The 121,896-nt window shown below is 39.9% G+C and overlaps 1 protein-coding gene and 1 pseudogene across 3 annotated transcripts; one reads left to right on the top strand and one right to left on the bottom strand.

Moving 5' to 3' along the window:
• Positions 1-563: 563 nt before the first annotated feature.
• Positions 564-78,823, top strand: PRELID2 (PRELI domain containing 2). Of its 3 annotated transcripts, XM_004476568.5 has the most exons (7): positions 564-842; positions 14,066-14,123; positions 16,263-16,336; positions 17,914-18,074; positions 33,292-33,397; positions 70,822-70,891; positions 74,853-78,823. In XM_004476568.5, exons 1-6 carry the CDS (start codon positions 768-770, stop codon positions 70,879-70,881), a joined length of 534 nt encoding a protein of 177 aa, XP_004476625.1. In that variant the 5' UTR covers positions 564-767; the 3' UTR covers positions 70,882-70,891; positions 74,853-78,823. The 3 variants fall into 3 exon arrangements, with proteins under 3 accessions (XP_004476625.1, XP_058136228.1, XP_004476624.1); XM_058280245.2 differs by lacking the exon at positions 70,822-70,891 and having other exon boundaries at positions 632-842; XM_004476567.5 differs by lacking the exons at positions 70,822-70,891; positions 74,853-78,823 and adding an exon at positions 34,530-34,682 and having other exon boundaries at positions 632-842.
• On the bottom strand, positions 55,837-56,751 carry LOC139439859 (blood vessel epicardial substance pseudogene; annotated as a pseudogene).
• Positions 78,824-121,896: the final 43,073 nt, after the last annotated feature.

Raw genomic sequence — 121,896 nt, 5'->3', positions numbered from 1 at the left:
TAAAGAACACTGAAATTATTTTTTGTTTCCTTTTGTTTCTTGCTCCGTGGTTTTTAACCTTTAGTGAGAAAAGGAATTTCTCTATACGGCTGAATACACTACACCACGATTCTTTATTTCCTGGACGCTCCTAGGGCACAGGGGCAATTCTTACTGCTATTTGAGACCCAACCCCAAGCCTTAGAGGCAGCTGCCCTGGTTGTGTGGGTAATGCAGCCGCTGGCCTTTGTCCCACTGTATTCAGGAACGCTGGGGGACCTAAATTACAATCCCTGAACTTGGAGGGCGGGTAGTTTATACATTTATTACTATTTTTTGGGTCCCAGTATCGGTTTAGGGCGTATTCGGTGGTTTCAGGCTAGGTAATGACTTAAACTTAAGAGCACTAGCCCCAGCGTCCAAGACTCCTAGGGAGGGGAGTGGCCGAGAAACTTGTCCGCAGGGGCCGGCGAGGAACAGGCCCGGCGCCTCCAGGCACAGGCCAGCCGGGCGCGCGCGGGCTGCAGGAGGCGCTTCCGCACGGCTGGGGAACCCGGACCCGCCTCCCGCCCCCTTCGGTAAACAGAGGCCAGTGGCGGAAGGGGGCGGGCGAGACTGACGGTCTGTTTCCCTGAGTGGACAATAAAGTTTCGGAAGTTTGAAAAGGAAGAAAAAAGGTCCGCAGCCTTTTGACTGCCTGGGTGCGGACGCCCGGCAGCCCCGGGCGGAGCTCGCGCGGCCCTGCGCTTCTGGGCGCGTGGCCGCGCGCGGGGGCCGCGGCGCGCAGGATGGGGGTCACGGTGGACGTGCACCAGGTCTACAAGTACCCCTTCGAGCAGGTGGTCTCCAGCTTCCTCCGAAAGGTACTGGCTCCTCTCTGGCCTGTCCCGGCGCGCGTTCGTGGCGCGCTGCCCGGCTGTCCACGCTGCCTGCGCTCTGGCGCGCCCGCTACCTGCAGCCCTTTCCTCTTCTCTGCCCTGGCCGAAATCCCGACCCAAGGCCTCTCTCTCCAACCTCGGTTTCGCGTTAGGAATGTGCGTGGCTCGGGGTGGATTTCCTCGAAAGCTCCCTCTCTCGGTTGAGGGAAAAGGCACCGTGCGTGGTGTCACGTTCACACCCTGCTCAGCTGATGAGTAGGGCTTTTGGGGAGAGCCGCAGGGGATCCCAGGGCCCGCAATTTCTCGAGCCCCTTTGGGGTGGCGGATGACTTGTCCTTCTTTCCAGCATGTCCTTGACCCCTTAAAAGGCAGTGGAGGCGGTTGAAACCATCATCTTAGGGTAACTCAGTGTCCTCATTCTGGCGCTTCACCATTTTTCTCTGTCATTTAAACAGCTGTAGGACTTTGGGAAGGGGAAGCTCTGTGTGTCTTAGTTTTGTAATTTGTGAAATGGGGACAGTAATACTAACAGTAGGGATGTGAGAATTCAGGTGAGATAATGTACGTGAAGTACTTGGCAGAGTGACTAATGCTTAGTGAGGGCTTTCAAATATTGCTGTTCTACTACTACAGCTGGGCACCCTAGCTTCAATATTCAGTATCCCGCTTTCATCCCAAGGATGCTTCTAGGACCGAAGCTCATAGTAATAGATAATGGGAAACGCCTTTGAAAAATAATTTTTAAAAAATGCACATGCACGGTAGGTGGGATCTCTGGACTTGAATCTGGCTCCACGCCACTAGTTTGCTGGATGTCCTTGGCCAGGGGTCTCCTCTCAATGCCTCAGTTTTGGCACCTTAGGTTGTTGCAGAATATCTTTTGGGTTCCCATTCAGCTTTCACATTGTTAGGCAAAATTTGCAAGAATTTCAGTTTGCTGTGGGCAGCAGCCTCTGGACAATACACTTCATAGGTAGATGCAATCTGGAACCTGAAGCTAAGGAGATTCTAGGGAAGGAAGGTCATTTCTTTTCTGTGACATTAAAGGAGGTGACAGAATGGGGGTTCAGTCACAAAGGAGTGAGTAGGACACTGGTTAACATGGTATTGCTATGTAGGCCCTTTTGGGAGTTGGAGGAGAATGTCAGTTCTTGTGAAGGTGGGCATCTTATTGATATTGTTCATTGATCTTCAGTATCTAGAATACTGCATAACACCTAAGTGCTCAATAAAAATCTGATGAGTGAATGAATGCATGGATTAAGAAATAAAAGAATGAGTTAAGGATCTGGTGTAGATTTTGCCTTAAGCTAGGCTTCTTCAGCCCAGAAAAAGCACACCAACACCAACATGCCATCTTTTTGTTAGGACTGGCACTTTCCCCATGGATTCTCCACTGCCATTGTTCCTTTGGGAGCCTTTTTGGATTGCCTCCCCAGAAGGTGATCTCTGCCTTTGCCAACTCCTGGGGTACTTGGTCTAGGCCTTGGGGACCGTCTTCAATACTGTCTATGGTTACTTCTGTACATGTCTTAGTTCCTCACTAGACTCAGAGCTTCGGGGCAGGAATTATTCCTGCAGAAGCATGTAGCACAATGCCAAGATTTCATTTATAGAGCACTCAGCGTGCGTCAGCTTCTGGGCTGTTTTTCTTTTATTAACAGGTGCTTATAAGCATTTTTCCTCCCTGTCCAAGGCTCTGTGCTAAGTGATAGCACTACACTCGTGGTGACAACAGACGGACCCTTCTCTTGTTGCTATTGGTTGCTAGTGGGTGAAACGGACATAAAAATCAACAAATGAACAGGAAATTCCAGTTGATGATGTGTACATACACTGGGAAAGTACTTGGTGGGTGACAGCGTCTAGCAGGGGACCTGCTGAAGACCCCGGGGGGAGGGGGGTGTGATCCATAGGAAAGGCTGCATGGAAGAAGTGACTTTTGTGAGATAATGGCTAAAGCATGAATAAGAGTTTCCTAGGCAAGAGGGGAGGGTGAAGAAAATGCTTTCCATAAACTATGTCTACTCCTCCAGGCAGCCTCAGGAAGTAGTTGTGAGTAACTTCCATTTCACAATCTGGAGAAACTGAGATTCAGAGAATTTTAAGCAACTGTTTTTGAGATCCCACAGCTAGCAGCCGAGGGAGCTAGGATTTCAACACAGGTCTGAGTGCACAGCCCACACTCTTAATCACTGTTTTACACACAGTAGGCACTCAGACGTTTGTTGAGTGAATAAAATGTTCTAGAATCAACTTCGTTGTGTACTTTATCTGATCTCAGTTTCCTTTTATCCCTAGGCTTCTCTTAGGGCTTGCTGAAATAAGGGTGTAGCTTTGCTGTGTGTTAGGGTGAGAAAATATAGTATTTCAGCTATTTATTTCTATGTAACAACCCCAAAACTTGCTGGCATAAATAGCAGCAAACTTTTAATTCTTATGATTTTGTGGGTTTCATTAGTTTCTGCTGGATTGTTTTGTGCTTCCTGTGGTATAGCAGAAGTCAGTTAAACAGCTGCATTCAGTTAAGATCTGGTATAATTTGTGTAAAATATGTAGCGAGGTGTGTGGCACACAGTGAGTGGGCTGTGGATCAGAGAATGGTACGCAGGGGAAGGTGTATTAGAACGCCACCTTCAGGATTGAGGAGGATATTTTGGAAGGCAGGGCTGGGGAAAGAGGAGGTGAACATCCCAGACTGAACGCCTAGAGGTGGGACAGTGTGGACATCGTGGGCAATACTAGACTTCCACTCTTCCTATTCACAAAGTAATCCTTTGGTACCCCCGGGCAGGGCTATGTGACTATTTATGGTGAGAAATTTTCTTTTTATGTTATTTGGAGCCATGAACTGGAAGTCATTGGACCTGGATTCCAGTCATTTTGCTTTCACTGTCAGGTATGGTGTTGGGAAACGTTTCCTCCAGCCTATACTGTGCAGGCTTAGGGTAAATGGAGCTAGTGACAAGTAAATGGAGCAATACATGTGAGTTAGAAAAAGGTACTCTTTCCTTTGGGTGGATATAGCTGTGTACCCACTGGCCTGCTTGACTGAGAGACTGTGCATTGAAAACTTGCACAACTATGTAAGACAGCCCTATTGCCATAATTTCTCATCTGTAAAATAAACCTAAGGTAGTAAGAATTATATTTTTGGTAAAATATTCTTTTATTTTTCTTTTAGTCTTTATGTATTTTTTTTTTTCTCCAAGGAAAGTATTTGGCAGAAGGATCAATCATAGGATCCCTGGGAAGCATTTAATCTGTTTTTGCACCATGGTATGTTTGAAGGCATTTTAGCACTGAAGGACATTCTATTTTGAATAGTCTATAGAACTATGGCTTTTGCTGTGTTTAGGACTTGCCTTCCAAGTTATACTATATGACTATTTTTAAAACCTAGGAATGTTTGCTCCTCTTACACCTGCTGGCTGGATACCACAGGCAAAATATTAGCTGCTTTCAAAGCTAGGTGGCATCTTGAAAACAAACGCCACGATACTCTTTGTTCGTGGAACATTGTTTCTCAACCAACTCTTCAGGAAGGAAGGCTGTGAAATCTGAAATGGTTTATTCATCACATGCCAAACTGTTCTTTCCATGAACCTGGTGTTAGTGCACTTGACAATATATTTTGGTTTCATCTTTGTATGACTCCTCTCTTTCTATCTCTTGGCATTTATAGTTGCTTCCTTCCTTTTGCTTAAAATCTTCTACAAAGAGAATGACAAAGTGGTATAAGTGAACATTAGTGGTGTAGAAGATATGTCATCTCTAGAAGCTCACGTAGGCTTGTGTGCTGGAAGCTCACATAGGCTTGCCTTTTCATGATGGATTTTGATTTACCTGACGTCTAAAGTCATTAAAGAGTACCAGGAACCCAGAGAGCCAGTGTTGACTTGGTTTTCTTGGTTATGCCTCAAATGAGGCCAGAGAAATTATGGTTTTTCCTTACCCTAGCTGTCTGCATGACATGCCACACATGCCATAGGCAAAAGTGTTGTGAATAGAGTGTAAGCTTCATGGGCAGAGATTTTTGTAATTTGTTCCTGATGTATTCCAAGTTCCCAAAGTGATTCTGGAATATAGTATGTACTTAGTAAATCCTTATTGATTGAATGGAAGAAATATACTCTTTTGGGGTTTAGCTCTGTGTAATTTCAGAGTGAAGTCAGTTTGGGGTTCAGTAACATGTATCTACTTTGGGTGCTGTAAAAAATGGACAGATTAAAATAATTTCTTTGCTTCAGTGATGTCCTCGGGTTTTATTTATTCTAGTTGGGAGCCTGATGTGCTGAACAAATTTGTTTGAGTGTTTACCCTTAAGCTCACAAAGGGGATTTATGAATGCCTATTTCCATTTAGAGTAGAAAGTTGATTGGGTAATTAATAATGTTTCCAGTTCTGTCCTATCTTTTCCACCTTGCAAATTTGACACTTAAACAAGCATGGAACATCTTTCCCTGGAGCGCTCCAGAAATATTTGGGGGTGAACCTGCATTTCCAAAATAAATGATTTGCCAAAGTGTAGGCCTGGTGTAGTAGAATGGTTATTTATTTTCTTTATTATATCATAGTAGTCTTTCTTTATTTTTATCTTCCTACCCTCAATTCTGCCAGGACATTAGGCATGATGTGAAGGAGATGGGTGCAGAAGTGAGAAGCGTGAACTCTTAACATCAGATGGGGGGATGGAGTACTGCTAGCTATTTGAGTGGGCAAGTCAGTGCATTTTTCTTTACCTCTGTTTCCTTCTAGAGATGTTGGCGAAATTAAATTGAATAATGCATCTAGGTACATGTAATCCACCTAGCTTAATGGCAACACACAGTAAGTGCTTCTAAAATACTTGTTGAATGATGATGATGATCATGATGATAATAATAACAGTAATAATAGTAAGTTATTACATTTATTTCATGAACCTGAAAATAAAAAGCTGAATGAAGTAATCTGCAGAAAACCTTACTAACTTGGAGTAATAAAGGGGAAGTGAGCATGAATGTATGTATTTGAATTATGATTTATATTTTAAATGCCATGTGTTAGTTTCCTGGGCTGCTCAAAGGAGATACCATGAAATGGTTTCAGCTTAAACAATGGGAATTTATTCGCTTACAAGCTTACAGTTTGGAAGCTGTGAAAATGTCCACATCAAAGCCTCATTAGGGTAATGCTTTCTTCCCGAAGACCAGCCAATGGTGATCCTTGTTTCCTCTGCCACTTGGCAGGGCACATAGCTGTGTCTGCTGGTCTTTCCAGCTTCTTAATTCTGTGGCTTTCTCTCTCTGTATTCATCGTGTTTATAAAGGACTCTGGTAATAAGAGGATTAAGAACCATCTGAATGAGGTGGGTCACACCTTAACTAAAGTGGCCTCATCAGAAGATCCTACTAACAATGGGTCTCTACACACAGGAATGAATTAACTTCAAGAATGTGCTTTTCTCGGGGTACATACAGCTTCAGACCACCAGAAGCCTTTTATTTATTTATTTATTTTTAGGAAATACCGGGGATTAAACCTGGGATCTTGTACATGGGAAGCAGGCGCTCAAACCACTGAGCCACACCCCCTGCTTCCAGGGAATTTTATTTTATCTTTTTTTAGGAGGTACCAGGAATTGAACCTTGACATGTGGGCTCCCAGCCACATGTCATTTAAAATTTAAATAATTTTAAGGTGCACGCAATAACTTATCTAGTGGAGGTTGTGTTTTAATCTGTGTATAAAATATTTTTTTTTACTACCAAAGTTCCAATCATTAAACAGATATTCACTATGTGCCTACTAATAGACATTCATTGTAAGTCTGTGCATCTTTTTGCCCTTGGGAGATGTGAAGATAAATAAAACATAGCCCTCTCCCCTAGGAGCTCACTGTCAGGGGAGACAGAGGGAAATATATTAAACTTTTGTGAGAAGCACTTTCTCAGGGGCATTTGGCAGACTTACAGTGTGGAGTGAAGTTCATATTTTAATTAGAAATCTATGCGAGCTTTTGAAGTATTTAGAAATAGTTTTTGCCTTTTTAAAAAAATAAATATTCTTTCTAATATTCTTATTAATCTGATGCAGTGCTTTCCCTAAAGCTTGCATGGAGGAAAATGTCTTATGCGATTTGGAATTGGTAAAGCATGAGTTTATAAGGTTTTACTAGTGTAGGAAAATCAGAAATATTAATCTTCTAATAATTTTTAATCGTTATTTAAGTATGTTTGGATTGCAAATGGATGCTAGCACTGTACTTAATGCCATACCACAGTAAATTATGCAACTTGAAACTATGTTTTCAAAAGTGTTGGTTCATTCTTCAGTAGCAAAACCAGATACCATTTATTGAGTCCCTGCATGGGGTCAGGTATTGTGTTTTATGAAAAAATTATTTTCTTTAATTCCTGTAACAACTCTCTAATGTAGATATTTATTCCCATTTTACAAATAAAGTAACCAAGGCAGACTTATATTAAAGTAGTTTGTCCAAGACACAGACAGTCTTTAAATGCAGGTCTCTTGCACTCAAACTCATTGTATTTTTCAACACTCTGCATCTTTAATTTTGGTTTTCATTTTTTAACTTTCATTTTGAAATAATTTCACTCATAAAACATTGCAAAACAGGCAAAGAATTCCCTATGTACCATTTCCCAGCATCCCCAAACCACAGTATAATTTTGAAAACCAGCAAATTAACATTGATACAACACTTAACTAATCTACAGATCTAATTCGGATTTTGCCAGTTGTTCACTAATATCCTTTGTCTGGTCCTGGATCCAATCCACTATCCCACACTGCATTTAGTTGTCGTGTTTTCTTTGCCTCCTCCAATGTGGAGCAGTACCTCCATCTTTCTTTGGCTTTCCTGGACTGTGAAGCTTTTGAAGAGTACTGGTCAGTTACTTTGTAGACTTTGTGTCTTTAAATACTTTGGGTACATACATTTAATGTTGAAATAAGGGCATTTTATTTTGTATCACAATTATATACAATCTTTTTTTTTTTTTTAAACTTCATTATGCCCTCGCAGATTATTGGGACGTTTTTGAGAGCGAAGGGCTGATGCGAGGTGATGTGAGCTTGTTGACCAGTCTGCCTGTCCTGGTTCCTTGTCCTTTGTTCTTTCTACTTCATCATCCTGCTGACCAGAAAGACTAACCAACAGACATTCAAAATATCTGTCGACTTAAATAGTCCTTGTATTAGGATTCTTCAGAGAAACAGAACTGACAGGATCTATCTATCCATTTATCTATCTATATACATATATATGTAAATTTTATATTAATTTGTAAACATTAGGAGATTTATTGCAGAAATTGGCTCACGTGACCATGGGATTGGCAAATCCGAATTCCGGTGGGCAGCCTGCAAGTTGGAATCTCAGTGAAGCTGAAGGCGAATTTCCCAGGAGAAACTGGCTGGCTGATGTAGAGATAGAAATTCTTCTTTCTGACTGCTGATATCCTTAGGTCTGGCTTTAAGGCCTTCAACTGATTTGTTGAGGAGACTCCTCTCATTGCCTAAGGCAATCTCCTTTTTCCGATTGCAGGTATAATCAGCTACAGATGCCATCAACTGACTAATGATTTAGATCCATTTATAAATACCCTCACAGGAACAAGTGCTTGCTTGACCAAACAACTGGACCAACCAAGCTGACACATAAACTTAACTATCATGGTCCTTGATCATTGAAATTTTGATTAATCGATGACTCATTGGATCTTGGCATAAAATCAATTCTTCTCTTCTTCTGAGACAGATTATCGTGTGTAGCTGATAAAAGGCATCGGGCAAAGCCCACAATGATTTCTTTGCAGAGCTAAACACCAAGTCTCTTTTCAGCAGCCCCATCTCTTCGCGTGGACCTGTTTGGAAGCAGCGTGGGTAGCAGATATTCCCTAAACAGATAGATTAATATACCAGGCTCGTTTGAGGTCCTCTTTCTGTTCTTTACAGGACTGTTTATAGACAGCCCTGTCAATTCAGATGTCTCCTTGCTTTCTGCTCTCAGATAATTCCATTTGAAAGTTAGTGGACCGTGACTCCTTTGGAGGACATTGACCTCTTTTGAGGGATATTAGAAAAGGCAGGCATTGAATTCTGAGCTTTTTGGAAAGCTGATATTTTAATAGCTCTGTACAACTTAAGTGTAGGCTTCCTGAAAGCTCATAGGTCAGTAAATAAGATAAATGCTATATCTTCATGAAACTCCTCCCATAAATACATTCCTCTGATTATGTGGACTCTATTGTTGGCTTTTCACCTCCCATGGCTAGGCGTTTGTTTTAATATATGTTTTATTTTTTACCCAGTCTTTGACTTCTTACGTTTTTAATATGTAAAAAAATAAATGAAAGCAAGGGTATATGAAACTGTAACCTTGCGAGACTGTCATATACATATAACCTACAAAATGATATTTACAATAGATTTCTATCTTGGAGAAGAGAAAGGAAGTAGTTTATTATACATTGTGTGAAGAAAGTAAAAATCATAAGTAAGGACAAATGAAGTAAAAATGTATCTTGAGAAAATCCCTAAATCACGAATGAATTATAGCATATGTGGCATATGTACCCAGCCTGTGCAGAGCTTCTTATGCACACTGAAGTTTGTGGTCCTCTCTGCCAGGCTGAAAGAAGGCAAGGACTTGCAGTGGATGTCTGGGTCATCTTTGGTTCCCTGGGAATGGGAATGGGGCCTGGAGAGTCCCAACATGATCCTGCTGGTCTGCAGGCTTTCCTCTATTACATTTTTAACACAAAGACTGTAGAGTAGCACGTATTATAAATTTTCTTGTTTTAGAGAGGACTGAACGAGATAATGTACGTGGCAGCCTCTAGTATAGTACCCTCTACGGATATAGTAGATGCTCAATAAGTATTTCATGGATTTCATCCTGATCTAACTCGACCAGTTTCTTATCACATTGTGTGTAAAAAAAGGTCAAGAAAAAACTGGGCCACGTGCTACCTGCCTTCCCATGTTGGTGTTCCCTGTGGTGACCCTCTCTGGGTTGCCTTCCCTCTCTTAACCCCTTATTATCAGACTTTAGATAGCATTTTCTGAGTTAAATCAAGACTGTGAAAGTTATAAGATGGCATCAGGTCATTTCAAGGAACGTCAGGTAGGGGGAGCCTCTGTACAGTAAATCTTGAATTAAAAGATAAAAATAGAAATAATGTGACTTTCATGTCATGGTATCTATTGTAGCTCTTATAAATAAACCCCTAAAAGTGATTTCTTTTACCATTCTTGTATGGAAACCTGAGGCTTATGTCTAAGTAGCTCCAAAAGTTGTTTGTGTAGTGTGACTTGTATTTTGCAAACAATTTTACTTGAATAGTTCAAGATTTCTTGTGTTTGGCTAATAAAATCTCTGTCTTACTTTATTTTCAAGCATTGCCTAATGGGAGACTCTTTAGTATCTTATAGTGTCCACACCCCACGATTTCCCAATATCCCATCCTCCTATTGTCTCTTAGACTGCTTAATTTTTCACCTGAGCACACCTGACATATTTATTTTTATTTGCTTCCCAACTAAAATGTTTTTTTAAAAGATTAATTTTTTTAAATTTATTTTTCTTCCCATTCCCCCCACCCCGGTTGTCTGTTCTCTGTGTCTATTTGCTACGTGTTCTTCTTTGTCCACTTCTGTTGTTGTTGCGTCTTCTTGTGTCAGCTCTCCGTGTGTGCGGCGCCATTCCTGGGCAGGCTGTATTTTCTTTTGCGCTGGGTGGCTCTCCTTACGGGGTGCCCTCCTTGCTCGTGGGGCTCCCCTACGTGGGGACACCCCTGTGTGGCACGGCACTCCTTGCACATATCAGCACTGTGCGTGGGCCATGTCCACAGGGTCAAGGAGGCCTGGGGTTTGAACCGCGGACCTCCCATGTGGTAGACGGACGCCCTAACCACTGGGCCAAGTCTGCTTCCCCCAACTAAAATGTGAACTCTTAAGCACCTAGACTATTTCTTTTTTCTTCTTTCCTTTTTTTTTTGGCTCATCTCAATATCCTCTGTGCCTAGAACTGTGCCTGGTATGACAGGTACTCAAAAAACTGTTAAATGAAGAATGAGTAGAAAGCTTTCACTGTTATTTAAGTTAATATCCTTTGACCTAATAAGTAACTATTAAAGTTATGTAAGAGTGTGAAATATTTGTGTTTTTCACTCTTGAAGCATTTCACTGATAACTTAGTGAAGTAATTAGCACTTGAAAACTTTTATCACTGTGTTTCTCTGGTGATTATGTTTCTACCTTCTTTCAGAGTTTAGTAATCATCCATCACCTTAGAGTGCATTTATATTATTCAATTGGGATGTATTTATAGGTAAAAATGAAAAAACTTGAACTGCAGTTAAGAAAATACTCTTATTTGGCCCTAGTGTGAAAGTTCTAATTTGCACACACTTGCGTCTGATTCAGATGGTGTGAGTCTCCCTAGCTGCACAGCGTGCTTTGTAAGTGAAGGGCCCCTCTGTTGAGCAGCAGAGCATCTAAATCTGACTCTCTGTAATGGGCATGTATCTTTGTAGGGCTGAACTTTAAGAAAGCAGATATTGTATTTTTGGGCCTTTCTTCAAGAGAAAAAGGAATAAATGAAAAAACCCATAAAATACATTTTTGCTTAGTTATCAAGATGGTGGTTGCCAGAATACAAGTGCAGTTATCAGCGCTCACCCACAGGGGGCATGATGTGGTGCTGCGGCTGCTGAGAGCTTAGCCAACAGCTGTCTTCACAGATTGGTCCCTGAATGAAGTGAAGATGATCTTCCAAACTGACCCTTGAGGTCAGCAAGGTTTATCTTCCAGATCATTCATTGTTTCTTCAGCAAATATTTACTGAGTACCTGCTGTGTAGCAGACACTGTGCAGGGTGGAGGAGATCCAGGGTTACTGAAATGGATAATTTTCCTGCCCTTTTAGAGGCTCACTTTTTTTTTTTAAGGTTTGTTTTTTATTTCTCTACCCCTACCCCCGTTGTCTGCTCTCTTGTGTCATTTGCTGTGTGTTCTTTTGTGTCCGCTTGCATTCTTGTCAGTGGCACCCGGAATCTGTGTCTCTTTTTGTTGTGTCATCTTGCTGCGTCAGCTCTCTGTGTGTGTGGCGCCACTCCTGGGTGCGTTGTGGTTTTTTTTCCTCACGGGGCGGCTCTCCTTGCGGGGCTCACTTCTTGCGCGTGGGGCTCCCCTACATGAGGGACACCCCTGCATGGCACAGCACTCCTTGTGCATGGCAGCACTACACATGGGCCAGCTCACCACATGGGCCAGGAGGCTGTGGGTTTGAACCCTGGACCTCCTATGTGGTAGGTGGAAACTCTATCAGTTGAGCCACACCCACTTCCTGAGGCTCACGTTTTAATCCAGTGTCTTTTGGGGCCACACATATCTTTAAGAGTGGATGTAAGTGGTGGCTTTTCCCTGGCCATCAGCCAGTTGGTCCCTTACACACCCACACACTCATGCATACATGTGCACATGTGGGTGCTTGAGCTGGAGTGGGGAAGTCCCACACTCAGCATTTTGTGTACCATTTCTTGAGTTTCAGGAAACTTAAAGCTTAAGTTTTAAGTCTGCTCTTCCCTTCTCCTCCTGCCTCCCTGGCTACTGCCCTTGCCTCTTCTTAGCACCTTAGGATGTTCTGGAAAAGACTTCACTGTAATTTTCTTTTCAGGTTTTATCAGATGATGAAGCCGCACACATTGGGGAAGAGACCCCAAGGAGGCTCAGCAGGTCCTTGTCCTAGGCCTTGGGCAAGGCACTTTCACTTCCTAACCTCTCTTCTCACACCTGAATACTAGCAAGTATTGAGTTAGAGCAACTCTAAGATGATTTGTGGGTAGGTTATATGGGCAGGCTTTGGAGGCAGATAGAAAGTATCTGGGGGTAAATTGTAGTCTTGTTGCTTATTAGCTAAGCAATTTTGGGCAAATTACTTAATCTATGTGAGCCTCACTTCTTAAATACAAAACAGAAAAAAAAACAACACATACCTCATGGACTGAATTTAAGAATTAAACTGAGATAATGTATGTAAATTGCCTATGACAAAAAAAAAATTGTAGCTTTTATCAGCCTTGTCACATCCAAATTGTCTTTCAGGGAAACTTATATCAACAAATTAAATATTTTTTGAGTGCCTACTATGTGCCTGGCATAGTATACTTCTGTGACTACCCTGTGATGCTCGCCCAGCCACCAGGCAGTGGTACAAAATAGGAGTGAAGGAATTCCCTGTGCATCAGAGAGGCCTGGCTTAATTTCCGATCGCTGCCACTTAATTAACTACATGACCCTACTCTCCGATCTTCATTTAGTTTCCATTTCTGTAAAATGTGGATAATGGTATCACATTAACTGTCTGGTTTACCAGGGTTGCTGTGATAAATAACACAAGGGTTGGCTTAACAGCTGGAATTTATCGTCTTGGGTTTTGGAGGCGAGAAGTCCGCAATCGAGGCGTGGGCAGGGCAGTGCTCTCTGCCGGAAGCTGGTTGTGCTGTGGTGCTGCTGGCCTCCCTCCTTGGGGTGCCTCGGCTTGCAGCTCTGCCTCCTGGCGCGTGGCGATGTCTTTAGTCTCGTCCTGTGGCTTTCTCTGACTTTTGGCTTCTTGGATTGCATCTGAATTTCCTCTTTTTATAAGCCCTCCAGAATACAGATTAAGACCCAGGCTGATTGAGTATGGCCACATCTTTACTAATAATAACATCTACAAAAGGTCCTATTTACAAATGGGTTCACTCTCACAGGAACAGGGAATTCGATTAAGAACATTACTTAATCCCCCACAAAACCCCGTCTCAGGAGAGGGGCTATTTGGAGATACCAATGAGATAGAGCAAGTAAAGCATGTAGCATGGTGCCAACAGAAAGAACACTCTCAATTTATGTTAGTTTCACTCGATATTAATATAATTATTATTAATTAATCATCTTAATTTCATCCCTCTCCCTACCCAGAGCGAGGTTGGATCTAAAGGTTTTCCCCAGAATTCCTACAACATGTCCAGTTGATGATAGCAGCATCCCACTTATTTTGGCTGAATAGTAAAATTAAGACACTTGTTTGAAAACTGTTCTTTACTTGCAGGTTGCTTGGAAAATATTTATTGGCTCAGCAGTTAGCTGTGGTTACTACTAATAGATTCCCTTTGGTTAAAGACGAATGGTAATTCTTCTTTATGTGTTTTTATTTAGTACCCCAATCCCATGGATAAAAATGTCATCTCTGTAAAAATCGTGGAGGAAAAAAGAGGTGAGTTTCCCAAATATGTTTTCAGTTCAGTGATGATCATTAAGTGATGCTTATTTTGTAAAGATGTATGTTTCCATGTACATGTTTTATGTTTGTGTGGTCTACTCTACTGTGTTTTAAACAGATGTATTTTCATACTTGATGTGACTGATAGAAAAGTTTAGCAGTGAGAGCACCCAGCATTTATAGTAGTTGAAGTCCTGCCTAATATGCCCCTGTCACTTTCTAATTCATAATTGATGACAACACTGAGCTACTTATAATTGTAAGAGCCAACTTTTTTTTTTTTGAGGACTTAATATGCTTGGCACTCTTTTATTAACTCATTTAATCTTCACAACATTTTATGGGGTAAGTATTAGTATTATTCCCATTTAACGAACAAGGGAACTGAGGTACAGAGAGGTTAAATAACTTGTCCAAGGACACATGTCTATATATATTGTATTCATACATCATTTCATACAAGGCAAAATAGATGTGATTAATAGTGCATGTGAGATATGACTGTAAAGTGATGAAAGTGACATTGATATATAGCTTATGGAATCATAATTATGCTTTACAATGTGGTTCAGTGTTTACTAGAGCAAGTGTCAGCAAATTATGGCTTATGTGGCCTGTTTTTATAAATAAAGTTTTATTGGAACACAGCCACACCCATTTGTTTACACCATGTTTATGAGTGTTTTTTTACTCAGCAGAGTTGAGTAGTTGAAATAGAGGTGGTATGGTCCACAAAACTAAAATATTTACCATCTGATCTTTTACAGACAAAGTTTACTGACTAGAGTGAAGGAGTCTCCATTGCCCTCTGTCATCTCCATCTCTAGTAGTAGAAGCATCTTCACTGATAGTTTGAACTTGAGAACAGGATAGTGCTGGAAGTTATAACAATGCACACAATCAGTATACAGACTTTGGAGACTCCCAGGCCCTGGTCTAACTTGCTCTTTAGCCTTCTGAAAACATGAGATGCCACTTACTATTTGTTATGTGACTCTGAGGCCCTCTCGGTGCTGGGGGAACATAAAACTTGTAATATTTTAAAACATGTTTTCTCATGTATTTATACTCAGTCTGGGAGAAACTTGTATCTGGCATTGGACAAACCTTATTTAAAGTCTTGATAGTGTTGCCGGCTAAGTGACCCAATGTCTCAGATGCTCTGTCACTTCATCTGTCAACTGAGAAAATAATAATAATCTTGCTTTTAGGTTGTTGTGAAGATCAAATGAGAGAAAAATGTGCATGTTCCAAACTGGTTTCTACCATCAGCATGAGCATCTTTGCCTTTAAGAGTAGCTAGACTCTTTTAAGTATGTGTACTGCAAACACTGAATGAGATGGCCAGAGGAGTGCCAATGGGCAGAGGAGATGAGCCAGTTTCTTACCCTGTCAGCAGCTTCTGAGGAGTCAGGGTGTTTGCATCAGGGAATCAAGATGATGATGATAGCCAGAGCTTTGAGAAACCTGCAGCAGTGTGACTGAGTTAAAGTCATTCATAGAGCAAATGATAGTATTTAAAGTTGATCTTTCTCTACCTCAGTCTTCCTTTTTCTTAATTCATATTTATTGTATGTCTTTCATACCCCTGGTGCTATATCAGGGACTTCCTTCCAAAACAGAGTGGTCCTAGCCACGGAGGGTCTACTCCCCTATGGGAAGAGAAGAGTGCGGCTAGTGTGATTAACTATAGGCTTGGATTTTGTACCCAGAAATATGTGTTGAGAACATGATTGGTGCAGAAGGTAGCATACTCATATTCTTCATCTTTTTGTTTAAACATTCCCTTTCTTAGAGTTTTGTAAGAGGTGCCAGTGGCCATTGACTATTTCATCATTCTAGCAGTGATATTAATAGTCCAGAGTAGTAATACTTTGTGATTCTTTTTTCCTTGACTTTAGAATGTGCAGTATGAGTAGCTGTTTACTGTTATTCCTTGGTTGCAGAGGAGTATACTTGGAGTAATTTGGCATAGAAAGGTATCTAGTCAGGGAAATGAGTTTTGAATTAGACATTTTCTTTAAGAATTCTGCATATAGAAAATTGAGATTGGCACTGATAATTTTGTTTCCATTGACAAGAATAAATTCCCTTAATTAATTTTTTTTGAGCATAAAATTTCTCTTTTTCCAGATGTATCAACAGGCATCATCTATAGAAAGAGGATTGCACTCTGTCAGAATGTGGTTCCAGAAATTTTGAGGAAGGTAAATTCATTAAAAAATATAATCAGATGTCATGTTACATTGGCCAACTTTTAAATAGTCATGGAAAGAGACAGCATTTTCTGATGTAAAGGAGCAATAGAACTTCCCCAGTTCTACTTCAGTCCTTCAGAGGAAGCGAGCTCTTTCATTCCCAGCCTCAGTTTTGGCAGATACCGCTGGAGATAAATTTTTTTTTTTTCTTTATCGCTCTCTCTCTCTCTTTAATTGTTGGCGGCTCTTAGTGGATATAGAGGTGGTCTACAATTATTTTAATGATACTTTGGACATATTGCATGAGAATTTGCATTTTGCATGAGATTGTGCATTTCTAATCTGTCCAAGTTTAGAAATGACTCTCAGGTAAGAATGATCTGAAGTGAGCAGATGGTACATATATAGGCTGATCTTTAGCAAGGAAGATAAAAGCTTCAGTTTCTAATTCATTGTTGAAGATGACAGACCAGAGTATTCCAGGGAGTATAATGTTCTCAGCATTCCCTGTACATGTTTTTATATGTGTTTGTATTAAGTAGTAGAATTGGTGATGAAGTCTTCATGACAGCAAATTGTTTTCTCTCTTTGAAACCCTAAAGCATTCTGGTGATACTTTGTTGGAAAAAGGTAAGTGGCAGTTTTTAATCTCACTGTTTGAACTATGGAGGGATTGTCAGTGGAAGTTCTAGAATTATTATGAAGTAAGAGGAGAGAATCTCGGTATGTGCTTTTAAAAATGTCTTAGATGGTTGTTTCAACCGGAAGTGGTTCCACCTGTGATGTAGACTCTAGTGTGGTTCCTGGCTGTTACTTGCAAATTAAATTGCTCTGCTGTGTACTGAAAAAATGGTGGCTTTCAGTCACATTTTACCGTGGAATAAAAGACTCTGTTGTGCTCTTTTGTGGAAAGAAAGCTGATATGACAATGAAAATGAATTTTCATTTGTTTTTCAGATGGTAAACTGTTTTGCATTGTATATAGCAAATTATTAGGGTTTTTTTTTCCCCACAGAGTGTATACCCTGCCTTTGCCCTATATACACACTTTGAATCTATTATTTAAAAAGGCATTCAACTTTGTCTTGTATCTCAATTCTTAAATAATTTAAGGATAACTCTGACTTGTACATTTCTGCCTTTGTAGTTTTCCATGTCTCCTCCACCTAGGACAGCATACATTTCTAAGTATAGGACAGAGTTTAAAATGAAGAAAATATTTTACTTTATATTGTCCTATAAGTGAGTGCCTGTGTGTAAGTGGGCCTGATTTGAATCTGTCAGTTTAAGAAGGCTGTGACCCACCCAAGAGGAGACAAAAAGAGGAGGCTGGTAATTTACGTAGTAGCGTTTAGCTGTTAGGGAAATCGGAGCCCAGACTGCACAGCCTGCGTAAATTCTGGGCCATTTGCATGTCCTCACAGCATTTAGTAAGGTCACCATATGTTTGACTACTAAGGGCTTACAGCCACTGGTCAGCTTTCATCCATATGTCAGGATCACTTGTCTTCTTAATTATCCAAGACTGAACTCTTTTAGGTAGCCTGCTCTCAATTGAGAAAGCCATCCTCCCTTTTCTTGGACAGGTGAGCATTTTAAAAGTACCTAGTATTCAGTTAGAAGAGGAATCCTGGCTCAATCCTCAGGAAAGAAACATGGCTATACGGAGTCACTGCCTTACATGGACACAATATGCATCCATGAAGGAAGAGTCTGTCTTCCGGGAAAGTGTGGAAAATCCAAATTGGTAAGATTACCTGTATGCGTGTGTGTGTGTGTGTGTGTGTGTGTGTGTGTGTGTTGGGGGGGCAGTACACATATGAGCACGTATACTGAAAGGCCGTGATTCTATGCTCATGACCTCTGTTTAAACTTAGGACTCCTTTGTCATACAGATGCCATATTATCACATTTTAATCACACAGGTAATTAATGAATTTATTTTTCTTTGGGAGAAAAAATGATAGCACACAATTTCTGTCTGACCATCCTTCCAATCCTGGTGTCTTCTCCTCCTCTCCACAGACAAAGGGTGTTATCAGTATTTTTCCAGACCTTAAAAAAATACTTCTAGATATGAACATATATGTGCTAGTGCCTGTAGAGTATGCTTTTGTGTCTTTTTTTTACATAAATGGTTGCATGCTGTATAAACCTTATGTACTTCTTTCATCAATTAGTAGAATGTTTCTGAGCTTTATCCATTTAATGCATATAGCTGTAACTTATTCCTCTGAACCACTGCAGAATATTCAATTCCATGACTATACTACATGTTATTCAGCTTTTTCCTTATTAATAGACTTTTAGATGATTTCTAGTTTCTCTTTATTATAAACAATATTCCAGTATTTGTGAAGCATATGTGTCTTGTATGTGACCCTTTATGCTATTGGTGAAAACTTCTTTAAAACAGATTTAAAAAATAGCTAACTGAGGTATGATATACCCAGAGTAAAATTAACCCTTTTTAGTGTATAGTTTTATGAGTTTAACATAGGTATAAATCTCTGTGATCTTAAATTAGGCAATGCTCCTTAGATATGACACTGAAAGCACAAGCAACCAAAGAAAAACTACATAAATTAGACTTCATCAAAATAAATATATTTTTGCTTCAAAGGAGACTGTCAAGAAAAAGTGAAAAGATAACCCAGAGAATGGGAGAAAATATTTGCAAATCATACGTCTGATAAGACACTAGTATCTAGATCGTATAAAAATTATTACATTTCAACAATTAAAAAAAAAAATGGACAAAGGACTCGAACAGACATTTTTCCAAAGATCATACACAAATGACTCAAAAGCACATAGAATGATGTTCAACATATTTCATTAGGGAAATGTAAATCAAAACCACAATGAGATACCGCTTCACACCCACTAGGATGGTTATTAAACAAAAGAGAGTTAATAACAAGTGTTGGCAAGTGTGTGGAGAAATTGGAGTCCTCATACATTACTAGCTGGTTGGCATGTGAAATGGTTCACTGGCTGTGAAAAACATGTTCCTCAAAAAGTGAAACATAGAGTTACCACTTGACCCAGCAAATCCACTCTGTATTGAAAACCTATATTCACACAAAAACTATTACATGAATGTTCATAGCAACATGATTCATAATAGCCAGAAAGTGGGAACAACCCAAATATTCATCAACTGATGAATATAAAACCAAACATAACCAATATAGTATACCCATACAATGGAACTTTATTTAACTATTAAAAAAACAACAACAAAGTACTGATGCATGCTGAAACATGGATGAACCTTGAAAACATGATGCTGCAGTGAAAGAAGCCAGTCACAAAAGGCCACATATTATATGAGTCCATTTATATGAAATGTCCAGAAGAGGCAAATCCGTAGATACAGAAAGTAAATTAGTGATCATCAGGGACTGGGAAAAGAGGTTATAGAGAGTGCCTGCTAACAGGTACAGGGTTTCTTTTTGGGTGATAAAAATATTCTGGAATTGTACAACTCGGTGAATATACTAAAGACCACTTAATTATATATTTCAAAAAGCATCAATTTTATAGTATGTGAATTATATCTCAATAAAAATAGACGACTGGATTTCTGGGCATGCACATTTTTAGTATATATGGATTCTGACACATTCTCTTCCAATGTGTTACTATAGTAATTTATACTTTCATCAGTAGTACATGAGAATGTTCATTTCCCTACGATATTGCTGTCACTTAATATTAACATACTTTTAAATTTTTGCCAAAATAATGGATGAGAAATGATTAGTTCCTTTGAAGAAGGCTTACAAATAAAAGCAACATATAATAAGGACTGAATATTAGTGATTATTGCTGTGAAATATTATTTCAGAGGATATTTACTGTGTGTTTTGTTATTGTTCTGCATGATTTGAATTTTTTATTATGAACCTTCATATTTTTGAAAATTGTAAAGACCTCAAGCCCAAAGAACTGAAAACCAAAAACCTGAAATCCGTTCTTAAACCCCACACTTGTTAAATCATTACTGTCCCCCATTATGCTGGATTTAGTGGTGATCATGGTAGAATGTTCCAGAAGCCCACTGAAAATGCTGAGTCCATCAGCTGTGGAGGTGGGCTAGCTGTGAACCACCCATAAGTCCTCATTCCTTAGGCACCCTCATCACAAGAACTTCATGTGGAACATAGAAGTTTGGGGTTAAGAATCAAGGCTCTGGCAAGAGAATAAAGTTTTTTCTTAATACATAGAACTGGTGAAAGGAGGGATTTGTCTGATTTAATGTAAAAAAAAAAAAAGAGCATTTTAGGCAACAACCTGACTTCATTTTATCCTTAATTTTTTCACATTGTTTGGCTATTGGCTAGTCTTTAAAGCTGTGTTCTTCCTCAGTGATAGGTAAAATGATATTACTTGGCTGTGAGACTCCAGGAAAAACATTCTTCAGGAACTTTTTTCTTTTCATTTATCTGTTTTTTAAAAATTATTTTTAAATTAGTCATTCTGATTCTGGAAAAAATACATGTCTTGTAAAAAAGTATTCTTGCAATTCTAAAGAAAAAAGAAAATAAAAAATCATCCTGATTCTTATCACCCAGAGATAGTGTCAGTTTATATAATTTTCTTGGTTCATTCCTAATTGAAATTTAGATTTCTTCTAATTTTTTTGTTGCTATTACAAACAATGCATAATGAATACTCCTGTAATTATATCTTTTTCCACTTATACAATTATCTTTTAGGGTAGATTGGGCAAAGTGTTATTTCTAGATTATTGGTTATATGCATTTTATATTTTGGGTCATATTACCAGAGTCCTCCATAAAAAGATTGTATAAATTTACATGCTTTTCCCCCTTCTTTTGGTTTGTTATGTTCTAATCCTTTCCAAAACACTCCTTTTTATATTATTGACATAAGAAGTTAGTAATTATTTGACATCTACTCTTATGTCAAGGCCAAAGCTAGATATTTTTACTTGCAAAGTTTTTGAGGCTCAGGTTAAAGAATTTGCTCAGTATGTTGCTGAGACAAGATATGAATCCAGGTTTCTTGGATTTCTAGAGCAAAGTATAGGATAGAAATAGGGAAATTTATAAAGGGTGGATATATGTTCAACCATAGAGTGCTTTGGACACCAAGCTCTCAAGAATGGGTTTTGTCCTTTTGGCAGGCAACCATATGAAGGTTTTTTTTTTTTTAAAGACTTACTTAATTTACTTTATTTATTTCCCCCTCCCCCAGATGTTTCTCTAGACTGTCCGCTCATTGTTTGCTCGCCTTCTCCAGGAGGCACCAAGTATCGAACCCAGGACCTCCCTCATGAGAGGCAAGTGCCCAACAACCTGAGCCACATCCGCTCCCCATGGGCTGCGAGGTCTGCTGGCTTGTGGCATCTGCTTGTTGTGGTGGGAGGCAGCGTCTGCTGGTTGTCTTTTAGGAGGCACTGGGACCTGAACCCAGGACCTCCCAGGTGGTAGGTGGGTGCCCAAGGAGTTGAGCCATATCCGCTTCCCTGCCATGCAAAGGTTTTTGAACAGGGGGTAATGTGATGAAAACCATGATTCCATCTCTAGGGAACTTGTGTTTTCTTAGTTCTTGAGGTGAATTTAGAAAGGCACTGTTAGGCAGACATTTTAAATGAGTGGGTAATCTGGTTGGGGGGGCATCAAAGGAAGAAGGGCACATTATTGCTTTCATTCCCCTCCTTTGCCAGGGAATGTGAGTAGTAGCTAGCCACAGCACCCAGAAGAATGTGGACATTTTTCTAAAGCAAAAGCAAAACAAAATACACACACACAAAACAAAAAGCAAAAAGCAAAACATGCCATGGCTGCTGGGCCTAAAATTAGACCTACAAGCTATGTGTTGGTTAGTGGGTATGGGTGTGTCAGGAAAGCAGATACTGTTCTGGCCCTGTGCACGGCTTATCAGCTTAATTCAGAGATGGGTTTGAAATGGATTTCCTGTAGAATCTAAGCCTTATTCTCTCTCTTTACGTAGATCTCATTTCAGCTGTCAGCGGATGTCTCTGCAGTTTGGCACTTTCTTGGACAAATCATATCATTCTTTCTACCTGTCTGTACTGTCATACGAGTGGATAGTTCTAGTTATGCTTTCTTCTTTTACTAACTTAACTGAGCGTTTTTTTCCTGCAGTTCTTATGGAATGGAATTTTCATCCTTTTTCAGAAGGTGGAGTGATGTGTTTCACTACTCTAACTCTTCTAGACCCCAGCTTGACACTTTGTGCCTAAGAGAAGTCCTTCTATACTTTGTCTCTCCTCCTTGTGTCCGTTAGGCTGCCTTTCCCTGCAAATAACAGAAGCCCTGACTCAGCTGATACCAACCCACACTTTATATGTTTACTATGTGGTATTATCTCATAACCAACAGGGCTCTAGTGCCAAATCTGTTACTCTATCAGCTCTACTTTTCCCTGTCTATCTATCTTTCCTTCTTTCCTCCTGCCTCCCTTCTTGGGCTTCCTCACAGCTGCCAGTAGCAGTAAGGGTTAACATACAACTTTGTCCACATTTAGTCAGGGAAAGAGAACTGTGGGAACAAAAGAACCTCTTGCCCAATCATGGGGGTGGGGAAGGAGAGAAGGACCTTCCCCTGAATCTGATTGGGCCCACTTAGATCACATGCTCCCTTCTGGGCCAATAAGAGTGATCAGAGGCTGATTGGCCTTGACCAGCCAGGATCTTAATCTAGAGCTGGGGGTTGGGTCAGCTCCCCTAAACCACATGGGCTCCATAGGGGAAGGGTATGTGCCTGAGCAGCAAAAAGGTGAACTATAGTTAGGAAGGGGCATTCACACAGTTTGATGTGTTTGATTTGCTTTAGAAATAGTGGAAATTCACCGCTGCAGATGAAGGACAGTTTTTGGAAGAACACAGGGATATCTACCAGTGATTTGGCCTCCCGAGGAACAGGAGCCAGGAACTGGAAAACCAGCAGAAACTAAAGCAGCCACGTATTCTCTTTCTTTCCATATTGGCCTCATTTGTTCAGCAGTCTACAGCTCTGCTTTATTCACACAGCCAAGCCTGGCCTCCTCAGGTCCCCACAGGGTCTCATATGTCCTGTGTTACAGTAACGACTAGAATCTTTGTGTACAAATCCATCTCTGCCAATTTGTAATTATATGTTCTTGGGCAATTTACTGAACTTTTCTGAATCTCAGTTTTCTCATCTCTATGTTGGAATATCATCTCAACAGGGTTGTTATGAGAATTAAATGAGGTAAGTACACATAGAGAGCTTAAAACACTGCCTGCCCCAGGGGTCAATAAAAGTTAGTTTTTAGTATTATTAATTTTATTGTTATTGTCACTTCAAAAATTCACAGTGATTTTGATTCTGATCCTTCATATGTATTTGTTTGGATACTGAAATAGTATTTATAAGGTTTTACCCCTAAGCTGCAGAAAGATGACCCATGTTGGAATTTTGCATTCCCTCAGTACCCAATCACTGGAGCACCTCAGTTCAGGAGTCTAGTCACTAGGAACCCTTCTGGTTAATTCCAAAGTGGGATTTAAGCACTGGAGAGAACAGCAAATAGGAGTTAATACAAGCATTTGGCACAGACTGAAATTCCCCATATTTTTAGTTCTCTTCTTAGTTTGTCATAGATCCAGGAGGCATCATGCACGGTGTGCTGTTGAGTGGTGTTCTCTTGAAGGTGTGCTGTTGACTTGCAGCAGTTTTTTAGAGTCCCATATGCGGGAAGGCTGCTTTCCTTAGGTCATTTGAGCCAAATCAGAAATTAGAGAAGTTACTCTTAACAGGAAGTAAGGAAAATAAAAATAATAAAAAAGTAAAAGTCAGTTTTTGTGGAAATGTACTTTATTATGAAGAGCAGTACACAGGTATTTATTTTTGAAAATGAAGAAAGAAGCATGTTTTGAGATTTTCAGAAGGAAGAGCAAAGTTACGGCTTCTGCCTTCTGAAACGTTGCGTCCAAAGTAGGGTTATGAATTTGTTAATATTTTGTGTTTTGTTAGTTTCTGGCGCTTTTCTTACTTATTCTCCTTTTCCTTGTAATAGATCTTTATTATACTGTGTAGGAATAGAATTGCTGAGCATTTGATTTGGTTTTAACAATGGACATATACTTTGAATAATTCTGAAAGATGTGAATCTTCATTTTGTAAAACTGTTTTCTTGGGCTTCACATTTTCACAGTCACTGTATGTTTTTGTGGGAAGTTAAGACTTTTATGGTATCTTTATGGCAACTTTCAAGTTATCATAGTCAGTAGAGACCAGCTCTATTTATGATGTTGCAGAGCTGGTTTCCTTTTATCTTTGAGTAACAAGATCATTCTCTCCCAGCTTTGAGCGTCTCAGTGGCCGGTGTCTTCATCTTTCCATATGTAAGAGCTTCTGCTTAGACTCAGATGCTTACTAACCTTATTTCTGAGATTTAAACATGCTCAGGCTAGCAGAGTGTATGTTAATAACATTGAGTATATCCCATGAATTTTGTGAATCAACATTTATGAAATATCAAAGAAATTCCCCCTGGAATATAGTGAAAGAAACAAAAAGCCAAAATCAAACTGTACAGATAGATTAAACAAATGGGATGAGCACCTGTTCTTAAGCTCAGTGAGTTTTCATTATAACTGAAGCTGCTCAAATGAATACTCTTCATTCTAATAAATAAGGTATATAAAATTTTGAATTTTTCTGTTCTTGAATTTTTGTATTAAAACATCCCAAGTGTCAGTATTTACCTGGTAAATCACAAAGAGTATAATTGGCACGTCTCAGTACTAATTGTTGGACACTTTTTCTTTGTGTAACTATTTTTTTCTCTGCCCTGAAATCCTTATTACTCAAGGGCAAATTTGACAGGCCTCCTGTTTTTGCCTTCCATGTGTTCTTTTAAGACTGTCACTGACCTTTTTGAATGACCTCTAAAATTCCTTGTAATGAAGTATTAAAATGCACTGGCTCTGCTAACTTTACTTAGGAATTAATTCTAAGCCCCAGTCCTAGTGCTAAAGGGCTTGAGGGTGTAGTTATCTAATAGCCTGAATAAATACCACTTTATTTGTTGCCCAAACATGACTCCCTGTGCTCATATTGACCTTGATTTCCAATGCACCAGTGGGTGATCAAACAATTAGCAGAATGCGTTTCCAATTATGAAAAGCCGAGCAATAAGGCATTTTCTGTGTAAATATGACATTTGGACTGGAGTCTTATTTTTGACTCAATAAGACTGCCCTCCAAAAGATACTCATTTGCTTTTTTATGATTGTATTGATATAGTCAGGGTCTTCTCTGTTTTCGCATCCTGTACTTACCATTTCACTGGAGGTTGTACCCTGAGATCACAGTGCTTGGCTGTACCCCCAGTATTTCATAGTTCTTGGCACTTAGAGGATACCCCATAGCTGTTTGTTGAATGAAGAGGAATGCAAAGTTACTCAAGGAGATGCGAATAGTCCTCTTTATGGGCTGAAATGGGGAGGAGGGAAAGGGAGTGAAAAGGGATGAAACTGGCGGGAGGGGTAAATGCAAATTCTGAAAGCCCAGTGGGATTTGGTAGTCTGGTGTGGTGTAGAGACAGCTTTGGAATAATGTGGAGACCTCTCTTCTGGCTTCTGCCTGGTCCTTTCCATGCCCTTTGACTCTGGAAAGACAGAAATAAGCTGACCTGAGCTCTTCAAGCAGAAGGATATGAAGTTTTAATGAGATAATAAGTGGAAATGCTCTGTACTTGGAAAGTGTAAAGCACAACATAAATATGTGTTGAGTAAATGCTGTTGCAAAGTAAGATGGCTCTTAAAAGGTACCAAATTTGGAAGATGGAGTTAAGATGGCTCTTAAAAGGTACCAGATTTGGAAAATAGAGTTAGCTTTTCCTCTCGAAAGTGGCAGTGATTATGATTGAGCTGAAAACAATGTTTAGCCAAGAGCATTCTGTTATTTACAAGTAAGTTGACATATCTTTTAATTCCCACCCACCCCCATTCTCCTTTGCCCTGAGGTTTCAAGTTGTGTATTAATCCGAGGTTCAAGGGGAATATAGATTCCTTATGGTGATTCTAGTTCTGTAGGCCTGGGCCTGCTACTGGGAATCAACATTTTTAAAGTTCTCCAGGTGATTCTGCTGGGCAGCCAGATTTGGAAACTCCTGGTGACTAGTCTGTATCCTGTGATCCCCATGGTAAGCAAACATGCACTTGGCACCTCTTTTGGAACACTGTTTTTTATAAGGCCTCTGTTGATCTTCTAAAGCATGACCAGTTGATAATCTGCCTACCCAGCAAAGGGTAAATACTTCTCAGCAGAAACACCCTGAGAAAAGTTTAGCAAAATCAGCTGAAGGCCATTTGGAATTTATGTGAGGGAGGAATTGTCAGTGGAAGTAAAAGATGAAGAAGGGAGTCTTGAATCTGATTAATGTCTAACGTGTTGCATTCTCTGCTTTTATGGAGCAGAGATGGTAGTTAAATTTTCTTTTGTCTTTTTAAGAACCTGATGACAATCTACTTGACTCGGATTCTACATCCTCCATCAGACTGAGAATCAGCACCTGGGAGCTTCATCTTTGTAATCAAATCTAATATTTGCAGCTATGCAAAGAGATGGAAGACAAAATTGGCAAGCTCAGTTCTGCTTGCATTTATAAACTTATGGCTACCTTTTGGGACTTTTTCTGTGCTGGGCATGGAGGCTGCCCTATTTCATAAGTGACTGATCTCAAGAGGGATGTAGCATTGAGAGGGATTTAGGTGGTCATGCTATCTCGTTCTGGTTGACTCTCCCCTCTGCTCCAGGGTAGCTCAACAGCTTCCTGTCTGAAGATAGGAAAACCTTCAGGCCTTTACATACTTGTAGCTTGGAGCAGTCCTTCTTCAGGTGTTCCTTATTTTCATAATTAAAAATCACTTTCCCCCTTTTCCACAAGTACTACAGTTACAAAGTACATATAAGAAAAAAAAAAAGGTATGTTCATGCCCTTTTCAGGTATGTGCCTTTCCTAGTCATTGGCCCCCGAGGAAACCAATATTCTGACCTAGATGAGTTTTGCCTGCTGTTGATCTTCGTTTAGAATGGAAATCATATAATATGCACTCTGTGTTATCAGGCTTTCTTCTTCCTAACATTGTGTCTGTAAGATTGATCTGTGTTGTTGGGTATATCAGTAGTTTGCTCATTTTCCATTGCTGTGTGGCATTCCATTGTATGAGCCTACTACAGTTTCTCTGCTTTGTTCACTCATTCTGCAGAAAAATCATTTTTACAACATGGATTCATACTGTCTTTACTATTCTGACTCATGTTATTTGGGACTGTCTTATTATTAAATTCCATGATTTTTTTAAATGGCTGATCATTGGATATAATTATTCCAGTTTGTTTTATTAAACGTCCTAATTGTTGGGTATTTATGTTGATTTCCATTATTTGCTTTTATAAATAATGTGATGAATATCTTTATGGGCTGATTTAAGCCTTCATTTAAGATTATTTGTTTAGGACACTTTCCTAAAAGTAGATTTGGTGGGTCCAAGGGCAAGTTTGTGTGTGAGGCTTTTATCAGGTGTTGCTAAACCGAAGCACCTCAGGGGCGTGGTAGTTAGCAGTGTTGTATAGACCTCCACTCAAAACGGGATCAGGACCAGCTACAGAATTTGTTTTACGCAGTGTAAAATGAAAATGTGGGACCCTTTGTTCAAAAACACGATTAAACATTTCAAGATTTTGACAGCAGAGCATTGAATCAAATGCTTAAGCCATGAATCTGTGCTTCTCTTTCCGTAGCAGTAGAGTAGCATTATATTTATTACTTGTGTTCACATTATTAACTGCTATTTATTGAGTGCTTACTATTCTAAGTGCTTTACGTATATTACCTTATTCAACTTAGAGCACCTTATGGAATTGATACTTTCACTTCCATTTGCAGAGGAGACTGAGTGCTTCAGGTACTTGTCTACGAGGGTGGGCTCACATTAGAACTGAGATGTTAACCCAACTTGGCTGACTCCAGGAAATACCCTTAATCCCTTGATCCCTGTCCTATAGTAAAATAGTAATTTTTCTTTTAAGGGCTGAAAACTTCTTAGCACTTAGTGAGAACTCTGTAAATGGTATTGGTTCTCTAAGGAAGCATAGGTATAGAAATGGGTTTAGACAGATAGGATAGGAGGAACTACATAATCTCATGAGGCAGAGTGCAAGTATCAGTGGAGCAGTCTCTGTCCCAGCAGCGCTAGGTCCAGGGTGTGGCCAGGACCCTGCGTCTTCGTTGGGGCTCCCTTTCTATGTGGTTACAGGAGAACTCAGAAAGCCCCATATTAGAACTGAGATGTCATCATAAAAGGAATGCCCGTGGCGCCTTTTTTCTCCTCAAAGACACTTCAATTAAATTCTCATCATGAACACAATTAAGCAAAGTTTGCCATACCTAACCAGTCAATAATTCAGGGACAGGATCTCATTAGTTTTTGCTTTCCCGGAAGTGGCTGTTTCGAGGATTCAGAGATGGTGGCTGTGTGCTCTGGGGGAAATTTGCAATCCACATTTCCTCTGAATTTTGAGTTTCTCAAATGCAGAAGGAAATGAATCTTTAAATGACTCAAAAATAAGAGAAAGGTTATGTAAACTGTGGTTCACTTTCACAGAGGCACTCTGAGATCTGGGCTATGCTTTTTGCCATGACTCCATTGCATTCTCTATTGAATTATGACAATCCGGTGGGCAAAGCAGTAGATGTGACTGAGATACAGGCACCAAGGGAGTGAGTGAGCTAATATCCTCTTTTTTTTTCTTTTTAGGTATGGGGGCTGGGGATTGAACTCAGGTCTTTGTATGTGGGAAGCTGGCATTCAATCACTCAGCCTCATCAGCTTCCCTGAGTTGTTTTTTTTGTTGTGCTTGTTGTCTGTTTTTGTTTTTTCAGGAGGCACTGGAAACCAAACCCAGGACCTCCCATGTGGGAAGTGGGAGCTCAACAGCTTGAACCACATCCACTCCATCAGCAGCCTCTTTTATAAAAATTCCCAGATACTATGGGTGGTTTCTCTCTCAGCCAAGAGAAGGATGCCCCTACTGGCAGTAGCAGGCAGAACTCCTGGGACAAAATTTTCCTTGTTCAATTTCCCTGACAAAAATATTGAGGATGCTCTATAAATGTCTCCCCTTCTTTTGCTTCTTCCCTTCCTCCTTCCCTAACCTCTGTCCTCCTTCTCTTCCTTCTTTCCTTTCTAATACATTGATTTCCTACGACAGGCTGAGCATGGCAATCTAAATTGAAGGTGTAATGAATTAAAAAATACATAGGTACAACCACATAGAAAAACATTTGGCATTATCTATTAAAGTTGAGACTATGTGTGTCATATGGCTTAAAAATTTTACCACTAGGTACTCTAGAGATACTTGTGTACATATGCATCTGATGTATTATAAAACATTTCATGGCACTGTTGTTGATAATAACCTCAAACTGGGTCCAGTCTAAATGTCCCTCTTCAGTAGAGTGGTTAAATAATTCAGGCTGTTTTCAAACAATAGAATGCTATACATCAGTGAAAACAAACAAATAGCTGAGTGCAACAATGCCGATGAATTTCCTGAACTGTAGATTGAGCGTGTGGGCTCTATTCTCTACGACTTAGTTAAACAGAAGGACTGAGCAGGCAGGGACATGATCGGTTTGAGCTTAGGAAGCTGACTTCGGGCAGTGTGCAGGGAGGCTAGAGTATAGGGAGTTTGCGCTGGGGCCACAGAGACAGTTAAGAGGCAGAGGCAGTGGTCCTGGAGAGACAACGCCGTGCTAAACCCAGGGAGTGAGAATGACATGGGTTACTGAGGCATTTTAGAGGTAAAATAAATGCAATGTGATGACTAATGGGATGTTTGGATTGGTTAGAGGGATTCATACAACATGCTGCTGAGACTTCTAATCAACTGGATGTGGGGAATGGTAGTATCTAACTGAGATAGGAGGACTAGGTTTTTAGGGTGGTAGGTAATGAATCTGCAGAACATGAAGCTGTATGACCTTGGGCAAGTTAATTTAACTTCTCTTTACCATAGTTTCTTCATGTGTAAAAGGGAGAAAATATATTTAAAAGTGTAACAACCTCAGAAGGGAATACAATGTCTGATGCATAATATAATATGTACTTAAAAACGTTTGCCATAAACTGTTACTACACAGATTGGTGAAGAGTAAAAGCGACCCTGAGTGTATACCATCATACATGAGCTGAGTTCTCTCTGCAGGTTCAACAGAGATGAAAGGCAGAAAGGTAGGAGAACTTGAATCATCCTTATGACTTTGGAGTGAAACACCAAGCACTTCAACTGTGTGGGTGGGGAAGAAAGTCTTAGGACAAAAAGACAAAGGACTGAGGTTACATAGTGTGGGAAAAAGAAAGCCAACAGGTAATGTCATGAGACTTGAAACAAAGGGTGAGCCAGAAGTTAGCCACAAGTTAGCATGTACCTTTGCTGAAAATGGTTCTTGGTAGCACAGAGTCATTTAAAGAATACTTTATATTTGTATTAAAATGATAAACTCAGGTCTTCATCATTATTCTTTTGGTGATTGTCAAAGTAATACATATTTATTATTGAAATTTTGTGAACCACTGTAAAGACCAAAGTAAATAAATAACACCTAGACTTCTAATGCCTGGAGACTCTGTTGTTAGGATTTTAGCTTATTCCATCTATCCATGAATCTGTCCAGCCATCCATCTATCCATCTTTTCCTTGTTTTTGTTTTTAACAGAACTGAAATTAAACTGTACATTTTTTGTAACCTGCTGTGTTTTGCACAGGAACTTAAAACGGTGGCTTATCCTAGCATGAGGGATTTAGGTTAGCTTTGTGTAGTAAGAAGAAAATGTCTGATGTGCTTTGTCAAAGTTATTGAGGGCGAGCGCAACATTTTCTTCTCTGGCAGTCTTAAAATATAATAGGATAAGCTCTCATCTTGTTGATGGCAAGGCCATGACCCTGCTTTACTACCCTATTATTCTCTGATATGTGGGCAAACCCTGAGAGTGCTTTTCTGAGGACTTACTTCTCCTGAAACAGGCAAAAAGAAATATTGGTTAGAATATGATGTAAGGGAGACTTTTATTAGTCCCTCACCTACAGTTGCCTTGAGGACTGGAGAGTGCATCTCTCCCAAGAGTGTAAGACTGCTCAACTTTTCATTTTCAGATATTAAAATCACTGAAAATTCTACTCCAACTAATCTGGAATAAAGATGGGAAAGAGAGTGTCATAGGTTTACATGAGCAAGTCATTTTAAATAGGCTTAAATCTGAAGGGGGAATGCTGCTTTGCCTAGGCTGAAGGTATTTATGTCAGATTGGCTGGAGTAACTACGTGTGTGTAGAGAGTGAGACAGAGAGGAAGGGAGGAGGGAAAGAGAAAGAGTGAGAGGTGAGTTCTGAAGGCTTCCTTTTATTGTGTGTATGATCTAAATGCAGAGGCTACTACTATTTGGAGGCAGATCTAATTAAGAGCTTATGATTACTCCTTTGACCATAATAGCAGCTTGTTGGATCCAGGATTTTGTCAGAATATGTTTCTTTGTGTGAGTGAGTATGTTCACATATACATGCATAAATACACAAATATATAGGAGGTGTGACTTCCCTCTTCTTTCACATAGAAATATAAGAAGAAGGTAGCAACAACATTCTCTTAGTTGAATATTCTTGATTGCAAAAGAAATCTAATATTAATTAATTTGACAAACGCTCATTGAGCTCACTGAGCGGCAGGACATTATGCTGAAAATTGGGGATAGGGGATTTGCTGGGGTGGCGACAAGCCTTTTTTAGTTAGTGGCGTACGTGTTACTGCTAATCTGTCCTGTTTTTTGGTGGCCCTGGAAGAGAGGTCACTGATGCCTTCAGGAAAAGCATAAGCTCCTCAACCTGAGAAGACTATCTGTGATCTGGCCTCCACTTACAGCCTCATCTCCTAACATATCCCCCACGCCATCCTAGACTCCAGGCCTTTCTGTGGGGAGACTATTGAACCCCTTACTATGTACTGAGCATTTTCAGGTAACTTGCAGATTCTTGCATGTACCCAGCGACTTCAGGCCTCCTTGACAGACCCTCGTGGTTTTCTCCTGGTGGAACGCCTTGCCTCCATTTGCTGACATGATTCCATTTGCGTCTGTTTGCCTCCGTTTGCCAACCCTCTTATCTGCGTCTCCCACCAGTAAGTGAGAGCCTGCAAGTCAGGGACTGTGTTCTTTATTGTGACTTCCTGGCACTGAGTATGCTGCTTAGCCTTTAGTAGCCACAGAGTCAATGTGTGTGGAACAAATGACTGTTATAGGGAATGGGGATAAATAATATTGGTAGAAAACTTTGAGGTGGGCCTGCAGCAAATCTAATCTGTCTCACCTGCTTTTACAATCCAGGATTAAAGAAGTTATTAAAGACTAGAGTCTGGCTGTCCAGTCTTGGTCTCTCTGTCTCTCCGTCTGTCTGTCTCTCTTTATATAAGTGACTGACATTTGTGTGTCAGTTATTGTTTATGTGTCACACACTGTTTAAAGCACTTTGCACATATTAACTCATTTGCTTCTTATAATAATTCTAAAAGGAAGGTACTATTATTTCATTTTACATGTGAGGAAACTGAGGTACAGAGAGCCTAAGTTACTTCCTAAGCTCATACAGCTGATAATTGTCTCAGACTCCATTTTTGTTTTTTTCAGATTCTGTTTTAAAAAAGGCATCTTTGTACCATGAAATGAATAGTCTTTAAATTGAATAGGACTATTGCTTATATTGTACAGACTATAAGTCTCTTTTTAACAAAATCTTTTGGTGTGACAGGCAATTTTTGAATTATTACTAAACAATATCTTGTGTTGATTGTAAGTGGTAATTGTGTGGCTGGAAATATCTGTAGTTTGCATATAGAAACATAGAGTGACATCAAAGACATACATATATATTTATTTTGCAGGACAGAGTTCGTTCAGAGAGGCAGGATTTCAATCACTGGGGCTGGATTTCTCAACTGCATTTTGGAAACTTTTGCCAGCACATTCTTAAGACAGGGTGCCCAGAAGGTAAGCTTATTTCCATTTGAATCAGAATTAATTTTAAGGAACTGTGGAGATTATAGTAGGGTTATTGAATAAGGCTCATGAATAGACATAACAAGAAAAAATACAGTTAACAAATATATGCAAAAAATAATTGCCTTCACTAATTACTACATCAATGCAAATCAAAGAAAAACTAGTGTCTTTTGTGGCCCATTAAATTAAAACCAGGCCAAGGAAAAGCATGTGATATATATGGAAAATACTTAACAGTCCAATTAAGAGAAATAATCAGAGTGAAAAATTCTATTTACAGTTTGTACAACATGATGACAACTATTTAATAAAAGAGGTAATAGCTAATATTTATTGAGTATTTGTTATATGCTACTCACTGTTAAAAAAATTTCATTTAATCCTTACACACCTTTGAAGTACCTGTTATTGAATTGATGTGATGATGAGGAAGACACAGAGAGTTAACTTACTTGCTCAAGTTGACACAGCCAGTTTAGTGGCAGAGCAGCAGTTCACATCCAGGTCTGTCCACCTTCAGGGCTTGTATTCTTATCCTGCAGTGCTTGTAAATATTATAATTTTACTGTTACAGGAATATACACATAACTAGCACACACACACAATCCCCTTGTGTCCTTGGTGCCCACACATACACACAAGCACAAGAAAATGCACCAAGGAAATAGGTAAAAATGCTGATAGTGATCATGTTTGGTTAACAGTGATAGTGTCACCTTTTCCTTTCTCTTTACCTTGCTTGCTAATTTTTTTTTTGTATTATGCTTATATTACTGTTTAAATGAACAGAAACCCTGTATTTTCAAAAAGTTCTTTTCTGAAATTTTATTTTGAATTTTATTATTACAGTGAGATATGAAATTACCTAACAGATCCCAGGCCAGAAATGTCACCAAAGCTTCTCCTTCCTTCTCAGCACACTCTCCTCCTATTTCCCCACTCCCCGTGTCTCTAGCCCTTCTGTCCTCTACCTGTCCTACTACTGCCACCTCCAGACACACTGCTTCATATGATTCTCCACATCATCACCACAGTAGTCAGCACAGCTTGCATTCATTCTGCTTTGGCCAGATCTTGCAACCTCTTCCACAAAACCTTGCCCTGCTCTTTATGCCCACAGTGCTGTCCTTCCCACCTGAACACCGGGGCTCCTGAGGATCCATTCCTGTGGCTTTTGAATTGTACTTGTGGGTGGCCACCTTGGTTTTAAGGTCCTGTAGAGCTCTTCTGTTTTTATTCTATCTCATCCAGCATTCCACATGAGATTTTGTTAGAAAAAAGGATGGGTAAAGAATAAGCCAGAAGTTCTGCTTTGTATTGCTAACCTAATAAATATCATATTGTACTATTAGTTTGCTCTCAAGTAAATGTGTCTTATTTTCTTGTCTTCACAGCATGCTTTTCAAACTCCCTTAGGACAAAATCCATTCCTTATACATTTTTGTATGCCTAGTGCATATAATGGCTGGGTATACAGCAGGTGCTTAGGAAGTGTTATTAATGATGATGATCATAATCATTTATTCCTAGATTTACTCAGGAACTTCTTTGTATGTTAACTTGTTGCATTTTTCACGATAGGCTTCATAGCTGGTTTAAAGAACTGTAATTGTGTCTCCCAGAGATTGCTGGGTAATAGACCCTTTTCTAGTTTTGTAGGGCTAGGTTCAAGAATGAACTTGGGGGAAGCAGATGTGGCTCAAGTGATAAAGCCTCTGCCTACAATATGGGAGGACCTGGGTTCAATTCCTGGGGCCTCCTGGTGAAAAAGAAGAAGAGAGAGTGTGCCTTTGCGGCGAGCCAGTGTTCGCGTGGTGAGCTGAGTGCACGCACGGTGAGCCAGGTGTTCACACAGTGAGCCGAGTGCCCACGTAGGTGCCTGTGTGGTGAGTGCCCGTGTGGTGAGCCAGTGCCCATGTGAGTGCCCACATGGCGAGCTGAGTCCCCGTGTGGTGAGCCAGTGCCCATGTGAGTGCCCACATGGCGAGCTGAGTGCCCTTGTGAGTACCCACATGGTGAGGCAGTGCCTGTGCAGTGAGCCAGTACCTGCATGGCAAGCTGAATGCCCACACAGCAAGTTGAGTGCCTGCACAGTGAGCCAATGCCTGCGCAAGTGAGTCATGCAGCAAGATGATGATGCAACAAAAGAGAGGTAGAGGGGAGAGTCAAGGGGAAGCACAGCAGAGACCAGGAACTGAGGTGGCACAATTGACAGGGAACCTTTCTCAACATCACAGGTCCCCAGGATGCAGGGCAGGGTGGGGGAAGGAGGGAGAAGAAGGGGGAGGAAAAAAATGTTAAAAAAAAAAAATGAATATACTTATTTAAAAGAAAAAGGAATGAACTTGGACTAGGATGCATTAGTTCGGGAGGTTGAGGGTGATGAGTGAATGCTCAGTACTGTTCCCTTCTCCATGGACATTCTGTTGAGAGGTGCTGCTGGCCCTGGTGAGGTGGCTCCTGGCATGTATACAGACAGGTCTATGTGCAGAACTGCTTGAAGGGGCACTTGGGCTTCCACAAGGTCTGATGTGATCCTTACTCAGACATTATTGCTGGGTTTTCTGCTGTATCACAATATATGTATTTGTAAAAAAAAAAAAACTCATGTTCTGTAAAATTATGCACTAGCAGTAATGGGGCTAATGAGAAAATAATTTAGTTGCCACATCCCTGACTCAGCTGACTCTCTCTGACAATCAAAGATGGGCAAACCTTCTGTAAAGGACCAGAGAGTAAATATTTTAAGCCTTCAGGCCAAGAGGCAAAAAATAGAGTATATTATGTAGGTACTTTTATAACAAGAGAGAATACAGATTTCTGTAAATTTTTTAATTGACAAAATTTAAATACAGTAATAATCACTGAGTATAGAATTTTGTAATACAAGTCTACAGAAGAATGGACTTCTTCTTTTGGGAGGAGGGATAATCTTTTGCTGAACTGGGGTTCAAAGTTAGTATTCCCTATCAACAAATTAATTGTAGTTGTTTATTTGTAACAACCAAATTTAGTTTGCAGGTCATACAGGGACAGGTGGCGGGCTGGATTTGGCCCACTGAGTGTAGTTGGTGAACCCCTGCTTTAGGTAAATAATCACTGATTAACCCAATTGGGTCTGTATTTGACCTAGCCATCAATTTGAGCTTATTACTGACTTTTAACCATATGGTAGTGGTGTACATTTTGATCCCTTGAGATACATAAAGTAGACACTATTTTATTGATGAGCAATGTCTTGAAGAGTTAAGTGTATCCAGTATGTGGGTGGCTGCCTGCTTGCCTTCCTTCCTTTCACAAATATTTATTTGCACCCGTTTTGTGCCAGGGCCTGTGCTAAGTGTGGGCTAAATGGATTTACTCAAGGTCACAGGACTAGTAAAGAGCAGAATCTGGACTCAAATCCCTGTCTTCTGTCAACAGCTCTTAGGTGAATGAGGCAAACATTTGTCTTCTCAGCATCACGACACTCCACAGATATTGCTGTGCATTAGACAAATTTGTATTGTGGTCTTACCCTCCCTTGCATTTGTTTGGACTCTTTGATTACAAGTATCAGAAACTACTTTAGGCTGGCTCATTGTAAGAGTTCAAGGGTAGTAAGGCAGGCAGGCTTCAGGAAGGCCTGTGCTAGAAACTGGAAACTGAACCCAGGCCATGTTCTTTCTGTAGCTTTGTCGATAGGATTCTGCATCTGTTTAATTCTTCCCTTTCCCTGCTCCCCATGCTGTGTAGTTGGATATGGCAGTCCACAGTTTGAATGTGTATGTTTTCTAGAGTTCTGGCCAACAAAGAGACTGTCTCCTTATTTCTTCATTTGCACACTCTCTGGAAGGGACTCTTACCTAGCACAGCCGTAAGGGTGGAAGGCAGGTTGTACAAGCATGGCTCATGCTCTTCCATGGCCGTGTGGGTCAGGGCTGGGGTGGTGGGATAGGTCAGTACTCCCAGAGGGTCTGGCAGGGTCTTGTGCTCCCTGCTGGCAGAGAGTGGGTTTTATTAATTTTAATCTCTGAATCCCTAGTACAGTTCTCAGTACACTTATGTGGAAATTAGTCGAAAGGAAATTGAGTGCCTGGTGAGGTCCTCAGTGATGAATATTATTCTGGAAATCATTATGTGACTTTAAAATTTTAAAGCAAGGATTTAAAATTTTAAAGCAGGTAATTCCTCTTTATTCTCATTTATTACTCTCAGAAGTAAGAATATATTTTTCCTGCTAGCATTTGCCATTTCTGACTTTACTTTTTCTTTTTAATGGTTCAGTTTAATTAGTTAGCTTATGAATTTTAGAAGCCACTCATGCTTAAGTGTCTTTTACCTTTTACCTAAGCAGCTGAGTCTGCATAACTGACTTCTGGAAATCACCATGAGAATGTTTTAGATGACTATTTTCACTTTAGGACCTTATCCCTGAGGCTGTTTAGTGGTTGTAAAGGTGGGATTTGATATCAATTTTTGTCCAGAAAAAGCAAAACTAGGCACTCACAAAGTTTGTAAATTAAAAACTTGTCCTAGACATGACTCTCCAAGCTAAGGTCACTTTCTTCTGTGCATCTGGGGGCTGGTTCAATTGCCTTTTTTCCTCCCTCCCTTCACTACTCTAAGGCGACTTGCAATTTAAGGGCCTTTCTTTTCCTTTTTTTTTTAAGATTTATTTATTTATTTTATTTATTTCTCTCCTCCTCCCCCCCCGCCCCCAGTTGTCTGCTCTCTGTGTCCAATTGCTGCGTGTGTGTTCTCCTTTTTGTCTGCTTCTGTTGTTGTCAGCGGCACGAGGAATCTGTGTCTCTTTTTGTGGCATCATCTTGTTGCGTCAGCTCTCTGTGTGTGTGGCGCCATTCCTGGGCAGGCGGCACTTTCTTTCACGCTGGGCGGCTCTCCTTTCGGGGCGCACTCCTTGGTGCGTGGGGCTCCCCTATGCGGGGGACACCCCTGCGTGGCACAGCACTTCTTGTGTGCATCAGCACTGCGCATGGGCCAGCTCCACATGGGTCAAGGAGGCCCGGGGTTTGAACCGTGGACCTCCCCTGTAGTAGTGGACGCCGTATCCATTGGGCCAAGTCCACTTCCCTTAAGGGCCTTTCTAACACAAATGCTGACTTTACATGTACCACTTGGACCCCATTTTCCTCTTGGAATGGAAGTGTATGGACAGGAGTTTAGGGCTTTCCCCTTTGTAATCAAGTCAACAGACAGTCCTTGAAAGAGAAGCAGTTCCGGACTTTGAGTCAGCCGAGCTCTCTCTCATTGCCTTTTTGACCAAGCACAAGTCACTTTGTCCTTAACATTATTCATCCATAAAATGGGGATCTTAATGCATTCCCCGTAGAAAGATATGAAAGCTCTCAGTAAATTGAAGAACACAGGTCAAATATACATAATGCACTTATTTTTAAGAATTAGAAAAATCAGAACAGCATGCTTCTTTATCACACTTTCTTTTTATGGTTGCTATTAGTTACTGGTTTTATGGTTATTATACTGTACTATTTGTTTTTTTTCTTCAAACTCATGTGATCACAGCCCACACAACTAGTTTTTAAACTCTGAAGTTCAATTCCACAGATACATTTTGGGTATCAACAATTTGCCAGGTATTGGGTAGAATGCCGAAGACATAGTTAAGAAAGAATAAGATAAAATTCTTAAGACTAGAGACTGTGCCTTCTATAGCTCTACTTCCTAGACATCTAGCTCAGGGCTGACAGTATGACAGGCAATGAATAAACCTTTGCTGGTGCTGAAAATTTATTGAGCCCCACTTGGAGTTCAACGCTCAGACTATGATCAGTGCTTAGAAGGATATTAAAATAACACGCAGTGCTTATCAGCGCTTCTGCGTCTAGTAACGCTGATATTGGACGCCAACTGCTGTGCTTGGCATGATTTACCTTATCTTTCTTTTGAAGAGCTCTGAGATAGAAATTGTTTTTCCCACTTTACACATAGGGAAACTGAGGCCCCAAGTGGCAAAGCAGTTTTCTAAGGTCACACACATAGGGAGTGATGAATCTGGGATTCGAAACCAAACCTGCCTGACTCGAGTGTGGGTTCTCAGTCACTACACTGCACTGCAATGCATCTTTGGTCTCTGCACTTGAACTGCTTGCATGAGGGCAAGATGTGCATGCTCGACCTAGCCAGGGAGAGGTGCTGTGGCCTAAACAGTAAGGGTGGAGGAATTCAGAAGCAAGGACCTGAGTTCACTGCAAGAACTTGGAATGGGCATGAGGAATGGGGACCATGAGGTTGTTACTTGGAAAGGCCTTGAGTGGCTGGAGAGTTGTAGTGGTCTGGAACTGTAGGTACCCCAGAAAAATATGTTCTTAAATTTGGTCTTGTGTGGTGAACCTTTTGTAAGTAGGACCTTTTGATGAGATAGCTTCAGTTAAGGTAGTCTGGCCTACCTCAATCAGGATGGGTCTTAATCCTAATAATGGAGTCCTTTATAAGTAGAATGAAATTCAGAAACAGAGGGGAAAAAAAGCCACAGAAGGAGCAGGCAGAAGCTGAACATCAACAGAACCTGGAAGAGAAGGGAGAGACCAGGAGATGCTGCCATGTGCCTTGGCTTGTGACAAACTAAGGACCAAGGATGACCAGTGTCTAGCCCTACAACGCCACATCTTTGGGGAGAAAGCATTGCCTGATGATGCCTTGATTTGGCCTTTCTCTTCACCTCAAAACTGTGAGCTGATAAATTCCCATTGTTTAAGTCAAACCATTGCAAGGTATTTGCTTGAGTAGTCTAAGAACCTAAAACAAGAACGTCCTCCTGTATTAGTCAGCCAAAGGGGTGCTGATGCAAAATACCAGAAGTTGGTTGGTTTTTATAAAGGGTATTTATTTGGGATATGAGCTTACAGATACCAGGCCATAAAGCATAAGTTATTTCCTCACCAAAGTCTATTTTCACATGTTGGAGCAAGATGGCTGTGAGGGTTCAGGCTTCTGGGTTCCTCTGGGCTCAGCGCCTCTGTTTCCTCCACAAGGTCAGCTGTAGACTATGAGGCTCTCTAGACTTTGCCTCTCTCCACAAAGTCAGCTATAGACTATCAGGTGCATGGCTCTTTCTCTCTCCCTTGGGCTCCAGCATTAAACTCCCAACATCAAAACTCCAACATTAGAAGCCCTCAACTCTGTCCTTTGCTGTGCTTTTTGCCAATGCCCTAATGACGTGGCCCAATCAAAGCTCTAATCATAACTTAATCATGTCCAGATTCAGACCAGATAACAAACATAATCCTATATCAATTTTTGGAATTCATAACCATATCAAACTGCTACACCTCCCTTCTGTTTAGAGTCCCCAACCTTTGTTTATATCTAGATTCCAGGGGACTTACATTCCAGAGTACCATGCAGGTTAAGGGTATGTTTAGCTGGCATTTGTACCATTTTTTACCATATCTACATACCCTTTTTTCTGCTCTCCCATCCACTACAGGTTTATTGTTGAATTGTTTTAAAAATATCTTCATATTAATAAAGAATATCCATGTTTATATCCATGTCCGTTCTATATCCATGGCAGTGATAGGCAGTAATGGTAATAATTACTGTGAGTTTTCCTCAAGGCCACACAGAAGAGTGAGTGCTCTGTGTACGACACCCTCAGCCAGTAAGCACCCTGTGGCTCAGATACCTTCCTCAACTGGGGAGGCACTCACCAATTTCCTGACTCTGCTAGAGTCTCCGTCTCTTTGCCATTATTTCCTGTTCCTGCGGACAGTTTCAACTCATGATGGCTAAAAGAAGAGGGGCTGAAAGTGCTAAAGGAATACTATAAACAGGTATCACACTGCATGTCAGATTTTTTTTTTAATGTAAAGCATGCCTATTTTTTAAAAAGATTTATTTATTCCAACCCCCCCCCCCCCCAGTTGCTGCTCTCTGTCTCCATTTGCTGCGTGTTCTTCCTGTGTCTGCTTATATTCTCACTGGGCAGCTCTGGGAACTGATCCTGGGACCTTCTGGAGTGGGAGAGAGGCGATCTTTCTCTTGTGCCACCTCAGCTCCCTCAGATATATATTTTAATGCATTGTGAGGTAAGCAAGCACATTATATTAAAAAAAAAAAAAGCAACACATCAAGGAAACAAAAGATCTGAAGGGCCACAGGGACTGGTAGAAGTCTTGGACACACGAAAGGCCTAACACATATATCTGCAGGTGAGGGGACTGGTCATCAATTGTGCATAGCAGATAAGGAAGAAACCCAGACCAGAGTAAAGGCATTACTTCAAGAATCTGAAGAGAAGGAGACAGAGACAGATCACCACTCTTCCCCTTGGGAGCCTGGCTCAACAGTGTCTCTCCCAGTGGCCTGGTGAGGTGTGGGCTCCCCAGTACTGGGAAGGCGTCCGTATGCCACTTTCTTCACCTTTTTCCCATTATTGCCTCCTAAGGAACTTAATCACCACCAACCCCATCATGAAATTTTAATACCATACATATACTGTCTGTATGTACTGTATTAGATCTGTGTATCATATATAAAAAGTGAACAAATTTTCACTTCTTTTCAATATTGCTCCTGTTGAGAATGCATACCTTATACTATGCTGGATATAAATATCTTTTTGAAGTGTCTGCCTCCACCCCTCCAAAGCAAAACAAAATGACCCCCAGCTCTTCCCCCACACAAGAACACAATTCCAAACCCAAGTCAGAAGAACTCCTTTGGCCATCCCCCCACCTGGTTGCTTGCAAATTCTTCATATTACTTTTCTGGGGAGGCTCAGGAGATAATATGGGTGATGATAATCTTGTCATGCAAGTGTTCTTTTTTTAGCCCAGTTTGTCTGAGTGTTTAGAGACTACTAGAAATGCTATGGAAATGCAGAGCTCTCATTATTCAGTTGAGTAGAGAATTTTTTTTTTAAGTTTGTGAAATACATTTTCAATGTGTGATAAAATAATTTATTTCAGCCACTCTCCTGGCAAGGCCCCATTATTAGTTCCACATTATTTTTATTTTGTTGATAGGGAGGCTGATACAAAGAAAGATTGAATTCAACAGTGTGTGAAATATTTGTCACTGAAACAATGTGGGCAAGTCAAACAATTTGAACATAGCTTTGAAGAAGGTCTGGCCTAGACTTGCTACAGCTAAAGATATCTGAACATGCTGCTTTCTTAGGGCGTATGCTTGTTATTTTAGCTTTACAAAAATCCACTTTAATACTGGAAGATAATTCCTTGAGATTGAAGAAAAAAGTGGAGATACTATATATGTAGTCCAAATGGCACTTCAAAAACAGGGCTACTGATTGGTTCCATCATTTTTTCAAACTAATTGTATTAGTTATCTATTGCTGTGTAACAAATTACCCCAAACTGTAGCAGCTCGAAACAACACACATTTAGTATCTCTCGATTTCTGTGGGTCCGGAGTCTAGGCACAGCTTAGTTGGGTTCTCTACTTCAGGGTCTCATGAAGCTGCAGTTGAGGTGATATTGGGGCTGTGGTCTCATCTGAAGGCTGATGATGCAATTCCAATCTCACCCACATCATTGCAAGTAGGAGTCATCCAGGTTCCCTTGGGTGCCTGCTAAATTGGCCTCTCCATCTAGTGTCTTACAGTGTAACAGTGAGCTGCTAAGAAGGCAAGAAAGAATGCTGGCAAGGTGGAAACCACAGTCTTTAAACCTAATCATGGAAATGACATGCCTTCATTTCTTCTGTATTTTATTCATAGAGTTGAGTCCCTGGAGCCAGCCCATATTCAAGGGAAGGGAATTACACAAAGGCAAAAATACCAGGAGGTGGGGATCATTGGGAGCTCTGTCAGAAGTCAATTTTTATGTCAGGTTGTATGTACATATGTATGGTACATATTGGGGATTAATGATAACTAGGCATAGGTGAGGATTAGCTATACCCCCACAGCTTATAAAGAAATTCTGCCATACATGTAGATATTCATTAATCATTTATTTGTAAGTAGGCAGACAGTAGTTTAACCTAGCCTGCTTATTATAGGTTTGATGAAGTCTCTGTCCTTTTGGGTGCTTTGAATTGCATGAATGGTTCACTGAAGATACAGCTGATAATGTTCCGAAGGCAAGATTCAGCTATTTTTTAAAAAATTTATTTATTTTTTTAATGTTACATTAAAAAAATATGAGGTCCCCATACACCCCCCATCCCCCTCACCCCACTTCTCCCCCCATAACAACAACCTCCTTTATCATCATGGGACATTCATTGCACTTGTCTTCCAATCGCTGCCTTGCCTCCATGATTTCTGTTGAGAATCAGGCACTTAATCATATTGAGGCTTCCTTATATGTGACATATTGCTGCTGTCTTGCAGTTTTCAGAATTATCTCTATCTTTGGCACTCAAGAGTTTTATTATAACATGGTGCAGTATGAGTCTATTTGGGTTTGGAATTTGTTGAGCATCTTGGAGGTATATATTCATTTCTTATCTCTAAATGTGGGAAATTTTTGATCATTATTTCTTTGAATATTCTCTCTGTCCTTTTCTTTTCCTTCTGTGGCTCCCACAGCATGTACCTTGGAGTATTTGATGGTACCCCACAGGTTCCTCAGGTTCTATTCACTTTCCTTTGTTCTTTCTCCTTTCTGCTCCTCAGATGATTCCAACTGTTTTATCTCCAAGCTCACTGATTATTTTTTATGCTCCAATATGCTTTTTTTGGGTCTTTATTTATTTTTTTAATGTTACATTAAAAAAAATATGAGGTCCCCATATACCCCCCACACGCCTCACCCCATTCCTCCCCCCATAACAACAACCTTCTCCATCATCATGAGACATTCATTGCATTTGATGAATACATCTCTGAGCACTGCTGCACCTCATGGTCAATGGTCCACATCATAGCCCACACTCTCCCACAGTCTACCCAGCAGGCCATGGGAGGACATACAATATCTGGTAACTGTCCCTGCAGCACCACGCAGGACAACTCCAACCACCGAAAATGCCCCCACATCACCTCTCTTCCTCCCACTCCCTACTCTCAGCAGCCACCATGGCTACTTTCGCTACACCATTGCCACATTTTCTTTGATTACTAATCACAATAGTTCATGAATAGAATATCAGTAAGTCCACTCTAATCCATATGCTATTCCTCCATCCTGTGGACCTTAGAATGGTTGTGTCCACTCCACATCTGTATCAAGAGGGGGCTTAGACTCCACATGGATGCTGGATGCAATTCTCCTGCTTTCAGTTGTAGGCACTCTTGGCTCCCTGGTGTCGTGGTTGACCTTCTTCACACCTCCATGTTAGCTATTTTTTTTTAAAAGATTTATTTATATATTTATTCCCCCCCTTGAGGCTTGTTCCTTTTCTTTTGCTGTCTCTTCTCTGTGTCCATGTGCTGAACGATATTTCTGTATCTGCTTGTTTCCCTTTTATTGAGTCATCTTGCTACACCAGCTCTCTGCGGCACATGCACGGGCCAGCTTTGCTTTCACAAGGAGGCTCTGGGATGCCAGGGCCTCCCATATGGTAGATGGGAGTCCAACTGATTGAGCCACAGCCAATTCCCAGGATTCAGCTATTTTATAGAGACCATCAGGCAACCAGAATCTTCTGGTCCTGTAGCAGGGCATAGGACCATTTAAGCATAAACTATGGGTGTCACCCTTAAAGTTGGAAGGTGAAGGGCTTGTTAGGGTCTTATACCCTGATCATGTTAGGATGGGTATATCTTCAGAATTTTGACCTAATCCCCATATCTTAAATTCCACTAATTAAATTAATGGGAGTCCATTTCTAATATCCATTATGCTAGTTAAGCTGCTAATTTTACCAGTGAAAATCACAGTGTTAACATTATGCTAATTATCAAAGTCTCTGGAGATTTTCAAGGAAAAAGGTAACTGAAGTTTCTGGAGAATGGGGTTGCTGATTAGAATGTTTACAGACAACCCTTGGAGTCTGAAGCCCACGTTAGAATGACTGAGTAAACCTGCTGTACAATTCAAACTAACACTCTTCACTGCGATGCTACATCGCCTGCGCTGAAGTAGTTTAGAGCAAATTACAGACTTCCTGACAATCATATACCAACTATGAACTTCTGAACCAAAGCACAGTACTTTTAGAGATTTCAATCAATGTGAAGTTTTGGCTGTATATTTAACATAGGGATTGGATATGAGGCTTTAGAGAAAGGCTCCTTGATCCAGTTTTCTCACCTCTCAAATGTCTTGAACTCTTGATTTCCTTATCGCTGAAATGAAGTGATCATATTACTACTTCACAGGTTTATTTTAAGGATTGAGATCATATTTGTTAAACACTCCTGGCACATAGAAAAACCTCAGTAATTATTAACAGTAAGAGAAGTATCTTTTCATAGTTTTAAATAATTACCTGAAAATTTTTTTTTAAATATATGCAGGAGTCTAGGTCAAATTTGTGTTGTTTCTTTTAAAATTTACTTTTTAATCATATTTCAAACTACAAAAGTATTACATAGTCAATATCAATTTTAATTAAAACACAATGAATAAAATATAAATGAACCATAATTCTAGTGCTCAGAGCATCTGCATTTAACATTTTGGTGCTGATACTTCCCTGTGTTCATGTGTCTGTTTGTGTATGTTTGTGTATATATGTATTTTAAACAAAATTGGGGTTATTCTGTACATGTTACTATTTAGCCTGACTTTTTCATTATGAACATTTTGTAAACACTTTCCTGTGACATTCCATATTCCTTGAAACATGAATTTTGATGCCTGTGAAATATGCTATTGGCACAGTTAGCTCCTATTGCAGATTTCTGTTTTTTTCCATCATTATAAATAATATTATCCTTCCTTGAATGTAAATCATTTTGTACATTTTTGGTTGTTTCCTGTGTTAAAGAGTGTACACGTTTTTAAGACCTTTGATGTATATTGCTGAGTTTCCTTCCACAAGAATTATGCCTGTTTATAGCTTCCACTGCTAGCTGGTACTAGTGTTATAGTTTCCCGGCTTCCAAAGCAAATACAATGCAATGGGTTGGCTTAAGCAGTGGGAGTTTATTGGCTCACTATTTTGAGGTTAGGAGAAGTCCAAAATACAAGGCGTCATCAAGGCGATGCTTTCTCCCAGAAGGCTGTGGTGTTCTGGGCTGGCTGCTGGTGATCCTCGGTCCTCGCCTTTTCTGTAACATGGCAGTGGGCATGGTGCCTTCTTGGTTCCATTCACTTGCAGCTTCTTTCTGCTTTATGTGTGGCTTTTTTTTTTTTTCCGTTCTGAATTGGATTCCGCTTTTAAAGGACTCTACTAATAGGATTAAGTCCCTCATGATCATTCATTTGGGCCATACCTTAACTAAATTAACCTCATCCAAAGGTCTTATATACAATACCACACTGGGTATTGCCATTTTCCTTGCTCTGTTACTTAAATGAATGACTTAACCTCTCAAAACTTTGGTTTGTCGTTAGGAAAGTAGAGCTAATTCTTTTCACTTTACAGGATTGTTGTGAAGAAGAAATGAAATTGATAGCTCCTGTCTTCTGATTCCTACTCTGAAGATGATTGAAAGTTAATTGTTCTATCATTAACCAGATATTTGACCTTAGTCCCTCCCCCAGCATTTTAATTGGATTAGTTGCTCTGAGCTGCTCATTTCCTTATCTGTGAATTGAGGGTCTAGTGTATACACATGCATGGGTATTCCCAACCCTAAAAAGGAGTGGACATTTCAAAACCCAAGAAAAAAGGAAAAGAAAACTATCATTCAAGAGAATAAATAAGTCATAGGCAAGACATAAGAACCAGTTTAATAGTGTGCTGGTTATAGATTGAAGACTTACATTTTCTGCTTGTTATTTATGTGACTTATTTCAAAAGTTTTTATATTACTTGAACCATTTGAACAGACTGATGAATTGTGTTTTCTCTCACCAGTTCCAGAGGGTTTATGACTCAGCTCTAAATTGATCTCTGTTGATAATACTTTTTACGTCCTCTCTTGAGTGCACAAATAGATTGATTTAGTTGATATTTATTCATTATATGCCATGAGAGTAATATTAAGAATTCTGACTTTTAACAGCTTATTTCTTGATCAGTTAAATAATAGTAGCTGCTGTCTTCTCCCTCCCCATCAGCTCTGCTCATCCTGCCTTATCCCTAGAGTTTTAGTTCCACAAAATGTAGCTGTTGCCATGAAAACATCTTGGTGAAAATGAGTATTCTGTGAGCAATACAGTTTTTGTTCATTCCACTGAGTTTAAATCAGTCCTTTACCTTGACTGTGAGACTTAGGAATCTAAATTCCCTCAATGGCTCATTTGAATTCATCCCTGTTGTAATAGACTTTGCTCAGTGGTGTAACTGTCAAGCATCCCTTAAGTCAGCCAGCTGAAATTCTGGGACGTTGACTCCCATGAATGTAGACGAAACCTAGGAAGTTAAGTTCTTCCCTGAAATGACAGGAAGTGGAATCTGGATCCCCAGGTGTGTTGATGTTATTTGTATCATGATCAGAGGGCATGTCCTTGTACCCTGTCTTTGTCACTCTTTAATAGCCATGTTACTTGGACTAATTGCTCTGAGCGTCACTGTCATTTTCTGTAAAATCAGGAATTGGACTACGTAGGTAATTTTCAGCTCTGACGTTATGTGGCTTTTCATCCCTCTTTCTCCCTAATCTCTAAACCCCAAGACTTTTATTTAGCTGACAGCTAGTCTTTAAGCCTGCATAAAAGTCAGGAATTTAAGCTAAGTAGGGATCCAGGAGAAGCAAAGGTACTTCATATAGCAAGTAGAGGTCAAGGACTGAGGTAGCAGTTTTAATAGAATATTTATAGATAAGAAATGTGCTCTTATAAAACACTGGTTAGCAAGATGAGGTGGTGAAGATGTGGTATAAGTTCATCTTATAATCATATTCATGAGTTAAATAAGCTGCATATTACAAAACTTGCAGTAATAGATATGTAGTCCTATTTTTTAAATGGATGTTTTATATAAAAATATATGGTATGGCCAGACAAAATCTTACCATCATATAAAATGATTTATCAGCAACCATTCAACTAAAAATGACTGAGCCTTAAAAATCAATTTATATAAAAGAACCAATTTGAGCACATTTTAAAAGTATAATATATTCCTCGAAAAGTTAAACATAGAATTATCATATGGCTCAGCAGTTTTTACTCACAGGTATATATAAAAGAATTAATGACAGGTATTAACACACAGACTTGTATATGAATGTTCATAGTAGCATTATTCATATTAACCAAAAGGTGGAAACAGCCTGGATGTCCATCAACTGATAAATGGATAAACAAAACGTGGTGTAGGGAAGCGGACTTGGCACAATGGAGAGGGCGTCGGCCTACCACATGGGAGGTCCACAGTTCAAACCCTGGGCCTCTTTGACCCATGGAGAGCTGGCCCATGCGCAGTGCTCATGTGCACAAGGAGTGCCCTGCCATGCAGGGGTGTTCCCTGCGTAGGGGAGCCCCACGCGCAAGGAGTGCACCCCGTAAGGAGAGCTGCCCAGCGTGAAAGAAAGTGCAGCCTGCCCAAGAATGGTGCCGCACACACGGAGAGCTAACACAACAAGATGACACAATAAAAAGAAACAGATTCCCGGTGCCGCTGATAAGGATGGAAGCAGTCACAGAAGAACACACAGGGAATGGACACAGAGAGCAGACAACACAGAGAGCAGAGAGATTAATTTAAAAAACAACAAAAAAACACACAAAAAAACGCCGTATATACACACAATGGAATATGATTCAGCCATGAGAAAGAATAAAGTAATGATACATGCTGCAACATGGATGAACTTCAAAAGCATTCTGCTATGGGAAAGAAACCAGATAAAAGGTCACATACTGTATGATTTTATTTATATGAAATATAGGGAATAGGTAAATCCATAGAGACAGAGAGCAAATTAGTGGTTTCCAGGAGCTAGGGAGTAAGTGAAGAGTAGAGGGTTGAGGAGTGATTGCTTAATGGGTTTGAAGTTTCCTTTTGGAGTGATGAAAATGTTCTGGAACTAGACAGAAGTGATGTTTGTATAACATTGTGAATGTACTAGAGGCCACTGAATTATACATTTTAAAATAATTTTGTGTGAATTTTATACCCCAATAAAGTATATTGTAGAAGATTAAAAGATGTGAGTAATCATTATTTCTCAGCCAGTGTTCTTTCTTCAGGCCATTCAGCCTATCACTACTAAACTATAGTCACTAAAATACCTTTTTACCAGGTCCCACTCTATGTCAAAAACTTCATACCTCTTCCCATTTGTTTCACATGGACCCCTAACTCTGCATGAGAAGATCTTACTTTCCCCAACTATCTTGGAAACTACCAGGCAGGAAAATAAGAGCCCTGGGAAAATAAGATAATGGCCTTTGGTGGGAATGTAGATTTTATTTTAAAAGGCATTAACGTTTGTTAAAGTCTATTGGTTTTTCTATTATTTTCTGTACTTCTTGGTATGTTTGAAGTATTTCATAATAAAAAATATTATTGTACTCATCTCAAAAGACTCTTTCAATCTTTGAGCAAAAAAATATTTAAAATGTTTTCAGTAGGTACTACCTGCATGTAAATGCTTTTAATTATATTTCCAGAAGAGCCATTTATGTTCTTTTGCCCTAGCTCACTTTGAAACCAGCAGAGTATCCTGTCTCTAATAAGCTGTGTGACCTGGGGTGAGCCATTTAATTTTCTGTGTCTACTTTCTATGTATGTAAAATGAGGATACTACTGGAACCTACTTCAGAATTCTTGTGATGAGTAAATAAGTTAATATATCTAAAGCACTTAGGACAGGACTTGGCATACAATAAATGATCAGTTATTATTTTTTTAATCATTATCATTTGAAAAGAAAAATGCAGGAAGCAAAAACTTGTTTTCCCCATTATGACATTATAGTCAGACGTTTAATGTTTATAAGTCTATAGTAGAATACCAGTAAGTCTACTTTAGTCCATAGTCCATTCCCTAATCCTGAGGATTCTGAGATGGTGATGCCCACTCCACCTCCAGCTGAGAGGGGGCTTCAATCCTATAGAGCAGATGGATGGGACTATCTTGCTTGCAGCTGTAGACTCTCCTTGTTAGTTGTCCTGGGTAAGTCCAGTGAACTATAGAGTAGCTGTTGCAACTCTGTTGCAATTCAGAGCCCAGCTGTCATATGGACAGGCCAAAGATTTAAGTTCTTGGATGTACACTTAACAACTCTACTACTAATTATAGGTTCAGATAGAAGGGGCAGAAGAGCCATATGTAGGGAAACCACAACTGAGTCCCACTCTATATACAGATTTTAAACACTATCATGGTTGCAGTATAGGTACAATTTGTCTTCTTTTTGCAAAAATATTTTATCACAGATATCTTTCATGGTAACTACATAAATTTTAATTCATTTTTTTAAAGATTGATTGATTGATTGATTTCTCTCCCCTCTGCCCCCCCCATCATCTGCTCTCTGTGTCCACTTGCTATGTGTTCTTCTGTGTCCACTTTCATTCTTGCCAGCGGCGTTGGGAAGCTGTGTCTCTCTTTGTTGGCGTCATCTTGCTGCATCAGCTCTCTGTGTGTGCAGCGCACTTCTGGGCAGGCTGTGCTTTATTCGCATGAGGTGACTCTACATGCAGGGCGCACTCCTTGCGCCTGGGGCTCCCCTACATGAGACACTCCTGTGTGGCAGGGCAGTCCTTGTGCGCATCAGCACTGCGCGTGGGCCAGCTCACCACATGGGTCAGGAGGCCTTGGGTTTGAACCCTGGACCTCCCATATGGTAGGCAGATGCTCTATCAGTTGAGCCAAATCTGCTTCCCTACATAAATTTTAAAGCCATCATTTTAATGACTGCATACTATTTCATTAAATAATTAAATAATAGACTGTTTCATTGTTTTTTAGTATTTATTCAGCATTAGGTTATTTCTAAATTTTTACCTTTATAACTGAGATCATGTGAAATATCTTTGTACTTAGAACCTTTCATATTTTGTATTATTGCCTTAGAAAAACTTCCCCAAAGCACTTACATTTTTTTCAATTGAGGTGAAATTCACATAACATTAAATTAACCATTTTAAATGTATAGTTCAGTGACATTTAGCACAGTCACTATAGCAGTTTGATATTATTGATGAATTCCAAAAAAGAAATATTGGATTATGTTTGTAAACTGATCTTTACCTCTGGGCATATTAGATTATATTGGATTCAGAGGTTTCCTTGATTAAGTAATCAGGTAAACCTCTTGTGCCAGTAGGGTGTTGAGTTCTCACCTTTTGGTAGGTGGGAACTCACAGATAAAAGACAAAGGACAGAGTTGAGGAGTTTTGATGTTGGAGTTTTGATGTTGGAGTTTAATGCTGAAGCCTTAAGCTGGAGCCATGGAACAGGAAGCCTGAATCCTTGCAGACGTCGGCAGCCATCTTGCTCCAACACATGGACATAAACTTTGGTGAGGGAAGTAACTTATGCTTTATGGCTTGGTATATATAAGCTCCTACCCCAAATAAATACCCTTTATAAAAACCAACCAATTTCTGGTATTTTTCATCAGCACCCCTTTGGCTGACTAATACAGTCACTATATTATGCACCAACTCTATCTAAAACATTTTCATTACCACGTTAAGGGTCTGTCATTAAACAGTCACTCCCTATTCCCCCCAATCTCCAGCTCCTGGCAACTGCTAATCAGCTTTCTGTCTCTAAGGATTTACATATTCTGTATTTTATGTAAGTGGACTCATACAGTCTGTGAACTTTTGTGTCTGGCCTCTTTCACTTCTGCCTGCCACTTTTTTGGAGTTCATCCATGTTTTATCATGTATCAGTACTTCATTCCTTTTTATGGGTGGGTAAAATAGTCCATTATATGGGTAGACTGCATTTTGTTTATCCATTCATCTGCTAATGAACATTTGGGTTGTTTCTACCTTTTGATTCTTGTGAATAGTGCTGCCATGAACATTCGTGTACAAGTTTTTCTTTGAATACCTGTTTTCAGTTCTTTTGAGCCTAAGAATGGATCTTTTGGCACTTCCTTGTTTAGCTTTTTGAAGACCCTCCAACTATTTTCCATAGCGTGGCACCATTTTATATTTCTACCAGCAATATATGAGAATTCCTATTTTTCCATATACTTGTTATATGGAAACATATTAACACCAACACTTGTTATTTTCCTTTTTTTAAAAAATAGCCACCCTAATGTGTGTAAAGTGGTATTCCATTGTGGTTTTAATTTGCTTTTCCCTGATTGCGGCGGCTTGCTCGGTCGGTAGAGGTGGGGTCTGGCTGCGGACGAGGGGTCGGTCCAGCTCTGGACGAGGGGTCGGTCCCGCTTGGGACAAGGGGTCGGTCCCACTTGGGATGAGGGGTCGGTCCGGCAGCAGATGAGGGATCGGTCTCACAAGGGGTTGCGCGGTTCGGTTGATGGGGTCGCCCGGTGAAGCTGGCGACGAAGGGGTCGCCCGGAGAAGCAGGCGACGAAGGGGTCGCCCGGAGAAGCAGGCGACGAACTGGGGACAAGGGAGGCCAGGCCCTTGTGGGGGGCTCTCAGGACTGGAGGGCGCACGGCAGAAGAACTACCGCGGAGACAAGGTAAACACGCAAGTCCACTTTATTGAGGGAGAGGCAACAGTTTTATAGGGGCTGGGGAAGGCTGATTGGTCGAAGCCACGCCCTGTTCTGATTGGTTGCCGGTGAAAGGTCAGTGGGCGGTACTGGACAGGGGAGGGGTGGTGGTTAGGGATTGGCTGTCGCTGTTGCTGGGGGAAGGGGCAGGGTTTAGGGATTGGTGGCTGCTGTTGCTGGGGTGGAGGGCAGACTTGAGTTTCCCGCCCACGCCTGGCTGTTGCTGCTGTCGGGGGAGGGGAAAAGGGCAGACTGGATTTTTCCGCCCACGCCTGGCTGTTGCTGCTGTCGGGGGAGGGGAAAAGGGCAGACTGGATTTTTCCGCCCTGCGCCTGCGCAGGGAGAAAGAAGAAGAAGGGTGCCGCCCCACAGGCATCCTGTGGCGCCATCCGGGAGGAGGGGCGGCCGTGGAAGCATGGCTGCTGAGAAGGGGAGACCCGAGGGCACTCTGCGCCCATGCCGAGCTTCCTTCAGGGGTGGCGGTGAGTCCGACCAGCCACCCTATTATGGGGGCAGCGGCTTGGAATTAGGCCTACCGCGGCCGCTCCCCCGCCGGGCCACACTTCAGCCCGAGGGGTGACCGCACCTGATGACTATTGCTGTTGAACATATTTTCGCATTCTTACTGGCCATTTGTGTCATCTTTGGGAAAATATCTCTTCAAGTCCTTTGCCCATTTTCTAACTGGGTTGTTTGTCTTTTTACTTTTGGGTTGTCCTCAAGTACTGTTAGGGTTTGTGTGTGCTGGGGCTGCTGTATGTAGTAAAGTACCACAGACTGGTTAAACAACAGAAATTTATTGTCTCACAATTTTGAAGGCTGGAAGTCCCAAATCAAGGTGCCAGCGTCCTTAGTTCTGGGGTGGCTTGCGGCAGCCTGTCAGTCTCTGCCTTCCTTGCCTGACCAGCTCTTTCCTGGCTCTCTTACTCTCTGGATCCTAATGTCCTCTGCTTGAAGGACTCCAGTCATAGTAAATACAGGTCCACTTGAATTCAGTCTGGCTTCACCTTAACTAATTACATCTTCAGAGATACTATTTACCAATAGGTTCACACTTACAGGACCAGGGGTTAGGACTTGAATTTGTCTTTGTGAGGGACGTGATTCAATCTGTAATAGACTGTGACTGTTTTTATGAGTCTTGGAGTATATTCTTTGTTTCCCTCATGAAACAATAAGCTTTTTTGTGGGGCTCACCACTTTTTGTCTTCCACACTCTGTACCTTCCACATAATCAGTGCACACTCATATTTATTGAATTAGTGAACAAATGAACAAATTATTATATTATTTTCCAAAAGTGTTAAGACTTCTTTATGTTTCCATTCTATTATTTAAAAAAAATAGTCTGGAAAGCCGAGGAACTTCCTACTCAACATAGGAGTAATGAGAAATATAGTAGTAACAGGTAGTATTTACTGAGCACATTCTATGCCTGAGGATCATGCTGAGTATGTTACATGTATTACCTCATCTAATACCCTCAACAGTTTCCCTAGGTAAGTGCTACTATCACCATTTTTGATGTGGAAGTTAAGGTATAGGGAGGTATATAGACTGGCCTAAGATCACACAGGTGTGAATCAGGAATTGATTCAGGATTCAAAGGAGGCAATCTGATCCTTAGTTGAGCATTTGATTACTGAGCTGTATGACTTTAAGATGTTGCCTTCCCCCAACCCCCACCTCATTTTACTTTTCCAGCAGTTTACCCGTTTATTTCAACCAGTCTAATGAATTAATTGCCAGGGCACCGGAATTTATTGGTCAAATTACAAACAAGGTATGAATCAAAGTTGTTCCTCTACCTTGCGTATTGTTAAAACAATAGCCAGATTTGCTTGCAGGATCCTGCTGTAAAAGGAATCCCATCTTGCAGTTCACCAAGTGAAGATGTATAAAGGTATTTTTTTTATAAGCCTTTTTTTTTTTTTTTAAGGGAGGCATTTTATTTGATTGTTTCACATTAAAGAGCGCTGATAGATTTAAAACATTGTCCATTTGGGCATTATTGAGGTACTCATTTTTGAGACCAAACAATACAAAGGATGTGATATCAGAATTAGCCAGTAACCCTTTGCAACTGAAATATTAGAGCAACTTGAACAGTAACAGTGGCATTATTATGTCCATTTCTTTCCCTTTACCAGTTTATTATCTGGATTGAGAGTTTTGAAGAACATTTATATCTATAAGCATTACAAGGTAATTTTTTCTTCCTTTGCAAATGGTTGACTTTCTTTTGTTTATTGTTTTGAGGTTCTCTGCTTTTTAATGTAATCTCAACCTCAATTTCAAACTTACATTACTTGCTAAATCTATCAGGTAGACTCCATTGGCAGTGAATGAAATGTCTGTGAGGAAAAAGAACCACAGAATAGAAAAATAAATGAGAGGCGTTTACATTGAGAGAGCTAGAAGACTTTTTTTTTTTAATTAAAATGATAATGTCTAGAAAATACTGTGAAAATATATATCTCAAAATAGAAGTAGGTTTAGGCAGAAAGCTCAGTAAAACAATTACTTAAAAGCTGAACAATAAAAAGGACAAGTAGAATAACCTTTCCTTCTTTGACCCTTCCTCACTTTCTTGCCCTCAGACTCTTCCAGTCTGGATGTACTTAAGTAGAATAATCTAAAAGCCATGAATAAGTGCTGGTATTTCTCAGGATCTCTTCAAGACATCTCAGTAACTTGAATCTTCTCTCTGATCAAGGCAGCTGATACACTTTAAATGTATTTGGAGACGTGTTCAGAGATCTCGTGGACGTCTTCTACCCTTTCTTCTATTAGCTCATTTTGGCAGAGGCTTGCTGGTATGGGGATGACACAGGAAGAAAGGAAACAATGGAGGTCCCCTGAAGAGATGTGTAACCTGTCTTCACTGTCACTGGAGCTGGCAATGTTGTTTTCATTTTCAGCATGGAGATCTGTGTTTAAAGGCTGAGCTGGGAATCCAATATTTTGGCTTTTTTTGTCATTTAATGTAGGATCATTCGATGCATAGAGCTTGTTTCTAGGGTCTTTTCCTATAAGCTTCCTAAATATTTCACCTAGGAAAGGTTCTGATTTCAGAAAGTAAGTTAAACTTTTTCCTGACTAACTTAAGAACCTGTAGTTATCATCTGTAATAATGGTGACCTAGAATATTTCACTTTTGTGCATCTGAGTTGATCTAAATTCAGGAGAATCTATAAAGCCTTGGGTAAATGTTGTGCAGAAAATGTGCTCTGTAGAAGAACTTCATTTTCCCTTTAAGAGGATATTTCAGAAGGTCATCAACTCAGGTTTCATCCTCTGTGGCATAAGTCTGACCCTTTTTTTGGATCACGCAAATCTGTCTAATTGCTCTGAACAAATCTGAAGGCACATAGAGTGGTTCAAACAATCACTGGTAGATGCCAATTGAATTCCTTTTTAATTCTTTATTACTGGCCTTTTCATGTACGAAAGATAAGAAAGATGCAAAAGAACACAGAGTTCCAGATTATTATAACAAGACACAGTGATAGAGTGTGGCTCAGAAGATATACAGGGTATATCCTATAGTTAACATCCTCCTAAGAAGAATCATGAAGGCAAAGAGAAGTTGGAATAACAAGCCTATTTGCAAAACAAATATTTTCTGTATGAGAAACTAGATTATGAATCTCTCTCCAGTTCTCACATGTGGTCTTGTTGAAGTTATTATGGTGTAATGGCATACAAGAAATTATATTTGTTGCCTTGTCATCCTGCTTGGCTTAGTCAAAAGTTTCCCTTTGAGCACCTCCTGACAGACCCTTGCCCTTTCACACCATCTAATTTATTAGGTAATTTACCAGATATACTAGTAATCTAGTTCTCCCACTTCAGTGGTTGTGAATTTTTTTCCCTTTGTTGTTGTTGTTGTTGAGGACTGGATTTGCTCCCAAATGGGGGATGGAAAGAGAAAAAAATAGGTACTGCCTTTTATTATATATATATTTTTTCTTTTTTTTAAAAAGATAACTTAGATTACATAAAATGTTACACACAAAAATATAAGGGATTCACAAGTGCCCCGTTCCCCACACCTCCTACTTTCCCCCATATTAACAACTTCTTTCATTAGTATAGAACATTCATTGCAATTGATGAAAACATTTGGAGCATTGCCACTAAGCATGGATTATAGTTTATGTTGTAGCTTACCCTCTCTCCTACTCAATTCTGTAGGTTATGGCAGGATATATAATGGCCTGTATCTGTCATTGCAATGTCATTCAGGACAATTCCAAGTCCCAAAAATGCCCCCCTATTCACCTCATTCTCCCTGCCCTCAGCACCTCCAGGGGCCACTCTCTCCACATCAGTGATACAATTTCTTCCATTGCTAGAATCACAATAAGTGTATAATAGAATACCAGTAAGTCCACTCTAGTCTATATTTTATTCCTCAGTCCTGAGGATTCTGAGATGGTGAGGCCCACTCCATCTCTAATTGAGAGGGGGCCTCAATCCCATACAGCTGATGGATGGGACTCTCTAGCTGGCAGTTGTAGATTTTCTCAGTTCTTTGGTGTGATGGTTATCTATCTTCACCTACTTGTTAGTTGTCCTGAGTAAGTCCAAAGAACTGGAGAGTAGGTGCTGCAACTTCTCTAAGGCTCAGGGCCCAGCTGGTACATGGACAGCCCAAAGACTCAAGGTGTACTCTTGGACGTACACCTACCAACTCCAGCACTAACAATAGGTTCAAATAGAAGGGACAGAAGGGGCATGTGTAGAAGACACAACTGATCCAACTCTGGCACACTTGGGAGCATGAACTCCAAAGCAGGGTCCACTGACAAGGCACCAAACTCCGGAGCCATCTGCCATGACTGAAGGACCTGGTGTCTCCAGAGTCCTCAGGAGCCCCCCTATTTGGGGTAGTATCTACTTTGGCAGTCTATGGGATCCTGCTGAGACATGCATAGTGTTACCCCTGGGACAGCCTCCTGACTCACTTTGAAGTCTCTTAGCCATATAAACTCATTTGTCTTTAACTTTTCCCCCTTTTCTTCGAGGTCTTTTTCCAGTTGCATTGGTAGTTGGTGCTTGGTAGTAATCCCTCATAGGTCCTGCTTCTCTAAGACTCTTCTGCTGCTTTTGCCAGAGGGGAGTTGAAACCATGGGTACTTTCAGAGCTGGACCCCCAGCAATCTGAAGTAGCTGATCAAAAGGAGTGATCAGGGCAGTGGACTTGGCCCAGTGGTTAGGGCGTCCGTCTACCACATGGGAGGTCCGCAGTTCAAACCCCGGGCCTCCTTGACCCGTGTGGAGCTGGCCCATGCCCTGTGCTGATGTGCGCAAGGAGTGCCGTGCCACGCAGGGGTGTCCCCCGTGTAGGGGAGCCCCACGCGCAAGGAGTGCGCCCCGTAAGGAGAGCTGCCCAGCGCCAAAGAAAGTGCAGCCTGCCTAAGAATGGCGCCGCCCACACGGAGAAATGACACAAGATGACGCAGCAAAAAGAAACACAGATTCCCATGCCGCTGATAACAACAGAAGTGGACAAAGAAGACGACGCAGCAAACAGACACAGAGAACAGACAACGAGGGAGGGAAGGGGAGAGAAATAAATAATTAATCTTAAAAAGGAGTGATCAGTGGTCAGACCCATGCACCATGGATTTTGGAGGAGTAAGTCCTTAGAGCCTGCGCTGGCTTACCAGTAGGCTGCACCGGGAGCCCGGCTGGCCGTCCCCACTGCTGTCCGCCATGCAGTTGAGGGGCAGGGGTGGTAGTTGCTGCACAGAGGGTAAAATCCACCAATACTTACAAAATCTACCAGCCTCTTCCTCCAGCTCTTCCCTGGATGCTGCATGGTGTTTCACTAGGCTCCAGAGTTCCAAAAATAGTTGATTCAGGCAATTCTTGCCAGTTCAATAGTTGTTTTTGTGGAGGGACTGATTCCTGGAGCTTCCTACTCTGCCGTCTTCCCACCGTCCCCTCCCCTACGGGGGCTTTGACTAAGACAGGCGTCGGGGAGTTGGAAGCCAGGGCTGGGGCCTCACCGCACAGGCCCCACCCCCCCCAGCCCCGGTGGGCAGACTGCAGGCCTTGGCACCATGCAGACCCTGGCCTTCCCATGGTTGACTTTAAAAAGTAGCAGGTGTCTCTCTTTAGATCATCTCTGTATAGAGATTTTTTTTTCCTCAGTCATTTGGTAGTTTTCCTATATGTAGCGTTTGTGCTGATTTGTGATGTTGAATGTTTGGGATTAAAAAAAAGAAGCATTCTCTTGGACTTGTCACGGACTTTCTGTTTTGCCGCTCCACAGTTAACGTGGAGGATGCGGAGTGAAGGTGAGCCATCATATTTATTGTCATATTTATGTTGCTGATGTTTATTATAGTACTCAGGCCCCAAGCTGTAACCTGATAGCTTGTTCACCCTCTCCAGGTTTTGTCCCTACGAAGTGATGATCATGTTTGGTACCGAAAGGCTTCTAGTGGGAACTGAAGGGCTCTCCTGGGTTGCCAGTAGACAATTAGCCAAGTAAATCTAATTGACAGATATTGTGTTGAAACAGAAATGCTTCCCGTGCAAGTATTTGTCTTCTGGCTTCTTCTGAGTGCATGAGGGAGCTTCAGTTAGTACCAAAAAACAAAACAAAACAAAAATGCATTTGGAGCTGCGGTGAAGTGCTTTTATTCTTACACAAGTTCTCCAAAAACTACATGTGGTTTGGTTTCTCCCTGCTTCCTCTAAATTTACTAAATTAAATAAAAAAAAACACAACCCACCCAGATGTAGATGGAAATAACTTTGGGATGGGAAGAAGGGTTGTTCTAAGGTGACATGTCATGCTTTTGGTAATTTGAGAGGAGCACCCTAACAATTGTACCTTTTTAAGGCTGTGATGTATGAGGGCCTGCAGTCACACAAACCCGAGTGTGAATTTGGATTCTGCGACTCACTAGTAGGGTGACTTTGGTCAACTTTCTTAACCCATCCAAGTTTCGTTTTCCTCCTGTGAGTGGCCCCTAGGTAGGTGTGGGGATTGACTGTGACAAGGCCTGCGATGTGCTCAGCATAGCCCAGGGGAGGCCTTTCTCTGCTCAACGATCAGTTCTCTCCCTGGCCCTGGAGTCTAGTCCTGTCTCTGTTGCTGACATCCCCTGTGACCTAGGGAGAGCTGGCTTATCTTGCTGGGCTCAGGGTTCTCAGAAAGTAGTATTCATACCTCCTAGCGTTGATGTGAGGAACAAGCAAGATATGCTTTGTGAAATAGGAACAAGCAAGAGGTGAGCCTCTGCTGACTTTAGACTTAGTAGGTCACCAACTCAGTGTAAGTGGGAGCCGGGCGGTGCCTTGCTTGTGGAAGCTCCATTGTGAGGGGCCGTTAGTCAGATCTAGGTCCAGAAAGAAATCCATAGCCGCTTCTCACATCACAGGGAATACTGGAGGTAGTGGTTAATAAAAGGCTATCATGTGCCAGCATCTTCGTATATTACCACATTTAATCCTCAGAGCAGTCTTGCAAAGAAAGTTTATTCTCTTCACTCCACCCACTTCACAGGCACAGAAACAAATCAGGAAATTAAGTACTCACTGTGGAAAGAGCTGGAGAAACCCAGGTTTAAACCCCAGGTCTGTCACTTACCGGCTGTGACTTTTGGCAAGCTGTTCACCTCCCTGAGGTACAGTTTCTTCATCTTGAAAATGGCAGAGGAAAAGTACCTTACCTCATAGGATTGCTGAGAGGATTAAGTATGTGGGCAAAGCCCCTGGTATGCAGTAAGCTCATAACAAATTATCCCCAATCTTGATATTATTGAGATGTGGTGGGATAGGGCTTGACTGAAATAAGGCTTTGGAAAGTTGTATTTTGTTCAAAAGAAACACTCGATTTGAAGGGACAGTAGACTAGCACTCCATGTAAAGAAGATAGTTTACTTAAGAAATGTATGAATCTGGGGGAAGAAGGGTAGAGAGAAAAGAAAGAAAAGAGAATTATCTGAGCATCAGCCAGATTTGTTTATTATGTGGGTATCAGTTGGATCTATTTATTCTGTTAGAGACATTCATTGATAAAATGTATAGGCATGCTGTCAACCATTTTATCTCTCAGGATTTGAAAGAAATGGGGAAATTATGACTGAATTTAAGTCTGAGAAACAGTGAAGAAATGGCTGATGAAGGGGAATTGATAGGAACCTTGTGTTTTGGTTTGTTACAATCAAGAGTACAAGAGTTAGAACGGGGACCCTTTGGTGCCAGGCTCTGAGGCGCCTGCTTCAGTGTAAGGAAGAGTTGACTCACAGGGAGGACTGACCACAAATGCAATAAGCAGTAGTGAGCTCCCTGTCAGTGGAGGATTCTAAGCAGATTAACAGATGACCAATAAGTAGTCAGATGTCATGGATGGGATGTGGCATTATGGGAGGCTGGCCCTCATCAGCAGTGAGCAAACTATTTTGTGCGAAGTCCAAGTGAGGAAAATAAAATGATATGTAGGTCATATGTTTTAAAGTTCAAAATGAAAATTGACTAATTGAATCAGATTGTGAAGGAAAGTAGTTTTATAAAATAGGAAAACATCAGTGACTAAATTGTCACTGCTTTTTTAGCCCCTAAAAGTTCATGTCTGGTCAGGATTTATTTGAAAATTGGCAGTATGGAAATGGCTTTGTAACCCTCCATTCTGATATTTGATCACAGGACATTTCTCTTAATCAGATGGCCCACTTTTAGTTCTTTGCTGAGGGTTTCCTATCTGGACTAGATAATATAAGGTCCTTTCCAACTTTCCGATTTTATAATTTCCTTTACAAACTGTGAAAATTAAATATTCTCCTTAAGGAGAGAAAGCTTTATAATATGAAACGAAGATATCTGAATTATTGTATGAGTTTAATGTTCTGCCTTTACACCTAAAGATGTTGGGTTACTTATCAAAATACAAATAAATCTTATTTTATTAGCCATGATAGGAAATTATATTGAAGTCATACATTCTATCAGCATATTCCTACTTGAAAAGCCATGCATTTAAAGTAATTTGTAGATGTGATTAAATATTGACTTTGTAAGTTAGGAATTGTTCTCTTTTGTTTGAGAGCAGGGCTGAAATAACTGATTTATCAGCCTTTTTGACAATAGTAATAGTAACTCCTGCTATGTACCCGCCATTACAATAGGTGTTTTCACATATGCAATCCTATTTAAAGCCTCCAGTGTCCACCTCAGTGGTGAAAGATCCTGGATTCTGGCCTCTCAAGCCTGATTGCCTTGTGTAAGATAATGGCTCGTCTTCTTAGTTACTGTGTGGTTTTGGACAGATGTTTAAGTTCTTTCAGCTTCAGTCTCAAAAAAACAAAAGCAAAAACAAAAACAAAAAAATGAATCCTGTATGAGCACTGTTTCACTTAACATTTGGCAGGAAAAATGGATGAAGAGTCATTCATTCATTCACTCATTCATTCATTCATTCATAGATGATGCCTATTATATGCCAGGTTCTAGTGCAGATGCTAGACATTGATCAGTGAGCAATGACCAGGTCTCTCTGATCTCATGGAGCTTATATTCCAGTGTATGTGTGTGTGTGGTGACAAACAGTACATATTATAAACAAATATGATAATTTCCTTTATCAACAAGTGCTCGAAGACAGAGAGCGTGATGTGATCCAGACTTGCCAGAGCACTTTTAGCTAGGGCAATTTGAGGAGCCTCTGAGGACGTGCCAGTTGAGTTGAGATCTTAAAATTGCAAGGACCTAGCATGTGAAGATGTGGGGAGTACTCCTGCCAGTGAAAACAGAGAGTGAAAAAGAAGATACTGAGCATGTTCCAGGAATAGAAAGCAGGCCTGTGGTGCTGAAGTGTGGTGAGTGGAGAATGGGGGCACTGAGATTGGAAAAATGGACTGAGGCCAGATCATGCTGAGCCTATAGTCAGGATAAGGAATTTGGGTTTTCTTACAAAAGCAGTGGGACACTATTGGAAGGCTGAATCAAGGGAGTGACATATTTTACATTACTCTTTTTTCATGTATTTGATTTTACATGAATGAAAAGATTCTGAAAAAGTTTATGTATACCAAATTAATAAAAAAGATTAGAATCAAAATGAAAGCATAGGCAAAGCAATGCAAGATGTGCAATACAAATCTTTTTATTGAGGCTAATAGTTTTATATTGCACACTTCAGCATCCCAAATTATGCCACCTTTTACACTCCTCTTTTTTAATCCAGAGTTTTCAGGATCCATTTAAGTCTTGCCTCTGTTTCAGTTCTTTGAATAACCCTCTCTTCTTCCTACCATCTATTTTTCTTTCATGCTTTCATCCTCGATTCTTGTTTTCTTTCATCTCCTGTGACACCCCTTGTTACCTAATTTTTAACCACACTTTCAAGTATGCTAACCAGAGAGCAGACTACATTATAATTTCTGGCATTCAAGAGTAATCAATTGACTCAGTCTTGGAAGTCAACAAATGTTGGGCATCTATTGGGTAGCAGACTTTACACTAGGCAATTAAGGATTCAAATGGAAGGTTCTGTTCCTTGCCTTTGAACAACTTGCCTTCTAGTGTAGCTGATGATTGATTAGTTGACTGGTAGATTCATTCATTCATTCATCCATTTAGTAGACATTTATTGCCTGCCTTTTATGTACCTGCCATTGTTCTAGGGGATCCTTCATCTTGAATAAGACAGAGAAGGCCCCTACCCTCATGGAGCTTACATTATTATAGGGTTAGGTAATCTTGAAAGAGATTTAGGGAAGCGGACTTGGCCCAGTGGTTAGGGCGTCTGTCTACCACATGGGAGGTCTGCAGTTCAATCCCCGGGCCTCCTTTACCCATGTGGAGCTGGCCCATGCGCAGTGCTGACGCGTGCAAGGACTGCCCTGCCACGCAGGGATGTCCCCGCGTAGGGGAGCCCCACGCGTAAGGAGTGCGCCCCATAAGGAGAGCCGCCCAGCTCGAAAGAAAGTGCAGTCTGCTCAAGAATGGTGCTGCACACACGGAGAGCTGACACAACAAGATGACGCAACAAAAAGAAACAGATTCCCCATGCTGCTGACAACAGAAGCAGACAAAGAAGAACACGCAGCGAATAGACACACAGATCAGACAGCTGGGCGGGGGAAGGGGAGAGAAATAAATAAAAAAAAAAGAGAGAGGTTTAGAAGAATCATTTCTTTACTAGAAGGGAGATACTGTGATAACAGTATTCTATGTGTACTATTTTAGCTATTCTTACAAGCCCATGTTACTATTGCCATCTAAAGCTGAGGAAGGTGAAACTTAAGAGTTTAAGCAAAATGTCCCAGATCTCACATCTAGCTTGGACTTGACCCTGAATCGCTGTAATAGTGCCATTTGCAGCAAAACAGGTGTGTTTTTTTAATGTGCTTGTTATCTCTAGGAAAGAGCACAGTTGAAGTGGGAGGAAATAGGTGGAGAGGTAGAGGTGGAAAGGTTGGAAGTCTTTATAGTCTTATCTCCTTCTACATCCAGTCCAGTTTCCATCCTCAGGGAGACAATTTCTTAACTGTGTGCCACATTTCCCACCCCCATGCCTTTTCTTAAGCTTCCCTTTGGATGTCACTCATAAGGGAACTTTGGTCTTACTCAGATCTTACCTCGTCCACCAGGCTTTTGCAGGCCCCCTTTTTCTTCAAGATGAGTCTCTACTTCCCTTCTTCCACTGAGCTTATTTTCTGTAATCATTGTAGTGCCTCTGAGAGGCTGCCTTGCCTTTCAGTTACTGGATTTTGCCTCCTACTCTTTCCTCCTGAGAGACTGGTAACCCCTTGTGTTAGAGGTTTCTTGTCTGTGTTCTTCCCAAAGCACTAGTGCAATGTCTTAAATGCAGTGGGTGCTGTTACTGTTTATGGTTTTATGCCAAAGCCTTGACCCACAAGAAGGCATTATTTCCAGTGGGGGAGGGAGTGTCTTTAACCCTAAATCTTTTATTATTGTGATAATTAAGTGAGCGATTCTGTTTTGTTAAGAGGTCCCCATGGATGTGGCTTTTGAGAATTGCTTTAGAGCTTTGTAGTTTTTAAGAGATCTAATATTACTCTCCTCTGGGCCTTCTAGGTAAATCAGAGCTTTTAAGAAAGCATCAACTTGGTAACAAAAATAAATATGCTATCTGGATTTGGCTACCTTTCGTTCCGACATACTCCTGTTCCTCTTAAGACAAGCTTTGAGCTATTTCCCAGATACTCTTAAAGTGGGAAGGAAATTTGTGAAATGTTTTGAATCTGAGAGACTCTGCAGCTCCTTTGTGGGGGTACGTTTGGTCAGCATAGACTGTGTGGTGGCACACTTATCTGTACATTGGCAAATAGAGAAAGATAGCCTTGTAATAGAGAAAAACATTCTCATAGGGGAGAAAATAATAAAATAAACCTGATTTATGATTTGCCAATCCAAAAAGCTTTTAAGCTGTATCTATAAAGGTGGATCCACTTAATGTTTATTCTGCATTTCAGGTATCATTTTGTGATAAGTAGTGTAAATTTAGTCTCTAAGCCTGATCTCCTTCCTGGGAGTTGATATTTAAGTGTTGGAACTTTATTTGAAAGAACTCTTATCGATTGGGCTTTGATTTGATCCTTCCTTACCAGAGAAAGACGAAATAATGGTTGGGCCTCCCTGTTGTGGTTTTTGTTTTTTTTTTTAATTCACTCTATAGGCCTCTTTCCCTGCCCCCTTTACCTATACCTTCTTCTAACTATTCTGCTTAAAAAGACTATTTAGTGGTATAAGAGAGGGGAAAAAGGGAAAGAAAAATCAACTGTGACATTGTGAACATAATTGATTCAATAAATAACGTCTTTTCAATTCCCAAGGCAAACCTCACATAAGTCTTCACTTATGCCAATTAGTGTTCATCTCAGTAAGTGGTGGCATTCTTAATTTAGACAGATGGAGAGAGTTCACAGTTCTCACTTCCTAAGGAAGGAATGTGCTTTTCTTTTTTATAGACAAACTGTCTAAATTTATGTGCCTACTTGGCAAAAAAGAAGTTTGAAAGGGGGAATTAATGTGGCAATTTTTATTCTTCCACATAACAGGAAGAGGATATTTAATTATTGTCCAGGGCTTTGTTGAAACAAAAAAATTACATTAGGGGAATCCACTAGACTGTAAGCTGCATGAAGGCAGAGACTTTGTCTTACTTGTTCACCATTTCATCTCCAGTGCACATAGAAGGAGCACAATAAATATTTATTGACTGGATCTGTTGCTGAATGAATGTTTTAGTTTGCTAAGCTGCCAAAAGCAGACACCAAAAAATGTGTTGGCGTTAACTATGGGGATTTATTATCTTAGAAGCTTATAGTTTTGAAGCCTTGAAAGATGTCCAAATCAAGGCATCTTCAGATGATTATTTCTTCCTGTGAACTGGCTGCTGGTGATCCTGGACTCCTCTGTTATGTGGCAAGGCACATGGTGGCATCTGCTGGTCTCTCCCTTCTCTTCTGGGTTTCCTTGCTTTCAGTTTCCTGTTTCTGTGGCTTTCTCACTCTCTGTATTCATTCTGTTTATAAAGGACTCTAGTTAGAGAATTAAGACCCACCCTGGGCCATACCTTAATGGAAGTAACCTAATCAAAAGCCCTACTTATTATAGGTTTATACCCACAGGAGTGGATTAGCTTTAGGAACATAATTTTATGGGGTATATAGAGTTCCAAACCATCACACTCCATCCTCTGGACCTCAAAAGACATGTTCTTTCCATATGTAAAATATGTTCATTCCTTGACAATATCCCAAAAGCCTTAAGCCTTTTCAGTAACATGCTAAGTACAAAGTCTCATCAAAATCAGGTACAAGTGTGATCTCTCCTGGGACAAAATTCCACTCAGTTTGTAGACCTGTAAAACCTAGAGAACCAGTTGCCTGCTTCCAGTGTACAATGGAGGGATTGTTATAGGACAAACATTCCCATTCTCATAGGAAGAAATTGGAAAGAAAACAGGGCAAGGTGCCAAACAATTCTGAAACTATGCAGGACATACTTCATTAGATTTCAAGGTCTGAGAATCATCTGTAGAACAATGTCTTGTTCTCTGGGCTTGAGGAGTGGCAGCCCCACTCTTCAAGCATTGGGGTGACAGCCAGCCTCTTGGCTCCAACCCTTTCATGCACTAGGATGGTAGCTGGATTCCAGGCTCCACCCTCATGAAGCATTGTGGGGGTGGCCAGACTCTCTGTACTCCCCTAGGCATTTGAGAACACTGGGGTGGCAACACTCTTCCTGAACAATGACGTGCAAGGTCCACCCTCTCCAAACTCTGGGGCATGCTCACCCTTCCCACAGATAGGTGGGTCTGCTCTTTCCTCAGCTTCCATGATATTGCCTTTGAAGACATTTTCCTTTAGTCTCCCTTTTCTGTTCCTATTAGTCCAGGCTGGCAGTGGTTCCAGTCATTCATATTTCATGAAAAAACGTGTCAGTTTTGCATATAGTACACAGGGGTTCAAACCACCAGACAATACAACTTTCTACAAGACCTTTCTGGTTAATTGCATTTCCAATCCTGACTTGCACGGAAGTGGTTGACTGGTTCAGTTAAACCCTCACATGGAACATTATTCTTTGGGAGCTCATTTTCTGGAGGCTCAGAATTTTCCAGACCATCAATTTCTGGTTTCTTTTGCCCAGGAGTCCAGTTCTCAGCTTATCCCTGTCCTCTTGCATTTTAATGAAAGCTGCAATGAGAAACCAGGCAGTACTTTCCACATTTAGTTTGGAAATCTCAGCTAAATATCAAAGCTCGTCACGTTTAAGTTTTGCCTTCCATTCAACACCAGGACTCAATTTTGCCAAATTCTCTGTGACTTTAAAACAAGGATCACCTTTTCCTCCAGTTTCCAATAATGCATTCGTAATTTCTGTCTAAGGCCTCATCAGAAATACCTTTAGTGTCCATATTTCTGCCAACAGTTTCTTCAAAGCAATCTAGGCCTTTTCTATAAAATACCTCATAACTCTTCCTGCCTCTAATTATTACCCAATTGCAAAGATTTTTTTTTTTTTTTTTTTTTTATATTTGGCAATAGCAGTATCTCATTCTTGTTACCAAAATCTGTTTGTTTGCTAAGCTGCCGAAAGCAGATACCAAAAAATATGTTGGCTTTAACTATGGGATTTGTTAGCATATAAACTTAGAGTTTTGAAGCTGTGGAAATGTCCAAATCGAAGCATCATCAAGGCAGTGCTCTCTTCCTAAGGACTGGCTGCTGGGGATTCTGGACTGCTCTGTCACATGGCAGCATCTGCTCGTCTTTCCCTCTCTTCCAGGTTTTATTGCTTTCAACTTCTTGCTTGCATGGCTTTCTCTTTCTCTGTAGTCATTCCATTTATAAAGGACTCCAGTAAGAGGATTAAGATCCACCCTGGCCCCACCTTAACTTAACCTTAACTCAAAAGGCCCTACTTACAATAGGTTTATACCCACAGGAATGGATTAGCTTTAGGAACATTATTTTATGGGGTACATACAGTTCCAGGCCACCATAATGAATGAGAGTAGAAATAAGCACTCTCTAGGTCTTCTGTTAAAAACAGGGTTAAATTTCATTCCAATGGTTGTTTCATACTCCCCGCAACCCCCCACATGCTCATTTCTTTAAAAGGAGAGTAACTCTGAATACAGTGTATACTGTATCTTCAGAAACAGTTGGGGAGAACCTATTTCATCAAGTCCCAGATTGGGAGAACTAGAAGGGATCTTGGAGGTGAGGTAGAGCTGCTGTTTACAAACTCTCATAAATGAACGATTTGTGCTTCAGAATCACATGAAGGAAATGTCCAGATTCCTGGACCCCAGCTCTGGAAATTCAAATCAAGTAGGTCTGGGTAATTCTTCACAAGCTTTGTTTACCTTTTGTGGGTTCCCTTAGTAATTTTGGCATGCATTTGGGTGTAGAAAGCACTAATCCATTATGCCTCACCTTTCTGGCCTAAGTTTACTTCTTTGTAAAAGTGGCTAGCCTAAGGCACCCAGGATAAAAATTGGCAGAGCTGGAACTTGAACCCAGGTCTCTTGACTCATAATGCTCTTGGTCCAACCGTTTGCTGCTTTGGTTCACCTAAATACACTACTCAGTGTTCCTTGGCATTCTGTCAGAATCTTTTGATTAGTATTTCTTCTTTCCAAGACAGTGGCAGTGTTTGTGTTGACGGCCAGGCAGTATCTGAAGGTCCTTCTGAGTCCGCAAAGAGATTTTAAATCATATTCAGTATACTATGGTTTTAAATATAGTTTATTGCATTTTTGGAGATTCCTTTGATTATTCCCATCCCCATCCCCTGGCTCAGAACAAACCCAAAGTAGAAAGTTCCTTCTTTTCTCTCTTGGTCCACTCATTTCCCAACCTTGCCTCATCCTAAGAGAATCACCTTGTGCTTGTTTATAGTACAGAACTTAGGACCTATTTTAAAGGCTTCGGTCTTACTATATCAGAATCGTCCTAGGAGGAGCCTGGGGACGAGTATTTTAAGTTAGCTTTGATCATTCTTACTACTCAGCCTTGCTTTTAGGCTCTGAATACAGCTGGTCTGTTTTCCTGGGATCAGGCTTTGACTTCCTTTAGACCCTAGTTCATAATTACATAATAATCTTGTCTTTCCATCTAAAGGTTTAAACTCTGGTGTGCAGAGCTTGTCCTTGAAGGAGGACAGAGGCCAAATATGCTTTCTTCCTTCCTCCAGGATAGAATTGTATGCGACAAGGTGGCTGGATAATCAGGTTTAGGTGTGTACAGTGGTAGAATGAGCATCAGAAGAAGGTTAGGGAGTCGCCTCTGGAGCCAGAAAGCCTGGGTTCTTTTCCTGACACTTTTATTGACTAGCTGTGTAACCTTGAGCAAAATACTTAACCTTATTGAGCTTCTGTTTCCTCCTCAGTAAAATGGAGGCAAGAATAATACTTGTTCAGTGGTTTTGTGTGTTTTCAACAAGATGTCTTAGGTGGGCTTGCCTGGGACATAGACACAGAGATGGAGATTTGTGTGCGGAGATTTATTCGAAAGAGCTCTCAGGGACTACTCTTGTGAGGGAGTGAGGGAAGCATGATTAGGCAGAAGGGGAAGTCGGATTGTGATTCAGTTGCAATAAAGGCGTCATTTGATCCCATGGGGAACTCTGGAAATGGGGTGCCCTTCAGGATTGTCCCAAATTGAGGGAAGGGGGCTAGGCCTTTCAGCCCCTGTAACCACCAGTCATTGGATGTGGGCCAACCCTGGAGAGGGGACCTGTCCCCAGGTCAGGCAGCTCCCTTCGACTCTGTGAGCCAGCACAGTCTTCCTTCCTGACGATTAGGGGAAGGGAGTGTCTTATTCACTCCTGAGTTACTGAAGGGGATCTCGGCGGCACATTACAGCATCCGCTATACAAGATGATGTACATAAAAAACTTTAGCATAGAACCTAGCACATTTGTAAGTGCTCAATATACACTATTAACACTATTCTTCTAGTTCTGGCAATGCACGTAGTAGCTCAGCCACCTTAAGAAATTACAAATTCTCTTAGGCTGTATTCTTATGTTTAACATGGAAATCCTAAATACGAGTCTGCCTGCCGCCCTGAGTAGTTCTGTGCACATGTGGAGGTTATGTATGTGAAATTGCTGAGTAAAATGTTATGAACACAAAAAGTATGACCATCAGGCTACTTTTCTGAAATGAATATATGGTCATGACTTGAATTCCTTGAAGGGAAAGGGTTGTGATACATATAAAAGTGCTTGTCTGTGAAATATGGCATTTTGATTTTTCTTTCCTCTCTCTGTAGGGAATTAGAATAATGGAGATGCTGCTAAAAGAACAGTGTGGTGCCCCCTTAGCTGAATAAAGAATCATCAGTGAGTACCAAAAGCAAAATCAGAATTATGTACTCAAGCCATGTTTTTGTGCTTATGTGCCTGACATTAGGCATCTTCCTCCCTGGGCCATTCATGCTGTACATCTTCCACTTACAGGCACAGAATACTGTTTCACAGGTGTTTCGTTATCTGTGCAGCACTTTCATATACTTGAGTCTTTGATTTTCAAAGCAGTTTTGCACTACATGCTGGGTTACAGCTTCATTCAAATTGTGCAGACTGTTCGGTACAATCCACCATGATTGCAAATCCTCAAGGTGGCATAGCTCCATAAAGACTGCAGCGCAGGATTAACTAAAGCTTAATTTTATTGTTCTGAGAACAATGAAAAAAGAGGTTTAAAACTGTAATTGGAGTAGGAAGGAAAACACGAAAGGAGCATGTTGATTGGCCAGTGAAACAATTATATTTGATCAGTTTTGTGTATTCCTGCTGATTGGGGATGGCTGCCTGAATTGCTATTGAGAAGGAATCGGAGGCCTTGAGAATAATTTCTAGGCTCTAGGTAAGAGTGTTTGATTCGCTAGCAATGTCTGCCATGGACACAGGACGGAAGAAGGACAACACTTGTTTTGGAGCACAGGCAAATGGTGTAGCGTTAGCAGAAGCACGGGAATCACAGAATTACTCAACTTTTGTTCCCCCTGAAATTTTATTGTCTGCATGAAGGGGAATGGTCTTCATATTGGAGAGGGAAGGACAAAATTAAGAGACAATCAAAGCCCAAAATAATTGTGTATAATGGATTTGCAACTTACCAAACTTATTGAACTTAGGTTTTTAACATCTGAGAGGAGGTGCAAGGCAATTCTGACTCTTAACTTCCTGGAGTTAGCACAGACTTCACAGGTTAAGGGCAAGTCCTCCACAAGGTCAGTCAGGGCCACCCTAATTTCTGACCAACTGGCTACAAATTCAGGGGTTTCCTGCTTCCGCCTCAAATTCGATAATTTTCTAGAGTGACTCACAGAACTCAAGAAAGTGCTGTACTTAAATGATTAGTTTTATTATAGCAAAAATAATACAAGTAAGAAGGAGCCAAAGAAGAGATGCACAGGGCGAGGTCTGGAAGGGTCCCCAAACTCAGTGCTCCAGTGCCTTCTCCCCTTGCGATCAGGAGGCACCACCCTCTTGACACATGGATGTATGCTACCAACCAGGGAGGCTTGCCAGAGCTTCAGTGTCCTGAGTTTTTTTTTTTGTTTCATTACGTAGTCATGACTGATTGAATCACTGCCCCCAGGATTGATCTCAAGCGCTGGCTGTGCCTCCCCATCCCAAAAGTGGGGTTGGGGCCTCAAAGCGCCAACCCTCTAGCAACATGGCTGGTCTTCTGGCATGACCAGCTCCCTACCACCATCTGCTGGCTAAGAGGACTCAGGTCATGGCCCCATTCTCCCACTCTGAGTCCTCTTTTTCGCATAAACTATCAGATGTAGCCTGGGCTTCCATTGTGAATATCAAAGATTAGAGGGTATCTCCCAGGATGCCCTACAGGAGGGACAAAGGCCAGTCAAATTATACAACAGAAGTTACAACCTTTGAGTAGGAGCATACATTGCCTTGCGTGAGTAAGAATTACCTCACATTTCCTTACCTTGGCTTGAAAGTATAGTACACATGGTTTGTGGTACAATAATTATGTTGGATGATAAAGTTTGGGTACCATTAACCAAAGAGGAAGCAAAAGGAATATTTATATACAAGTACTTTGGCATTCCAAGGATGCTGGCCAGGCTTGTGAATAGATATCAGTTGGAGAATTGTAAAATGTTCCTGCTTGTTTGCCTGTTGACTCCATTCTGATTGATTTTAAGCCTCTATGAACCTAAGACATATTAATAGATTTAGTTATCACTGGAAAGGCTAAGAAATGCAGTGCAGGCATGGCACATGGCAGGTGCCCAGAAACATTTGTTGGAATTGAATCTAAAGATGATTTGCTCCTACCATCCACTCTGTTCTTTGAAAAGTTGTCTAGAAAACCTTGGCGACAGGTCTCTGTTTCCACAGGCTGGCATTTTTGTGAGGCTCACTAGGCCCCTTGTGCTCCTGCACTTGGGCACAGATCCCATCTTACATTGGGGTGGGCTCTGAAGTCAGCTCCGAGTTAATGTGAGAATGAGGGGACATCACTTACGTTGGAAAGGTATGTACCTAGTACCTAGTGATTTTCACAGTTAAATCGGTGGTTTGCAAACTTCAGTGAACACCAAAATCACCTGGAGGGCTTGTTAAGCATAGATAGAGCCCCACCCTAGAGGGTCTGGTTCTGTAGGTCTAAGGAGAGGCCAAGGATTTGCCATTTTAAGAAGTTCCTAGTTGATCGGATGTTTTGGGTCCTGGGACCGCACATTGAGAACTTCTGCATTAAATGAGGTCACTTCACTGGACTAAAAGTGCTAGGGCACTGAGAAAAAGCTAGTAGCTGTCGTTGTCTCTCATGTATTTGGTTAAATTTAGATTTACCAGAGGAATGGTTTTCTTTGTCTGGGTTTTCCATAATTTTAGCATCTCAGCCTTCTGTGCTTGCTTTAATCTTTTTTTTTTTTTTTTTTTGGAAGGTACTAGGGGACAGGGATTGAACCTGGGACCTTGTATATGGGAAGCTGGCACTCAACTGCTGAGCCACATCAGCTCCCCGGAGTTGTTTTTTTTTTCATTTGTTTTGCTTGTTGCTTGTTTTTTGTTGTTTTTTTTTAGGAGGCACTGGCGACTGACTGAACCTGGAACCTCCCATGTGGGAAGCAGGCACTCAACTGCTAGAGCCACATCTGCTCCCTGCTTGCTTTAATCTTGACAGGCTCCACACTGGAGCAAAACAGCTGAAAACAAAGGAGATGAGAGTTGAGACTTGCTCCAACCTGTTATGTTTTAAATCATTTGGATTTAAAGTCTTGCTAGTGAAGTTGTGGAAATGACTGATTTCAACTACGTTTACAATATTATCTATACTATAGAGCGGGGGTTAGAAAACTGTTGCCTGCAGTCTACATCTAGAGCATTAGCTCAATATTGCCACTTCATGAAGGCTTTGAAGGCTTGGATGATATTTTATGGCATAAAAAAGTTTTAAATGATAACAATGAAAGTTAAAATACCAGCAACAATTGTGACTAAAATTGCCATAAAGTTCCAATGCCTGTGCACAGTGGAGTAGTTCACACTGCACTGACATCAGAAATATGGGCACTTTGTCAGATAAAGTGGCGCTGTGATGTCGCGGTGGGATAGGTGTTATTTATAATTTATTCAATTTGCTAGCTTGGGAATATTTTACAATTCTTACGTTTTTAAAACATTTTGTGGGATCTGCACAAATGTACATCATAAGGAGACATTATTTAGTTGTTTAATATCATATTACATTTCAAATTTGTATAATTTAAGTTCACATAGAATGCAGCCACATTGTATATATGACACTTAGCACGAGAGATTCTTCCAAGTGGGCATTTGAACATTAGCAAACATAGAAGGTCATTTTGTCATAAGCCAAAATGGAGGCGTATAAAACTCACTCACCAGTATGCTGTGGCATTGCTGCTGGCACATCCATTTGGTAGATCTTTGATTTCCTGTTATTTTTGAATATAATAAATAGCCCTGACATCTGTTTGTTCTTATCCCTGTCAGTTGGGAGCCAGGCTTGGTAAGGTTTGATAACATATCAGAGTCCTATTGCATCAGAATGAAGACTCTAAGTTTGGCTATGTTAACTCCTCTCTGAACTGTCTTCTCTGGGTAGTTGGACTTAATAAATGAGGTGCTTGTTTTGTTTGAAGACCATTAGGAGGCAGAAATGCAATTTTTTCGAGAGTCATCCATAGTGATAAAATTCAAGTGATTCTTAAGAGTTGTTTCTGAAAAGAGGGCAAGCAAATATTGATTGATGAGACATGTTTATTAGGTGATAAAGCCTGTTTGCTTTGTCTTGTAGGGGAGCTGTGTCTATGTCTACTTCTTCTTCAGAATAGCTGCTTGGCCACCACACATCGTAGACATGGATTCTGGAATACAGGTTTGAGGATGCAGTGTCAGCACTTGAAGAAAAGGAGACCTTCCTATAAGGATGAAAAATGATGCTGCTTTCCGGACAGCCTGCTTCAAGTAGTGGGACTCATGGAGACGAGCCCTTCAGCTGGATTTTTATGGCACAATCTCTTCACAGTTTTATAAAGGAAAAATAAGATGATGTCCATTCTTCCTCAGGATGCCCTGCTGATCTCCAAAGTTGTTCCAGAGGCCTGAAATGTAATGCTTGTGCCCTTATCTTGTCAGCATAATTGTTCATAGGATTCATGAGAGGATTTTGGGACAAATAAAAGAATGAACCCAATACCTGATTCACAGGTGGCCTTGAGCAGTCATGTACCAGACCTGTGTTGAAGCTAAGCCATATTTATAGGCATGTTTAAGAGTCTCAGAAATCAGAAGAATTTTCTCTTCATAAGTATCATATAACTGCTCTTCAGTATAGCTTTTATAATGTAACATGTCAACTATGATTTGGACCTCTGAGAGAGCATGGTATGAAGACTGGGAGGGCAAGACTGGGAGGGCAGGTTCTAATCTTGCCTGCTACTAACTTGTTCTGTGATGTGGAGGAAATCATTAACCATTGTTTTTCATTGGGCAAATAGGGATAACAACTTTTTGCCTGTGGATTATGAGGCTAAAACAAGGTAATTAAGTGCAAAGAGCACAAGATTAAGGAGTTAGCCAGACCTGGGTTTGAATCCAAGTGCTGCCACTTCCTAGCTCAGTCATTGTGTACATAATTTGAAATCTCTCTGAAGCTCATTTTTTAAAAATTGTAAATTGGGGTGATAGAACCAGCTTGTTGAGGTTGTTGGACCGATTTGAGATCATGTATATAATGTGCTTAGCATACTGCCTGGTGCATACTAGAAGTTCAGTAAATAGAAGCCATTATTATGTGAAATCATTTTGGAAATGTACTTTTCAAATGTAACGTAAAGTAATATTACTGTTTGGAAATTAGATGACAGTAGTTTGCTTTTCCTATGATTGGAAGCCAAAATATAAATGCACACTGCCTAACAGAAAGCTTAAAGAGAGGCAATAATGTGGAATTCATCTTCTTAAGATAAAAATTGGACTATTACTGGGAAGTCGGGAAAATTGTCCTTTTTTAATATTTGAAAATTTTCCCACTTAGTGCATTGATGAATTTCAAAGCAATTGTACTTTTTCATATAAGCCTGCCACTGCAAGCCTCTTATTGTGCTTGAGCTATTTGTGCTGCCTGAGTTTTGTTGCTTAGGATAATTTCCTTTCATTTCCTTACTGTTTCATTCTTCAATTGTGATGGTGGGGGGGAAATGAATGGAAGAAACCAGAATGCACTTTGACCTTCTTTTCCAGTTTGTAAATGGCAGTTGGGAGGCTTTGGGAATAATAGCCCATTCTCAAAAGTAAGAGGTGATATGAATTATCACACAGTGAGAGGCAAGAAATTCATATTTGGAGAAGTAAGAAATTCATCTTTTGAGTTTGACATTGGAATAAACTTAACTCTTTATTCTCAACAACTTGCTTCCTCTAAGGCAGGAATTCTCAACCTTGACTGTACTTTAGGATCACCTGGGGAGTTTTATGCAATCCTGATTCCCAGACTGCACCCCAAACCAATAAATCACAATCTCTGGGGGTGGGACCCAGGCATTTTTTTAAAGTAACTCAGGTGATTCCAGTGTGCAGGTAAGGGTGAGACTATTGCAATGGTTTCTAGGTTAATTTGAGAAATTGTCTAATTTCTTTCTTGGTAAACTCTGAGGTACAAAAGGATCTTTGTAATAGAAATTTTTATTAGAAGTAGAAAGCAGGAAGCACAGAGAGGCTGCATTTCTGCCTTAATTCCTGTAAGCCCGGGTGGGGGTTGCAGATGTCTGCAGGGATTTGGGAGGTGGTGTGATGCATGAAGCAGGCAGGTGGCCACTGCAGAGAACCCGGGAGCTCACACCTGGTTCAAGTTGGACAGCTGCTGCTCAGCTTCAGCACTGTGTTATCATGTGGCTGGTTTTTTAAGTTCTTCTGGTTTTCACTTTTAAAAGAAAAGACTGAATTTTTTTAAAAAATCCTGATTTTTGGGTTAGGAACCAATTCAGTAATTTAAAACATTGTGCTGGTTGAACTGGTTTGCCAGCCAGTAGCACTCAGCACGGCTTTAGGACTGGTAAGGACCAGCCTAGGCATCCTGGCCAATTTTTAATAGATGTGCTTTTTTCTTTTCTGGTAAGCTGCATTCTGCCTTTCTTCCCAGACTGCTTTTAGATGTGTTTTCCTCCCTTTCCATTCTCAAGTAATCCCCTGGACTTGTGCCAGACATGTTTTCTTCTCAGTTTTTTTCTTTCCCTGCTGGCATCCACTGCTTTAAACTCCTATGTGTGGTTTAGAAATATGTTCTTTTGAAATTAATTAGGGCTTGTTAGAATTTGCTTTTATTTTATGTTGTAATCCTTTCTTGTGATCAAACATTTAGAAGCCCATGCTTCAGTTTATTTTCTACAGTCTAGTGTAAGAAATGTTCACCAGGACTGCCGTCTTATTGGCCACACTAGGAACAAAGGTTGGTTTACAGATACAGGCTCCTTCTGACTTAGGTTGGTGAGGCTTCACTTCAGGATGATGATTTCCTGCAGTGGTTCTCAGGATTTGATGTGTCTAAGAAATCCATAGGGAGGGGTGCTAAAATATAGACTCCTGGGCCCCTCCCCTAGCGATTCTGATTCTTGAAATTTCATACTGGGCTCAGGAATCTACATTTTAAACACGTTCTCCTAGAGATTTGAATGTGCTGTTCCATAGACCACATTTGAGAAACCCTGATTTAGGGGAAGAGTTTTTTCTCTGTGTCTCCTAATGTTTAGGAAGATTTTTGCAATTAGTTGGGCTCCCTGATTTGTCTAGTTGGTCACTCAGGACACAATGAGAGGTTGTGGGAAGAGAAACTGACTTAAGCTACCCCTATATGACTGAGGTGCTTTTACCCAGAAGGGACTTTTTATGGTTTTAATTGTACATGGATGAAAAAGGTGCTGTATTCTTTTTATATAAAATGCTTGGTGTATTTTATAAAGGTGGATATGTAATAATATACCATTTATTTGGCCTTGTGGGGTATAGTGAATAGAAAACTCAAGATTTTTTTTTAAGTAGTCTGTCTCTTTAGCTTTATTTCAACCATTTAGATAAAACTATTTAATTTAGTATCTATTTTCCTGCTTTTGCAAGCATCATCTACTAAAGTTAATTAAACCTTGTCAGGGTCATCATAGGTTTTTGTTCTTTCAGGTCCTCCTGAGCTTGTTACAGTGCCTATGCTCACTGGTCCCGGTGGCTTTGCTCTTTGAGCCCCATGGTGGTTTTTATAGTTTATTTTTCCCTCACTGTTATCTTTCATTTCTCTCTGTCGTCATTGTGCCTGCTTTTTGGAACCTTCCTCCAGTTTTCAGAGGGGTTGGGACATCATGTAACTGCATACTAAACAGAATCTTACTGAGGCTCTGAGAAGCTTTTCTAGGAATAAAATGAAGGAACTTTGACTTTATGACATCATCTTAGTGTCTCGAATATCTTTCTCTAACTTGTTTTCTGATCCTCAACTGCAAATTGCTTTCCCATGATCGGAAAGAGAAATATTGTGACAAATGATTTCCTTTAATCTATTAAACCATTGTCTCTGCATTTGTTTTAATGTTTTTTTTACATGTATGGTTCTATAATGTGAAACTTGAAAGGATTAAAATTCAACTGAAAATTTCTCATGTTTTTGTGCATGATCAAATGTTTTTGATTCAGTGTTATTGTGATTTGGAACTATAAATTAGTTGTATACCTATGATATTCAGTCTGACAATTATCATTAAATAAAAGTATTACAACTAATGTTTATACAGGAATTCTAATTTCTTTGGGATATCACAATACAACACAGTCTGTCTTTATCGTTTGCAGTAATGCTTGTTGTCCTTTTCTGCTGCTGCAGACAAAGGTGTGCATCTTCTGATATTAGGCAAGCCACTGAGGTTTATCCCAGAAGTAAGTGAAGGCCACTTTTTTTACTGACCCTGGTGAGCCATGTGCTAATTTGGCGCAGGGGATAGAGTCTGTAGAGGGCAGAAAAATGAAGCATAGCACAGAAACAAGCAACAGTAGGTGCTTGTTGACCTCTGAGGCTGAGCTCTGCTTTCTCTGCTTTGTCTCCATAAGACTTGCCTTTATCTTTTCATTTGTCTTCTTTTTCTGAAATGCATTTTATTGCAAAAAAGGCTTGTCCAAGCCCTGTTAATGCCTCTCCCTTGCTAGAGCCGGGTGATGAACTAATCTTTATGAGTAGAGTCCTTGGTTTAACCAGTATTTATTTGAGTACCTACTATGTGCAAGAGAAAGGCAGGGTGGTCTTCTCCTTTGACTTGGTCCCGGGGGGTTACCTTAATGGTAGTGTCATCATTATACTGACAGATAGATGGCAGCTGTGGGTTCTGATCATCGTAAGAACAGACATGGTTATTTCTTGGGTGAAATGTTTTCTTATTTAAAGGATACAGAAAGTCAGCATAGGATGCACAGAAGAGAGATCAGCACAGACCTATGTAGCTTGGTGGTCCCAGGGCCTCACCAGCAGATGTGTGGTTATGGTTGATAATATTAGTTAGGGACACATCATATCTTTTGTAAAAGCTTCTCCCAAGGCCCAGCTTTATTTGCAGAAGGATTGCAGGATACAGGACATTCAGGCTTGAAAGTCTTACAGGCTGGACTGAAGAAATCCCTGACTTCAGGTCAGCAGTGTCAGTGTAGTGTTTCCTGGATGCCCGTGGGCGTGGGCAGGACAAGCTAGCTACTGCAGGCTCATCCTGTAAACCCCAGAAGCTTAACACAGCCCTGGAAAGACTGTGGCAGGTGGCGAGGGAAAGTCCTAAGAATGACAATCCTGTGTGTTGGGGACTCAGAAATTAAGTTAACTTAGAGGAATTTTAAGATAGAGTATATTTCTTGCATACCTGAAGCAGTGACTCCTACCAACTTCAGAATTAATATTTGCTCTCCTGTAAGTGTTACACCTTAAGAAGCTAGGTGGAAGAGGGAGTGAGTGGTATGAGGCTTCTCCTATCCAGTGTTTTGCTTCCTGTCCTTCCGAAAAATATAATTCATTCTTGAACAAAGAAGTTCTCCAGTGTCACTTAAATGCTAATAGAAGCAAAGAGGTGCTAAAAATATGCCATGCTCAGCCTGCTTTGTTAAGATCAAAAATTTGAGTTGCATTTTTGGAACAAAATCCCATGCAGAGAAAGGATCCCATAATAACTCAAGACGGTTGGTTGTCTTGAAGGGATAACACGAGTAACTGCACTTCTCTCTACCTTCAGAGGTAGCTCCCCCGGCTATGGACAGGCATGCTGTGCGAGAGGTGGCACAGAGAAAATAGCAGCCGCATCCTGTAAATTAAACTCCATGGAGCTATTCTCCAGCATTGTCAGAGAAGGTTAGAGCCATTTTGTGCCTGCCATCTGTTAGGCTGCTGATAGAATCATTATTTCTTTGTGTTGGTGCCAGGATGAACTTTTAGATCCGATGACAAAGGAGAAAATGCTAACTGTTCAATTAAATGTTTTTTGTTTTTCCCTTTTGCATTTAGGTGTTCCCTAAATTCAAAAGTCCAGTAGTTGTTCAAACTTTGAAATTATGGCATTGCCAGTTTCTCTAAGGGCTTGGGGGAAATTATTTCTGGACTAAGGACCCCTCTGCCTTTTGTGTTTGTTTGGGAATATGGTCATTAGTCTCATCAAAACCAAAATCGTTTTTGTCAACCAGTCCAAAAAAAAATTGAAGAATGAATTAGCACAAACTGCCAATGGAGGTAGGATATGGGGCAAGTAGAGGAAAAAAGAAAGGAAAAAACCTGACAAGGTCATACCTGTTCCTAATGAGGAAACTTTTATTTCTGATATCTTCTTTTACAAATGATATTTCAGAGAACTGGAGGATGTAGCATAGAAGTTTAGCATGTCTTTAAAAATTATTTTTTTAATATCTCCATACATACAGCAGAAAAAAGCTAAGTGCAGCTTTTCTCTTGTCTCTTGATTGGTTGTAAAGCCTTTGGAAAACTTGGAGTCACATCTGAGGCACTAGATGACTGCAATTTTTAATTACTGCTTTAAATTGGATTAAACAGTATACATCAGATTACAATTGGAGTGCTTCCAATATATAGAAAGTAGTCTTTTTGTATGTGTGAAGTCAGAACCTAGCATTATTACTTTTTCCTTAGGTGTTAATTGTTCTGTACAGTGCTATGAGAACCATTGCTTCCTGGAAAAAATAAATGCTAAAAATAGTTTGAGGCCTTGTTAGAGGGAAGGGTTTTACAGAGAACAATGGGGGAAGAGCAGACCTCCAGCTAGGCACTTATTTTTCCTTCTATCTGTTCCTAAAGCCTCTTTCTGGAGGTATTGCCTGTGGTTCTCATAACAGAGTCCTCTTGGGTCTCTCTGGGGGCATCTACATGCAAGATGGGTGGGCAACATCCTCCTCGCAGAGCATTATATTTTTTTCAAGATTCTTTGGAAAAAAACATTTTATTCTAAAGCAAATATATAACTTTGTAGGATGTAAATTTGGAATGGATTCTTAAAATAAATTTGTTTGGGGCACTTGAGATCCTTACAATGCAGCTTTACACAGAGCAAGTGTTATATATTAGGTTAAACCTTATGGAAATACCACATTATGGCATTTTAGCCTAATACAAGTGCTCGCAATTACTGCTTTCCCAAATGCTCCCAGTCCCAATTCTGCTGGTGCCCGTCAAGAGTCCCTTAAGGAGAAGCCCTGATTTAGGCTTCCCCCACCAATGCTTGGAATTTCCAGAATTCCCAGTTCCTTCAATCTGCCTTACATCTTGGCAGCATGACTTTTGCTTGCCAATATCTTGTAATAGAAAATGGGGCAAATATCCAGTAAGCTTGGGCAAGCCTTGTCATCAGCTGTATCACAGATTATCTTGAGGACTGGTTAACGTAGCATTCATAGTTGTTGGAAAGAAGTATACAAGTAGGAAGTATAATACATAATATTAATTGTTGAATATTAAATTATAAATTATTTTTCCTTATAATGGAGTTTTTTTTTGATAGAGACATTTCCTCTTTTGTTCAGAGAACTCTCTAGTCAAAAAATTTTTATTCATCAATATAATGCTTTTAACATACTGTTTGCTTTTTCTTTAAATGGAGGCAGTTCCGATATATCTGTATACTGCAGTTTTCTCTAATCAGTCTGTAGCATTATAATCCAGGGTGCTTGTTAAAAATCAATGGGAAGGGGTATAATTAGTCTTGAAGGGGTAACATAACATAAGGAAAAAAATTAATGAAGCAGTGTTTTGATTCTTGATTATTATAATTATAATGGTGTGGCTATTTCTGCTATAGTGAAAACTCTTACCATTTCCAATAACTAACCTTATCTCTAGTTTATTCTCTCAGATGTATTTTAACTGTCATCTGGATGGAAACTGAATGGCAGTTGCCAGCAGGAATAACCTTTTAGTTTTATTTACAAAACACACATATTTCTATTGAGAATGCCAAATACGGCAGCACTCTTGCTTTTTTGTTGACATAGCATATCCTGATCAGATCTGAATTTCCTTTCACAAAGTGAAATCTCACAATGAATTTGGTAAAAGATTGAAATTAAAATACAAGAAATCTAAGCATCTGATTTGATTCTCATATCCATTGTGCAGTGGCCATCAATTGGGCACTCTGCAGAGGTTAGGGGTAGTGCAGTGTGGTGGACCTGAGGGGGCGCTCTGGAGCCCGAAGCCTAAATTGGAATCCTGGCTGTGCTGTGCACTAGCTCTCTTACTTAAGTGCTCTGGGCTTCATTTTCCTCATATGGTAAAATGGGAGTAATAATAATAATAATGCCTACATGTTAAAAGGATTAAATGAGTTGAGATGTAAAAACAGTTGGAACTGTGCCTGGCTCTCAGCAAACACTCAGCAAATAATTATTACTATTAATCTTTTCTTCCTCAACAATGTAGAGTTCCACCCTACTCTTTTACCTCTGAAAGGGCACAATCAGTGTGGCTTCCATAAGCTCTTTGCAGAGAAAATTTTTTTTAGGTAAAGGAAGATGCAAATCTGCCAAAGGTTTACCTGTATAGGTTAAATGGAAGAAGCCATTTAACACTGATTTATTTGTCTTACTTTTCCCAATTTAGTTTTGAAATAGGGTGTTAAAATGAAGCAAGTAAGGAGATAGAAGTCAAAGGTCGCTGCTGGGAAATGTTTGGGCCAGTGTTACCACTCATTTTGTAAATGATAGAAGTATTTTTATTGCATTGCCTTTACTAAAGTCAGATGCATCCTTGGTTACTGTTTTTAATAAAACATTTCATTTTGTGGTCGTGGTGTATTGAATTATGTCCTCCTGCATTGCTGTAGGTATGAACCCATTATAAGTAAAACCTCTTGAAGGTGTTATTTTTAGTTAAGATGTGGTCCCAGCTGAATGAGTGGGGCTTAATTGTGTTACTGGAGTCCTTTATAAGCAGAAGAAATCCAGAAACAGAAAAGGCCCAAGGAGAAGCCAGAAGCAGAAAGTCAACGGAACTAGAAGAGAAAGGAGAGGACAACTCCCTGGGACACAAGGCAGAGATGGAAGCGAAGGAACGCCAAGGTTTGCGGCAAGCCAGCACCAAACGCTAATCACAGAGGAAGCAAGCCTTCTAGCCTGAAAACCATGAGCCAGTAAATTTCCATGGTTTAGGCCAGTTATTGTGTGGTCTTTGTCAAAGCAGCTGGGAAATTAAGGCAGTAGTAATTGTAGATTCACATGCTTTTGCAGGAAATACAGAGAGATCCCATGTATCCTCTACCCAGTTTTTTTCCCAGTGGTGACATTGTGCAAAACTATAGGACAATATCATAACCAGGATACTGACATTGATAGAGAACATTTCCATCACTACCAGGGTCCTTAATGGTGCCCTTAATAGCCACACTAACTGCCCACTGGTCTCCACCTCCTCTTAACTCTTGGCAACTGCTAATCTGTGTTCCCTCTGTATAATGTTGCCGTTTTGAGAATGTTATACAAATGGAATCATACAATATGTAACCTTTTGCGATTGGCTTTTTTCATCAGCTTAATTCTCTAGAAATTCATCCAGGTTGTTGCAAGTGTCAATGGTTTGTTCCTTTTCAGTGCTGAGTAGCATTCCATACTATGAATGTACCACAATTTATTTAACCATTTACTCACTGAAGACATCTGGGTTGTTCCCAGTTTTGGCTATTATGAATAAAGCTGCTATAAACATTTGTGTACAGATTTTTGTGTGAATGTATGTCTTCATTTCTCTTTTATAAGAAACTGCCAAACTGTTTCCAGAGTGCCTGTACCATTTTATATTCCCACCAGCAAGGCCTAAGTGATCCGTTTCTCATTCCTTGCCAGCCTTCTATGTTATCACTATTTTAAATTTTAGCCATTTTGATAGATGTGTAGCAATATCTCATTGTGGTTTTAATTTGCCTTTCTTTAATGGCTAATGATGTTGAATACCTTTTCATGTGCTTATTTGCCACCTGTATATCTTCTTTGGTGAAATGTTTCTTTTTTTGCCCATTTTCTAATTCATTGTTTGTTTTTCACTGTTGAGTTTGGAAGCTACTGTATATATTCTGAATACTAGTTCTTTGCCACATATGTAGTTCGTAAATATTTTCTCCCAAACAGTAACTTGTCTTTTAATCCTCTTAACATCTTTTGGGTGTTTAGTTTTATAAGAAAATGTGAAACTGCTTTCCAGAGTGGCTATACCATTCCATGTTAATTTAATTTTGATGAATTTCAATTTATCCATTTTCCATTATGAATTGGGCATTTGGTATCAAGTCTAAGAATTCTTTGCCAAGCTCTAGATCCTGAAGATTTTCTCCTTTTTTGTCCTGAATGCTTTATAGTTTTACATTTTACATTTAGGCCCACGATACATTTTGAGTTAACTTTTATAATTAGATCAAGGCTCATTTGTGTGTGTGTGTGTATGTGTGTGTACCCATGTGTGTGCTAGGGATGTCCAATTGCTGCAGACCATTTGTTGAAAAGGCCATCTGTCCTGTATAACATTGCCTTTGCATTTTTGTCAGAATCAGTTGAACAAAGATGTGTGAGTCTTTTCTGGGTTCTCTGTTCTGTTGACTTCTCTGTCTGTCCCTTTACTAGTACCACACAGTTGTGATTACTGTAGCTATAGAACAAATCTTGAAATTGGGTGGACTGATTTCTCTGAATTTATTTTTCTTTTTCACAGTTGTTTTAGCTATTCTAGTTCCTTTGCCTTCCCATATAAATTTTAGAATAGTCTCTCTGCATCTACAAAAAGTCTTGCTGGAATTTTGATAGGAATTATGCTAAGCCTTCACATCAATTTGGGAAAAGTTGACATCTTTACTATGTTGGGTTTGGCAATCCACGGGTTTTTAAATCCACTTGTTTAAAACTTCTTTGACTTTTTTTCATCACCATTATGTAGATGTTAGCATACAAATCCTGTACATGTTTTGTTAGATTTATTTTTTAACTTGTTATTTTGAAACAATTTCAAGTTTACAGAAGAGTTGGAAAAACAATACAAACCCTATACAGAGAACTCCACAAACTGCCACCCTAGACACCCAGAAACCCAGATCCACCAATTTTAACATTTGCCACCTTTGCTGTTTCTTTCTTTTTTCCTTCCTTCCCTCCTTCCTTCCTTCTTTCCCTCCCTCTATCCTTATCTTTCATTTTCTGGACATTTGAAAGCAGGTTGCACACATCATTCTCCTTGGAACACAATACTTCCGCGTGCATTTCTTAAGAACAAGAACATTTACTTAGGCAATCGTGATCATGTGATTTTAAATGGTCTTATACTAAATATTTTAAATTTCAGAGTCTATGCATTCATTTCTAGTATATAGAAATACGATTCATTTTTGTACGTTTTCTATGTTTATCTTGTAGCCTTTGACCTTGTTGAACTTATTTATTAGTTCTAGGAGGTTTTTTTCTTGTTTTTTTTCCTCATAAATTCTTAGATTTTTCAATGTATAAATTATGTCCTCTGTAAATAGGGACAGTTCTATTTCTTTGTTTCTGATCTGTATGCCTTTTATTGATTTTTTCTTGACCTATTGAATGACTAGAACTTCCAGGACTATGTTAAATAAAAATGGTGAGAGCAGACATTCTTGCCTTGTTCCCACTTAGGGGATAAACTTAAAAAAAAAAACATTTTATTTATTTCTTATTAATTTTCTTTTTTTAAAAAGATACATAGATTACACATAATATTACGTTAAAAAATATGAGAGGTTCCCATATACCCCACTCCTCCCACATCAACAATTTCTTTCATTAGTATGGTACATTCATTGCGTTTGATGAATACATTTTGGAGCACTGCTACACAGCATGGATTATAGCTTAGGGAAAAACATTTGATCTTTCACCATTAAGTATAATATTGGCCATACATGTTTTTAGCTGCTTTTTATTAAGTTGAGGGAGTACCCCTCTATTCCTATTTTTCTGAGAGTTTTTTAAAAATCATGAGTGGATGTTGGGCTTTGTCAAATGCTTTTCCTGCATCAATTGATGTGATCATGTTTTTTCTTTAGCCTATTAATATGGTGGATTACATTTATTGATTTTCAAATATTGAACCAGGCTTGGAATAAATCCCACTGTAACATGGCGTGTAATTCTTTTTAAATGCTGTTTGATTTGGTTTGCTAATAATTTGTGCCAGACTTCACCTCTGTGTTCACGATGAATATTGAACTGTAGTGTTTTTTTGTTTTTGTTTTTGTTTTGTATTGTCTTTGTTTGGTTTTGGTTTCTGGGTAATACTAATTTCATAAAATGAATTGAGAAGTGTTCCCTCCTTCTGTTTTCTGGAAGGGATTGTATTGAGTTGGTGTTAATTTTTCTTTAAACATTTTGTAGAATTCCCCAATGTGACCAGCACCTGGAGATTTCTGTTTTGGGGAGTTTCTAATTTCGTATTGGATAAGTTATGGTAGTTTGTGTTTTTGAGAAATCGGTCCATTTCATCTAAATTGTCAAATTTTGCGTTTGGGGTTGTTCATAGTATTTCCTTGTTATTCTATAGATGGCTGCCTGGTATTTAGTGATAGCTCCTGTTTCATTCATGATATTGGTAATTTATATCCTTTCTCTTTTTTCCTTGTCTGTCTTGCTGGAGATTTGTGCATTCTATTGATCTTTTCAAAGAACCAGCTCTTTGTTTCACTGATTTTTGCTATTGCTTTTCTGCTATATTTAATTGATTTTGGATCTTATTTTTATTACTTTTGACGTCTTGCTTTGGGTTTATTTTTCTCTTATTTTGCCAAGTATTGAGTTTAGGAGCTTAAATTATTGATTTGAGCCTTTTCATCTTTTCTAAAGTGTTCATTTAGTGCTCTAAATGCCCATCCCACACTGCTTTAATTGTGCCCCACAAATTTTGATATTGTGTATTTTCATTTTAATTCATTTCAATGTTTTTTTTTTTTAAACCCCTTGAGATTTCCTCTTTGACATATTAAATATTTAGAAGAGGACTTCCGGCAAGATGGTGGCTGAGTGAGCTTGCCTTGCCGTCTCTCCTGGGAAGAGGCAGCTGGGCACCGCTGGAGGTTCTCCGGGACCAGGCTTTTTCAGGATTTTTTCAGGGCAGGAAGTGTCTGGACATCGATTTGGTGGGAAGGTAACGGAAAGGACTGGTCTATAAGATATAATTTGGGACTTTTCAGGAGGGGGAGGCAAGATGGCGGCTGAGTGAACTTCCCAGTTACTAGCTCATGGGGGGAATTGGCTGGGAGGCGTCGGAGACTCTTTGGGACCGGCTGTTTCGGGATTTTTCCTGGTCCGGAGGTGTCTGGACATCGATTTGGAGGGAAGGTAACAGAGAGGATCCATCTGTGAAATATACACAGAGATCCCAGCTACGTGTGGAGGACTCCCTCCTTGGGTAGGCGGAGCCGAGGCAGCTAGCACCGCGGCGGGTGGCGGGCGGGAGAGCCGAGCCGCGCTGTGCCGCGGCGGGCGGCAGGCGAAGGAGACAAGCCCAGCCGAGCCTAGCCGTGCCTTGGCAGGTGGCGGGCGGGAGAGCTGTGCCGCGGCGGGCGAAGGAGACAAGCCCAGCCGAGCCGCCGCGAGCGCCAGGCGGGAGAGCCGAGCCGCGCTGCGCCGCGGCGGCGGGCGGTGGGCGGGGAAGCCGAGTCCGGCCGAGCCCGGCTGAGCCGCAGCGGGCGGGGGGGCCGAGCCCAGCCACGCTGCGCCGGGCGGCGGGCGGGAAAGCCGAGCTCAGCCGAGCCCAGCCGAGCTGCGGCGGGCGGCGGGCGGGGGACCGGAGCCCAGCTGAGCCCAGCCGAGCCTGGCGGCGGGGTTTCTGTTCTTTGTTTTTTTTTTTTTATTTTTTGTTGTTGTTGTTGTTCTTGTTGTCCTTTTTTTTTTTTTTTTTCAATCCTCTCTTTCTTGTCCCCAATATTCTTCTTATACTATTTTACCTTAACAATACAATAGGTCCTACAGGAAATACCTCACATTTGCTGGGTTTCCTCACCCTCCACTGCCTCATTTCTCTGTGAATAGATTTAGCCTATCTACACTATCCCCTTTCCCCTACAACTTGATATCCTCCACCATCTGCTATCTCTCCTATATTCCATCTCCCTTTCTTTGATCCACAAAGTGTCTAACTCTTAATTTCTAATACCTTTGTTTAGTTTTCCATCTGGTATTCGTCCCTGAAACTATTACCTTTCTTTTCTCTTTCCCTCTCTCACGAAAACAATAGCCTCTTAGTACGTACCACATTCCTCCCATATTCAGTCGTCTACCTCATTATAGGTACTTTCCTACTACTATAACTCTACACAATTTACATGATCTAACCTCCATCCTCCCAGAACTCATATTGTTGCTTTGTAAACATATATCACCAATACTACTTCACACTTTTTCCTTCCTTACACAATTGACTTTCCCCAGCACTAATACTTTCCTTTAAAGTGAGCTTAACTAGCAATAAGAAATTGGAATAAGAAGAACAAAGTGACAAAGAGAAGATATAACACTTACGCAAAAACAACAGCTAATTAATCTCCAAGACTAGACAAAGAAGCTAAGGAACTGATTAAACCCATCAAGAAAAAATGTTGACAAGACAGCAACAAAAATCTACAAACCAAACCAGTAATCAGGAAAACATGGCTGAATCCAGTCAACAAACTGAAAATCAGGAAGGGGGGCAGGACTTCGCACAAGCAATGAAAGATCTCAGAACATTTATCACCGACAAATTTGATGAAGTAATGAAAGAGGTTAACAGTGTGAAGACAACACTTGGAGGGGAAATTGCAGACATGCGCAAAAAAATAACAGATATGATGGAAATGAACACCACAATTCAAGAAATCAAAAATACACTTGCAGCAAATATCAGCAGACTAGAAGAGGCAGAGCAGAGAATTAGTGATGTGGAAGACAGTGCATTGGAAATCAAACAGATAGTAGAAGTGGTCAATAAAAAGGTAGAAAAAATCCAGATAGGACTTAGGGACCTGAATGATAACGCAAAACGCTCAAACATACGTATTATAGGCATTCCAGAAGGAGAAGAGAAGGGAAAGGGGTCAGAAGGAGTGTTGCAGGAAATAATGAATGAAAACTTCCCAAATCTACTGAAAGAGACAGATGTACATATCCAAGAAGCACAGCGCACTCCACTGGTCATAAACCCCAACAGGCCCACCCCAAGACATATACTTGTCAAATTATCCAATGCTCAAGACAAAGAAAAAATTCTAAAAGCAGCAAGAGAAAAGAAAACCATCACATACAAGGGAAACTCCATAAGATTAAGTGCTGATTTCTCATCTGAAACGATGGAGGCAAGAAGGCAGTGGTATGATATAGTCAAGGTACTAAAGGAAAAAAATCTCCAACCAAGAATACTCTATCCAGCTAAACTAGCATTCAAAAATGATGGAGAGTTCAAAATATTCACAGATAAACAGAAACTGAAAGAGTATATCAACAAGAAACCTCCCCTTCAAGAAATTCTTAAGGGAATTCTGCAGGAAGAAAGGAAAAAACAGGACAGTCAGAGATGGAGGAGAGTGTAAAAGCAACAAGAAAGACAAAAATAGAAGGGGAAAATAAAATAATACAAACAAAATATAACAAACACAAATCCAACCAAAATATGGCTACCATAAATAACTCTCTAAACGTAATAACACTGAATGTCAACGGATTAAACTCACCTATCAAAAGATTCAGACTGGGACACTGGATAAGGAAATACGACCCATCTATATGCTGCCTACAAGAGACACATCTTAGACCCAGAGACTCATGGAGGTTGAAAGTGAATGGCTGGAAAACAATCATACAAGCAAACAACAACCAAAAAAAGGCAGGAGTAGCTATATTAATATCAGACAAAATAGACTTTAAATGCGAAACAATTGTGAGAGACAAAGAAGGATACTATATTTTAGTGAAAGGGACAATTTGTCAAGAAGATCGAACAATCATAAATATTTATGCTCCTAACAAGGGCGCCTCTAAATATGTGAGGCAAACGCTGGAAAAACTAAGTGAAAGAATAGATGCATCTACAATTATAGTGGGGGATTTTAATACACCACTATCAACTCTGGACAGAACATCTCAAAAGAGAATCACTAAAGAAACAAAACATTTGAACAGTATATTAGAAGAGCTGGATCTAATAGACATATATAGATCATTACACCCAAACACAGCAGGATATACATTTTTCTCAAGCGCACATGGAACATTCTCCAAGATTGACCATATGCTAGGCCACAAAGAAAGGCTTAATGAATTCAGAAAGATCAAAATCATATAAAACAATATCTCTGACCACAGTGGAGTCAAGCTGGAAATTTGCAAGGGACAGAGACCCAGACTTCACACGACAATTTGGAAATTAAACAGCACACTCTTAGAAAAACAGTGGGTCAAAGAGGAAATCTCAAAAGAAATCAATGACTACCTTGAAACAAATGATAATGATAACACAACATACCAAAATTTATGGGATGCAGCAAAAGCGGTACTGAGAGGGAAATTTATAGCCATAAATTCATATATCAAAAAAGAAGAAAGAGCAGAAATTGAAGAATTAACTGCACATTTGAAGGAATTAGAAAAACAACAACAAAGTAACCCAACAGGAAGAAGAAGGAAGGAAATAACAAAGATAAGAGCAGAACTAAATGAAATAGAAAATAAGAAAGCACTTGAAAAAATAAACAAGACCAAGAGCTGGTTTTTTGAGAAGATCAACAAAATTGACAAACCTTTAGCGAGACTAACAAAGAAAAAAAGAGAAAAGATGCAAATACACAAAATAAGAAATGAGAAAGGTGATATCACCACTGACCCCACAGAAATAAAGACTATCATAAGAGGATACTTTGAAAAACTATATTCCAACAAAAATGACAATTTAGAGGAAATGGACAAATTCCTAGAAATACATAAGCAGCCCATACTGACGAAAGAAGAAATTGATGATCTTAACAAGCCAATCACAAGCAGAGAGATAGAATCAGTCATTAAAAATCTCCCAACTAAGAAGAGCCCAGGGCCAGACGGCTTCACAGGTGAATTCTACAAAACATTCCGGAAAGAACTAACACCAATCCTGTTGAAACTATTCCAAAAAATCGAAACAGAAGGAACACTGCCTAATTCCTTCTATGATGCCAACATTACCCTAGTACCAAAGCCAAACAAAGACACCACAAGAAAGGAAAATTACAGACCAATTTCTCTAATGAACCTAGACGCAAAAATACTTAACAAAATACTTGCTAATCGTATTCAACAACACATTAAATGAATTATACACCATGACCAAGTGGGATTTATCCCAGGTATGCAAGGATGGTTCAACATAAGAAAATCAATCAATGTAATACACCATATAAACAGATTGAGAGAAAAAAACCACATGATTATATCTATAGATGCAGAAAAGGCATTTGACAAAATACAGCACCCCTTCCTGATAAAAACACTCCAAAAGATCGGAATACAAGGAAACTTTTTGAACATGATAAAGAGTATATATGAAAAACCCTAAAGCCAACATTGCTTACAATGGCGAAGTCCTGAAATCCTTCCCTCTAAAATCAGGAACAAGACAAGGATGCCCATTGTCTCCGCTCCTATTTAACATTGTCTTGGAAGTACTGGCTCGAGCACTGAGACAAGAACCAGATATAAAAGGCATTCAAATTGGAAGGGAAGAAGTCAAAATTTCATTATTTGCAGATGACATGATCCTATATATAGAAAACCCTGAGAGATCTTTAACAAAGCTCCTAGAACTCATAAATGAGTTTAGCAAAGTCGCAGGTTATAAGATCAATGCGCAAAAATCAGTAGCATTTCTATACACCAATAATGAGCAAGATCAGGAGGAAATCAAGAAACAAATACCATTCACAATAGTAAATAAAAAAATCAAATACTTAGGAATAAATTTAACTAAAGAGGTAAAAAACTTATACATCGAGAACTATACATGATTGTTCAAGGAAATCAAAGAAGACCTAAATAAATGGAAGAATATTCCCTGTTCATGGATAGGAAGACTGAATATTATTAAGATGTCTATCCTACCAAAACTGATCTACACATTCAATGCATTCCCAATAAAAATCAACACAGCCTTCTTTAAGGAACTAGAAAAACTAACTATGAAATTTATTTGGAATAAAAAGAGGCCCCGAATAGCCAAAGACATATTGAAAAAGAAAAACGAAATAGGAGGAATCACACTTCCTGACTTCAAAACATACTACAAAGCTACAGTAGTGAAAACAGCATGGTACTGGCATAAGGAGAGACACACAGACCAATGGAATCGAATTGAAAGTTCAGATATAGAACCTCATGTATATAGCCATATAATATTCTATAAAGCCACCAAACCCTCTCAACTGGGAGAGAATGGCCTATTCAACAAATGGTGCCTGGAGAACTGGATAGCCATATGTAGAAGAATGAAAGAGGATTACCATCTCACACCTTATACAAAGATCAACTCTAGATGGATCAAAGACCTAAATATAAGAGCCAAGACCATAAAGACCTTAGAAAGCAGTGTAGGGAAACATCTACAGGACCTTGTAATAGGAAATGGCTTCATGAATATCACACCAAAAGCACGAGCAGCAAAAGAACAAATAGATAAATGGGACTACCTCAAAATTAAAGCCTTCTGCACCTCAAAGGAGTTTGTCAAGAAAGTAAAAAGGGAACCCACACAATGGGAGAAAATATTTGGCAACCAAATATCTGATAAGAGACTTATAACTTGCATATATAAAGAACTCATATATCTCGAAAACAAAAAGATAAACAACCCATTTAAAAAATGGGAAAAAGATTTAAACAGACACTTCTCCAAAGAAGAAATACAAATGGCTAAAAAGCACATGAAAAAAATGCTCCAAATCCCTAGCTATCAGGGAAATGCAAATCAAAACTACAATGAGATACCATCTTACTCCCATAAGATTGGCAGCCATGAAAAAAACAGTAGAATACAAATGCTGGAGAGGATGTGAAGAAAGGGGAACACTCATCCATTGCTGGTGGGAATGCAGAAGGATCCAACCATTCTGGAGGACAGTTTGGCAGTTTCTCAAAAAATTATCCATAGATTTGCCATATGACCCAGCAATACCACTGCTGGGTATATACCCATCAGATCTGAAAACAAGGACACAAACCGATATATGTACACCAATGTTCATAGCAGCATTGTTCACCATCGCCAAAAGTTGGAATCAATCCAAAAGTCCATCAACAGATGAGTGGATCAATAAAATGTGGTATATACACACAATGGAATACTACTCAGCTGTAAGAACCAATACACTACAATCGCACGTGATAACATGGATGAACCTTGAGAATCTTTTGTTAAGTGAAGCAACCCAGGCATTGAAGGACAAATACTATATGACCTCAATGATATGAAATAAGTTAACTGCCTCAGAGAGCTAGAGTCTGGAAAAGTGGCTTACTGGAAATCGGGGGGTGGAGGAAGGATGTGAGTTAATGTCTGTAGGGGTGGAATCTGTGATGAGCTGGGGGTAAGTATGAGCACAAAGAAGGGACAAAATGGGGGCAAGGGGTTACCTTCGGGTGGGGTTTTCTGGGTTTGAGGGGGCTGGGGATGGGAAGAGGGGTAATATGGTCCAAGAAATAGGTGGGAGGGAGGGGCAACATACAAACATGGGAGAGTGCCAGAAGTTCGTTGAGAACTAAACGTTGAGTAAAACGTATCAAAGTATAAATAGGAGGGTCACCTGGTTAGGATGCTCAGGGGGTATGGTCTGATGCGGGACGGACTCCGGAGGGAATAGCTGAAGGCTCATTTTGCCAAGGTGGGTTCTACCATTGGGTGGGGTGGACCCATATCCTGGGGAAGACTAATGCCGTCGAATAGAGAGAACTGTATCTCTCGTGAAAAAGGACGGCTCCCAGGGCATTAGATTGGCAGGCGTTGTGGGCCCTAAGGGGAGGGGAAAATGGACGTGCAATGGATAGAACAAAGGTAAATAAGGGGGCAAAAGAGGAGTTATGTGAGAGTACACGAGGATGAATATAAAACAGCTAATATTACACCAAAAACATATAGGGGACGACAGACTAATAATGAAAACCATAAGACAAAACATAGGATAACTAAAAAATTTAGAAAACTGTACAACCTAAAGTATGGACCACATAGTAAGCACAAATGTTACCTTGTTTGAAAACTATAGTTTCGGAATCTGTACATCAGTTTCAGGAAATATGATATGAATAAGTTAAAAGATTATTGCTGTGGAAGGGAAAAGGTTTTATGGTGGATCTGGGGAAATACTGTATATTGTATATATGAATTTTGGTGATCTAAGACTCTTCTGAAGCTGACATTATGTTGGGATTCACTTTACGGGAAGTTTTGGATCACAGAGTGGTTCAACAATGGCAGCGGAGGAATACTGATATGGGATGTTATTGACAGGATATATATGGTTGACAGGGAGTTATACAGGGCATATGCCCAGGGTATATGGTAATGTCTATATATACTCATAGTGGAAACAATTAAAAATAACAGCTGGGGGGTACTGGGCTCCTGGCCGGGGGGTCACTGCTGTGGGCCCTGGGAGAGCAGCGGCAATCCTCCAGGTGCAACGGCAAGAACCAGGAAGGAAGGAGGGCCCAACAGTGGGCTCTTGATACTAATGGCTACACTTTTGAGCCTATGCACCTGCAATAAGAACAAGGCCTAGAGTAGCATTGTGCCTGGGGGTTTCCTCCTGACAGCCTTCATGTTACTCAAATGTGGCCACTCTCACAGCCAAACTCAGCGTGTAGATGTGATGCATTCCCCCCAGCGTGGGACACGACACCCGGGGATGAGCCTCCCTGGCACCGAGGGATCACTACCACATACCAGCTGAAGAAGCAACTAGAAAATGACCTTGAATTAAAGATTCAATGCGGAACAGCAGAATATACCTGTCTACATATAATAACATGACTTCGGGAAGTGGTTTGACCTAATGTAAGGGGGAAATGGAAAGGAGAAATGAGATTATAAGGCTGTGAGTCTCTAAAAAAGATTCTGGAGGTTGTCAGAAGGAATACCCCTATGTACAACTGAACAGAGTCTAAGAGACAGATAAGGTAGATACAACCCCAGGTATTGGTTCTTTTGAGGGATAAAGAGACCCACGGGTTCTATGGTCATGGCAGAAGGGGTTCACTGCCATGACAGATGGCCCTTCTTTGGAGCTGGTGTTTCTGCGTGATGGAAATGGACTCAGAGGGGATCTCTTTTCACAAGACTTGCATGCTACTTTATTGGAATTGTAGTTGGTGCTGAGTTTAAGATATATGTAGGGGATTTGAATCTCTGGACTGATAATATGACACCCAGGCCCAGAGCCTCAACAGACTTCAGCTCCTACACTTTGACTTATTGGACTTACTCCACTCAGCTAACATGGAGTTGAAGAAGGTCAACCACCACAACATGGAGCCTAGAGTGTCTACAACTAGAAGCGGGAAGAGTGCATCCAGTACCCATGTGGAATCTAAGCCCTCACTTGACATAGGTGTGCAATGGACACAACCAATCCAATGTCCACAGAGGAAATGTGAAATGGGTGTGGGAACGGTAGCCATGGGGGCTGCTGCGTGTGGGGAACGGGAGGAAGAGATGAGATGTGGAGGCGTTTTCGGGACGTGGAGTTGTCCTGGATAGTGCTTCATGGACAATTACGGGACACTGTAGATCCCCCCAGGGCCCACTGGATGGAACGTGAGAGAGTCTGGGCTATGATGTGGACCATTGACTATGGGGTGCAGTGATGCTCAGAGATGAACTTACCAGGTGCAATGGATGTGTCATGATGATGGGAGAGAGTGTTGCTGTGGGGGGAGTGGGGGGCGGGGGCGGTGGGGTTGAATGGGACCTCATATATATTTTTTTAAATGTAATTAAAAAATAATAATAATAAATAAATATTTAAAAAAAAAAAAAAAAAAAAGAAGTGGGTTGTTCAGTTTTCAAGTGTATGGAGATTTTCCTTTTATCTCCCTGTTACTGATTTCTAGTTTGACTCCACTGTGGTGGAAGAGTACATCCTGTGTGATTTCAAGTCTTTATGCTGAGGTTTGTTTTATGACACAGGATGTGGTTTAGTATAGTATATGTCTCATGGGCACTTGAAAAGAAAATGTGTTCTGCTGTTGTTGGGTTGAGTTTTCTATAAACAGACTTGATCCTGTTAGTTAATGGTATTGTTGAGTTTTTCTAGATCCTTGCGGATGTTTTGTTAAGTTGTTCTATCAACTGTTGAGAGAGGGATGCTGAAGTCTCCAACTATAATCATGGACTGTTTTACTTTTTTCTTTCAGTTCTACCAATGTTTTCACTTATTTTGTAGCTCTGTTGTTTGGTACATGTGCATTTGGGATTGCTATATCTTCTTTGTGGATTAAACCTTTTATCATTATATGATGTCTCTCTCTGTTCCTATAATTTTCTTTAATTGATATTAATGGGGCCATTCCCGCTTTCTTTTTATTAGCGTTTGCATGATGTATCTTTTTCAATGCTTGTACTTTTCAACCTGATTATATCATTATATAGTATAAAGGTCATATTTTTAAATCCACTCTGCCAACTCTGACTTTTAAGGGGTGTATTTAGACTTTACATTTAATGTAATTATTGATATGATAGAGCTTAAGCCTGCCATTTTATTTTATTTGATGTTAATTTAAAGTTTTAAAATATATTTGTTTATTTTTAATAGGCTTTATTTTTTAGAACAGATTTAGGCTTGTAGAAAACTTGTCCAGAAAGTACAAGTAGTTCCCATTTACCCGTTCATCTTGATAGCTTCTCCTAATATTAATATTTAACATTAGCTTGGTACTTTTGTTAAAATAGATTATTTAATATTGCTACATTATTATGAACTAAAGTTCGTAGTTTACATTACAGTTTACTCTGTGTTGTACAGGTCTATGGGTTTTGAAAAATGCATTATGTCATGTGGACACATGATATCTTCACCCAGAATAGTTTCACTGCCCCCAAAATGCCTTGGGCATTATTGTTTGTATATTACTTATAGAAGTGAATTGTTTTTGTCTTACCAGTTCAAGGCACGTATGAAAACCTTACTTCCCTTTACATCCCGACTCTCCCCCTTATAATTAATTGCCTTGAATATTTCTTCTATATGCATTTAGAACCATATTAGATATTGTTATGATTTTTGCATCAACTATCAAGCGTAATTTAGAAGACTCAAAGGAGAAGGAAAGTCTACTATATTTACCAATATTTTTACTCTTTCCATATTCTTCCTTCCTTCCTGATGTTACAAGATTTCTTCTTTTATTGTTTCTTTTCTGTGTAGAGAACTACTTCAATACTCATTTAGGGTATATCTGCTGGGTGGCTAATATTTTCAGATTTCCTTCATCTGAGAATATTTTGATATCTCCTTCATTAATGAAGGATATTTTCACTGGATTTAAGGGATTTGGGTTAGCAAATTTTTTCTTTCTGCACTTGAAAAATGTTGTGCCCCTTCCTCTGGCCTCCATGTTTCTTATAAGAAATCCACTATCATTTTAATTGAATTTGAATTGAATTTTCCTCTGTAGGTAAGATGTTATTTCCCTTTCACTGCTTTCAAGACTTTATTTTGTCTTTAGTTTTCTGAAGTTTGACTGTGCTATATTTTGGTATGATTTATTTGTTATTATCCTGTTTTGGGTTTACTTACCTTCTTGAATCTGTAGTTTTATGTCTTTTGCCAAGTTTGGGGATTTTTCAGCTGTTTTTTCATTGAGTACTTCTCAGACCTGCCCTCTTTCTCTTCTCTTTCTGGGACTCTGATGTCACAAATGTTGAATCTTTTGTTATAGTCCCATATGTGCCTGAGGCTCTGCTCATCTTTCTCCCATTCATTTTCTCTTTGTATTTCAGACCAAGTAATTTGTATTGTTATGTTTTATGGTTCATTGATTATTTCCCCCATCTCCTCGATTCTGCTGTTGCACCTATCCCTTGAGATTTTACTTTATTTATTGTATTTTTCAATTCTAAAATTTCCATTTTGATCTTTATGTATTCTATTTCTTTGTTAGCTTTGTGTTATTTTTTTTTTTTCATTTGATTCAAGCATGTTTATAATTGCTCATTGAAGCATTTTTATGGTGGCTGATTTAAAATTATTGTCAGGTAATTCTAACATCTCTGTCATCTCAGAGTTTGCCTCTATTGATTGTTTTTTCTTTCAGTTTAAGGTCCTTATGGGTCTTGATATGGCTAGTGATTTTCAATTGAAGCTTGGACATTTTAGGTGTTATAAGACTGTGGTTCTTATTTAAGTGGTCCATTTTGGCTTACTGAGACTCCATTCCAGCAGGAGAAAGGTGGGTATTACCCTGTTACTGCCATGTGGGGATAGAAATTATGTCATTGTCATGAAATCTTATTTGCCCTCTTTACCTAGGTAGAGTAAGCTCCATTTTGCCTTACTTAATGTACTTTTTTAAAAAAGATTTTTATTTCTTTCTCTTCCCTTCCCCGCCCGCCCCCCTCCCAGTTGTCTGTTCTCTGTGTCCATTCACTGTGTGTTCTTCTGTGTCTGCTTCTATTCTTGCCAGCAGCATGGGAATCTGTGTCTCTTTTTGTTGTGTCGTCTTGCTGCATCACTCTCTGTATGTGCAGTGCTACTCCTGGGCAGGCTGGACTTTCTTTCTCGCTGGGCGGCTCTCCTTACGGGGTGCACTCCTTGTGCATGGGGCTCTCCTACATGGGGGACACCCCTGCATGGCAGGGCACTCCTTGCGTGCATCAGCACTGCACATGGGCCAGCTCCACACAGGTCAGGGAGGCCTGGGGTTTCAACTGTGACCTCCCATGTGGTAGATGGACACCCTAACCACTGGGCCAAGTCCACTTCCCCTTAATGTACTCTTGATTTAAGGTGTGTTCTTGAGTGTGTGTTACAGCACTTTGTCTTACTTAATATACTCTTGAGTTAAGGTGTGTTCTTGAGTGTGTGTTACAGTGCTTCTTTGTGAAAAGAATTCCCTTTGAATTACCTAGTTTGATTATTCTATTTTTTTCCTATTGGGATCTTGACTACTACGATTATAAAGCCAGAATTAGTTAGACTCATTATAGTTTCTTCATCTGTAAAATAAGAGGCTTGAGTTGACATCTGGGAAATATAGAAACTCAGGTTTGGAAGGGACCTTAAAAGAGTAAGCTTTGGAATCAGATGGATCACAGTTCAAATGTTGGCTAGTAAGTCTGCAATTTTACTAGCTGTAATGTCTGAGATAACCCAGTCATTGTATGGATTTGTTTTAGCAGCTGAAACTAAGAGAGTATCTGATTGCAGAGTTGTTGTTAAAAGATTAGCACAGTGCCTGGAATATAGTAACTGCTCCATAAAAATTGGTCGATAAAACAGATACTTTCTTTGTGGATTAAGAGATTGGCTGGCTAGATTAACAAACACTCTTCATTTCCCATAAAACAATGACTGTTGCTCACAGAATCCTGAATAATCATTGCTAGTACACCTCACTCATTCACCTGTAGAATTCTAGGCTGAAAAGTTGAGTTATATGTTTTCCAAGGGTTACTTGTGTTTATTCCCAAACCAGTTTATGCACAATACATTTAAAATAAATGTAATTATTATGTTAGCTGGTTTCTTAGTATTAGTTTCCTATAGCTGTTGTAATAAATTACCAAAAGCTCAATGGTTTAAAAGTATGCAAATTTATTTATTTTACTGGAGGCCAGGAGCTCAAAATGGTTTCACTAGGCTAAATTCAAAGTGTCAGCAGGGCTGTGTTTCTTCTTCAGGCTCTAGAGCAGGGGTTCTTAACTTTTTTTGTTGACTCGTCCCCTTTGCTGGTCAGGTGAAAACCATGGACCCCTTACTAAGTCCACACTATACTGTGTATTATTTAATAAATATATCACACGTGCACCAACACGTCCCCACAAGAATAATGCTATTTTGAATTTCAGTTCAAGCTCACAGACCCCTTGTTAAGAACCCCTGTTCTAGAAAAGAATCTGTTCTCTTGACCTTTCCAGTATCTATGGGCCAACTGCATTCCTTGACTCATGACATTTTTCTCCACCTTCAAAGCTAGCAGTGAGCATCTTCAAAAATCTCTCTGACTCTCCTGCATCCCTCTTGACCACAGGGACCTTTTAGGCCCATGTGGATAATCCTGGATAATATTTCCATATCAGGATACTTAATATAACTACATCTTCAAAGTTCCTTTTGCCATTTAAGGTAACATATTCATAGGTTCCAGGGATTAGCACATGGACTTCTTTGGGGGGGTGTTAGCCAAAAGGGGTGCTGATGCAAAGTACCAGGAATCTGTTGGTTTTTATAAAGGGTATTTATTTCGGGGTGGAAGCTTACAGTTACAAGGCCCTTAAGAGTCCAACTCGAATTTTCTCACCAAACTCTGTTGCCAGGTGTTAAAGCAAGATGGCAGGCAATATCTGCAAGGGTTCACCCTTCTTTTCTCCTCTTAAGGCTCCATGGTCCCAGCTTCTTCTGATCTCAGCTGTAGACTGGCATAATGCTCACCTCTCAGGACTTCTCAGTGCTCTGTTCTCTTCAGCTGCAAACTATTAGGCTCATCTCTCTTCCTGGTGCCTCTGCAGTGAAAAGCTACCTCTCTTCCTCTGTGTTCTTCTCTGTGTATCTACTTCTCTGTGTTCTTGATTGAGTGTCCATTTATATAGTCCACCAAGGACAGGGACTCAACCCTGTACACCATAATGACATGGCTGAAGCAAAGCCCTAATCTTGATTTAATCAAGTAATCATAAAGCCTTTGAATTTAAATCAATAAATTAATTGATTTCATTAATAAATAATCTCACTCTGCCACAGGAAGCCCATTATTCTGCCTATCATAACTGGTGGCAATTTGAGAGAAGAGAGGTATACAGGTTATTTTGGTGAGAATTAAGCTTCTTGCTTTTAAAAGACTCAGTAATTAAAATTGCTAAAAATTGTTTTGAATTAGATGTGGGCTTGATAAATATTTTGGGGGGAAATTGTGAAAATCTAGAAGAATTCTGCACTCACATTGCTTCAGAAGTGTCTTTATGTTCTTGTTCCGTTTAGAGAAACAAACTGAAAATCAGCAATGCATTATGGGTCTGATTTATGGAAAAAATTAGTGCAGAACTCTAGTCAACAGCTTCATTCACAAAGAAAAATCCTTGGCTCCACACCAGAAGTCTGGCAAAGACAATGGAAAGTAATTTTATATGAGTTAAACTATTTAAAATATATTGGCATTTTTTAAAGGTTTCTCTCTGTAAAATAAAATTCCTCACTTTCTTGGTTAACCAGCCAACTGCCAATCCCAACTGCCAATGAAAGTTCTTCTGTTATATTATTTACACCAACCCACATTCCATCCCTTCCATTCTCAAAGTATTCTTCCCTAATCCCATGATTCTTGGTATTTTGGTGGGAGATTTGGACTTCTTTGAGAATTTTATGAAAGATAAGTCTGATCTTGAAAAGTGTGCATACAAACAAATTTTTACTTTCTTTTCAGTAACTTGAATACAAATAGTTGAGTTATTATACTTTTCAGTGCATGGCACAATATCATTTCTGGTCTGTACAAAGCCATCTTCTTATTGTATTTTTACATTCAACTTGCATACCCATTTTTATCCCATTTGCAGGCCCTACTCCACATAGACAGCATATTGTTGAAAAATAAAGTGTTATTTTTCATACTCAATATTTCACATACAACTTGAAGGGGTTTTGTGCATCTTCTTTTAGGCCATCATCGGATACTATGTCTGTGTGTCCCAGATTAAGAAACTTTGGTTTAAATCTATGCTATTCAGTATGGTAGCCACTAGCTTCATGTGACTATATTCAAATTTAAATTAAGATCAAATACAATGCAAAATTAGGCTTCTCAGTCACTCTAGGCACATTTAAAGTACTCATCAGCCATATGTGGCTAGTGGGTACCATATAGGTTAACATAGACATAGAAAACATATTGACCATCACAGAAAGTTGTATTGTACAGCTCTGCGTTAGATGACCCATAAACTATCCAAGCTTTAACACTTGAGGCTTATTCTGTTTGGAAACATTTTCCTTACCTGTCAAGCTGGTGTGGCATAACTCATTCCACAAAACTGTGTTAGGGAGTTCCTGATAAAGCAGATGGGAGACAAGCCCAGTATGCGAAAACTGTAAGAAATTTTTCTGGATTCAGCAAGTTAATGTGCCTCTAACCGTTTGCCCTCTGGAGTAATTCTACACTGATACAAATCAAACTATAGTCATAATAATAATAATAATATAATAATCCCTCACATTTAAATATAACTTTGGAATTTGAAAAACCTGTTGACTTATGACCACCTTTAGCGATGGAGTTATTGCAATCATTGGTTGTGCCCTGTAATGTCCAGGTGGCCATGTAGGTGTAGTTCATTAGCAGAAAAAAAACATGGAGGGTGAGGTTTATTATAGGAATTAGCTCATGTGACTTGGGAATGGGCAAGTCTGAATTCCACAGGCAGACTGCAAGCTGGGAACTCTGATGAAGGCTTTCAATGAATTCTCCAGGAGAAGCTTGCTGACTGAAGTAGAAATAGAAATTATGACTGCTGAGATTCTCATTTCTCCATTTAAGACCATCAACTGATTGGGTGAGACTTCTCTTGTTGCAAGAAATCTCCTTATTTGATTGTAGATGTAATTAATCATAGATGCAATCTATTGACAGATGACTCAGATCCATCTACAAATACCCTCACAGTAACAAGCCAGTGTTTGCTTGACTAAACAAGTGACCACTGTAACCTAGTAAAGTTGACACATTAACTTAACCATCGCAGTGATATAGCACATGTTTGATTTTTTAAGCTTTTTAATTTTAACTAAATTTCAGAAACAATAAAGTCTCATCAAAATTGATTATACATGTGGTCTGTCTTGGGGAACAATTATACGTGTGGTCTGTCTTGGGGCACAATTCCCCTCCATCTGTGGCCCATGAAACCTATTTGCTTCCAATATACAAAGGAGAGACAGGCATATCATTCCTATAACCATAGGGAGAAATTGAAAGGAAAGCAGGGATCATGGATCCCAAACAATTCCAATAACTGTTATTCCTTGTTTCTCTTTTTGCTTGTTGGTACTTGGTAGAAATCCCTCAGTGCCAGGGAGGCTCATCCTGGGAGTCATGTCACGAGCTGGGGGAAGTTATTGCATTTGTATGCTGTTTGGCTTAGAGAGAGGCCACATTCCAGCAACAAGGAGGCTCCCAGTAGGTAATTCTTAGGCACCCTACTATACTAGGCTAAGTTTCAATTTCAAGAGCAAAGACTCATAAGCATAGTCATCAGTAGCAAGCATCCATCAGTGGACCATCCTCCTTCACTAGTCATTGCCCCTGTACTTGGAGGATTGTTGCTCTTCTATTAGAGAATGTGGAAAAGCTTTCTAGGATGGGAATTTGATATTCTTTCAGTTATTGTGTGACTCTCCACCCACTGTGACAGTGCCCCATGAACATTTTTTTTAAAGATTTATTTATTCCTCTCCCCTTCCCCACCCCCCTCCCCGCCCCAGTTTTCTGTTCTCTGTGTCTATTTGCTGCATGTTCTTCTTTGTCTGCTTCTGTTGTTGTCAGTGGCATGGGAATCTGTGTTCCTTTTTGTTGCGTCATCTTGTTGTGTCAGCTCTCCATGTGTATGGCACCATTCCTGGGCAGGCTAAACTTTCATTCGCGCTGGGCAGCTCTCCTTACGAGGCGTACTCCTTGCGCTTGGGGCTCCCCTACACAGGGGACACCCTAGCATGGCACAGCACTCCTTGCGCACATCAACACTGTGCATGGGCCAGCTCCACACGGGTCAAAGAGGCCCAGGGTTTGAACCGTGGACCTCCCATGTGGTAGACGGATGCCCTAACCACTGGGCCAAGTCTGCTTCCTACCCCATCAACATTGAGCACATTTATATGCCTTATATGTATGCCCAGGTAAACTTCCACCCATGTATCACCCATCACTGACACCACACAGCAATATCCTCCCCTGCCACAGTTGTAACCCTTCTGTGATCCAAAACTTCTTCAAAAATGAAGCCAATAAAATAGCCAAATACAATAAATAAGAAAATGAAATAATAACAATAGTTTTAAACATAAGAAATAAAATACAGAAAAATTTTTTAGAAAGCTAAAACTGAAATAAAATAAATTGGGATATTAAAAATAATGAAAAATGTTAATTTTTTTTTGACATTTTGCCTTTTATTACTGTAAGATGCTATGTCCTGTATGTACAGTGACATTTTCTTCTGTTTATTCTCCCAGTGTCTTACTCTTCTTCATTTTTGTCTTCAAAGAAGTTTTAGGCCACAGGGAAGTCACATACAGAATACAGGGGTCTTCCGTTTACCCAAACTCCTACCCCCCTTACCCTTTCCCCCTTCCCATATTAATAACCTTTTTATATGTGGATGGTACATTTGTTATAACTGATGTACAAATATTGAAACATAGCTACTAAGCATGGTCAGTGGTTTACATTATGGTTTACATTTTGGACCATATACTTTTATATATTTTTTATGGAATTTAACATGGCCTATATCCATCATTGCAAGATCATGCAGAACATTTCCATCACTTCCAAAATACCCCTGTTCCATCTACTCTGTTCCTCCCTCCTCTTGCCCTCGGGGCCCATGGTGACCACCAGACTTCTATCCTTGAAGGACAAGGTTCATAGTTACTTGCAACAGTGCTGAAGGCTTGACACTCTGATCTGTCCTTCCTTATTAGGCACCACCCATGCTCATGAGGGACTTCTGCCCCTCTTTTTGAGTACATAGTGGGCCTCCCATGATGGGAGTCCAATTCCTTCCCACTCATTATGTGGGTCTCCACCCACTGATAAAACATACTATGACAAAATGATCACTGGCACACTCTAGAAGCCTGCCCCAAGTGTGCCCTGTCCTGAATGATCCCCAATCAAACACCCTAAACCAGTAACTCTTGTCATATTACCAAAAAAGCTTTCCCAACATTGTAGTTTCAACCATGTATCCGCCAGTTCCCATTGCTCACCTGCTCCCTCCCTCAACTGTAATCCCAGGTCCATGGGCCATCCATCTCCTCCTCCCCACCCTACCCTCCTGTCAAACATGCACTGACCAACCCTATAGTATCACTATACTCCTGTCATATCCCTTCACTGCACAACTACACAATTGCACCTTATCATAGATTTTGCCCATATGGCTGTTGGCACACATCCTTCTTTTCCCTTTCTATTTCCTGTAAAGCTATCTTCCAGACTCTCGCTCTGTGAGTCTGCTCAATTTGCTTAATTCATATCAGTGAGGTTATGTAATATTTGTCCTTCAATGCCTGGCTTGCTTTATTTAATATAAGGACCTCAAGACTCATCCATATTATTCTGTGTGTAAGTACTGTATTGCTTCTTACAGCTGAAGTAATATTCCACTGTATGTGTATACCACATTTTGTTTATCCATTCATCTGTTGATGGGCATTTGAGTTGATTCCAAATTTTGGCAATAGTGAATAATGCTGCAATAAACATTAGTGTGCCTATATCTGTTCATGCCCTTCCTTTCCATTCTTCTGGGTATATACCCAGCAGTGGAATTGCTGGATTGTATGGCAGATCTATAGATAAGTTTTGAGGAGTTGCCAAATTGTCCTCAATAATGGTTGCAACATTCTAAATTCCCACCAGCAGTGGATGAGAATTCCCATTCTTTCACTTGTGCTCCAAAACTTGTAAGTCCTCTTTTTTAATAGCCTTCAAGTAATGGGTGTAAAATGGTATCTCATTGTAGCTTTTAAAAAATTATATTTTAAATTTATTTTTAATAGATACTTAGATTACATAAAATGTTACATTAAAAAAAAATAAGGGATCCCCAAATGCCCCAACCTCCCACTTTTCCCTACATTAATAACGTCTTTCATTAGTGTGGTACATTCATTGCAATTGATGAACACATTTTGGAGCATTGCCACTAAGCATGGGTTATAGTTTACATTGTAGTTTACACTCTCTCCCACTCAATTTTGTAGGTAGGGCAGTGTATATAATGGCCTGTATCTGTCATTGCAATGTCATTCAGGTCAGTTCCATGTCCTGAAATTGCTCTTGTAGTACACCTCTTTTTCCCTGACTTAAGCATGTTCAGGCTCTACTGTCTCCATATCAATTATATAATTTCTTCCATTGCTAGAATCACAATAAGTCTGTAGTAGAATACCAATAAGCACATTCTTTTTTTTTTTTGCGTCATCTTGCTGAGTCAGCTCTCCATGTGGGCAGCTGCACTCCTGGGCAGTCTGTTCTCCTGTGCAGGGCTACACTCCTTGCACAGGGACCATTCCTTGTGCAGGCGGCACCCCTGTGTGGGGCGACACTCCTTGTGCATGGCAGCACTCCATGTGGGCCAGCTCACCACATGGGCCAGGAGGCCCTGGGTATCAAACTCTGGACCTCCTATATGTTATGCAGAAGCTCTATCTATTGAGCCATATCTGCTTCCCAACAATAAGTCCATTCTAATCCATATTTTATTCCCCAGTCCTGAGGATTCTGAGATGGTGATGCCCATTCCACCTCTAATTGAGAGGGGGCCTTGATCCCATATGGCTGATGGATGGGACCCTCTTGCTTGCAGTTGTAGACTCTCTTGGTTCCTTGGTGTGGTGGTTGTCCATCCTCACCTCCTTGTTGATTGTCCTGGGTGAGTCCATGAACTGGAGAGTAGGTGTTGCAACTCTGCTGAGGCTTAGGGCCCAGCTGGGACATGGATAGCCCAGAGATTCAAGTCTCTTGGATGTATGCCTACCAACTCCAGCACCAATTTATAGGTTCAAATTAAAGGGACAGAAGAGATGTATAGAGAAGTCACATCTGAGTTCAACTCTGTCACACTTGGGTGCACAAACTCTAAAGTAGGGCAGATGGCACCAAACTCAGCAGCTATTTGCCATGACCGTAGGACCGGCAAGTCTCCAGAGCCCAGAGGAGACTCACTATTTGGTATCTACTTTGTCTATGATATCCTGCTGAGACATGCATAAGTGTTACCTCTCTGATGACCTCCTGACTCACTTTGAAGTCTCTTAGTCATATAAACTCATTTGTCTTTAACTTTCTGCCCTTTGAGTTTTTTTCCCAGTTGCATCATCAGCTGGTGCTTGGTAGTAATCTTTTGGTGCCAGGGAGGCTCATCCCTGAGACTCATGTCCCATGCTGGGGGACATTTATATGCTGAGTTTGGCTTAGAGAGAGGCCACATTTGAGGAACATGGAGACTCTCAGGAGGTAGCCCTTAGGTTCCCTGTAATACTAGGCTAAGTTGCAAATTCAAGACTTAGAGTTCATAAGCATAGTCACCAATATCAAGGGCCCATCAATGGGCCATTCTTCTTCACCAGTCATTGCCCCTGTACTTGGGGGATTGTTGCTGTTCCATTAGAGAATGTGGCAGAGCTCCCCAGGATGGGAATTCAATATTCTTTCAGTTTTTGTGTGAATCTCTACCCACTGTTGCAATGCCCCCATGAATATTTGAACATATTTATATACCTTATATGGATGCCCAGGTGAACTTCCTCCCATGTATCCCCCATCACTGACAACCCATACCAATGATCTTTCCCTGCCATAGTTGTAACTCTTCTGTGATCCAAAACTTCTTAAAAAATGAAGCCAAGAACATTGCCAAATTTGATTAATAGGAAAATGAAATAATAATGTTAGATTTGAACATATGAAATAAAGTACAGAATAATTTATAAAGGTTAGGGCAGTTGTGTGTGCCAAGCCCTTAACATTGTTGCAAGTATCTGTGAATATGGTCTTTCAAGTAATGAAGATTGATTGTCACTGTGGGTGCTGTCAGGTGGGGGAGAGAGGTATTGAATAGATGGAATCAGGGTAACTGTGGGGCAATGGAAGTGTTCCACAAGATCATGCAATGATGGATATAGGACATGTTAAATTAAACCAAAAATATATAAAAGTCTATAGGCTAAAAAGAAAGTCATAATGTAAAACATAAGATAACTAAAATTTTAGAAAATTGTATAGTCTAAAATATAAACCATAATGTAAACCAAAATGGAACCTTGGTTGAAAGCTGTTTCAATATCTGTACATCAGCTGCAACAAATATAATATGAACATGTAAAAACATCATTGCTGGGGAAGGGACAAAGTGTTTGGTGTTGGATATGTGGGAGTGCCCTATATTATATATGTGAATTACTGTGATCTAAAACTTTTTTGAAAACAAAACTAATAATTAGAAGAAAAAAAAAGGATGTAGACACTGAGGAAGAAATGAAAGAAATTGCTTTGCCACCATACATCAGGGCAACACCCATTGCAGTGATGAAAGGCAAAATGTCAAAAACAAAGCTTTTTTATTTTTTCATTTTTTGATACCCCAATTTATTTTTACTTTATTTAATTTTTCTAAATCAGTATTTATTCTATAGCTAACCTTTAAACCCATCACTATATTCCATTTTATTATTAATGGAATGTGGCAACATATTAGGCTTCATTTTTGAAGAAGTTTTGGACAACAGAGAGGTTCAACTATGGCAGGGGAGGAACACTGTTGTGAGGTGTTATTGATGGGGGGACATGGATGGGAGGGAGTTCTCCAGGGCATGTATACCAGGTACATAAAAATGTTTGGATATTTTCATAGTGGTTACAGTTAAAAAGGACAACTGAAGAAGTGCTGAGTTCCTACTCAGGGGAGCTCTATCACATTCCCCAATGGAACAGCAACAGTCCCCCATGTGCAAGGACAAAGACCAGTGAAGAAGAATGGTCCAATGATGAGCCCTTGATACTGATGACTATGTGTATGAGCCTGTGTGCCTGAAATATGAACTAGGCCTAGAGTGCGGGTGCCTAAGAGTTACCTCCTGAGAGCCTCCATGTTGCTCAAATGTGGCCACTCTTTAAGCCAAACTCATTATGAAAATGCATTACCTACCCTCCAGCATGGGACATGACTCCTGGGAATGAGCCTCCCTGGCACCAAAAGATTACTACCAAGGACCAGCTGAAGATGTAACTAGAAAAATACCTTGAATAAAAGGGTCAACTCAGATCAGCAGACTATCTCAGCCTACATGTAATATCAGGTGTTAACTGCTTTTTGACCTTGACTAAAAGGGGAAAATGAAAGGACAAATGGATTTATATGGCTATGAGTCTCCAAAAAGGAGTCGGGAGGTTATCAGAGGGGTTGTGCTTATGCATACCTCAGCAAGGTCCCAGAGACAGCCAAAGTAGATACAACCCCAGGTACTGGTTCTCCTGTGGGCTACAGAGACACACAGGTTCTATGGTCATGGCAGATGGCTCTGGAGTTCAGTGCCATGTCAGTTGGCCCTCTTTGGAGTTTGTGTTCCTGAGTGTGATGGAGTTGGACTCAGATGTGACCTTTCTACACATGCCTCTTTCATCACTTTTACTGGACCTGTGGTTGGCACTGGGGTTGGTGTAAAATCAGGAGACCTGAATCTCTGGACTCTCCATGTAACAGCCAGACTCTGAGCCTCAGCAGACTTGCCACTCCTACCCTCTGGTTTATTGGACTTACCCTGGCCAGCGAGCAGGCAGGTGAAGAAGGTCAACCACCACACCAGGGAGCCAAGAGTGCCTACAACTGCAAGTAGGAGAATTGCATCTATCATCCATGTGGAATCTAAGTCCCCACTTGATATAGAGGTGGAGTGGACATAACCATCCCAGGGTCCACAGGATGGAGGAGTAGAGTATGGATTAGAGTGGACTTAACTGATACTCTACTGTGGAACTATTGTGATTAGTAATGCAAGAAAGTGTAGCATTTATGTGGAGAAAGTGGCCATGGTAGGGATAGGGAGAGGGAAGAAGAGATATGTGGGGGTATTTTCAGGACTTGGAGTTGTCCTGGGTGGTACTTCAGGGACAGATGCTGGACATTTTATGTCTTGCCATGGCCCACTGGGTGGACTGGGGGAGAGTGTAAACGACAATGTAAACTATTATCCATGTGGTGCAGCAGTGCTTCAAAATGTATTCACCAAATGCAATGAATGTCCCATGATGATGAAAAAGGTTGTTGATGTGGGAGGAGTGGCGTGAGGGAGGTGGGGGGTATATGGGGACCTCTTATATTTTTTGAATGTAACATTTAAAAAAATAAAGAGAAAAAAAGAAACTATAATAAAGTAAAAAATTGAAGTATAAATAAAAAATATTTAAAAAAGCATTTTTAAAAAATTTTTACCTTTCATCACTGTAATATCTGTTGTCATGTATGTACAGTGACTTTTTCTTCTATTTCTTTCCCAGTATCTTTTTTACATTTTGTCTTCAAAGAAGTTATAGGTCATAGAAAGCCACAGATGGAATATACAGGACTCCCATATATCCAGCATCCTCCCTCTTTTCTCCCTTCCTTTTTAATAACCTTTTTACATTTATTACAACTGATGTACAAATATTGAAACATAGCTACTAACCATAGTGAATGGTTTACATTATGTTTTACATTTTAAACCATATACTTTTATATATTTTTTATGAAATTTAACATGTCCTGTGTCCATCACTGCAAGGTAATGCAGGACACTTCCATTGCCCCCTAAATACTCTGTCTTCCATCTATTCTATTTCTCTGCCCCCCTCCCCTTAGGCCCACAGTGACCACCAGGCTTTACTCCTTGAAGGACAAGATTTATAGATACTTGCAACAACACTGAGGGTTTGATACACTAGTCTGTCCTCCCCTACTAGGAACCACCTAAACTCTAGAGAGACACCCTCCCCTCTTTTTGAGACTATATTGGGCCTCCCCAGTATGGGAGTCCAACTCTTTCCCACTTATGTGGGTCTTTCTCCACTGATACAACACACTTTGACAAAATGATCACTGGCACATTTTCTAGAAGATTGCCCCAGGTGTGCCCTGTCCCAAATGTCCCCCATCCAACACCCTAAACCAGTAACCCTTCCTTGTCATATTGCCAAAAGGGCTTTCTCAGCATTGTAGTTTCAACCACATACCAGCCAATACCCAGTGTTCACCTGCTCCTTCCTCCCACTCTCCCCCTAGTTCCACCGACCATCCACCCCACCCTCCCTACCCTACCCCCCATCAAGATGCACCATCCAACCCTATAGTATCACTACACCCTTGTCATATTACTTCACTGCACAACTACACACTTCCACCTTATCATAGTTTTCACATGTATGGGCATTGGCTCACAATCTTCTTTTCCCTTTCTATTTCTGGTAAACCTGTCTTCCAGACTCTAGCTCTGTGGATCTGGTCTATTTGCTTAATTCATATCAGAAAGGTCATGTAATATTTGTCCTTTAATGCCTGGCTTGCTTCACTCAACATAAGGTCCTCAAGATTCATCCAATGTTATTTTGTGTGTTAGTAATGTATTCCTTCTTACAGCTGAGTAATATTCCACTGTATGTATATACCATATTTTGTTTATCCATTCATCTGTTCATGGGCATTCGGGTTGATTCCAAGTTTTGGCAATAGTGAATAATATACCACTCTGAACATTGGTGTGCATATATCTGTTCATGTCCTTGCTTTTGGTTCTTCTGGGTATATACCCAGCAGCAGAATTGCTAGATCATATTGCAGATCTATAGTTAGGTTTTGAGGAACTGCCAAACTGTCCTCCACAATGACTGGATCTTTCTACATTCCCACCAGCAGTGGATGAGGGTTCCCATTCTTCCACATCCTCTCCAACACTTGTAATCCTCTGTTTTTTTTAATAGCCATCAGTCTAATAGGTATAAGATAATATCTCATTATAGTTTTGATTTGCAATGATTTGAATAGCTAGTGATGTCGAACATCTTTTCATGTGCTTTTTAGTCATTTTTATTTCTTCTTTGGAGAAATGTTTATTCAAAATCCTTTGCCCCCTTTTTAAATGGGTTGTTTGTGTTTTTATTTTCAAGGTGTAGGGTTCTTTATATATGCTGGTTGTTAGGCTCCTATCAGATATATGGTTAATAAATATTTTCTTCCATTGGGTAGACTGCCTTTTCACTTTCTTGACAAACTCCTTTGAGGTGCAAAAGTTTTTAATTTTGAGGAGATCCCATTTATCTATTTTTTCTTTCACTGTTTGTGTTTTGAGTGTGAAGTTCGTGAAGCCATTTCCTATTACAAGATCCTGTAGATGCTTCCCTACATTTTCTTCCAAGGTCTCTATGTTCTTGGCTCTTATATGTAGATCTTTTATCCATCTTGAGTCAATTTTTGTATAAGTTTTGAGATGGTGTCCCTCTCTCATTCTTTTGGATATGGAGATCCATTTCTCCAAGCATCGTTTGTTGAACAGGCTTGGTGGCCTTGTTTAATGTCAGATTACTGTATATGCAAGTATCTATATCAGAACTCTCAGTTTGGTTCAGTTGGTCAGTATGTCTATTCTTGTGCCAATCCCATGCAGTTTTAATAAATTCATAGTTTTTCCAAGTCTGTAAAAACTGCTGTAGTGATTTTTACTGGGACTACATTAATCTATACATCAGTTTGGGTAGGTGTAGCAGTTTGATATTATTGATGAATTCTAAAAGTAAATATTGGATTATGTTTGTAAAGTGGTCTTTTCCTCTTGACTTATGAGATTATATTGGATTTAGAGGATTCTTGTGTCAGTAGGGCATCCCTGCCCCCTGGTGGGTGGGAACTTACAGATAAAAGGCATGGTAAAAGACAGAATTGGAGGGTTATTGATGTTGGAGTTTTGATGTTGGAGCTCAATGCTGAAGCCTTAAGTTATAGCTCCAGGAAGTAAGTACACAAAGGAAAGAGAAGCAAGCCCCAGAAAGAGAGGAACCTTGAGCCCAGAGAGAAGCAAGACTTGGGAAGAGAGGAACCCAGAAGCCTGAACCCTTGCATGTGTTGGCAGCCATCTTGCTCCAACACTTGAAAATAGGCTTTGGTGAGGGAAGTAACTTATGCTTTATGGCCTGGTATCTGTAAGATCTGACCCCAAATACATACCTTTTATAACAGCCAGCAGATTTCTGGTATTTTGCATCAGAACCCCTTTGCCTGACTAATACAGTAGCATAGGCATCTTAATGATGTTTAGTCTTCCTATCCATGAGCAGGGAGTGTTCTTCCATTTATTTAAGTCTCCTTTGATTTCCTTTAACAATGTTGTGTAGTTTTCTGCATATAAGTCATTTACATGTTTAGTTAAATTAATTCCTAGGTATTTGATTCTTTTAGTTGCTATTGTAAATGATATTTTTTCTTGATTCCCTCCTCAGATTGCTCATTATTTGTGTACAGATATGCTACTGATTTTTGTGCACTGATATTATAACCTGCAACTTTACTGAACTCATTTATAAGTTCTAGAAGTTTTGTTGTAGATTTCTCAGGGCTTTCTATCCATAGGATTTTGTTGTCTGCAAATAGTGAAATTTTGACTTCTTCCTTTCCAATTTGGATGCCTTGTATATCTTTTTCTTGCACAAGTGCTCAAACAAGTACTTCCAAACACAGTATTAAATAGGACCAGTGAAAGTGGGCATTCTTGTCTTGTTCCTGATCTTAGAGGGAAAGCTTTTTGGATTTCACCATTGTATATGATGTTAGCTGTGGGTTTTTCATATATACCTTTTATCATGTTGAGGAAATTTCCTTCTATCCAAATCTTTTGTAGTGTTTTTATCAGGAAATGCTGTTGTATTTTGTCAAATGCTTTTTCTGCCTCTATAGAGATAATCATTTTATTTTTTCCTTTTAATCTGTTTATGTGGTGCATAATATTGATTGATTTTCTTATGTTGAACCATCCTTGCATACTATGGATGAAATTCACTTGGTCATGGTGTATAATTCATTTGATGTGTTATTGGATACAATTAGCAAGTATTTTGTTTAGGATTTTAGCATTTAGGTTCATTAGAGAGATTGGTCTGTAATTTTCCTTTCTTGTGGTAACTTTGTTTGGCTTTGGTATTAGGATTATTTGGCATCATAGAAAAAGTTAGGCTGTGTTTCTTCTACTTCTATTTTTGGAAGAGTTTAAGAAGGATTGGTGTTAGTCCTTCATGAAATGTTTGGTGAAGCCATCTGGCCCTGGGCTCTACTTAGCTGGGAGGTTTTTGATGACTAATTCTATTTCATTACTTGTGATTGGTTTGCTGACTTCATCAATTTCTTCTTTTGTCAATGTAGGCTCCTTGTGTGTTTCCAGGAATTTGTCCATTTACTCTAAATTATCCTTCTTGTTGGCATATAATTTTTCAAATTATCCTCTTATGCTATTCTATTTCTGTGGGGCCAGTGGTGATAACCCCTTCCTCATTCCTTATTTTGTGTTTTTGCATCCTCTCTCTTTTTTTCTTTTAGTCTAGCTAAAGGTTTGTTAGTCTAGTAAAGGTTTGTCTATTTTATTGATCTTCTCAAAGAACCAGCATTTGGTTTTATTTTTTTCTAGTGCTTTCTTATTTTCTATTTCAGTTAGTTCTGCTCCAATTTTTGTTATTTCCTTCTTTCTACTTCCTTTGGGGTTAGTTTGTTGTCCTTTTTCTAATTTCTCTGGTGTTCAGTTAGGTCTCTGAATTTAGCTCTTCTTTTTTTCTTATATGTAGTTTTGGCTACGAATTTCCCTCTCAGTACAGCTTTTGCTCCATCCCATAGGTTTTGATATGTTGTGTTGTCATTTTCATTTGTTTCAAGGTAGTTGCTGGTTTCTTTTGAGATTTCCTCCTTGGCCATCTGTTTGCCTAAGAGTGTGTTGTTTAACTTCCATATGCTGGGGCCTAATCTGGTTCTCTGGCCCTTACTGATTTTCAGTTTCAGTCCGTTGTGGTCATAGAAATTACTTATAATTTCAATCTTTCTGAATTCATATAGAGCTGTGCTGTGGCCTAGCATGTAGTCAATTTTTGAGACTGTTTCATGTGCATTTGAGAAGAATACATATCCTACTGTATTTGTGTGTAGTGTTCTGTATATGTCTGTTAGGTTCAGATCTTCTAATGTATTATTCAAGTGTTTGTTTCTTTTGATTATCTGTCAAGATGTTCTATTGTGATAATGGTGTATTAGTGTTCCCCACTATAATCATAGAGGCATCTATTTCTCCACTTAGTTTTTCCAATTTTGCCTCATGTATTTTCAGGCACCCTGGTTAGGTGCAAAAAAGTTTATGATTATTATTTCTTCTTGAAAGAATACCCCTTTTATTAATATATAGTGTCCATATTTTTCTCTTACAATAATTTTTCACTTAAAGTCTATTTTGTCTGATGTTATTTTGGCTACTCCTGCCTTTTTTGGTTATTGTTGACTTGTAAATTGTTTTCCAACCATTCACTTTCAGCCTCCTTGAATCCCTGGGTCTAAAGTGGGTTTCTTGTAGACAACATATAGATGGGTAGTATTTCCTTATCCATTCTGCCCATCTGTGTGTTTTGATTGGCCAGTTTAATCCATTAACATTCAATGTTATTATTGTCAAGAAATTACTTACATTTTCCATATTTTCTTTGGGTTTATGTATGTCATATGTTGTTTTTATTTCTTTTTGTCTTTTTAGTTGTTCTTACACTTTCCTCCAACTCTCTCCTGTTTGTTCCTTTTAACATGCAGAATTCCCTTTAATATTTCTTGGAGTGCAGTTTTCTTGTTGACATACTCTCTGAATTTCTGTTTATATGTGAATATTTTGGACTCTCCCTCATTTTAGAATGCCAGCTTTGCTGTAGAGAGAATTCTTGCCTGGAAGTTTTTTATTTTAGCACTTTAACTATGTCATACTACTGCATTCCTGGCTCCATTGTTTCAGATGAGAAATCAGCACTTAATCTTATCAAGCTTACCTTGTATGTGATGGTTCTCTTTTCTCTTGGTGCTTTCCCTTTTCTCTCTTGTCTTGAGTATTGGACAATTTGACAAGTATATGTTTTGGAGAAGGCCTCTTGGGATCTTTACTGTTTGGGGTGCACTGCACTTTCTAAACATATATGTCCATTTCCCTCAATAGAGTTGGGAATTTTCAGCCACTATTTCCTCCAATACTCCTTCTGTCTCCTTTCCATTCTCTTCTCCCTCTGGGATGCCTATAATGTGTATCTTTGTGCATTTCATGTTGTCATTCAAATCCCCAAGTTCCTGCTGTATTTTTTCTATCTTTTTCTCTATCTATTCTATTTTCTGTTTGATTTCAGATGTACTGTCTTCCACATCACTGATTCTTTCCTCTGCCTGTTCAAACTGTTTCATGCTTCCAATGTATTTTTTAAATTTTTACTAATTTCTCCCCCCTCCCTCCATTGTCTGCTCTCTGTGTCCATTCACTGTGTGTTCTTCTGTGTATGCTTGTATTCTCAATAGGTGGCCTCAGAAACCAATCCTGGGATCTTGTGGAGTGGGAGAGAGGCAGTTATTCTTTTCTACCACCTCAGCTCCCTGGTCTGCTGCATTTCTTATCTCTCCACTGTGTCTCTTTTTGTAGTGTCATCTTGCTGCACCAGCCCTCTGTGTGGGCCAGCACTCCTGCTCAGGGTAGCATTCCTTCATGGGGCAGTACTTTGTACAGGCCAATTCACCAGACAGGCCAGCTTTCCTTCACCAGGAGGCCCTGGGTGTCAAACTCTGGACCTGATATATGGTAGATGGGAGCCCAATTGCTTGAGTCACATCCACTTGCCACCAGTGTTTTTTAGATTTCTTGGATTGTACCATTAAACACTATCATATCTGTTATCTTTTAATGTATGTTTACAATTTCTTCAGTATGTTCTCCCAGTGTCTTCTTAATATCTTTAATCTCTTCCTTCACTTCATTAGGTTGATTCTTTATATTTGTTTGGACAGCTCTGATTAGTTGTTCCATGCTCTGTATCTCCTCCTGGTTTTTAGTTTTTAGTTTGTTCATTGGACTGGGCCATGTCTTTTGTTTTCTTAGCATGACTTGTAATTTTTTGTTGGTGTCTAGGCATCTGTTTATCTTGATGGCTTTATTCAGTTGATTAGCTTCTCTCTCTACTCTACGGTTTTATTTTGTTGTTTTTGAGTGTGGTAAGGTTTCATTTTGACACTTCATTCCTCTTATTCTATTTCCTTGCTCTTGTCTATATTCTCTTGAAAAGAGAAATAAGAAGAGACAGAAAGAGAAAATTATAATAGTAGTTATAATAGTAAAAGATAGGAGAGGGATGATGCAAGACTTAGGAAATTGAGTAATTAACCTGAGGTAGAAGTATAGAGGAATAAGATTAGAAAAATGGAATAGAAACAATGAAACAAGAAAGAGAATAGAGAAAAGTATAGAATGACTTAAAAGGCTGGAATGATGAGAAGAGGGGAAAAGAAAAAATATGAGAGAGAGAGAAAGAAAAAAGGTAACAAAAGAAAGAAAACAGAAAGTAGGAAGGAGAGAAATGAGAAGAAGAAAAATAGAAGATTATGGATAAAGAAGTGGAATGAAAAAACAACAGAAAACAGAAAATATAAAGATGAAGGAGAGAAAAGATATAGCATAGGTAGAGAAAATTGGTAAACAAAACAAAAAAGAAAAAACAAGCAGAGAAATAAAGGAAGGGTAAAAACAACAAGTAAACAAGACTGCAGTTACTCCTTTAAAAAAAGAAGAAGGAAAAAAAAGATAACAAAACAGTGATAAACAGGGAGTAACAGCCTTCTCTCTTAGACATCAGGGATCTTCTCAGGCTGTTGCTATTCATCAGTGAATCACCCTGCAGTCTGTCCTCTGCAGGTCTTAAGCCAGGTTTTAGTGAGTAAAATAAGGAAAATAAAAAAGGAAACTTTGTTTAAAAAATGAGAGCTCCAAGAGCAGCCAATACTAAGAGAATGTTACAATGTTCCCTGTCATAAAGTTTCAGTTGGATGCCTGATACCCCTGTACCACTTCTCAGAGAGGAGTTGAGGTTCAAACCAGGGACCTTGTATATGCAAGGAGGAATTCTTCCACTGAGCTAATTTGCCTCCTTATGTTAGAGAGCCTTTTGGAAGGTTATCTGTCCCTTTTCCCTCTCTTTACCTAGGTTGCTGGGTGTGACAGCTTGTCTGAGGAGATCCTCCTCCCTTACCCCTGTCAGATCAGGGTCACTTCTGACACTCAAGGGGGGCTCAGCTGGCTAAAATAACATAAAGTAGCCACTCTTCACCCTGCCAGTCCCCTCTTCCTCTCAGGGAAGTTGTTGTCACACTCTGTTTGGAGGAGGGAGCTGAGGATCCACCTAAGCTCTTTGTCCTGAGGGCAGGGTATATGTGCCACTTCCAGCCACAGGGGCAATAATCTTAAGATTTTTCTTTAGCTTCCTTATCTTTCCAGTACCCCATAGATGCTCCAGACCACCCTCCTGCTCTATATATATCTTAAGGGGCTAGCAGGGAAGAAGAAGTCTGCTCTTCTCTCAGTCAGATACAATTTGCCAGGAGTTCTACCATCCCTCCATATCTTGGGGGTGGAGCCCTTCCCAGCAGCCAGGAGGATCAATAACTCACAGCTTACTGGTTTGGCCTTTTCCTATCTGTCCCTGACTCTCCTGGGAATTGCGAAGCAGTGTTCTGGTCTGCTGTACCCCAAAGCAGGTCAACAAGGCAGCCCTTGGCTCCCTCTCAGTTTTAGTGGGAGCTGAGATTTAGCTGCCTACCCTGGTGGCTGTGTTCCAATCATAAGTTTTAAAATTGGGAAGCGTGAGTCCTTCAATTTTGTTTTTCTTTTTGAAGATGTTTTGGCAATTCAGGGCCCTTAACCTTCCATATGAATTGGATGATTGGCTTTTCCATTTTTGCAAAGAGGGACATTGGAATTTTGGTTTGGATTGCATTGAGTTTGTAAATTGCTCTAGGTAGAATTGATGTCTTAACAATATTTAGCCTTCTAATGCATGAACACAGAATATCCTTCCATTTGTTAGGTCTTCTTTAATTTCTTTCAGCGATGTTTTGTAGTTTTCTGCGTACAAGTGTTATATATCCTAGGCTAAATTTATTCCTAGATATTTGATTCTTTTAGTTATTCTTGTATTTGGACTGTTTTTCTTGATTGCCTTTTCATATAGTTCACTTTTAGTGCATAGAAACACCACTGATTTTTACATGTTGATCTTGTACCCTGTCCCTTTGCTGAATTTGTTTATTAGCTGTAGTATTTTTGTTATGGAGTTTTCATGGATTCTCTTTCTATACAGATCATGTCATCTGCAAAAAAGGGTAAGTTTTACTTTTTCCTTTCTAATTTGGTTGCTTTTTATTTATTTTTCTTGACTAATTGCTCTGGCTAGAATTTCCAGTATAATGTTCAATAATAATGGTGACAGTGGGCATCCTTGTCTTGTTCATGAACTCAGGGGGAAGACTTTCAGTCTTTCACCATTGACTATAATCTTAGCTGTGGATTTTTTATATATGTCCTTTATCACAAAAAGGAACTTTCCTCCTATTATGGGTTTTCTGAGTGTGTTTATCAAGAATGGATGCCAGGATTTTTCAAATATCTTTTCTGTGTCAATTGAGATCATTATGTTTTTTTCTTTTGTTCTCTTAATGTACTGCATGACGTTAATTAATTTTCTTATGTTGAACCAACCTTTCATTCCTGGGATAAAGCCCACTTTATTCTGGTGTATAAATCTCTTAATGTGCTGCTGGATTAGGTTTGCCAATATTTTGTTGAGGATTTTTTACATATATATTCATAAGGGATATTAGTCTGTAATTCTCTTTTCCTCTGGTATCTTCACCTGGTTTTGGTATTAAGATGATGTAGCCTCAGAATGAATTGGGAATCGCCCTTGCTCTTTAATTTTCTGGATGAGTTTGAGTAGGATTGGTATTAATTCTTTTTGGAATATTTGGTAAAATCCACCAGTAAAATAATGTGGTCTTGGACTTTTCCTTTTGGGAGATTTTTTATTACTGATTCAATCTCTTTACTTGTGATTGGTCTGTTGAGATCTTGTATTTTTTCTTGATTCAATGTAGGTAGTTTGTGTGCTTCTTGGTATTTGTACATTTCATCTAGGTTGTCTAATTTGTTCACATATGATTGTTTATAATATCCTCTTTTAATCCTTTTTTCTTGAGTGGGTTTGGTAGTAATTCCACACTTTTATTTCTGATTTTAGCAGTTTTTGTCTTGTCTCTCTTTTTCTTTTCAGTCTAGTTAAAGGTCTGTCCATTTTATTGATCTTTCAAAGAACCAAATTTGGTTTCATTGATTCTATTATTTTTAAATTCTCTTATTTTATTTATCTTCACAATAACCTTTGTTATTTCCTTCCTTCTGTTCTCTTTGTGTTTAGTTTGCTATTTTGCTAGAGTTCTAAATATCCCTCTCATCACTGCCTTTGCTGCATTCCTTAGGTTTTTGCATATTGTGTTTTTGTTTTCATTTCACCTTGAGATGTCTCTTAATTTCCTTTGTAAGTTCTGCTTTGTCCCATTGATCCTAAAGGTTGTTGTTTTATTTTAATTCCATATTTGTATTTTTTCCAATTCTCCCTCTGTTATTGATTTCTAAGTTCATTCCAATATGGTCAGAGAAGATACATTGTAGGATTTCAATCTTTTAAAATTCATTGAGACTTGTTTTGTGACCTAACATGATTCTATCCTAGGGAACGATACATATCACTAGAGAAGAATGTATATTCTGCTATTATTGGGTGAATTTCTTTCTATTTCTGTTAAATCTAGTTAGTTTATAGTATGTTCATGTTTCTATTTTCTTATTGATCTTCTTTCTAGATACTTTTTCCATTACGAAAAGTAGTGTATTAAAGTCTCCTGGTATTAATATAGAACTGTCTGTTTCTCCCTTCAGATATGTCAATATTTGTTTTATATAGTTTGAGGTCTGCTATTAACTGCATTATTATATCTTTTTGTTGAATTGACTCCTTGGTCAGTATATAGTGTCCTTATTTGTCCCTTGTAACAGTTCTTGACTTAAAGTCTATTTTATCTTATATTATTATTGCTACCCAAGCTGTTTTGTTTACTATTTGCATGGAATGTTTTCCATCCTTTCACTTTCAACCTACATGTGTCTTTGAATCTAAGGTGAATCTCTTATAAACAGCATATAGTTGGGTCATGGTTTTTTGTTTTTTTTTTTAAATCCATTCTGCCATTCTTTGTCTTTTAAAAAATT

The sequence above is a fragment of the Dasypus novemcinctus genome, chromosome 2 (genome assembly GCF_030445035.2).
Source record: "Dasypus novemcinctus isolate mDasNov1 chromosome 2, mDasNov1.1.hap2, whole genome shotgun sequence".
In the NCBI taxonomy this organism is placed as follows: domain Eukaryota; kingdom Metazoa; phylum Chordata; class Mammalia; order Cingulata; family Dasypodidae; genus Dasypus; species Dasypus novemcinctus.
The sequence above is the reverse complement of the archived record's forward strand: the minus strand, read 5'-3'. Positions and strand labels throughout refer to the sequence as shown.

Coding starts and splice junctions, on each gene's coding strand:
- PRELID2 (XM_004476567.5), top strand. CDS start 768: ATGGGGGTCACGGTGGACGTGCACCAGGTCTACAAGTACCCCTTCGAG. Junction 14,124..16,262: donor AATCGTGGAGGAAAAAAGAG/GTGAGTTTCCCA, acceptor CTCTTTTTCCAG/ATGTATCAACAGGCATCATC. Junction 16,337..17,913: donor TTCCAGAAATTTTGAGGAAG/GTAAATTCATTA, acceptor TTTCTTGGACAG/GTGAGCATTTTAAAAGTACC.